Below are 132,596 nucleotides of genomic sequence, written 5' to 3'. Positions count from 1 at the left end.
CAAAACATACTAAAAATAAATGTGCATATAGGGAATGTAAAAACAAAACTAGTAAATGCCACCATATGAAGGAGTTGCTTCTGCCCAACAAGAAGCAAAAAATTGCCTGTTAATCAACACACATGCATGCCATGGAAAGAATGAGGAAAACGGGCAGTAAAACACTGCTTGCTTTGGAGGTTGTAAATAGGATTGTTTGAGAAACTGAAGTTAGCACTTAAACACTCCACACCGCACAACACACATGCTTTACATTAAGCTTGAAAATGCATAAACCATGCATTGACATACAAACTGCACAGATAAACACTGCTGACCACAAACACGGGATACAATTATACTGGAGAGTGTAATGACAAAATTCAGCTGCTGCCGAAGGTGGACGACTTTGGTGCCAATGGTAGGCAGCAGGCTGTGCAGTGTGGCCCACAACAAAGTACCCAGAAAGGGGGATGGGCTAATAAAATACACATGTAACATGCATAAAGCACAACATAAGCACACTAAGCAGTGAGGAGTGGCTCATGTGGTTGATGATGCCAAACTGCCATAAAGTCCACATTTAAAAAGAAATAACATCCTTGGAATACACATATAAAACTGGGGAGGGGGGTCATCTGCAAAGACACACCACCTTTGAGGTACTAATGTCTTAAAATGCAGACAGACATTGCAGTAAAACCCATCCATGAATGCTTCACTGCATTCAGAAAATCATGAAAGGGGACTGGGGGGGGGTAGAGGGGTGGGGAGGGATGGGATGTTCACTCTACTGGCCACAATGAACCTAACAGTACACCAAGCATGGAATGACAAATTCATTGCTGCAGATACCCTGCAGAGCATGACCAACATCCCTTAATGCTCTTACAAGGGAAACACGACAGACAGGAAGACCACGCTACAGCTAATGAGGACTACACCAAGTGGGGGAGGTGATGTGGGCCAACACCATACATCAAGACTGGACACAAGAAAACATGCAACAAGCACAAAATTATGGCACGGTGCAACTGTGTGTTTTATGTTAATGATGTTACTCTGCAGAAACCACAACATGGGGGGGAGGCAATACTTTTGGAGGTACTTACTCCATAACATTGCTACATAAAGACAAGACAAGCATTGCTGTACAAACTACACAAACGGCCACTATGCTCACAACAAGAGGCTACATACAAAAGGGTAAACATGAAAGACTAATTCAGGTGCTGCACAGAAACATCTAAACATCAGGCCTGGGGAGATGGAGGTGCTTGTACTGCCGTGAAGTGAAGGCCAGCACAACCACACAACCGACTACGCTGACTGCCACGGGCAGGCCCCTACTAGAAGCTGCCCAGCTTTCATGAACCCATGAAACGGCCTACTAAGCTCTCACTGTACGGCCCATAGTGAAGGGAGGAAACATGATTTAGGAAAGCAAAAATTACATAAAAATAAGATAGCGTGCTACAATGAATCATAAGGTAGTGGTCGCTACTAAAAAAAAAAAATAAGAAAAGATAACTAATAAATGCAAAAACTACTCATGCATGCATCGCCTAAAAATGAAATGCTGGTACCTTCTCACAGCTACCCAACAACTGCAAAAATAGTGAAACCTGCTGGTAAAAAGACAGGCCTACCGTGCAGTCGATGACTACAATGACTACCTTAAATACACTCCGGGAGAGGTGGGTAGGAGGATTACAATAGCAATAGCTGACACATTCTCCTTATTGAAAAATCAAAGACAGAGATTTGCACTTAGCTACGCCGCCACAAGACATTGTAACTGCATGGCTTTGAGATCTCCTTAATGCACACCCATGACTGCTTCAAGTGTACATGTGCACTCAGCACACCATGGAATAGGGAGGAATAGGAGAGTGACACTGGGATTCACAATGCAGGTAAAGGTGGCTCTGAGCTTAAAAACATCTGGACAAAAAAAAACAAGGAAATTTGATGTGCTAAGCAACAATACTTAAGGGAACGAACCTGGCTCCCGGTCTGAGGCCACCACAAGACCTAAAAGCAACCGACTCGCACGGTAGTGGCTGGAAGGCGGGAATACTGTCACAATCTGATGCTCGACATCTAACTCCACATTCTTAAATAAATACACTGTACATAATCCCTTTCCAAAAAAATTCCGCATTAAGGCGAGCCAGATATTACACAGACACCAAGGGATTACAGCACTAACCGCGACACAATCAAGAACGGTAAGCTGAGCGGACTCAACTACAACACCACAAGGACAAAAAATACTCAGACACTTGCACGTACCTTAACGACTCACATATTGAAATTACAACCGTGGCACTTCAAGCATATGTTGTTTACATAATAGTGAGAGGGATTGGATCGTGGGAATGGGGATGATGGCGAGTCATGGAAATCACATACAATTTAATGTGGAATAACCCTTTGTGGACCTGAGCTTGCTCTCACTGCAAGGAATGTCGGAACAGTTCAGGACTCCACGAGATCTGGTATTTGCCTCTCAGGTTGGGCGGAAACAGCTACTACAACCACACATATCGCTGAAAATAACACTGCACGTCTTAATCAACATTTTGGACAACTATTCCATACATAGGACTCTATTGGGAGCCAAACATTAAATAACGAAAACTGGAAGAATACCTAAGATATATAAAAGCAGTAAAAATATGCCACTCACAAAACAGGGACAGCAATAATAACTGAGGGAGGAATAATTACACAGGGAGGGAGGGAGGGAGGGAGGGAGGGAGGGAGGGAGGGAGGGAGGGAGGGAGGGAGGAAATCTCTAGCACATCTATGAAGACAGACTTCTTGGGTATTTCAATTTCCCTAGAGCTACACATAATGCAACAGCACCTGTCCGAACTATAGCAGCACCTGAGAGACTAACTCAAGTACATTGGAAGGGAAGACTCGAGAAATCGTTTCACTTTTAGGTACGAACAGAAGAGCAACTGAAACAAACAAGTCCTAAAACCTGGGACTTGTGGGAAGCTGCCCTGAATGCAGGGGTTCTACATGAGAGAATGCAGGCATCAGCATGATGCACAGCTCTCCGAGTACCCTTTCTATTAGCCAAAATGGGAAATGACTGCCTTTTTATTAATGCTGATACTTGCTTAACTGCTGAAATGTTGGCTTATTTACCTGGGTTAAACAATAGCCAACTATTCTTAAACAAATAGAATAACAACAAGATAGCATGGTTTCTGCAACTAAACTAAAGCGTGATTAGGTTAACAAACAGGGTGGACTTTCAAACCCATTTTACTTCCAATACTTGCCTGAAGGAAACACTTCTTATTACACAACTGTATAACAAGGCTTTGAGAAATAAACTCAGTGCTACATAATTGGTTCTCTGTACTCCCAACCAAAACTGTTCTAATCTGTCTTTTTTCTCATCAAAACCCCCTCATTCACATACTGTTCCTTGCAAACAGGTACCGGCAATAATTTAAAAAAAAAAAAAAATGACCAACACATCAAAATATTTTCACATTTCATAATAGGGGAGGGGGGGAGGCAAACAAATCAGGACTACACAGTGAGTGCAGCATCATGTATTGTCCTTTTGCTGAGCCATAACTACACATCACATTCAAATCACAGGGACTGATAATGATCATTGACAGACCATAACTTAAATCTACTTGAAAACTAACATGCTACAGGTTATACAACTGATAAGAGATTTATCGATCAAAACATAAACAGGTTACGGTGTGCGGTAAGAAGCAGGGAAATGCCTCAATGGCAAACTATACATTCTTGGTATGCAATGTGTGCTATTCTGATGCCGGTACCCAGTAGCTACGCCTCCCTATGTGAGCAAGCATGGACACTGAAGGGGATAACTAGGTTAAGAGATACAATATGAAAAACAAAGTTTAAAGACTTCTCATACATTAACAGTAGCTACTTAAACTTAAAATAGCAGCTATCCATACACATTCCCAGATAACACGACCTACCTGCAGCATTCAAAATCAACAGCAACTACCCAGCGACACAGAACATTAGTATGTAGCTACTATGGAATACACAGCCATCCAAACAACAGTACGAGGGATCCTAATTAGTGCTCGTTTCGGCACCAGGAAGACAGATGTGAAATAATTGTGCACTGTGCTACACTGCTGATAAAATACACATGGTCTATAGCATAATTCTGACATGCATACAATAGTATTATAGCAGTTCCAGATTAAAGACTGAAGGTAGGTATACATGACTAATGAAAAGCAAGACAAACAAGAGGCTTGCTTCCTAAAATCAAGAAACGCAACCGATCGGTGATGGTAGCTTATGGCTGGAAAAGATGGGATGGGGACGGGACATGACCATAACTCACCCTATAGGAAACAAAAACTACAAAGACAACTGGCTGCACTTCTTATTGAAAGAAGCTTCTTCTCGACCTAAACTACAATACACAGCTCCTGGACATACAGCCCCTGTGGTGGGTAGGAAAGCAAAATGGAGGTATGAACATTGTCCGCTCATCTAAAATAAAAGAGAAAACTCGGGGGAAAAGGGGTGGAGCACATGGGAAGGGGAGATATAAAACAATGACACGGTGCGGTATCAAACAAACAGCTACAGGGGAACGCAGAAACTACACTATCCCTATGCTGACACGAGGCTGCCAGATTACTTACATAATTGGGGGGGGGGGGGGGGGGTGTTGACTGGAACTTTGAACAAACACAATAGCACTGAAAACTGCTGGCGTGACACAAGGCGCTCCGTGTACACTTTTGAAAACATAGAATCAACTTACCCCACCACGTAACAATGCCTGATGCATTTGATGGCAAATAATCTGATGGAAATATGGTATAACCTCACAAAGTCCTTACACTCAAACGGGCTACCTAACAAATCTGCACACCCTACCAAAAAAAAATTTCTCACGCTTCTTTGGCTGTATGACAACTTAAATGCAAATGAGAGCAACTTTTCATGGCTTAACGATCTTCCTTTTTCGCAATTACAAACTCCCTACCTCAGACTGTTTCAACTCCCTACCGGGGCCCTGGCATGAATAGACATTGGCACGGTTGGATGCTACTCCAAAAATACATTTTACATGGCTACATCTGAAATAATGCCTACCTTAAACAAAACTATTAACACTACGGTCACTCATATCTGCTTCATGCATCATTGTAAAGAACATATAAAGATGATACTTCAACTGAAGAACAAAAGAAACCAACATAGATGACAAAAAGTAGAATGAATGAATGAATGAATGGATGACAGATGAGGTGAAATACAGATAAGAGGAAGACTCATTGAGAAACAGGTGATTGGAAGCTGGGATAAAATGATTCATACAACATTTGATACAAAGAAAACTTACACATCAATATTAAAGAATACAACACCCTTGCTTGCTTAGTGAAGATGGACAAACTTCAACATCACATAAACAAACACACACACACACACACACACACACACACACACACACGGCAGCTTTGCATACTCTGTGTCAGTTTTATGGTATAAATATCCTACATTGTGTCACACCAATTAACAAACAAAAACTGCAAATGCACTTCTTTCACACACTACAAACCAGAAACACAGATAAAAACTAACCCAGCTGTTTCAGTGAAATATTGTCCCAGAGAAAATAGACAGGGAACAATCACAACTACCAAACAGAGAGGAACATGTGTGCAGTGCAATGACAGTGACCCTGGGAGGTGCAATATTGAAACACCTAAAAACGGGACTTATGTGAACACATAGGCAGGCAGGCAGGCAGGCAGGCAGGCATGCATGCACACATACAAGCATGGAGGCAAACACACAGTCAGTCGCACATGGCAGAATGCACACAAACACACACACTCACGCACACACACAAGGAGGGATGGCTATCCAATCTATTGTACATGTTGTAAATGGAAACCCCAATAACATGGAACTAACAATGACACATTGACAAATGATATGCCACATCCAGTGTCATAGGGCTGTATGAATTAACTATTACCAAAAATGCAATGACTAACACACTTATTAAAAATGTATAACCGCACAGTGACATTCCCGAATCATGGACATACAAAATACACACAGTAAGTACGAACAGGAAAAGCACAGAGGATGGATACGATACACACCATACACAAAAATCACATAGCAAGATCTCATCCAATTACAAAAAAACAATGCTGACAGACGAATGCATTGAGCAGGTGATTCTAAGGATGCAGGATGGCAGTCTCCAACGATGACTTTCTATCTTCTCTTCTTCACAGGCACCAACAAGCATTTTCACGTACCAAATGACGCTTTGTAACATCATGTCAGTGAACATTAATTACATTTCGAACCACACCGTTCACTCAAAAAACACATGGACTGTGCTCCATTGGGCGGTTCAAACACCCAATGACCACACGGGCATTGTCAGGAAGACTCTGTGTTGTCCAAAAAACAGATGCACACCTTCCACGGACACGGCCCTTTGGAGGAAGCGTCACGGTGACGCCTGTCTGTGGCACAGCACACAGATTCAAAGCTGAGTCCGACAATGGTGACGTTGCTACAAAGAGACCGCTGAGGAGGGACTTCTCCTGCCGGGCCAAAGGCGACATCCACGGTGAGGACGTAGAAGACAGAAACGGCAAACAAGCAGCTAAAAAAGAAGGAAATTTGTTACTGCCGTGCATAAATACACAACAAGATAACAGGACCTTAAACACTATATACACGGGAATAAACCAGACACATACCAACCGTGCAAACCACACACCCGTTCCTCAAAACACCAGACACGTAGATGGAGTATAGGATGCTATTAATATAAAGTAAGATAATTACTGCACTAAGGGACCAAGACAACTCTAAAACACTAACAGAACAGAACACACAACAAACATTCCCTGCAAGTAAACACCATTTTTGTACTACTTCAGAATGCTTGCAGAAATGACAACACAACATCATCTGTTTCGACATGAATGCACCTAACAGAATTTCATTTAAACAATTCACAACTAAGCTGCCCTCCATACAAGCACGGAAGCCAGGGCCACAACAAGACACACAGCCAAGATCACATGAAGACAAATTGCACGCCATGGATAACTATTATGTTACAGAATCACGAGACAAGAGCGTAACAATAAATCACATGGGCAGACACATAAAGACAAGAGTCAACAATCACAGACGACACACAATGGACCCAGAACAAAGACGCCATAAAAACTCCAAGTCACCATTAACCGGACCGTACGCCAAAGGCCAACACGAGACATAAAGGAAAATCTGGGACCGGGAATCCTAGGCGCTACATCACAAAGCATGCCTTCGCAGAGGACATAATGCCATAACTTCATGGAGAAACCGCACGGGGAAAAAAATCAAGCAAAAAAAAAAAAAAAAAAAAAAAAAAAAAACCAGACTAAAAGCAATCTAAACACATAAAACCGGGACAACACGCACACATTGCAAACGAAACTCAGATCTGCATCTGGAAACTGAGATACATGAGCGGGCACTGGACAACGAACACCAGTCACCACGTGGCAGACACGGGGGTGGAAACAAGGGATCGTCACACTACAACGGGCAACGCTGACGAATCCCAGGCAACATACATAACCCTTACCCTAACCTCACTCCCACCCTACAAAAAAAACATTGGATGCAAAGAAAAAAAAACTTAAAAAAAAACAATAATAATTATGCAGCATCAAACATCAGACAGACACAAAATGAAGGAGGATACTATCCCTAAAGCCCACAGCACAACCATACAACAAGACTCTCATAAATCCAAGGAACGCATGCAAGATGACAACAACAGTTATGACAAGGAAAAAAGATAGTCAAAACACAAGCACCTCCCACCTGTCATTTTCAAACTGGGACCTTCCGGCACATGCCAATCAATCAAATGCAAGAAACGGGACGTCCCAAAAGGCACCTACATCGCCACACAACTGGCAGACAAAAAAAGAAGCGCGACGGCAAAAGCAGAAAAAAAAACTGTACTGAACAGCACAACAAAACACCCTCCCCAGGCTCCCTTCGACACTCACCTCAGGAGCCGAGAATGCAAGTGACGTAGACGTAGGCTTCTGCAAACGCAACGATACCATCTCTTCAGGCGCTGCACAAACAAAGAATGGCAGGCGCGGGCGGAGCACGAAGCCTTGCGCCTCATCAACACGCACAAAGGGTTAATGGGATCGTGAAGTTCGTGTGCCTGTCATCAAGACAGGGACCTGCCCTGTAACTAACACACGCAAACCTCAGGAATGGCCTTACCGATTGCCTTCTGTCAACACAGTTCACTGCGTTCACATTTTATACACAAAGTGGCAACTTCTCTCAGTCACCACACTTCATTGAATTCAGAGACCTACAACAAGGGGTAAATTCCAACTCTCAACAAACTACATTCAATTCAGATATATCACACAAGTGGTCACCTCCCTTTTTCACAAACTCTGAGGACAGAAAAATGTGCAGAACAGAAGGCGCTGGTAGCAGAAAACGGTTTGGTTCAGTGGATAGAGCGTCGGTCTACGGACTGAAAGGTCTCAGGTTCAATTACGGAAAAGGGAATGTACATTGGTTGAGGGCACATCCCTGGTGGGGATTTGCAAGAGGCAGCTGCTCCATGTTTCTCTCTATAGCTCTGTCTCTCTCCCTTCCCCTCTGTAAAACATATTTATATAGATTTAAAAAGATTAAAAAAAAAAAAAAAAAAAAGGAGGGGCGCAGGTGGAATCTTTCTTTAAAACAGCTATTAAGCCTAGATCACACCAACAGGTGGGAAAATCACTCAGCACCCCGCCCAGCAAGAGAAAAAATTACCCAGCAATCACTGGGCCCTGCACCCAATGGCTGCCCTTCCCACCGGAAACGCTGCACAAGCCCACGAATGCGGCAGCCAATGAACAGCAGGGAAGCCCGTGCCGCACGTGCCGCACGTGCCCCTGAACAGGAGGTATAAGAGAGGGGCGCGAGGTGTCCGCCCCCTTTCCCGTGCTGCGTTCCTCCTCGCTGGGATTGCCTGCTGATGTGGAAACGCCGCCTCGGAAAAACTCAGGAAAGCGGACAAGGACCGGAAAGCACGCCCCGCTCACCTCCCCGCGGTTGAGGGGAGACTCCGAGCGCCTCACCCTGCAGCACCGTGCGGACTGGGGCTGGGTGCCGGGGTCCACCGTGGAGCCCGCTGCCCTCTGCCACTGCCCTCCGCCCCTTGCGGCGAACCTGGGTGAGTTGCCTACTGGACGCGCTGCGTTTCTTATTCCTGTGCAATGCCAGAATTCACTGTCCAAAGCTTCAGAGTTAAATAATTTGTGGCACGCTTTCCCCACCGTGCCGCTTCACGGTCGAGCTCCGGGAGGGAGGGATTTAATCCCGTTCCCCATTACTTGCTTTAGGAATGGGGAAAAGCAGCCAGACAAATGTGTGCGGCCATGTGAGACGGCAGGATAGCCAGGCACGCAGGAATAACACCTGAACTGGGCCGGCTCCCAGGAGGATATTCCACATGCTCCCTCCTGGGGGACTCCTGGGTGCCCTTAAGGGACCAGGAAGGTCTGGGAGAGCAGCGAGGGCAACCCCGAACAACAGCATGCCCCCCCCCCCCCCATGGGGAAACTCCTCACGCGGCATAAGTGACGCTCTCGCTCGGAGAGCCCGTAAGGCCGCCGGACGGAGGTCGTTCCGCACCTATGGGCGAGAAAACGCGGCATGGAACGGGATTAAATCCCTCCCTCCGGGACCTTGACCCTGAAACGGCACGCTGGGGAAAACGTGCCACAAGATCCCTACAAATGACAGGCAGACTACAGTGACACCAACCTTAAAAGAAAAACAATAATCTCAATACTGACAGTGACGACATTAATAATATTAAACAATGACATATGAAATACAGTAAAAATTAACTAAATCCGTTACACTTAAAGGACAGGAAACACAGTGAACACAAAGGACGGCAACGAATGTGAACAGGAGGCGGGGCTTGCTTGAGGAACACAGACGGGCGCCTTGAACGCACCTGAAATGAGGAAGACGATCAAGTAATAAAGCGTAAAGGGAACGTGCACGTGAAACAAATGGAGACCCGGCAGAGACAAACGACTTCCGCTACAGCCCAACGAAGGACTACACAAACGGGTAAACTAAAAAGGCTCCATTGCCAACCCTCCGCCTTCTGCTCCACATCTGCACTATGCACTGTAGCCAGGAAATCCGTTCTGTGTTCACTTAACCCACCTCACTGCACGCTCCCTCTGCTAACATTCACCACGGGTGTGACGGGACATGGGGACAAAGAAAAAAAGGTAACAAGTGTTACACATGCACAGCACTTAAAACACACAGGGAAACCAGCACTGACACAGGTTCCTAACTTGGAAACTTAAAGACAGTGGCAAACATACTTTCGGAAAAACTGCTCTTTCCATTTTAAACCTGCTAACGCAATTTGCCTAGGCCTGGGACCGTACCCTTTGGACATTAACCACTCAGTTCTACTTCTAAGGATAGACCCACATTCCACTGTCCAGCAGGATGGGACTGGGAACGACCCTATGGGATGACCTCAGTGCTTGCAATATAATCTTTACGATTTACCAAAAACAACAACGGAAAATTCCTGTACTTTAAACTATTGCAGTTCCCGAGCGGTAGGACAGTACAGGGTGGACAATTTGGAGACGCTTGCTTTGTTCATCGCGCGATGGCTTTAGGGAGGTTCTGGGAAGGATTACAGGCAGAACTTTTTTTTTTTTTTTTTTAAGAGCCAGCCCTATGGACACTTAATAGTTATCTCTCTGCTGGCCTCCAGAAAAAAAAACAATGCTGTTCTACACAATTGACAAGGTGAACCTGGCATGGTTTTCACATGCTGGGCATATCTGCTCTCTTGCATACAAGGTCAGTCAGCTAAGTTCATCTTCATCACTCCTCAAACGGGATAAAGAAAACTAAAAAACAACATTTTATCTGGAAAGAACAGCGCAAACATTCCAAACAGTTTCTTCCACAATGGGGGTTTTCCTTTTCACAAATTTTAAAAATAATTACCTGCCCCTAAAGCGGCATGGTCGCCTGGAGACCGCCTGCGGATGGTGCTCTCGCATCTATCCTGGACACGTATTTCAAGGCATTCTGGGGTTCCACCGCACAACAGAAACGCAAGTGCAGATAGCCACCGACTCATCGCAGAGCTGTTAACAGGTATGACCAAAAAATACTTCACAACGCATAGCCGCTGATCATGATGCATTTCTTTTAAAAAGGCATATATCTGAGAAGAAAAACACATCCGGGACTGATGCTCAATCACTTCCCTGGACATGCACCCTACAGAGGAGGATGAAGCGCCACGCGCCGCACGCTCGGAAAACAACACCTGCTACCTGCGCTGACTGGTGAGTGCCTGTGCCGGAACACAAAACACAGCACGTGCCTACCTGCCACTGACAAGGGGGAGGGTAGTCAACACTAACTACAGCTAAAGCATGACCTCGAGGAAGCAGACATAGAAGGACCTCTGAGATTTGGGAGAGGGACATGATGCACCATTGTAGGTGCAGTGATTTCATTTAGTAGACTGATGGGATGGGGTTGGGACCCTAAGAGGGGAAAGGACAGCTGGACCACAATGCATTCCACCCAGACGGCACAGAAAACACCCTTTCTCCCTGGCCTCAAAGCAAACTACTGTGCACAGACAAAGGCAAAGAATAACGGTCAGGAGAAGGTGAACCATTCACAGGAAACCTCAGTGCCAATAATGGGGAGTAATGACAAAGTTGCAATAAAAACTCACGTAAAGACTACGGTGAAGGAGGGGTGGGGGTGGGGGGGAGGAGGTCCAAGAAGAAAACATCCCTGGAAAATTTCCTGGGAACAATGACTAGCATCAAAGACGCCTGTAAATTGGTGCCTGGTGGGGGATTAGACTGAAATACAAGAGGGATTAAGGTCTCAGCATAACACATAGCATTGGGAAACTAGAGGGAAAGATGGTGCAGTGAACATCTCCCAAGCTAACAACAGACACATTTCAAACCTTGAGCGCTATGAGGAACATGCCGGGCATTCCATGGAAGCCAAACCTCAGTAACGCAACCCCTCAACAAAACACAGGAAAAACAAGTGCCGGAGACTGTATGTGTCGCTGTCGCCACCAAAAATGCTACTGCTGCAGGGGACTGCTGAGGACTGCTGTGGAGTATTGTGCACTGCTGAGGACCGCTACGGACTACTGCTGACTACTGAGGACTGCTGCCAACTGCTGCCGACTGCTGGAGACTACTGTGGACTACTGTGGACTGCTGGGGACTACTGTGGAATGCTGGGGACTGCTTAGACTACTGTGGACTGCTGGAGACTACTTAGGACTACTGAGGACTGCTGGGGACTACTTAGGACTGCTGGGGACTACTGGGAACTTCTGGGAACTACTTAGGACTACTGTGAACTGCTGGTGACTACTGAGTACTACTGTGGACTGCTGAGGACTACTGTGGACTACTGTGGCCTGACGGGGACTGCTTAGGACTAATGTGGACTGCTGGGGACTGTTGGGGACTGCTGAGGACTACTATGGACTGCTGTGGACTACTTAGGACTGCTGGGGACTACTGTGGACTGATGGGGACTGCTAGGGACTGATGGGGACTGATGGGGACTGCTAGGGACTGCTGGGGACTGATGGGGACTGCTAGGGACTGATGGGGACTGCTAGGGACTGCTGGGGACTGCTGGGGACTGTTGGGGACTGCTGGGGACTGTTGGGGACTGCTGTGGACTGATGGGGACTGCTGAGGACTGCTGAGGACTACTGTGGACTGATGGCAACTACTTAGGACTAATGTGGACTGCTGAGGACTACTGTGGACTGTTGGGGACTGCTGAGGACTACTGTGGACTAATGGGGACTGCTGTGGACTACTGAGGACTGCTGGGGACTGCTGAGGACTGCTGGGGACTGCTGAGGAGAGAACTGCTGGGGACTGCTCTGGACTGCTGGGGACTACTTAGGACTAATGTGGACTGCTGAGGACTGCTGAGGACTACTGTGGACTACTGAGGACTGCTGGGGACTGCTGAGGAGAGAACTGCTGGGGACTGCTCTGGACTGCTGGGGACTACTTAGGACTAATGTGGACTGCTGAGGACTACTGACAACTGCTGGGGATTGCTGGGGACTGCTGGGGACTGCTGTGGACTACTGACAACTGCTGGGGACTACTCTGGACTGCTGGGGACTACTTAGGACTAATGTGGACTGCTGAGGACTACTGACGACTGCTGGGGATTGCTGGAGACTGCTGGAGACTACTGACGACTGCTGGGGACTACTCTGGACTGCTGGGGACTACTTAGGACTAATGTGGACTGCTGGGGACTGCTGAGGACTACTGAGGACTGCTGGGGACTGCTGGGGACTGCTGAGGAGAGGACTGCTGGGGACTACTTAGGACTAATGTGGGCTGCTGAGGACTACGGTGGACTGATGGGGACTGCTGGGGACTACTTAGGACTACTGTGTACTAGTGAGAACTACTGAGGACTACTGTGGACTGCTGGGGACTTGCTGGGGACTGCTGGGGACTGCTAGTGACTGCTGAGGACTACTGTGGACTTCTGGGGACTGCTGAGGACTACTGAGGACTGCTGAGGACTACTGAGGACTACTGAGGACTACTGTGGACTACTGTGGACTGCTGGGGACTGATGGATGACTGGACAAAATTCCAAGTACTTGCGCCTTGCTCGGACAACACAGCAATCACTGCTGAACACACTAGCTGGTGGGTGCCATGTACAGGGAGGAAAGGACAGCACCATACTGCTTTGTAATGCCTATTCCCCAGGAGCTCAAGAAATGAGCCATACACCAAAAAAAACAGACCCCATGCACGGCCCACCAAAGGCTCACCTCCCCCCAACACCCTTACCCTACATGGACTCCCATAACCCCATCACATTTTGCGCCACAGGTACCCTTCTGTCCCCGTGCCCCCGACCCCACTGCCCTGTCAGTGTCCATGATTTCTTCCTACGTGAGCGACTCCGAGCATGACACATGGGAGGGAACCACCGTGCATGGCAGGGTGGCCACTGGAAGGGAAACCACAGAAAAACATTCAATTTCAGACAATGGGGGCCGAGGGAGGTTGCAAACGTGGGTGAGTGGGTGGGGTGGGGTAGGATGGGTGCCTGCCTGCCTGCCTGCCTGGCTGAATAACTAGGTATGGGTGGGTGGATACAGCCAACATATGAGCTGGCAAAGGTGCCAGACGGAAGCGAGTATCATCTATGAGCTGGCATGCATGCCAGACGGAAGCAGGCCTATTCAACGAGCTGGCAAAGGTGCCAGACACTAGCGGGCAGAATCCATGAGCTGGTAAACGTGCCAGACACTAGCGGGCAAAATCGATGAGCTGGCAAATGTGCCAGACACTAGCGGGCAGAATCCGTGAGCTGGCAAACGTGCCAGACACTACCAGTTCCACACAATGAGCTGGCATGCAAGCCAGACGGTAGCAGTTCTACACAATGAGCTGGCATGCATGCCAGACACTAGCAGGCAGAATCCATGACCTGGCAAATGTGCCACACACTAGCAGGCAGATCCATGAGCTGGCAACGGTGCCAGACAGTACCAGGCAGAACCCATGAGCTGGCAAAGGTGCCAGACACTAGCAGGCAGAACCCATGAGCTGGCAAACGTACCAGACACTAGCGGGCAGAATCCATGAGCTGGCAAACGTGCCAGACACTAGCAGGCAGAATCCATGAGCTGGCAAACGTACCAGACACTAGCAGGCAGAATCCATGAGCTGGCAGTGCCAGACACTAGCAGGCAGAACCCATGAGCTGGCAAACGTGCCAGACACTAGCAGGCAGAACCCATGAGCTGGCAAACGTGCCAGACACTAGCGGGCAGAACCCATGAGCTGGCAAACGTGCCAGACACTAGCGGGCAGAACCCATGAGCTGGCAAACGTGCCAGACACTAGCGGGCAGAACCCATGACCTGGCAAACGTGCCAGACACTAGCGGGCAGAACCCATGACCTGGCAAACGTGCCAGACACTAGCAGGCACAATCCATGAGCTGGCAACGGTGCCAGACACTAGCGGGCAGAATCCATGAGCTGGCAAACGTGCCAAACACTAGCGGGCAGAATCAATTAGCTGGCATGCATGCCAGACACTAGTAGGCAGAATCCATGAGCTGGCAAATGTGCCAGACACTACCAGTTCCACACAATGAGCTGGCATGCATGCCAGACGGTAGCAGTTCTACACAATGAGCTGGCATGCATGCCAGACGGTAGCAGTTCTACACAATGAGCTGGCATGCATGCCAGACACTAGCAGGCAGAAACAATGACCTGGCAAACGTGCCAGACACTAGCAGGCAGAATCAATGAGCTGGCAAAGGTGCCAGACACTACCAGTTCCACACAATGAGCTGGCAAATGTGCCAGACGGTAGCAGGCCTAATCAATGAGCTGGCAAAGGTGCCAGATGGAAGCAGGTCTACACAATGAGCTGGCATGAAGCAGGTCTACACAATGAGCTAGCATGCATGCCAGACAAAAGGAATATCTCGGAAAACTGAGCTAAAAAGCATGGGGGTCCTCACATAAACAGATGGGGTTGTGTATCTGCTGGACACACAAAACACTCATTCAAACAGAGCAAGCGGGAACACTGGAATGAGAGAATACACAAGCACTCATGACACTCATATGTGCCTGTCTCCATCCATGGGGTGGGAAGCCTAAGGCATCCATGGGAAACACCATGATTGCGAACAAAGGGAAACATGAAAAGGGTGGAACACGGCTGACGGCGATAACAAAAACAATGGTGGGGAGGGCACCGTGGAACACAAACCAGGAACACTGCAAAGCGTGCCTCTTAGCTACACAAACCTTCAGGACGACTGGGGGACAACGAGGGAAAACACAAAACTGGACAAAATCTAGATCCACATGTCAGGACCGGTTTGGCTCAATGGATAGAGCGTCGGCTTGGGGACTGAAAGGTCCCGGGTTCAATCCCCGTCAAGGGCATGTACCTGGGTTGCAGGCATATCCCCGGTAGGGGGTGTGCAAGAGGAAGCTGATCGATGACTCTCATCGATGTTTCTAACTATCTCTCTCCCTGTACAAAATCAATAAAATATATTTTTTTTTTAAAAATCAAAATCCACACACCTGGTCCATTTAGTCCAGGCAAGGATGCTCTTAAAATTCGGAAACAGGCATGTGGCCACACACACTGACGTGACATAAAAGTCCATGAGGCGGGTGCAAGCGGCAAGTGCACTAAGGGGAGGAGTGACGGCAGGAGCCTGAGGGGACACTTTAGTGGAAAACATTGTCCCGGGGATGGGGACGATGGACCAAGGTGGGCACCCTGGACTTTGGTGTTGCGACTCATGCCTTCAAATGACAAGAGTGTGAGTGTTATTTACAGGGAGCACCGCTTTTCAAAAGGACTACACGGTCAGGAATGCTGGGGTTGGGCGTCTATGTGATACCAATGCTGGACGTGAATGAGGAATCACACAATAAAACCAGGATTCTGCAAGTGCTCGGACATGGTGGCCTTTCTGTGAGGGCAGCAACACAAGGGGTGGAAAGGGGCACTATTTTTGGAAAATTAACCTCTGACACATTGGGACGGACGCAGACTCGTGCATTGCTGGTCAAACAACATGCACTGTTCACCACACAGATAGGCTGAAGTGAAAATGCAAAGTCATGCCATGATTCAAATACTGGATAGCTACAACACCTATCCATCATGCCTAGGGAGGCACAGGACTTTGGTTCCCACACTAGGTACCACGGCCAGGTCACGAAATACAGACCCAGGGCATGGCAGCTTCACGGCCTTGTGCACCTCCCCCCGTGTGGATACAGATCAGCCACCACCAGCTGTGCAACCCACGCTGATGGGGGAAGGGGGGGGGGGGGAGTAAACATGACCAACTGCATACAATAAACAGCATGACTACACAGCATACATACAATAAACCAATAGGATGGAGGGGCTCCTGGGCTTACTGCTGACAACCATGATATCCCATTACAAATGAGAATGAGCATCCACAGTATACGGATACTTAACCCTAGGAAATGCAATCGACAAGGGCACACACCATCTCTGACGTGATGAGTACACACTGCTCCCCAGAAAAATAGCAAATAACTGGTACCTGATGGAGTCAACTAGGGAAAGAGCCAGTACAAATGCAGCGATGGGGGCTAACACAACATCCACAAGTTTGAAGTATCAAGTGAGCCCTTTTGCAAATACTCCACAGCACCACAAGACCTTAAACACATGTGACCAAGGAATGGGGGGATTTGGCCATACATATTATAGAGATTGACTTCCCCCATGAGGATACAGATCAGCCACCGCCAAGCTGTGCTACCCACGCAGGATGATGCAGAAAGGGGGGTGGGGGGGGCCACGAATACAATTCTGTAGATGCACATTGTGGGTAGGACGTACCATGACTACATAGAATAAACACGCTGGAGGACCTCCTGGGGTTACTACCACATGACCATGGTGGGAATATAACCATGGTAAATGCAGACACCTACATGGCCACATACCGTCTTTCAGCCAATGAGTACTGACTTCTCCCCAGCAAAACAAATAACCTGTTAGTGAGCAGGACAGACTTCCATGGACTCAATTAGGAAAAGGGGCACTAGATAGGCAAGGGGTGCCTACCAGCACATCCACAGGATGGTAGCCCGCACTTGGCCCTTTCTCAATTAATCCACACCACATGGCAGCACCCCATGAGCTCAGAGCAATAGGACTGAGGAACAGGGAGTGATATGGGCACACATGGCACAGGGATTCAATGGTTCGTCAGCTCATGCACATAGACAAAAATATCACGGGCAAAGCAACAGCCCTTTAGGGACCTGGATAAGGCCAACAAGGGTACTGCTACCAGCAAACTCACATATGGTGACAAGGTAATCAAAGTCCAAGTACTGGGATACATGGCCCATACGTAGTGCACATCCCCGTGAAAACTAAGACGGGACACCTCAGGATCCAATAATTAACAGCATAGACTGAGTGGTCTGCACTTACTTGGCTGCACCAACCAAAGGACTTACAATACCATAACATCTGCATGGTTTCTAGGCTTGAAAACTTAGACATTGAAGGTGAAACCCTCCATGGGTGCGTCACTATATTTAACGCATCATGGGATTGGGTGGTAGGGAAGGATGGGTTCGTGACAGCAACAGAAATAATGCACCAATCACAGTAATCTATGTGTTCCACATGGGAAGGTTTACACAACCTGGCCGCTCGATGTCAAACCCTTTCTCCTAAAATGCACTGAATGCATGATAACTGTCCCTTTAGCAGTTTCAAAACGGGCCCACATTTTCACAGGCACGCTAGAGCAGTAACCACTGTCCAGCAGGGAAGGGGTGGATACAGGATACTATCTACTGCATTTCCATGACACTAGAGCTAGACATGCATGAGTCAGCATACAACGGAAACGATTCTAGGATGGCTTTCACATGTGGGCCTTGCTGTGAGGGCAGCACCACAACGAGGTGAGCAAAGGAGCGCTACTTTTTGGAAAAACAGGCCCTGGCACATTGCGAGCTGGACAACACACCTTTGTAAAAGTACACATAGGGACGCTTGACTGCACACTCATAGGCTGCAGTGAAAACAATGGAAACAGGGATGGCATCCTTCAGTTACTGGACAGAGACATCGGCTACCAGTCAGGGAGATGGAGGGCTTTGGTTACCAAGCTACACGGCACGCCCACACGGCCAAATACACATCCCAGGGCCTTTTTTGCGCATCTTTGGGGACCTCCCCACCACGAGAATACAGGTCAGTCACCATCAGGCTGTGCTGCACAGGATAATGCAGTCGGGAACGGGGGCCACAAAACTGTGACTGCACGTGATGTGACAGGCAGTTGGGAAAAATAACCACATGAAATACACATAACCTGGACAGGCTCCCAGGGTTGCTACAGACAGGCAATCATGACATGGCAATACCAAAAAACAATGGTCAGCCAGGGAATGTGAATATAAAACTAGGAAATTACACCATAGACAAGGCTAAACACCACCTTTGAGTCTAATAAGGACTTGCTGCTGAACAACAACCGATAAAATATAACCTCTTAGTGAACAAGCAAAGGTCTGATAGAGATAGAATAAGGTAGGGAAAGCGGCAGTACAAACACGGGTTGCTTGCAGAATAGGCACAGAATCGCAGGAGGTATTCAGGTTAGCACTTATTCAAAAACTCTGCACCTGACAATCCACATACTATACATTACACTTAAAGATGCCTAACCTTGCAACGAGGAGGGGTGTGGACATACGTGGATGGCACAGGGATTCCCAGGGACAATAAATGCTGCTCAGAAAATGCACATATAGCAGAAACCGGTTTGGATCAGTAGATAGAGCGTCAGCCTGGGGACTGAAGTGTCCCAGGTTCGATTCCGCTCAGGGGCATGTACCGTATTTTTCGGACCATAAGACGCACTTTTTCCCCCCCAGAAGTGGGGGGAAAAAGTCCCTGCGTCTTATGGTCCAAATATAGCCTACACATATACTTTTTTTAAAAAGTTTTTTTTACTTGCCCGGCTCTGTGTGGTCTCTGTGTGCTTGCCCAGCTCTAAAATGGTTCTAAATGCTGCTGTTTACTTTACAGGGTAGATTATATGTGTTTATGACTGTGATGTTGGGTTTTAATGCACATAAAATATTTTAGGACACTATTTGTTTCAGAATCTTTGTTTCTTCATTTCCCTTCTCTAAAAACTGGTGCGTCTTATGGGCCGGTGCGTCTTATGGTCCAAAAAATATGCTACATTGCTTGCGGGAACATCACCGGTAGAGGGTGTGCAAGAGGAACCTGGTCGATGTTTCTCTCTAATCCATGTTTCAAACTATCGATTCCTCTCTATAAAAAATCAATAAAACATATTTTTTTAAAAATGCACTTATATAAAAAAATCACAAGGAGGTTTTCACATGGGGAAATAAAAATAAAACTTTTAAGGCACATGTGTCAAACACAAGGCCCGGGGGCCAAATCCGTCCCGCCAGGCCTTGCAATGTGGCCCGCACCGCGCTGTCATCACTGCACTCCGCTGCGTTTCCATCACAATGACAGTTTATAACTGTTCAGTAAACCATTCGGCCAGCGATTTAGGCTGGATTTTAGATTTTGGCCCCTTGTCTGATTGAGTTCGACACCCCTGCTTTAAGGAAACACAGTGAGGCCAACAAAGGTGCAAAAATGAAAAAAATGAAAGGGTGGGAAGGCTATTGCCAGCCACGGTGCTGCAACGAGCTGGTGCTGCGCATAAAACTCAAACTTGTGGAATAAATGGGCTATGCATAGTATCGTTCCATGAGATCCCTCATGAGATCAAGTGTACTCCGTGGTAAGATAACTTGCGATGCCAATACTCAGCGGCACAGAAGGCCAACAGCAGGCTGCACACTTATATGGACCTTGTCATTCAGACATTGCATACTGGCATACCTGACACCAATACATAGGGTACATGAAAAAATAACAAAATCCCCGGACTGTAAAACCTATGGCTTACAGCAAGCTGCAGGGCAACACTATTCCAATCTCACATACAATAGTCCACAACCTCTCACAGCTGTCCGTCTCCTGCACTGTCAACCCTTAAAACCTTAAAGCACTGTGGCTGAAAACAAACTCAACGGACCCTGCCACCCACCCACCCACCAAACGATGAATTTCATACACGGGTGCATTCACACATTTCTAAAAAACAAGACACGCAGAAAAAGGGAATGCTCCTCACAATTCCAACGGGCAGGGGCAAGTGCGGGGCCGTGGCCTCAAGTGCCCACTAGAACACGTACAGGAACTCATCATAACACATTCAAAAAGGACATTCGAACATGACCACACACAAGCAATGCTAGTAAGCATAGACGCTGAAAAACCATAGCCACTTAGGGAAATACATTACATACAACATAGATTCAAAATACAATTTTAAAAAGACGGTTACTTAAAGTTGGTTTACATCAACATTTCTTTACATGAAAACCTCACATGACTTAACCTGCCCATGTCGACATACATGGCACAACGTGGAGGAGTAAAATGGGATGCCTCGGTGATGTGTTTTACAAAGAATATCAGGGCACATGGACATACACACTCTGACGTTACCTTGTGTTCACCCTATGATCAACAATGGCAGCATTGAAGGGAGCGGAGGCCACATACAAAGCCAGGGGTCAAGTGGATATTCAGGGACTTTGCAAAGCATCGGAGACCGCAGGTGCGCAGCCTAAACCTTCCTCGTCCTGATGCCACCGCTGCTCCTCCGTCCACAAAAATCTCTCCACCTGAAACACATTGCATCAATATATCAACCATAAACTTCCACAAGCGCTCCAAAAATCAACAGTGACTTCTGAAAATATTCCACAATCACAGTGAAATTTAAATAAATAAGAAATACACAGATACATTACACACATGTATCTTTTCAAAAAAATTTCTTAGAAATGCGTCAAAAACATTTTTAAAATACCAACCTGAACGAAAAAGAGACGGAAAACACAAACACATGAACGTACAACAAAAACTTGCTTGAAAATAACTTAAATCTGCAACGTTGAAATCCACGATACTGAAAAACATGGACAACGGTCGTGGAGGAAAATGGCCAAGGACAACCATCATTATTACAAGAACCATTGAAAAAAAAATAGGACTGATGACACATCATAGGTAAATATGGTTTCTCTTTCTCTCGGGGGCACCATTCAGTGGCTGCGACGGTCACGATTTAAAAATGCACACGGGACCCCTTCCCGTGGCCATCCCCATCCCACACTTCAAAAATCTCTAACTCCAGAAATGTAGACACAAACACGTGCCACAATACAAGATATCGGAATACAACAACACTTGCGATTACCTTCACGCTGCTACGCACAATCCTTTTCCATGGACAACCTGCAGCTTCATTCTTTTCAGGCTTCACACAGTCACTACAAGGGCCTTGCACAAAACGAGCCATGTCCCACCCACGCTCACTTGTCCGGGAAGATGGATGGGCATCCTTTATTGGGAGCAAGTGGCACTTCTGAGGGAGAGAAAACATAGAAAACATGAGATAATAACAACAAAGACATCAACAATATCACCATGCTTTCCTTCGATCACGGACGTACTACGCACATAGACACAAACAGGGAAAACACACGGCTAGGGTTCACGCTCCACACACAAACCTGGCACCTCATCCGCCGCTGGAGCCGTCACAGGGAAAACATACGACACGGCTACTGATTCATACACCACACAAATGCTATAGGCATGCAACACTCTTGGCATGAATGTCTAAAAAAATAACAGGTGCTCTGCAAAAAATACACATTCACTTTCACAAAAGAGTTCAAAAAAATGGCCCAAAAACTTAATAAATCCATGACAAACTCAACTAATCACAAACTATGCAGACACCAGGGAAAACGCCAGGAACACCTATGATGTGATACACACTCAATTCTTCTAAAAACATTGCATAGCAGCTAACAAGAGAAAAAATACATTGCCAACACAGGCAAAAAACATGGCCTAAATTACATTTCCGAAAAGAGCAAGGAACATGTCCTGAAATCAAAACTATGGATCACGTGCACACACGATAAAACAATCAATAGGTGGCACTCGCTTTATCACACGCATCTGCTCAAAAGGTGATGCTCGAAAGGTAACATCTTCACACTTCCAGAACACAACACCCAGGACACACAAACACACTCCATGACAACAAACTAATCAAATCCAAACACCTTGCTTTCATACACCCGTGGACATCGCTCACTACTTCAACAGAAAAAAGACATTCCACATCCTCCACCGTGCACGGTGATTATGTGCACACCACAATATCCCCTTCCCTCTATCACGCTCCTAACACAAAGAAACCATACCAAAACCACTTGGAGAACTCGGGAAAGTACCACAAACAAGGAAAAGGACATTATGCTCAGTTCCCTTTCCTAGATAAAAAAAAAAAAAAAAAAAAAAATTCCGCAATGAAATAACAGTCACCGACACACAACCTTTCAGACTGACCTGTTGCTAAAAAATAATGCTAACAACTACACCAATAGCTGCTAAACTATTACACCGTTTATCACATGTGGTTCATCCACGGGAAAAACTAAAAAACAAGCCGTTTCTCAGGAAAGAAAATATTCAATAAGGAACTTCTAGCAGATTTCAGGACGACAACAATGAAATCAATTTTTATTTAAACAACAAACAAAACACGTTTTCTATAACTAACGTGACAATGTTAATACAGGAATAGAAATAACACCTATGGCTACAGTAAGTAAACAAGAAAGCGGCACAGACACATTTCAAGCACACTCCACGACCATACAAGACGTCAATGAGACTGCGAGACACACAATTCAAAATATAAAAAAAAAAAAAAAAGCTAACCATCCGGGGAACAGGAACCACATGGGCAACGAAATGTGACATAATCCCCCCCGCAAACGGGGGGCCGCAGTTAGGATGTGACTGGCATTTAGGACATGACTGGCATCGCCCAGACACATGCCAAATACATTCAACCATCAATCAGCATATGCTGAAATACCCTGGAACAAGACCATCACTTCCTGTTCAACCCTAGGTCCAACGCTTTTCTCTTTCTCCCCTCAAAAAAAGTCCCACACCCGTCACATGTCCATTCTCTCCACGTCCATTGGGGGAGATAGCCTGGTTGGCTCCTTTCTCCTCTACACAATCCTTCAATTCCAATTTCTCTACCTACTCAATGAGCATGGCTCCTCACTGGTAAATACACTTTACTTCAACATATTTTGGTGGTCACTCTCCTGTGCCTCACAACAAATAAAAAACCTATCAAAGTACAACGAAATGGCATCTTCTTTCAAAATTCAAACCATCCTGGCCATCTCATACAACAGGGAAAACACATAACAACTCTAAAACACTTACAAAAATACCATCTTTCACTATTAAGAAAAGAACAAATGCAATATCACTATGGATGCATTCTTCTGCCTAGGCTGCAAGACGTCTTAAAAAAATTATGGGACCAATACCTGGTGGGGGAATAATCAACACGCTCTCTAAACCGTGACACACACGTTCCACCTCATGCCAAAAACTGACGCCCACAACGCCAACGAAATAAACACGCACTACACAAACGACTGGCAAAAGCTCTTCCTCTCCGCCGTACAAATTCGACACGGACCTTCTTCATTCTTCTCACACACACCAAACCACGGAAAGCCACAACTTGGCGATTATGCCTTGCAAACATACACGTCCACAAAAACAAAAATGGCATTGAACTCAACAAACATGTTCACTAAAACACCCTTTTGCTCAACACAATCTAAACACATAAGCATGGCATCACCTTCCATTGTTTCTCAGCGTTCGGTGCCATTCTGGCTGGCACAAACATCGGCACACTACACACTTCTTTAGACAGGACAATGCCAACTGAGCAAGGACGCATCAACTCTAATCATTACATGACTTTAACGCCATCAAGAACACTATCTAACCGTCAAGCTTGCTTACATGTGGAAAACAGGACAAAATGAACACAGGCTCACAATGGGTCCACCCGTGGGGAAGCCACAAACAAGGACATGCTCACATTACCTGACAGTAAATTCTCTTGAAAGTACCTCACTAGGATGCAAAAAAAAAACCCACAATACCTAACAGACGACACTTCAACACACATGACACAAACATTCAACACACAGCGCACAAAAGACACAAACAGACCCTCCCTCACCTACCTGCACAAAATAAACACCACTGGGCTGAACCTACATGCCCGCAACCGCCTCCATTCACACACTGGGGGGGGAAAAAATCTGCAACGGCTCCTTCAAACACATGCACATAGCCCATTTCAATGAATAACATGAGGAAGAGGAGAATCTTACGTGGCAAAACGAGGAATGCACAGGCCCAAAAATGTCAAGATTTAAGCATGGATTCCCCCAGCCACACACCACACAGCTTAGCTTGAGTGGCTCCGGCACCAAAAGACGGGAGTCAATGGCTTCATAAAGAACTTTTGGCGGGAGCTTTAGGGTGGAGACTTCTTCATCCATTTCTGGTACGGGTGGAGACAATGCAATGGACTCACCGCAGAGGACAAGAACTCTTGATCAAAGGGATTAGTCACTATGAAATCACTGAAAAGGCCACTTCCCTGGGAGAGGGGAAAAACGCTTTGGCCCAATAAAACCTAACAAAACAATCCTAAACATTTAACACACACACACACACACACACACACACACACTCACAATTCTACAAAGAGCAATTGCACAAAGAACACTTCACATAGGCAGCTGCTGAGCATCTACACAACCACCATTTCATGAGGAAAACACCACACAATACGACAACAACACCACAAACATAAATGTCCTGGGTCGGGGGACGGGGGAATGGCAGGATCCCACATTAAACCCTTACAAATGTGAGTGAAGGAAGGAGGAGGGAGAACCCCGCGCGCGCGCGCCCGGCCTGACGACCGTTGCCTCCTCTCTGCGAACCCCGCTGGGACGGAGAAAGCGGGAGGGGGGGGGGGGCCGTTGGGATGGTGGCGGACGCCGCCCCTTTCCCAGGGGGATTGAGGACCGGCTCCCTCATTCTTTAAAAAAAAAACCTTACAATTGTAAGAATAACAGCCTACAATTATATCTATACAGATAAAAAACTAAACTAAACTCATTTATCTCTCACATCAACATTTCCTCTCTCTCTCTCTCTCTCTCTCTCTCTCTCTCTCCCCCCCCCCTTCCTCCCTCCCTCCCCATACCTCCCAAACACACACTCATTTACACGCTCCCTACAAAGCAATGGAAAAAATAGCCACACATGCTCACACAGGGACCAAAAAATCTACAAACACAATGCTAACGTGTCCCTACTTGAAATACAAACAAAAACAAATCAAAACACAGGCAAGGGGAGCACAAAAATGACATACCACATCAAGAACAACCTCACCTAAACAATAAATCACATGCAACATGAAAAAAAAAACATTTCAATAAGAGACTCCACACGCTACCTACCATGCTCTTACATGCTCTCTCTGAAGATAAACACAAGCAAACTCAGCAAGCAAACACAAGCAGAGCGCCACAAATTATACACACCCTACTAGATCTTCTCACGTGGACACTTTGATGCACGATCCCATTACACGACACGCCTGGTTCAGGGCCCATTCACAGTATGCTTTCTAGACAAGGACACACACTAAAATTAATACACTGCAAAGACTTCCTTGGGAAAATGGGGGCCACGCAGCACTCCACCTCTGAGGGAGCACAACCGTCTATTGTGGCCTTTTACCATTCCTTTCCGTGACATTCTCACACAAAGACATCTCTTAGGTGGCAAATTCCAAAAACAGGAAATAAGAACAATTTACCTAGCATTAACAAATTAAAGTGGCCTCAAAGACCACTATCTCAACTACACAATGACTTAATGGCTGCGACTATTCACAGCCATCAAGGTTGCCCAGCTCTTTTTACCAGGGACAATGTTTGCTTTCTGCAACTTTGACACAGGAAACCTTACCACATATCCTGCCTGCCTGCCTGCCTGCCTGCCTGCAAGCTTACCTCATGAAAAATTAAAACACAAACACATTCAGCAAAATAACCTCACAACCTTCGTGTTATCTTGCATTCCTCAGTGCACGACAAAAATATACAGCAATACAAACTCTCCAGCATGGAAAAATACACTAAAATCACAATTTACACTCCCGGGTCCCCTACAAGATTGACACAAGCACATTGCCTGACACAAAATAGGTTCCTGAAATTTACCTTTTGTGGTAAAACCCAATACTCACAATTCCCACCAAACACGTCCCCGGAGAGACTCACTCACATTTCCACCCATTCCACCTCACTTACACAAACAATAGCATCAAAAACTACTGCACCGACGCCACCACTCACATTCGGCTTCCTTCTAAAATCTACACAAAACACTCACACCTTGCTTGCCTCCTCCTAAACTGCCTACTCTCACGCCTCAACCACAAACACAAGTCCTACCACACACACTCAACACAAACCATCGTCCACACTAAAAAATGACCAACAACACAACCCAATGAAACACACTGGCCACACACACACACACACCTCCAGATAAAAGAGGGCAAGCAGGACAGACTGATCGATCCATACCCACAAGGCCTAGCAGGAAACTTCCTCCCCTTTCAAACGCCCTATTATCATGCAAACATCAACTACTTACAGCCTTTTCAAAATCCCCAGTCCTTTTGCATTAAGCATCCACCCTGCTTTCCTCATGATGGCCCATCAAAGCTCCTTTTACTGATTGCCCTGGGGAGGGAAGCAGCATCTGCATATCAATAACAGCCTCCACAGACACTTCTGGCTAAAATATACAAACTACCCTGCCCTGCCAAAAAAAAGACAATATTTTATTCTCCTTTCACAGCCACTGCATCGTCCTCAACTAAAAACCACGCTGACTCCACAATACAAGCAAAGGCATCAAAACCTAAGGGGCTCATTGCCTGAACAGACAATAAAAAACATAGACCGTGAAAATTAGAATTAAAAAAATCTGCATTTTAACACAACACAAACATTCTCACACACGTGACAATCTAACATTAAAACTGCATGCACTGTCTACCATACAGGCTAACCGAGACAACAAATAATGAATAACACTACAAAGGACATGGACAACACTTAAAAATTAAAACTTGACACAACACATACCACTGTCTCAGGACTCACAAATGCCTCCACCTGCTCAACAAACAGGCTCACCTAAGAGGCACCTCATAAGGACCCCTGCCTCCCTCACTTCTCACAGCAACACAACGCTTGCGTGCTTGCACTTACACCAGAGCACCACAAGCACGCGGGCTCCACTCTCAGAAACAAGAGTTAGAAGGCATAAATGTCAACTGATAGATCCTCCCTTAATTCAGTTGATGGACAGACGTAAACCCAACCTGCGGCCAGACATTCCTGAGCTCTGAAGCACCAATCAGCACCTGCCAAATACCCTAAGCCCCCGATTCCTAAATCCCTAGGTCCCTAATCCATCAGCGTGTGCTGAGTGCCCTAAGCCCCGCCCTCTATCCTTAAAAGTGCTTGTACGCCCCTCGCTCGCTCTCTTCCGCTCCTCTCTGTAGACGCAGCCGGCAGGCAGGGGTACCCTTCCCTCCAATAACACCTGTGTGTGACCTGCCATCACGGTCTCCGGTCTACCTTCTCTACTTAATCTATCACCAATGTTTATTATCACCAAAGTCCTAGTGGTTTCCAGAAGCCTAGGCAGGTCACCTGGAGATTCGCGCTGACAAAAACACAATGGAGAGGAACACGTTGCTGAGGCATCTCGGTCAGGAACAAGGCCGCACAGGTTTAGCTCACAGGCAGAGTGACAGCTTCACTCAAGCACAGTTTCATGCAGTATTTCTAACAGGGATGAGAGGGCAGGGTGGGGCAGGTCCAGCTCCCGGTAAATGGACCCTAGGCCTAACCCAACCAATCAGGTCAGCCAAGGTAGCGGCACCACCCTCCTTATAAAACCCATTGATATGTTAAGTTCTTCCTCTTTTTCGCCATGCCCTCATTGGTGTAAGTGGGACTGAGCTCGGACTAGTCCGAAATAAATACAGGCTTTCTGCAATTGCATTGGATTCGGCTCCCTGGTAGGTAGTCTTTGGGGTTTATGACACTTGGGCATTACAAGGGAGAACAGACTGGGAGAGCACGTCGGGTGGAAGGACCCTTCATGGTCTCTGACCAGTGTCTCTACGTCCCTTCTTTTATGCCCATTTCTGGGTGTTTCTTTATTCCTTCTGTGTGCAACCAATGGATCTTCAGTGTTTTTAATCAGGCACTCTCCAGCTACTTTTTGCCTCAGTTTCCAACTTTCCAGATAAGCACATGTTAGGACATTCAAACAGGGGCTCAAAGTCAGTCTTAAAACTCAAGTTTTACAAAATGCATTCAAGTCACACTAAATGTAGTTACTTATACTAACCCTAAAATACATTTCAAATAAGTTCTTTTACTTAAAAAAAAATCAGAATAGGATCAGAAATAAAATTCAGACTTAAGCTATAAATCATTCAAAAAATAAATGCTTTCATTCCTATTTTCAATCACACGAATTATTATTCTCACACTATTTTAAATCCTTAAAATATAAATCAAACATCACACTAATATAACTATAACAATAACAAACACACAACAATTTCCACGCATGAACACAGTGCTCTGCTATAAAAATGCCGCTTTGCAACACCTGCTTTCACACATTTTTAATCAGACAAGGACACGGACATACACAACGTGGAACAAACCCAACCCAACCACACTATTCTGGATGCTGGGCTATTTGACAAAAATAAATAAATAAATAATAAATTAAAAAATTTAGGTGGCTAAAGACGACTTAACAGTCACCATTCACAACAACAAAGAAACCACTTCAGATCCCACACAGGGGGCCTGGGCTGCGCCCCCAGGGGGACAAATAATGGAATTTCAAACTCAATACCGCCTTCACAACTAGGTCCTCCCACATGCAAAACAATAATGGCCCGATTAACATGCAAATAGATCGTTGGGGGGGGCGGGGGGACCACACATTGTCTGCCCCAGGAGTTACATATCCAAAACTTTGCATTTCAACCTTTGCATTCAACCTCATCCTTGGGGGGTTGGGGGGATTTGAATTCACTTCAATTGGCGAATGTGCCAAGCACCACTGCCTTCACTAAGGCCAGAGAAAACAGCCTGCAAAACAAACGGGAAACACAACCACAACTCAACACACACACAAATGACACCACAGCTGATTTTTCACAACAAAACAGTGCTCAACGCACTTCCATGGCATCAGGGAATCAAGAAAACTCAACACTCAATTCTCCCAATCAAACCGCATCCTGGGGCAAGGGGGTTTGCCCATGGGGGGTGACGACAAGCACAATGCACGCCACCACTTCATCCTGAAAACCTTACAGGCACCACACACCCTGGGACATAAACTCCACAAAGGGGGCTCAAACACCTGCCGATGGCTGCCTTCACAATGGGAAATCTGGGGGAGGGGGGGACCCGGGCCCACAGGGCCTCGGACCGGGGAAATAGCCTCCTCACATGCCTCAGGGACATCACCTCACAACCACAACACTCACTCCACGGAAAAAACTTCACATTCTGCACATGACAATCTTCTTCTCTATGAATCACAATCTACGAATACATCTCTTACGAATCACGCTTCAAACTATTTCATTTAAAATTAAAATAAAAAATAGCCAAAACCGGTTTGGCTCAGTGGATAGAGCATCGGCCTGCGGACACAAAGATCCCAGGTTCGATTCCAGTCAAGGGCATGTACATTGATTGCAAACACATCCCCAGTGGGGGGTTTTCAGGAGACAGCTGGTCGATGTATCTCTCTCATCAATGTTTCTACCTCTCTATCCCTCTCCCTTCCTCTCTGGGAAAAATCAATGAAATATTTTTTTTAAAAAATAGGATAACTTTAAAAAATAAAATACAATAAATAAATTTTAAAAAAATAAACCCTCCTAACAACTACCTCTGAACTACATTTACGGACACTCAGCTCCCTTCCTACACGAAACATAAACCTCCACAAAAAAATAAAAAAATAAATAAGGAAAGACTCTCCACGTGCCTCACTGGACGTCACAAATAACAACACACCTTGGCCATGAACGGCACCTCACCTGGGAGACGACCAAAGAATACCCCCTTCACAACACCCCCTACAAAGGCCCACATCAGCCCATCACATCACACGGAAAGCTCGCCATCAAAACAACACATAAACATGTCTCATCGGTGACGACTTGGCGGCACCTTCTGAACAACGCAGGAAAGAAATGCCTTGACCACGAGACACCTCTCAGCATCATGGACAGACACACAAACAAGTCTCATTGCTTAGGACTTGACACCTGCTGACAAACGGAGGAAACGCCTTCAAAGCGAGAAACCTCTCAGCACAATGTCATCGGCGAGGACTTGGCGACACCTGCTGACCAACGAGGGAAACGCCTTGACAATGAGACATCTTTCAGCACCATGGACACAGAAATGACTCGCACTGAAATTCCTGGGAGCAAATTGAAAAGAGAAATCTCTCTCTCTCCTCTCCTCTCCTACATCATTCAAATCCAACAAACATACCTTCAATATCAGGATATACTTCCTTTAAAAAATCTTATATTACTAAAATACCATTCACGCCGAAACCTGTTTGGCTCAGTGGTAGAGCGTCGGTCTGCGGACTGAAAGGTCCCAGGTTCGATTCCGGTCAAGGGCATGTACCTTGGTTGCGGGCACATCCCCTGTAGGGGGTGTGCGGGAGGCAACTGGTCGATGTTTCTCTCCCATCGACGTTTCTAGCTCTCTATCTCTCTCCCTTCCTCTCTGTAAAAAATCAATAAAATATATTAAAAAATAAAAAAATAAAAAATAAAAAATAAATAAAATACCATTTACAACATAGTGCAACAAAATAAAAATAAAAATAAAGACCTTCACGTTTCATCACTTCTCTTGCTGCAACACTTCCCGCAAATGCTGGGTGTTTTGTTTTGTTTTGTTTGCATTAAATTAGACGTTTTTAGGTATTAAAATATTTATGATGTTAACACCTTCAGAAAATATAACATGAAGTTTTGAAGATTGTTCATTCAAAATAGCATACTTATCAAATCACAGATATATCAACATATGTGCACATGCCATTTTGTTTACTAGGCCGTGAGAAAGTTGTTGTTTTTTTAATATGTTATGGATCTCAGAGGAGAAGGGAGAGGGACAGAGAGAGAAACACCAATGGTTTGAGAAAGCCTTCCATCGGTTGCCTCCTGCCCACCCCACTCTGGGTTTGGAGCCCTCAAGCTAGCATGTGCCCTGACCGGGAATGGAGCTGCACAACCTCCTGGTTCATGGGTGGCAGCTCATCCACTGAGGTACACTGGCGAGAAGGCATCAGTGGTTTGAATGGTGTCCTCTGCATCCAAAGCTCCACAGAACTGAGACAAAAAGAACATTTTCTTGAGCATCGGAGGCGAACTTACCAGGCACTGGTTGGTTCTGGTTGGAAGATGGTGAGGGCTTCAAAGGGAAACCTCTGGGTTTTGATAAGAAGTAAAGAGGCGCCAGCACTGAGACTGAGCCTGAATTTGGTAAACTGAATAGAGACTCCACTTCATAATGAGGTATCAAGCCTTGGGCAGTGTTTCTCAATGGTCAGAGCATATGCATGGGCACGAAAGGGTCTCAGGGTCCATTTCCAGTCAAGAGCACATTCCTGGGTTTCAGTTTGATACCTAGCCCCAGTTGGGGCACATGCAGGAAGCAATCAATCCTTGAGTAAGGATTAACAAAATATAATAGTAACAAGCTGAGACTGGTTTGGCTCAGTGGATAGAGTGTCGGCCTGCGGACTGAAAGGTCCCGGGTTCGATTCTGGTCAAGGGCATGTACCTTGGTTGCAGGCTCATCCCCAGTGGGGGGTGTGCAAGAGGCAGCCGATCAATGTTTCTCTCTTGTTGATGTTTCTAACTCTCTATCTCTCTCTCTTCCTCTCTGTAAAAAATAAATAAAATATATTTTAAAAATATTAACAGTGTATCAATATTTGTTCATTAATTGTAACAATCCTGTAAAAAAAATTAGAAGAAATTGAGAGTGAAATAAGAAAATTCTATTGGGTCAAACTGGAACCTAGAGAAAATGGGTGGTTTCCTAGGAAAAATACACATTCATAAAATGGACCCTAAAATAAGAAAAATACAAGGATGAATGACCACCCAGGCACCTCCCCACCCCCCTGTGGTTGCTCTGGGTAGGGCTCCCTCTCAGGGACAGGGAAGGGAGAGGGACAGAGCTGTTTGAGCCCTTTGCAGGTCCCCAAGATCTGGCCCCGCCCAGTGCCTACCTCTCCCCGCCCCCGATCCCCCAGGACATCACACTGTGCAGAGGGACCATCTGATTCAGGGACTGGTCACAGGTGCAGAAACGAAATGAACTAGGCTGCCCTGTGGCACTGGCCCCAGGAGAAGAACCACTTTCCTGCCTCTGGGATTCCACGTCCACACCAGGGCATGCCCCCAGGAGCCCTGCTTTCTGACACACGGGGCAGGATGGCTTCTCCGGGGGAAGCCGTACCCACAGAGCCCTCTGCCTCCGCTTGCTGGTGGCCGTCAGGTGCTGTCCACCAGCGTCCAGTCAGCAGCCCTTCCCTGCGCCCTCCTCAGCTTCTGCTGCGTGGCATGTTTGCATTTATTCTGTGTTTGTCTCCCCATCTTGCTCCTCCTCTGAGGAAGCCCATCCTCTGACGTCTCAAATTGAATACCTGGACTGACTGCAGAACTGCCGCCGATGCCCACAAGCCACACCGTCCTTCCAGCGGGCGCTCACTGAAGGGCCCTGTCCTGTAAGGCCATCTTAGGGAGACCGGGGCTTCCCCATGCCCCGGCCCATTTGACTTGAATGGACTCTGGACTCTCTCAAGGATCTGCACCTGTTGAAGTTTGCACAGCCCTAGAATAATGCCACCTGATAAAGGGCTCTGCTCCTGGTCACAGGAGCTACGGAAGGTCTGCCTGGGTTTTGATGATGCCGTGAGAAGCTGGTGGACACAGACATGAAGCCAGTCCCCGGCAGCTGTGCTCCCTGGACGGGCCCCTGATGGAAGCCACAGGAACGGGGGGAGGGGTTTGAGTTGGAATGAGTGTGGGTTCCCTGCAGGAGAGTCTAGTAATGGGACCCTTTAGACTCGTTGTAAGTGGCCACGGCCAGCACAGGCACAGAGCGGGGATGTATCAGTGTCCACATGACATCCCTAAACAGTGAGGCCAGCCCAGTCCAGCCTCTCCTTGGAGCCTCGGCGACGAACCTCAGGTCCTCAGAGAGCCGGGCCAGTCCCGAATGACTCATCCTACTACCAAGGAGTCTGGCCGGGCAGCCCAGGCCCTCTCAGAGAGCAGTGTGACCACAGCCAAGTGACCCTCCCTTGTGTTGCCACGCCCTGCCCTGGGGCTCAGGGGGGAGGGATGACCCAGCTGCCCCTCCCCCTCTGCCCAGGTGAAGCCCAGGCACTGGCTTCAGGCCTGGAGGAGGAGGAGCCCCAGTGGAGAGACGCCTGGGTTTCTCTGGAAACATCAGGTCGGGCCTCCCTCCCACCTTCCTGCCCAGCTCCTGGCTCGCCTCTGGAGTGCCAGGAAGGTTGGCATCTAGGTTTCTGGGCTCTGTGTACGGCTGTCCTGGAGTCTCTCACCTGGTGAGTGCCTGGCGGTAGGGGGTGGGAGGCAATGCCAGCAGGGCGGTAGATGGGGTGGGCCAGCCAGTTAGGAGATGGCTTGGTCTTCCCACATTCACGTATGTGGCAGGGTGCAGACATGCTGCCCTTGCTCTGTCATGGTCCCTGGAGGGGAATTCCATGGGATCCCTCTGAGGGCTTGGGGCCTCCTTGGGGCAAAGCCAGTCTGACCCTGAGAGGGGATGCCTGCCAGCCTTCTCCACTGCCCTGCCCTGCCTTTGGGCTCAGGTCCCACTGCAGGTGGGCATACATAGTCATCTAATAAACTCTGCCTCAGTTTTCCCATCTGTAAAATGGGGATAAACACTGTCCCAGGCCCCAAATGGCCTGAGGGTTCAGTATCTGGTTTCACCTGGCAGGTCCACTTCCAACAATGGGCTCAGCAAAGACCCAACAAAGGGCATGGACCTCCAGACATCCCACCTTTCCAGAAGATTCCTGTCAATTGAGAGTTAGAGGCAGAGGCAGCAGGTGGAAGGAGACCCTCAGGCGTGCCCGCCCAGAGCAACGGTCCTAGGCACTGTTTTGGGCCCATGGGGGAGCTGGTCCCCGGGGCACGGCTGTCTGTCCATAGGCTCCTTCCCCAGGTGCTGGGTCCAAGGCTGTGTCCCTGCCTGGGCATGCTTGGCTCCGTGGCGGTGCCCAGGCAGGGCTCTGCGCGGGGTCCTGTGGCTGAGCAAGGCAGCAGCACCTTCCTCGTGGGCTGGAGCGTAGCCCCGGTCACCAGTCGCCTGGGGACTGTGCTGGGAGCCGGCCTCCCTGTGGACACGCCCACCCGTCTGTCCTGAGTGGGCAGTGGCTCTGCCCCTGGCGCGCTGTGGGCTCAGGCTTCTCTGCGCGACGTCATCCCTCTTTGCGTGCGGCCCCGCCGTGTCTGGCCCGGCCGCATCAGGCCCCCGCACGCTGCTCCCCCAGAGCTGGTCTGGGTGTGTGGCCGTTGGGTGCCATGCCAACGCCCAGGTCTGTTGTTGCTGCCCAGGTCTCTGTGGCCTCCAGCCTGGGGCCCCGAGGAGGTGGGCGTGGCAGCTGCAGGCCTTCTCCTTCACGGTCCACTGGCTGTCCCCAGCCCGGGGGCCTGCTCCGGGCGGCTTCCCTGGGGACAAGGTGGTGACAAGGAAACAGTGTGGCTGATCTCAGCCCAGCGCTGACACTCCCAGAAGGAAGCCTGGCCCCACCTCTGCCCCCATCCAGCCAGGCCCCGGGCTCCTCAGGGGGCAGATGGGGCACGTGCAGCCCTGGTGGCATCAAGGCAGAACCTGCTGCCTGGACAGGCTCCACTTCTGGGGCCCGGCACAGGTGCCTCGAGGAGCCGGGCAGTGGCCGGAGCTGGCAGGCTAGGCTGGGTGGGCCGGTGAGGACAAAGGTGCCGGCTTTCCTGGTCTGTGCCTGGCCTCAGGGTTACATGGGTGTTCTGTGTCTCTGACCTTACACAGAAACTACTGGTGCCTGATGTGTCTGGCAGTCGGGCTCTCGCACTGTCTACCCAGCTGGGAGAGGCAGGGGGTTGTTCTGTCTGCTCCCGCTCAGCAAAGGCCTGTCTTCTGACCCCACCAGAACCCAGGCCTGGAGGCAGTGCCTGGACTCCTCCCTCCCTCAGGGTTGTCCTCATGAGCCCCCGAGCCCGGCCGTGGGCATTCGCTCGCCAGGCCCCTGCCCCCAGCAGCCCCTGGGCCTGTCAGGGAGGAGGAAGGGAGGGGCGCCAGGCCCACTGGCACACTCTTCCTCAGCAAGAGTGGCATCAGGGTGAGGGCAGGAGGGGAGCTGCATGTGCCTCCCCGAGCGTGGAGGGAGCTGGGGGTCTGGAGGGGGGCCCCTGCCAGCAGCAGCCAGGTTCAGGCTCCGTTGAAATGCAGGCCGAACGGGCGATCGCAGGCCGGGCCTTCGTGGTGGCTGTTTTGCACCCCAGGCTGTGGCCTCCGCCCAGGGCCTCCTCAGAGCCGTTCTGGCAAAGGCTGCAGCCAGGCCCTCACAGCAGGTGCAAGTGCAGGGATGGGGCGGGGCGAACTTGGGGGCAGCTGTGGGCTGGACACGGGCACAGGGTCCGGGGAGAAGAGGGGTCCGAGGCCTTTGGGAGGCGCAGGGTCCGGTAAGGAGTGCAGCTCCTAAAGCAAAGGAGCGTCTGCCCTCGGCCACTGCCTGTTGCTCCGCCGGCTGCCCCTGGACTCACCATCCTGAGGCCAGCTGGGCGGGGCCTCTAGTCACCAGGTCACACTGCACCTGGGACAGGCTGGAGCCCTCCTAGGGTGGCTGAGCTCAAGGCCAGCGGACCACAGGCCCAGGTCCTCCCACCACCCTGCAGGGTCATCACGGAGGGGGCAGGAGGCCCCTGAGGGGCACTGGGCAGGGCAGCTCGAGCTGTTATTTCCATGAGCACCTGCTGGCCAGGAGCAGAGAGGCCACCCGCATCCCCTCTCCCCCTCACCTCGCCCCCCCCCCTCCCCACACACACACCTCTTTCAAGCAGCCAGAGGCAGTGGCTGAAGTCTGTTCGTGTCAGGGTCTGAGCCCTCAGCCCCGCGTGCAGCGGCTGGGGACACGCCTCTGGCTGGCTCCTGTCTCCGGCGCCTGGGTTCCCAGGCTGAGCCCTCAGAACAGAACCTTTAGCCCAACCCCAGCCTGGGATGGAGCCCAGCCCTGCTGCCACCGCTGGCTCTGGGAGCCCACCCTCACCCAGCGCCTCCCTGCGTCCCCACTCTGACCTGGGCTGCACCCGACCCCGGCCCTGGCAGCTCACTCGCCGCACACAGGCGCCCAGGGGGCCAGGGGCAGGGTGCTGCCTGGAGCCCAGCAGGGGCTGAGGCCTCAGCACGGTTGCTGAGTGACTCGGGTTATTGTGCTGTCACCGCCACCTGGAATTCTCCCCCCGCCCCCCACGCCTCCGAGAGGCAGCATCAGGAAGCTACAGGCCATTGCAGCCCCCCACGCCCACCCCGATCCATGACCACCCTGAGGGCTTCCATCCTGGGCAGGGGAGCTGACGGCGAGTGAGCGGCTGTGGCCAACCGGCCTGGAGCAGGAATGGGTGCCAGGAGGCAGACCCTGAGGCTGCCACCTGAAAGCGCCCGGGGCAGGTGGTGACAGGGTTCCCGGCAGTACCGGCAACCTGCCTGGGGGTGATGGCCCAGGCACACCCCAGAGATAGCCAGGGGCATTGCCCCTTCTGCCCCAGGGCCCCAGGGAGACCAGCTGCCCGGAAGGCCTGCGCCAGGCCCAGGTAGGGCTTGTGTGACTGAGGCGGGAGTCTGCGCACCTGGCACGCCTTCCCTGGGGGACTTGGGCCAGGGTGCCCTGCTGTGTGCCTTCTCCCGGGGCCTCAGTTTCCCCACCTGTAGGTGGGCTGGGCTGATCACAGGGCCTACCCAGAGGGGTGCGGTCTGGGGACCACCGTGGGGGCGTGTCATGGCAGCACCATCCTCGTCTGGGTCACAGGAGGCAGGGGCACAGGAGGGGGTGCACCGTCAGAGGCCCCGCTGGGCCCACACTGAGCAGCTGCATCTGCTTCTTCCTCCAAGGGCAGGCGGACTGCGTCCAGCTGCGGCCGAGGAGGCCCTCCCGGCCGCCCGGAGGTGGCCCAGGCCCGCCCCACAGCCAGGTGTCCCTCGGGAGGCGCCCTACGTGGCCTGGACTGGCCACCTGGAGAGGCCGGGCGCTCCAGGACAGGCCTACAGCCGCCCTACGTGGACAGCCGGCGGCGAGACCCAGGACGGGGACAGCTCGGTGTCATCGGGCCGCCTGTCTGGCTCCTCGGGGGGCCACAAGCCGTGTGCACCTGCCCAGAGGCCCTGGAAGGAGAGGCCCCCCCTGGTGCTGGGGTCCCCACGGCAGCACGGGGAGAGCAACCCCCGGCTGGAGCGGCTGAGGGAGAAGATCCGGGCGCAGGCCCGTTGGCAGGCCAGCTGTGCCTCCCTGGGCACCTCGATGCCTTCCAGCGCCTCTCGCCTCCTCCGAGCCTCCCCACTGGCCCCCCGGAGGAAGGTCAGAAAGCTGAAGAAGGCCCCTGCGGCCCCGGCCTGCCCAGGTCAGGACCAGCTTCCCGGGGAGGGTGGGCGGGCCGCGCCGGGACCCTGGGTGTGCCCACTGGGTGCCACAGCCTGGGAGCCGAGTGGGAGGTCAGCCTCTCGGAGGGGCCTCGAGCAGGGCTGTGGCACAGGGAGGGCCAGGCTACTGCCCAGCGACGGGGGGGGGGGGGCCCACAAGGGAGAGGCTGGGGATCTAGAGAAACACCCAATGCAGCGTCCCTGTCAGACAGACGGCCCACACACAGCCTGCGGCTCTGCCCACGGAGCCAGGGCATGGCTCTTTCCAGGAGGCGGGGGTGCTTTCTTCTAAGACGACACTTTGTTTAAAAAAGTCTGAAACGCACACGGTGCTGGCCGTCCCCCACATCTAAGCGCACGGCTCAGCGGCTTCAGGGACGTCCCCACGGTTGTGTGTACGGTTCTCTCCAGGACTTTCCATCCCCCTGACACTCTGCCCGTGAAACACCCAATCCCACCCACCCCAGCCCTGGTCCCACCGTCCACTTCCTGTCCCTGTGGTTTGACTCCTCCTTGTCACTCACATGGGGGACCCCCCGGATTTGTCCTCTCAGGACTTTTTCTTAAAGGAGGGGCAGCCTGTGTATCTGAACGCAGCTGCAAAGCACAGACAGTGAGACGAAAATAGCTGACACCCCGTCTCCCTCCTGGCACCGGCCCTGGTTCATGCTCTGGGGCGCATCCCTCCAAGTCACTCTTCACTTTGCAAATGCTGGCCTTGGCGTGCACACTGGGACGGTCCTTCCCGTGCTGCGTAGTGCCAGCCGCACGAGGCCAAGGATGAGGCACACGGGGCCCTGTCGCCCCAGGCCGCCCCGTGGCGCTGCTCTGGCTGGAAAGTCACGTGGCCTCGAGCTCAGCACCACGAGCAAGGTCGGCCGGTGGATGCACCTGGGCCTGCGGTCTGATCCCAGGGTGCTGTGCTGAGACTGTCGAGCGGCTGCCAAACGGGGACCTCTCCCTTGAGGTCCCGTGGCTCCCCCTCCTCATGGCCCCCGCTCCTTCACTCTCTGCTCCAGGCTTCGGCAACCCAAGTGCAGCTGGGCGTGCCATCCAAGACAAGGCCATCCCTGACCAGGAGCATGTGCCCTCCAGGGGCTCCCAGCGCCGGGCCTCTGGTGAGTGGCTCTGAGGCCAACCATCCTGGCACCTCGGCCCAGGGCAGGCAGGGCTCAGGGCAGGGAGCTGGGGGCGTGTCTCCTTGCTGAGACTCCTGCATGGCTACATGCGCACACTGCACAGGTTCTCCGGGACCTGCCGGCTCGTGGGCTTGCTGCTCATGTCACAGGCAAGAGGCATTGCCTGCCTGGCCCACAGGTGGCCCGGCCAGGCCACGGCCCCACCTTGCTGGGCAGGTGCCCAGGCATTGGCAGTGGGTCAGCCCATTTCCAGGCAGGGTGGCAGAGGCCTAGGGACAAGGGAACCATGAGGGTTTGGCTCACTCATTCACTCAACAGATCAAGGAGTAAGGATGGAAGGTGGACAGGAGCCGCTCCTGGGGGCTGAGGGCAGGAGCCAGGGCGGCGTGGGCTTTGGAAAGTTCCACGGAGGCAGGGGTGAGGTGGGATGGGGCTGTCTGCATAGCCCAGAGAGGCTACAAGAAGTTGGTGACCAAAGTGGGAAGAGGAAAAAGGGCTGGGACCAGAGGTCAGGCTGTCCTGGCCCAGGGGAACACTGAGGGTTTGGGGGGCTGTGGGCAGGAGGAGAGTCAGGAGCCCAGGGGGCAGTTATAGCCTATCGCAGTGTGCCCTGGTGGCTGGGCAGGGAAGGGGGGATGCAAAGGCTGGTCAGCACTCTCATCCAGACCCCCGTGGATGGCAGCCACAGGCATGTTTTGGGGGGTGTCTCACCCTAGTCAGAAGGAAACCCAAGTGCGGGCCCAGCCACCATGCGCCGAGGGGAAGAACCTGTCCCTGACCCAGCTCCAGCCTAACCAAGGGCACCAGCCCCTCCACACGGAGCGGCATGGCCGTCCTCCTCCTCCTGCTTCTGAGATTCAGGACTTGGGGGCCTCAGCGCCCACTGGTGGACAGCTCTGGCAGTCACATTTCATCTGCTGTTTAAGAGCCTCCAGAAGCAGGGTGTGGGCAGGGCCTGGGTCCTGAGGTCCCTCCTGGCAGCAGCGTGGGGCTCTAAGGACCAAGGCTGGACTGCACGCACCAGAGGCCAGTCTTTCCTGAGGGACTGGCCATGTAGACAGGTGGGCTTGGCCTGCTCCCTTGAGCGCACTGGCTTGTTGGCTTCCCCTCCAGTCTGCCCCTGTGGGACTCAGTCTCTGGCCCTTGAGGTCTCCAGCCAGGGGTGGGCTGGGCCGTGGGCAGGCCCCTCTGACTCCAGCTCTCACTCCTGGTCTCCCAGTGTGGCCAGCTGCCATGCCCTGGGTTCCCCCGTGAGCCGGTCAGTTATTTATTCACTCAACACACATGAGTGCCATGGCCAGCTCCAAGTTGGGTGCAGGAGACCAAGATGGGATTCTGTGCAGTCAAGGAGGAGTGGGGAGCCGCCTGCAGGAGTGCTCCTCAGGGGTGCTCCATGTGGAACCTAGAGCGAGGGTGGACAGCCACATGTGCCCCTTGAGCCCTGTGCCCAGCTGCCCACACTAGCATGTAGGACCAGGGAGCAGGGGGACCCCCACGCTGCCCCCTGGAACCTGCTCGGAGCCCCTGTGTGTGTGTCACTGCTCTCCTCCTCTCCCCTCCCCCTCCTCCTCACGCTGAAGCTCCACGGGAGAAACACAGAAGCATGAAGAGTAGTTCTTGCAAAAGAGAGAAGGCCCCCCGGTCATCCCCCAGAAGAACTGCCAAAGACCATGGTGAGGCTGGCGGGGCCGTGAGGGGGCTGTGCAGGGGTTCTGGGGCATGTGGGGGCTGCTGGGGCCAGGCTTGATGGGAGGTCTGCTGAGAACGGGGGAGGCAACGCTGGTGTCTGCACCTCAGGCACCTGCAGGGCTGACACCACCCCCCCAACAGCAGTGGGGCCCACCAGTGCAGGGCCATCCTTGTGACATGGGTGTGAACATCCGCAAACCCCCATGTTAGGTTCCAAAGGCCCTCGGCCACACTTCAACAAGCATTCCCAGTCTGTTCCTCAAGCACACCGGCACGCATGGACACCCATGTGCATGGCAGGCCTAGGACACGTGTGGTTGACGGCATGTCTGCTTCTCAGTTGCATGAGGCCATGTGAGCAGTTATAGGTCCCAACTCCTGGGGCACCAGGAAGACAGGGACATGTGGGATCTGGAATTCCAGGGAGCAAGCTCACCTGGGCATGGTGTGGGGAGTGGTTTGGCAGTGTCCACTGTCTTGCTCCCTTTGGGGAGACGTAGAGCTGTCACCAGGGGGGATGTTGGGGACACATTTGGGCGATGGCTGAGAGCTCTGCTCTGTGGTCTTGGCGGTGGGAGCACCCCCCCCCCCCCCGGCAGCTCCTGGACAAGGTGGGGCCGGGTGAGGCCAGCTCACAGGACTCTGGGTCTAAGACACACAGCTCTTGAGCTGCCCCTACATGTCCTCGTGCCTCAGTTTCCCCCATGGCATGAGCTGACAGCCCTGGGTGGGGGTGGTCCTGAGTGAGGTGGGGACACTGAGGCTGGGTCCCAATGCTGAGGGTAGAGGCAGAACCCCACTCCTGCTGAGAGTGAGGGGTGCTGGGAGACCTGGAGAAGGTTCCAGAAGCCACACTGAAAATGCACAAAACATAAACATTCTCTGCATGGTCCTCGCCCGCTCTCGGCTCTTCGGTTTGTTTTGTTTTCATGGCTCACTTGAAAAATGACCAGCTTTCTGCCCGACACAGGGTCAGAGGGCGCACCTCTGGCCGCATCCATCATCGTCACGCGTGTCTCCCGGATGCACTGACCATCAGTTCCTGTCAGCGGGGAAGGCACAGCTGGGCTAAGGAGGGATGGGTGTGGGGTCAGAGGTCAGAGTCACAGGACTTGGGAATCAGATGAATTAGAAATTTGCTGTCGTTAACAAAAAATTAAATCACAATAGTTATAAAATATTCATCCATCCGCTGGGGGAGAATGAGGCCCGATATTAATTTCAGATGATATCACCTCACTTTGCATTTTTATCATAGATGAGGTCGGCCCCAGGGCTCTGACAGGGCACTGGGGACTTCATCCATTTCTGCAGATTAAAAACTCGCTCGTAAAAAAATTAATTGCCATAAAACTGCTCAGCAGAAGAAAAAATGTGCCCATCAGGACCCATTTATTGACCCGGACCTTCTGGTGGGCTAATGGGGACACTGAGCTCCCCACAAGGAGGGGCCTGTGGGCGGGGTGCCAAGCTGCCTGGCCAGAAATAGCCCCCTTCCACCGGACAGAACAATCTCTCTGGGAAGGCCCAACCCTGGGCCCCCTGGAAATCGAGAGGTGTGTGTGTGTGTTGGGGGGGGGGGGGCAGTCCCAGCCTTTGCCTCTGCCCTGAGCCAGCTGAATCCTGAGCTGCTGGCCCAACTCCTGTAGAGGTTGTGGCTGCTTTTCCATCCTTACAGCTCTGTGGGAGGGTGCTTACCGAGGGGTGACTAAGGAGGGAGAAGTCAATGGCCCTAGGCCCATAGCTAATGATGGGCAGAGCTGGAGTCTAAACCTGATCTGAGACCAAACTCTTAACCTCCGGTGTCCCAGGGGCCGGGGCTGGAGGGCAGCCACAGTGGGCTAGGGTGGGGCAGCGGTGGCAATGTGTCCTGGAGGGGAGTGGCTTCCTGTCCTGTCCTATCGGGGCATAGCTTATGGAAGACCCAGACCCCAGGGGGCATGTTTCCAGAGGGTCATGGCCTTACAAAAGTGTGTGACTTAGCGGGCAGGGTCTGGGGACTTATTCCAGAGAGGTGTGGCCCGGACGTGGCCTTAGGGGATTTCCAGGGGCATGGCCTCTGGAGAGCATAGCTGTGTGGCCTTCCTCTCCAGGAAGCCCAGCTTCAGGCCTCGCTGATGTGTCCGGCTGGGCCCTGGGAGGGACCCCTCTGGGGCACGTCTGCTGGCAAGGCCTGACCCTGCCTGGGCCCCTGCCCTGGGCAGGCAGCTCTCTGGAGGGTCTCTGCTGTGAAGCTCTCTGGTTGGCAGGAAGCCCCTTCTTGGGGGACAGGACAATTTTTGGCCAGGCAACTGTTTCCCTTGGTTTGCCGCCAGGGGGAGGGCAGTGAGTGCCTTTGTGTGTCTGTGAGCATCTCTGTGTGTGCACGTGTTTTCCCGTGCATCTCTGTGTGTACATCTCTGTGTGCATGCCACGGTGTCTCTATGTGCATGTGTGTACACGCATCTCTGTGCATGTGTCTGTGAGCATCTCTGTGTGTGCATGAGTGTGTGTCTGTGTGAATGTGTCTGATGTGTGCATGTGTGTGCAAGCTAAAGGCAGGCTGCTGCTCATGCCTCTGCAGGGCCCTGGTGGATGGGTTTGTAATGAGGTGGGATGATATTGGCATTTGGTGTGTGTAACCTGGATTATGAAGTAAAACCTTGGTAAGTGATGCTCAGTATGTGACAAGCATGTCTGCATCTGGGACACACTCTCTTGGTCCCCTCATCCTGCCATCCTGGGTACCTTCATGGCCCCCAGCCCCTGTTGTCTCTGAGTGTGACCAGCTTAAAAGACATGAATGGCCTTCAGCTCAGTCCCAGGGACCAGCTGTGACATTACCCGCCTGTCTGCCCTGTGTGGGCTGGTGGCTTGTTACCGTCACCATTGTTATGATTATCAGGCGGCACTAAACGTGCTGCATGGACGTGGGGGCCTGTGTTGAGGTTTTACAGACAGAGCCGTAGGAAGAACACATCTTCTTCCGTTCTGGGGCCAGAGTCTGAAATCAGGGTGTCGGGGCTGTGCTCTGTCATAGGGCTCCAGGGGAGGGTCCTTCATTCCTTTTTATTTTATTTTTTAATATATTTTATTGATTTTTTACAGAGAGGAAGGGAGAGAGATAGAGAGCTAGAAACGTCGATGAGAGAGAAACATCGACCAGCTGCCTCCTGCACACCCCCTACCGGGGATGTGCCCGCAACCAATGTACATGTCCCTGACTGGAATCGAACCTGGGACCTTTCAGTCCACAGACAGATGCTCTACCGCTGAGCCAAACCGGTTTGGGCCTTCCTTCCTTTTTAGCTTCTGGGGCTCCTGGTAGCCTCCTTTCAATCTTCACGTGGCCCCGCCCCCTCATTCACGTGCCCACTTCTGGTTGATCATGAGACCCCATCCCTGTTCACATGACCACTCCCCTTATTCAGGTGGTCATGCCCCCCATTCACATGACCATAAAAATGTAAAAAACATTCAAACCTGAAATGAATTTTTGTGAGTTTATTTGAGCCAAATTCTCAACAATTGCTGGGAAGCAGGATCTCAATATCTATAATAATAAAAGGTAAATATGCAAATTGACCAAATGGCCAAACACGAACGACTGTTCAGACGAGCACACTACGACATGCACTGGCACCAGGCCAGCCAAGGCCGGTGTGATGCAATTGGCCCACCATCCCCCCACCATCCTCCCACCATCCCCCCACCATCTCCCCACCATCCCCCTGCAGAGGGAGGCCCAGGCCACCAGCCAGTGGGGTGATCAATCAGGGGGGCTCAAGATTGCCCTGCAGAGAGGTCTAGGTTAGCAGCCAAGGGGGCGATCAATTAGGGGGTCCATGATTGCCCCACAGAGGTTGGCCCAGGCCACTGGCCAGGGGGCGATCAATTGGGGGTGGGGGGGCTCTGTGGAACCAGGGAACAAGGGGAGGGGGTGGGGTGGTGGCAGTGGACGTGGACAGCACCAAGCCAAGGTGGGTGTGGGTGCGGGGGTGAAGCCACAAGGCAGCCAGGGCTGCGAAGGCACGAATTTTGTGCATCAGGCCCCTAGAACTGGGATAATGTCCAGAGAATGGTAGCATTTTGTTTTATAAATTACCATCAAAGGCAGAGGTGTAAGTGGGTCACATGAAATCCATTGCTGATAGATGAGGGAGGCGGAAGAAAGCAAAGAGGAGACACTTCTGGGATTGGATAAAAAGTAAACATACTGCTTTTACTTAGGTGGGTGCAGGATAGTTAATGGCCAACAATTAACATGAAAATAACAATGAGGGGATTTAAGGTCTTGGCCCTGGGCCCTGGCGTATTGGTTGTGCCCTGTCGGGTCCAGAAAATGGGGAATTTACCTGATATTTCAGAGGTATGTTCTCTTAGATGCAAAAAGACAATAGGTTCACATAAGAACTACCCACCATAGGCTATTTTTTTTTGTTTTATATAAATATATTTTTTATTGATTTCAGAGAGGAAGGAAGAGTGAGAGAAACATCAATGAGGAGAGAGAATCATGGATTGGCTGCCTCCTGCATGCCCCCGACTGGGAATCAGGCCCACAACCCAGGCATGTGCCTTTGACCAGAATCTAACCCAGGACCCTTCAGTCCGCAGACTGACGCTTTATCCACCGAATCAAACTGGCTAAGGCTGCTTTTTACTTTACCACGTTTAATTTCAGACCATCATTTGTGGTTACTTTAGGTCTTAGACTTTGCAGAACTGCCATACCAGCCTTCCTGAGATAGTCAGGTTAGCATGTGGCCTTTTCTCATCCACAATTGCAACCCATGATAATACAATCACACCCATGGCCACACTCGAGTGTTCAGGTGGTCCCTCCTCCATCCTCACAGGACCCCTCCTTCTTCCTTACCTAGCCCATCCTCTGTCTTCACCTGACCCCTCCTCTGAGGTGGGGAGACCAGGGGTCAGGCAAGGTGGCCAAGCAAGGTCCTGAGGGGGCACGAAGGGAGAGCTGCGATGTGTGGCTCCGGATGCAGTGGTGTGTTAGGGAGGGTGGGGGGAGAGCCAGCAGAGGAAGGCTGGCTGAGCCAGAAGGCAGGGTCTCGTTCCCACCTCCTCTGCACACATGCACAGACACACTGGCTCCGTTTACACCCCTGCCCTCCAAGGCCCAGGCCGGGGAAGGCTACTACAATGCCCTCATGACTTCCTGCCCAGGACCCTCCCCTTCCCCAATCCAGGCAGCGAGTGTGGAAACAGCCTTTCCTGCAGGCAGGGCTTCCCCGCCCACTGCCACCCCACCCCTGCTGTCACGGGAGCCAGTCTCCCGGGCTGCAAAGAGCCGCTGCCTTCCCCCGGGGCAGCTCTCCTGTGTTTTCTGTTTAAGATTCTGAGTTGGTTGGTGTTTACGCCTGGAGGAAAGGACAAGCCCTGGTGCGGGGGCTGCTCGGGCCCCCTCCCGCCCTCCCCAGGCTCCAGAGCAAGGCCCCCTCAGGAGCGCCGTTCCCCGCCGCCGAATTAGGTACCTTGTGCCTCTCCACGCATGCCTGCGGACTCCCCTGCTCCGCTGCCGAATCTGGTGGGCACGGCCCCATGCCGCCGCGAAGGAGGGGGCATCGGTGCCTGAGCAGCGCCCCCCAGTGACGTGCCAATGCCCTGCAAACTCCACCAGACGGGACCTGGGGAAACCGTCCTATTGAGAAGGGTTTCAGTCCCCAAAAGGCACCCCTTTGGCTCCGGGAAGGCTGGGCACGGCTCTCCTGACTTAGGGTCCTCCCAGACACCCATCCCCCAGGTGTGCTCAGTGCTCACCAAGTGCCAGGCACAGCCTCACGGCACCCTCGGGGCTTCTGTGAGTCAGAGATGGATGAGCAGAGACCAGGGGGGTCCTGGGGGTGGGCATGGGTGCCTCTGAGCCCTGCAGGTCCACCCCCAGTGACTGCCTGTCTTTGAAGGAGACACAGAAGACCCCGCTGGCCCCCGGATGCCCCGTCCAGCCGTGGTCCACAGTGACCCCCAGGGGTTCGCCCACACGTCTAACCCGGTGTCCTGCCACGAGGCTGGGAGCATCCAGTCCGCCATGGCCGTCCTGAAGGACCTCCGCAAGCAGATGCAGGAGGGGCTGGAGCTGGCCCAGGACCATCGCCACAGGGGAGGGCAGGAGCGCCGGCAGCTGGCCGGGAGGAGGCCCCAGGGCCACTGGAGTGCCCCGGACGTGCGTTCCTCCCTCCACAGGAGCTCTGCCGGCCCAGCAAAGGGGGCGCACTGCTCCTCCTCAGAGTGTGCCAGGAGCACCTCCACCAGGCAGTGCTGGGGCGCCTCGACCAGGAGGGAGTCCTCTCCGCAGAGGACCTGGTTCCCCCAAGGACGGGACCCCACCTTCCAGAGGCCTGGGAGCCCCCCAGAGAGGCCCTGGAGTGCCTTGGCTGGGCAGATGGCCAGGGTCCCCTGCAAAGACTGGGAGGCCTCTCCCCGAGGACCCTGGAGCCCTCCCGCCCAGCGGTCCTGGAGCGCCTCCTTCGTGAAAAGGGCCAGTGCCCCAGTCCAGGGCAGAGCCCACCCCTGGCCCAGGCCCGCCCAGAGCACCTCTCAGCTGGCACCCCGACAGGAGCAGGATGCTCGGCTGCCGCCGCCCTGCCCAAAGCCCCGGGGGTCCCTGGGCCTCCCATACAGCCCCGCGTCCCTGCGGGAGTTCATGCGCCAGAAGGCCCTGGCACGCCAGCAGCAGGTCCTGGAGGAGAAGGCCGCAGCCGTGCAGGCACGGGAGCTGAGAAGCCAGCGGCTGCAGGACGTGTACAGGCAGCAGAGGGAGGCCGTGCGGGGCAGGGCCGGCCCCGCCCCCACCAAGGCCTTCCCCCTGGTCTCCCAGACGACCCCCAGCATCGTGACCTTCATCCCGCACTCAGCAACGTCCAGGGTAGGCACCCGGGCGCGGAGGGGTGTGGACTGACTCAGGCTCCCACCCCCGGGGCCCCGGGGGCCCATCTGCCCCCGGGGTGAGTGGGCTCTGGAGGGATCCCAGTGACTGTCCCAGCCCTAGAGAGGAAGGATGGAGGGGTCCGGCCGGAGGCCCCGGGGCCAGGGCCAGGGTGTCAGGGTCTGTCTGGGTGAGACTCTGACTGCACTCGCCTGCTCCAGGCCCAGGACGCGGCCGGGAGCGAGGGGTCGCCAGCGCAGCAGTGGAGCAAGGTGACCTCCGGCATGGTGCTGGGGGAACAGGAGGCCCCAGGCAGGTGAGTATCGGGGGGCTGCACTTCCTGGGCCCTGGGCCACACAGCCTGGCCATCTCATGAGGGAGCCTCATTCCACATCGAGGTCGCCACTCCCAGTGGACAGTCGTGCATTTAGTGCTTTCCCTGTGCATCCAGAGCCTGTCAGTTCTAAACCCTTCCATCGATCGCCCAGGAGAAACACCCATTGGCCCACCCTCCCTGCACCCCATTCCTCCCTCCTGCACATTCTGTGTTCTGGGCACTGGCCGTGGTTCAGGCTCCTCTCTCAGAGCACGTTTTCTGGGCCTATCCCTGTGTGTCGTGGTCAGGACTGCCTGCCTTCTCCAGACTTCATGGCATTCCCCGGAGGTGGACAGGTTTGGCTTCCATCAGGGGCATGGGTGTGTCCACCTCTGGCTGCTGTGGAAACTGAACTGGAGACATGGTGTGCGTCTCGGAGCCTGCACTCAGGCCTATAGTGTGGACCCAGTGTGGGGCTGCTGGGTCACAGGGTCGCCTCACGCTGGCCTTCTGAGGAACTGCCACTGTTCTCCACAGCGGCCACGCCTCATCCATTCCCACCCGGTCCGTTCTGCCAGCAGCGCCCAGGGTTCCCGTCTCCGCGTCCTCGCGACGTTTCCTTGTTTTGTTCACAGCGGCCATCCTGTGGGTGAGGCGGGGCCTCCCGTGGTTTCGTTTGCGTTTCCCAGTGACCTTGGCACTGAGCATCTTCCCACGTGCTGGCCGGCGGCTTCTGTCTCCCGAGGAAGGGCCCTCCGCCCTTGGCTGCCTGTGGTGGTTACTGGGCTTCTTGTTGGGCTGCAGGTGCTCTGTGTACAGCCTGGTCCTAACCCTGTGGCCACAGGGCCTCTGAGTTCCCGCTCATGCCTTCGGCCGCCGTCTCTCTCTGCGCGATGTGTCCTTTAGTGCTCGGAGGCTTTTCACTGCGAAGCAGCCAGTCTACCTGTGTCTCCTGCTGTCTGTTTTGGTGGCACATTCAAGAAACGGCCACTGGCTGTCCTAGCTCTTACCGTGGCGGGCGGGCACATGGCTGCTCCGTACCAGCCCCCGGCAAACACGGACCGTGTGAGCACCCCCTGGGTCTGCCCCGGAAGCATTGCCATACTCAGCGCCTGCACACGCATGTTTCGCACATGCCAATGGACCCATACAGGCAGCAGAGGAAGGCCGTGCTGGGCCTCCCTGACCCTCGCACCCCTGTCCCCACAGCTTCTGCCTGTGTCTGGACCGAGCCTTGGACCATGAGCCTCTGGAGACAGGAGAACCCCAGGAAGGCTGGGTGGGAGCTCCCCTGCCAACGTCTGCTGGCTCCCCCTCGGGTCCCCTGAAGCTCCAGGACCTGACCGCCCGCCACCCGCGCCCAGGGCTGTGCATCTACCTGGGCCCCGAGGAGGCTGAGCACCTGGGCACGCAGGGCCCCCTGCACTTCAGCTACAAGCAGGCCCGGCTGCAGGCCCTGGAGACCATGGCCAACGTCCTAAAGCAGCGCATCGACCTCCTGACCGCCAAGCTGCTCAGGGCCGACGCCACGGACACTCTGGAGGGCCTGCCCTCGAACCTGCCGCCCTCACACCCCGACACTCACAGTGCCAGCCTGCCCCCGGGCCTTGGCACCCCCAAGCCAGTGATGCCAGCCTGCTCCCGAACCTTGGTGCCCGACGCGGGCACAGGGTCTCCCTGGCGCTGGGCAGACGTGCGTGCCAGGCTGCTGCTCTCTCCCGCCTGCTTGCCGGACAGAGAGATGCCGCTGTGGAGTCCTGGCTGGGAGCAGCGGAGGAGCGTGAGCCCCGGGGCCTGCCTGGCCTCCTCGCCCCCCGGTTAGCCTCACACGCCCCAGCCAAGACCTGCTCGCTGGGAGCCCCGCTTTCCCTGCCCCTCGGTTTCTTCTCCCGGGAGGGAATGTGTGGACAATACACAGCTGTTGTCACAGAGAAGGTGGTGTAGGGATTGGCACGTAGGTTCCCGTCATCTGCACTGTTGCCATGCGTGTCTCTGGCTGGAGATGGGGTGAGGCTGGTCCTGAGGCTTGTGTGCCTGGCACCTCCCCACCCTGTTCCCTAAGCCAGGCCAGAAGGAGAAGGGGGCACTGGTGACAGGCTCCTGGCGCCTCCTGCTGAGGGGCAGGTGCCCTCCCCCCTCCCCTCTCCCCCTCCCTCCTCATTTCCACCTCCCTTGCTCCCCACCAGCCTCGCTCCCCTCCTCCCTGGTGCCCACACCTGGGAAGTGACGTCTGGGTGCCCATGTCTCCACAGGCTCCACGGAGGATGGATGTTTGGAGCGGGACTGGAGGCTGGCAAGAGACACAGCTTCTGTCCAGGCCCTCGGCCCCCTGGCAGGGAGGTAAGCCCATGAGCAGCCCTGGGTCCGGCAGTGCTGGGAGCAGTGGCTGCATCCAGGCCTGGCAGGGGGGCCACACAGCCCTGACGCTCCTGCAGTGTCGGGCTGGCCAGACAGTGGTCCTGCCATTCTGTGGCTGACCCAGGGCCTGCAGTGCGGAGCAGCCCGATGCACCCTCCCCCGCTCCTTGCACAGCTCCTGGCCCAGGGGACACTGTCGGCCAAGCTCTCCTGTGTCCCTGGTGTGTTTGGCCTCCACTGACTGTCCAGGGGACACTGAGGCAGGGGCACCTGCATCCGGGTTCCACTTCCGTGTCTGAGTCCTCACGACCAGCGGCCTCAGGCCCTGCACCCCTCATATCACCCACCCCCAGCAGTGGCTTGGCCTTCTCTGGCAGCCGCGTCATGCAGGTCCCTACAGGAGACCCTGGGTCCCGTGGCAGACAGACCGGCCACAGGGCTGTCTTGGCAAACCCACAGGGTCTGCAGTCTTGGCACCGGTGTGAGGGGCCTCAAAGGGTTCAGAACTTATTAACACAGACCTAAGCGGCAGGCGGGATTGTGGTTGGGGCAGCATGAAGTGGAGACTACAGGTGGGCATTTAGGTCTCTGGGGAGATGGGGTCCTGATACCCAGGGCACCCCAGGTGGTGCAGTGCAAACCCCAATCTGTAGTTCTAGCCATTGACCTTGAACAGAGTCACCTGCCCCCTGCGAGTCTCAGAACCTGGCAATGGGGATCTCAGAACCTCAAATGGGGACACAATTCCCCCAACAACACCTCTACCCCTCCCCTCCCCTCTGCTCCCCTCCCCTTCCCTCGCCTCTCCTCTGGGGACAATTCCCTGCTACTGCACCTCTCCTGCCTGTCACCCAAGGAATCTCCACCCATCCTGCCTTCCTAAAGCCCCCCTTAGCCTCGCCAGGGGGAGGCTGTTTGGTCCTTTGGGGTGAGTCTTATCTTGCCCCCTTCCCTACCTACCCAGGCCCAGCCTCAGCCTGGTCAGTGGAATGGGACATTCCTACCAGAAGGGGGCAGCATTGGGCTGGACATCTCTTCCCAGCACACACCTGCTCCCCTCTGGTCCTTCAGAAGGGGCGGTCAGGCGGTGTGTGTGTGTGTGTGTGTGTGTGTGTGTGTGTGTGTGTGTCCTGAGAGGTTAGTGGGGAAGCCTGACTCCAAAGAGGCCGCCTGCATCTGCATGTCTTGAGGCAGATGGCCAGCAAGGCCCGTGGGCCTGTCCCAGGCCTCAGCCTTCCCACCTGGCCCGTGGGCCCCTCTCCCCAAAGCAGCACCAGGTCAGCCGGGAAGCAGCCCCTGGGCCCATCCGTTGCCTCCGCGGCATCTGGGCTCAGCCCTAGTGCTGCTCGTCTTTCTGGGACCCTCTTCCATATCACCTCCCTGCATGTTCACGGGTGGGACTGGGCACAGGTCATACAGACAGCAGCTGCCACCTGTGCCTCGGGGCCCCAAGGGCTGATGGAGGGGGCCCTCTGGGGGCACAGGGCCCTGAATGGGGCGGCGGGGGGAGGGGGGGCACTGCAGGGTCCTCTCCAGGAGCAGTGCAGGGGCCTGGGCAAACCCTTCCAGAGATGCCAGATGGCCGGCATCCCTGGGCCCAACACAGGGTTCTCGCCACCAACTGCCAGCGGCAGGCTGGGTGCCCCCCCACTGAGTGCTGTGGTCCCAGCTGGGAACCAAAGGGTGGAAGAGGTTGTCTCCTACACCCACACGACAGGTGCAGGACAAACCTGTGCCTCGGGGCCCCGAGGGCTGACAGAGGGGGCCAAGCCCCACCCGTCCCCATGGCCACGGGTGGGTGTAGCCGGCATCTTCAGCCACTTCCTGGTGGACATGTGCCAGGAAGTGCAGGCTGTTCTCGGAGGCACAGGCTCAGCACCCAGGGCAGCAGTGGCCTGCGGCCAAGGTCACTGGGATCCTGGCCCAGTGCCCGTGGTGATGTAGAGGCCTGCACTCCTGTGATGCTGGGCCCCCAGGGCTGAGCGCAGAGCCCCAGGTTCTGCTTCTCAGGGGAGACCCCGCCAAGCTGGGGTGTCAGCACCTGCAGGCCAGCCCGCTTGATCCGCCCTCCTGGCCCTGTGGTGACAGGCATGTCCTGGACACAGTGAGAGTCTGAGAGCTCTGCTGGCATCGGAAGGCCAGCTCCCATCCCCAGCCCTGCCACTGACTCCTACCTGCCCACCTGCTCACATGCGTGTTTGCGTGTTTGTCCCCAGCTCGCTCGAGGTGCCATCCCCGCCGGACCCCACCTGTGGCTCGCTGTGGCTGGAGGAGATGCCGTCAGCCAGAGGGGCAGGCTTGGTCACGCCCTGGACCCTGCAGAGCTGCGGTAAGGGCGAGCCTCCAGACAGGCCCTGTGCTGGCTGGTGGGGTGCCCGAGGAGGCCCTTCAGGGACCCCCTCCACAGCCAGCCACTCCGGCGAGGTCCTGCTCTTGTAGAGACCCTTTTGTAAGTGGAGAGCATCCCTGTTTCAGTATTAAAGTGTTTGGAGGGTTTGGGACCAGCCACCACTGTGCTCTGTTGTGGCTGATACTGGCTTCGAGGGACAGGCAGCGGCGTGCACCCCAGCCCCCGCATCCCTGTGCTGTATCAGCCACACATGGGGGCGGGACATGGGGTGGTGTCTGGGCTGGGCAGCGCTGCCTGGTGAGGGTGTGAGACTAGAGCCAGGAGCAGAGAGGGGCCTCCCAACACCCCCAGGGAGGGCATCGGGCACTGAACGGACAAAGCGCCTGAACTGCAGACACAAATCGGTCTGGAAGTGCGAGTGTTCGCACTGACTCCTTCCCTAGAGGAATATTCTGGGAGTGGCGTGGGTGCCCGGGCGAGGATGGGCAGAGCGGGCGTGGGCAGCCCTTTCTGCAGAGCTGCCCCTCCACAGGTGCCTGCTGAGGGAAGGAGGGACCTGGGTGGAGGCTGCCCCTCCCCAGACCACGGGGGCCTCAGGCTCCAGGGGCCCATCCACACCTGCTGGACCTCCCAGGAAGAAGACAGGGCAGAGCTGCCCTGAAAGCAGCCTCCTGAGCCACTCCTGGTCAGGGTGGGCTTAGCTGTCGCTGGGGCCGGGCAGCATCCACAGGCTGGCCCTCGGCAGCCAGGTGCCAGGGCTTCCAGCACAGCCAGCATGCTCCCTGCCCCGCCTCAGGAGGGAGCAGTTGGGACGTGGCCTCATCGCCTCTCCTGGAATTCAGCAGGCTCTCTATCCGGGGCACAGGCAGCCTCAAGAGTCATTTGAAATCTGGGCGGATCCTGCCTGAGTGGCTGAGGGCAGGGCTCAGGTAGCCAGATCCAGCGGCAAACACAACCCAGAGCCTGTGCTGAGCTCCCGTCAGACACCTCCTCCAGACACGCCTCCGGGAAAGCACTCAGGGGTCACTCACCGCCTTCGCCTGCTCTGCGGGTGTCAAACTCCTGCTTGTGCCCCTGTCTGGGTGGCAAAGCGGATTCAGACCCAGCTCCGAATCGGCTACCTCCCTTATTTACCAAGGGAAGTAGTGCTGTCCTACAGAATCTTCTGGACTCACAGGCCTCGGCCAGCACTGCCCAACAGAACTTCCTTTCTAACCTCACACAGCATTATCTCGACAGAACCTTCTGGAATGAGGGAAATGGTCTAAATGGTGGGGTCTCCCTTAGGGCAGCCACCAGCCACCTGTGGCTCTGTAGCCATTAAAGGACCTTGCACTTCATTTCCTGTGGATTTCAGTGCACACGGAGCAGTGCCGTGGCTGTAGCCATGGCCGTGGCCGTGGCCGTGGCCATGGCCACCATGAGGGAGAACACAACCCTGGCTTCACACACAGGGCTCTCCCAGACAGACAGACAGGGATGGGCGTCAGCTGCTCTCTGGTTGGGAGCCGACTCCCCGACTCCGTACCTGAGAGCATGCCTCTTCCTCGTCACCATCGTCATCACCACCACCACCACCACCACTAACACCGGTGATCCTAATGGCACTTACCAAACCTCTCACTGGATCCTCAGCTTCCAACTCCTCACCAAGCGTCTCCAGAGGACTTGGGAAGCGAGGCAGCACCCTCCTCTGCTCAGTGGGTGACTCGGAAAGTCTCAGGGGCTGCCATCTGCTTGGCCACCCAGGGCCAGGGCCAGGCCAGGCAGGGACAGCTTGCTTTTCCCAGGTCACAGCCCCGAGCTCTGTGAGGACCGCTCTGGGATGCTGTGTGACCAGACGTGACCAGGAACTCCCCTCCTCGGGCTGCAGGGCCGGGGCCTGGAGGAGAGCCCACGGGAGCCAGGCAGTGGCCAGGGTGAGGCACCAGCACCTTCTCTCAGCCCTCAGGGCACAACAAAAGTCGGGGGATTTTCCTCTCGAAGGACTTTGGCTCGGACAAACCAGTTCCTGAAAGTGTCTCGGTTCCCAAGGAGACCGGTCCACTCGAAGTAGGAGGGGGACCCCGGCATCGCCCCAAGTGCTCCACGCACACCAGGTGGCCAGAGCCCTCGCTTCCCGTCCAGGCTGGTGCCTCAGTTTCCCAGCAGCCATGGAAACACCCGGAGCTGGATCAGCTCTTGCTTACAGCTCTTCGACCTTATGCCCTGGCAGAGGAGAGCAGAGCCGCTCTGCCCGGAAAAGAGAGGGTGGGCAGGACACTCTCCTCTCGGCACAAGCGCCAGCGATGACTGAGGAGCTCGACCGAGAGTCCAGGAAGACTCTGCCGTCCTCAGACCCGGGCCCGGGCCCCGGGAAGCCGAGGCCTCCGTAGCCCCTGCCAGCTCACAGGGCCCAGGACAGGAGACGGGCTCGGGGAGGACGGAGCTCACAGCTGCCCCAGGGCCGTGTCCGCAGGGCTGGGGGAGGAGCGGCGTGCAGGCCCGGACTGGGCCCGTGAAGCCACCGAGGGAAGAGCAGCCTCCGCTGCCTCCCTCACCCCGGGGAGGCGGCAGTTCCCATGCTCATGCTCCGGAGGAAGCCCAGCAACCCGACCGGGGACCTGTTCCAGTGTCACGGGGCCCGGCCATGGCCACCCTGCACTGTGCCGACAGCCACCACAGCTGAGCCTGTACTACTGCGCCCCCCGCCCTTTCACACACACACACGCACGCACGCACACACACACACAGGCAGCAGGAAACTCCGCTCCCCACAGAGGCTCTGGGGGGCTGCTGGTTTGGTCCAGGTCACCCACAAACCCATGGCAAGTGAGGCCTGCCTGGTGGCACCATGCTATCACCTCTGCAGGGTCGGGGTGGGGTCGGGGTGGGGGAGCATGGCTGGGTCAGGCCAAGCGAGCCCCTCGGTGTCCAGGGGAGGCAGCAGCGTCTGTCTCCCCTCTGGCTGCAGCCTCTCCCACCTCCTCTGGCTCGGACGCCCTCCTTTGTGGGGGAAGGGGATGGACTCCCTTCCCTGCAGGTCAGAGAGAGAGGCTGAGCCAGAGGCTGAGTGGACGCGGAGACCCAGGTGCTCAGCCCATCCCCCCTGTGCTTGCAGGTCAGCAGGAGCCTGGCAGGCGCTTCTCAGACCTCCAACAGAAGTCCCTGAGCTTCCTCCAGACCCTGAAGGTGTGTCCCACCCGCTGTCCCTCTTTAGGCCTTTTCTGTTTGAGGTAAGTGGGGCACAGCCTTTGCCCCCCGGAAGCTGAGCAGAAGAGGCTCTGAAGCCGGGACCTCCGGGGTTTACAGCTGCAGCCTTCAGGGGGAGGCTGGGAGGGAGGGAGAGGCCGACCGTCAGACTGGCCCAGGACACCCAGGGCACGGGGATCTGGGGTTGGGTCCCTGCTAAGACTGGGGTCCTTTGGGGCCCCTCCTGTTCTCTGAGGAGGCACCCCTTGCCCTCTTGCCAAAGTGTGGCAGAGTGGGGAGGAGCAGGCTGGGGACAGAGGCCTGAGGCTGGGCCCTCCCTACAGCTGGATCAGCAGAAGCAGGAGCAGGCCCTGGCCCTTCTGCGGCAGCGGGCGGAGCTGGAGGTCTGGGAGACCCAGAAGGCCCTGGATGAGCTGCTCTCCAAACACCGGCTGGCGGTGAGCCTGGCTTTGCCCCACACCTGCCCCTCTGAGCCGGCACGTTCAGCCCCAGCAGACAGGCAGCGCTGGTGGTCGAGGTGGTGCAGAGAGCACCCCAGGCCAGCAGGGTGAGGACCAGGAGGGTGATGTCATGATCTGGTCAGACGGGGCGAGCCTTATCAGAAGTGACTCTTCTCCGTATCTGGGGACTGTTGGTGGATGTTCTTATGCAGACATTTAGGGAGGCGTTCTCAGGCGAGCAACCAGGTGTGGGTGTGGGTGTGTGCACGTGAGTGTGTGTGTGTGTATGTGTGTGTTTCCTGGACCGTTTCCCTTTCTCTCTACCCCTCTTCCTATTTCCTGCATCGCACCTGCTGGGCAACTGCTGCTCCCCGAGAACCTTCCAAAGCCACCCTGGCTGTCCACCCCCCCCCCCCCACGGTGGAGGCCCGCCCCGGCCTGACTGTGTCTGCTGGACACCTGCCACCCTCCCCATAACCGGCCCCCCTCTAGGCACCTGGCCAGGCCCACTGGCTGGGAGGTTGCCCTTAATCCTCCACACACACACACCTGTCCTCAGAGGCGGATGGAGAAGCACAAGACCCAGGCCAGGCCAGGAGCAGCACCAGAGCTGGAGGGGCTGCGGCCGTGGGCAGGCCTGGATCCGAAGCCACCCTGGAGCGCTGTGACGGCCAGAGCCAGGTGTGTCCGAGGTTGGGACGGTGGTGCCCGCCCAACGTGGAAGGTGAGGTGGGGGGTCTCAGACAGGCGAGGTACTGGTGCTGCTGGAGGGAGTCCCCAGCGCCTCCTCTCCTGGCAGGTCCCAGCCGTCCATGGGCAGAGACACTGCTGCGCCCTCCTGGGGCCCGGAGAAAGTACAGGAGCAGCCGGTCGGCCAGTCAACCTATGCGGGTGAGAGTCCTCAAAACCAGCCACCTCACGTGCTCAGCCAAGCTCCCTGCATGGGCCCGAGGGAAGTGAGTCAGGCACACCCTGGAGAGGCCCGGAGAGATGAAGGGACTTGACACTAAGTTCATCTGATGCCAGAACCACGATTGGCCCGGGCACCCATGGGGCCTGGGCGACTGGGAGAAGACAGCAGGCAGGCTCGGTGGGCACCGTTTCCACTGCTCTCTGTCCCTCACTGTAGAGCTGACTTCCTCTCCGGCATCATCATCCTGCTGCTTGAAGGACCTCCTTTAACATGTTGAGGGCCCTGTTCGCTGGTGTCCTTTTGTGTACTCTGCCCGAGTCCCAGAATCTCGAGGTTCTGAGCCTGGCAGGTGGGGACAGACGTGCTCCTCGGCGCCTGGTCCTCCAGGGCTTCATTCCCGGGCATCGGGGTTCCCCGCGGGCACCCCCAATGGCTCCAGGATGAGGGGACAGGCCAGTCTCCAGGCCTCTCTCCTTCCTGATGCTCAGCCCACCAGCTCTGGCTGCCTCATCTCTCCACACTCACAGCTCCACTTCTCTACCAGGTGTCTGCCGGCTCTGCCTAGTTTCCCCTCCACAAGCAGCAGCAAAAGCCTCACGGACAGGCAGCTGTGACAAACAGAGGTCTTACCTGCCTGGCTTTTGTCTCTCAGGGATGAGTGTGCAGGCTTGCTTGTTGTGCCTGGAAAACTGTTCTTTCGTGTGTGTGTGTGTGTGTGTGTGAACATGTAAGCGCATGTATGGGAAAATATAAACGTGTGTGGGAACATGGTGTCTGTAGATAGGCGTACAGGCACCATGTTTTTGTTTTTTCTCGGTGGGACATTAAGTCCACACTCCCACTCTCTTGGCACTCTCCTGGCTGAGGCCAGAGCCTGGTATGACCTCAGAAGCACAGGGTCCGTTTCCCATCACACCCAGCACCGAAGGCGGCCAGTGGTGTCAGCGGCCAGACCTGACTCAGCTGGGAGTGTGGGCTCTGCTGTTACCCCACCTGCTGGTGCTGAACCTCAAAAGGGCCGTTCTTTCTCTCTGGGCCTCTGTCTCCCGTCTGTGGAAGTGCAGCAGCTGGGCCCAGGCACCCCGAACCCCTCTACCTGGGACTGGGTTTCTGCAGGGTCAGTGGGCTCACACACCAGAACTTCATGTCAGGCAAAGTGACGCGACTCCTTTTGGCGCGGCCTCGTGGCTGGCGTGCAGCTGTGTGGATGGGGCATCACGTTGCCGCCGATACCCCACCTCTGGGGCCCTCCCGAGAAGCAGCCCTGGAGCCCCTCGGGGCCCAGCCCTGCCGCTTTCTCTCTGCCCTCAGCGCCCCTGCAGGAACCGATGCCAGGACACGCCCCGGCGCAGCTGCCCCTGGCCAGGCTCTACCCTTGGGACCACCCTGTTCACCAGGTACAGGAGACACCCCAGGGGGAGAGCATAGGAGTGGGGTGCAGGGGAGGCACTGGCAGCCTCCAACCCTCCCTCAGCTGCCTCTCTGGAGCCTGCACCCAGATTCCCCCACAGGGGTCCTTGCTTGGGGGAAGCTCTCCCTGCCATGGCATCCCCCACCCTTCCAGCTGACATCCACCCAGGCCCCTTCCTCCCACCCAGGCCCCTTCCTCCCTCCCACCCTTCCTCCCACCCAGGCTGTTCTCTGTTGGGGTGAGAGCAGGTGTTTATACCGGCGCCTGGGGCAGGGCTGGCCTCCACCAGGCTGCACATTGCAGAGCGGGCAGCCGGGCTCTCAGACCCTCTGGAGCACAAACAGGGGCCTGGATTGGGTCAGGGCTAGGCACAGGCCAAGGTGATGAGATCCCAGCTGCCCTCGGAGTTCACAGTGGGGGTCCGTCCAGGAGGGCTTCCTGGAGCTGCTGGCCTGCTCACCTGGGCTGAGCTCCATTCCCATTGGGAGAGGTGGGTGCCATGCCCAGACCTAGAGGAAGAGCTGCACGGGGACAACAGGGGTGCAGCCAGCCTTGGGGAGCGCAGGGACAAGCACCCCTTCCCTCCTGCTTCCTGCTGGAGCCTCCTGTTGGCAAAGCCCAAGGGAACGGTGCACGGAGGAGCAGCAAGTGTGGGAGAGGCGAAGGGAGCCCCCACCAGTGACCGAGTCCTTTCATCGGGGTTCCCTTTCCATGTGAGTCTTTGTGCCGGCCGGGGTACGGCTGACGCCCCGTCCTCTGCCTGTTCAGAGGGAAACCCGACGCCTGGGCAGCAGTCGCCTGCTCTCGTGCCAGGAGAGGACCCTGCTCCTGCGGCACCACCAGCACATATTCTCGGTGCAGAGGGCCGTGGCCCGCCTGCGGCAGGAGCTCCTGGCCACGGCCCAGCTGCTGCAGGTGGGCACTCGCCCTGGGCTGGAGGCTCCGCTGTGGGCAGGAGGTGCTTGTCGCCAGGGGCTTTGCGGGATGTGCAAGGCCCTTGTAAAAACATCCTGGGGTGACAGGAGCTCTGGGTACAGATGGAGGGCAGGGCGGGTGGCTGCTTCCTGGGGGGCCCAAGGAGGTCTCCTGAGCAAGGTGGCCCTGGCCAGGCCCTGGAGGAGGAGACAAACCCCTGCGGTCCCGGGAGAGGACCTGAGGCCGGAAGAAGCACGTGGCCTGGGGCTCCTTGGAGCGGCCAGGCCCATGGGGGACCCTAAGCAGCAGGGCATCCCTGGCCCAGCAGCCTGGCCCTGGCTACGGTCTCATGCAGGAGGCTGCGGACATGGGTGGGTGGCTGTTCTCTGTAAGCTGGGAATGCTGCAGGAGGATGGAATGACCTGGGCTCCATGACACTCCTGGTGGGGGTTAGCAGGTGCACGGTGGGCTGGCCACCAGGCAGGTGTGCTGCCTGCCCCCAGCCAGCCTGTAGGAGGGGCACCCAGGGCAGCTGGAACAGACTAGGGTGTGGGCCCAGCTAGTCCTGCTCTGGTCTGGTGTCTGCACTTTATCACCGGAGCTCAGGCTCCTGTGAGGATGGGCGCACGGGGTCAGAGGGGGAGTACACAGGGTCAGAAATGGGTGCACAGGGTCAGAAGGGGGTGCATGGGGTCAGAGGGGGGGTGCACAGGGTCAGAAATGGGTGCACAGGGTCAGAGGGGGGACATGGGGTCAGAGGGGGCCACATGGGGTAAGAGGGAAGCACATGAGGTCAGAGGGGGGTGCATGGGGTCAGAGGGGGGTGCACAAGGTCAGAGGGGGGGTGCACAGGGTCAGAGGGGGTTGTACTGGGTAAGAGGGGGGCACACGGGGTCAGAGGGGGGCACACGGGATCAGAGGGGGGTGCACGGGGTCAGAGGGGGGCACATGGGGTCAGAGGGGGGTGCACACGGGGTCAGATGGGGGCGCACGGCGTCAGAGGGGGGCGCACCAGGTCAGAGGGGGCGCAACGGGGTGAGGGGGGCGCACGGGGTCAGAGGAGGGGTGCAAGGGGTCAGAGGGGGGTGCACGGGGTCAGAGGGGGTGCACGGGGTCAGAGGGGGGCACACGGGGTCAGAGGGGGCTGCATGGGGTCAGAGGGGGGCGCATGGGGTCAGCCAGGTGCCTTCTCAGGTGAGCACGCCGACCACTTTCCGAATAGAAGCTGGACCAGGGCTGTTCTTGCCAGCTCACCTTCTGTTGTTTCTCCCAGGGTTCCAGCCCCGGAGCCAAGGCCGCCTGGGAGTGGGGCTCTGAGACAAGCCAGCAGCCAGTGGGGCCTGCACAGGGCTCGTCATGCTCCCCAGCACCACTCAGGCCCCGCAGCCCCTCCGGCCACGGCCCCCGGAGGAGCCCCGAGAGCCTGCGCGTCCCCCCGTGAGTCAGCATGGGCTGCCCAGCCTGTGCTCGCCCTCTCCTCCCTCGGGAGCGCTTTCCAAATAAAACTCACTGGGACTGACCTGAACGCGTCACCATCACGCGCCAGTCCTGGTCTTTGAAATCCCTGGGCTGATCCCCCTCATGGGCAGGCAGAGGATGGCCCGGGACCCCAGCCCTGTCCACACCACGATGTGAGTGTGATCCTGGAGATGCTCAGGGGGACCGGGGGGAGAGGCAGCTGTAGCAGGTGTGCGGAAGACAGAGCGTAACTAACTCCAGGCTGCCCCCAGAGAATGGCAGAATGTTCTGGAGCCGGCCTGCCTGTAGGCATTGCCCTCAAACCAGGACTTGGGACTCCAGCCATCTTCTTTCGGCTGTGACTAGGGGCCACTTGGTGCTGGCATCAGTGTGCCAAGGGCGTGGCAGCCTGTGTGGCGTCCAGGCCTCCAACCCACCATGCCTCCCAGTGCTCAGCGGCCCAGCTCGCGCACACAGGGCCGTGCCACGTGCCGGCAGTCACTCCCCACACAGGGGTCTCTACAGAGCATGTGCTCTGTGCCCAGGACCAGATGGGCATCTCCCCCCACAACACCCAGCACTGTGCCCCGTGCCCTGCCCCCCCAGCAGTGACCTCGTTGGGGACAATGCTCTGTGCATGGGGGCTGCTGGGTGGGAGGGGCCAGGGCCTGTCTTGCCTTGCCTGAGCACTGGCCACTTGGCCACTGACCGCAGCTGACCCTGGACGAGATACAAATTCCGCATGTGGAGATTGTGGCCAGGCTTGGCACCGCGGATGGTGGGGCCTGGGCAGGCAGTCACACCCTCTGCACTGCTTTGCAGCCCTGTCCCTGAGCAGGATGGGACAGCCCCCAGAGAAACTTCAGCTTCAGACCTCCACCTGTGGCCCCTCAGGCCAGCCGTGGCCGGTTGCTGGGTGGACGCCCAGGAAGAGCCAGTGGAGAGCGGCAGCCAAATGGGCCAAGGTGACCACGGGGCAGAGGGCGGGGGGAGAGGGATAGCAGCAGTCAGAGGACAGATGGTCACTCTGTCCGGTGCCGGTTGGTCTCTGCTCAGGACACTGTGCCTGGGTGTCACCCATCAGTCACGGTAGCCCTGGCTTCTTCTGGGTGACCCACGATGCCTCGGCCTTCACCAAGAGCCGTGACCGCAGGGCAGTGATTCTGCCGGCAGAGGTCCCAAGGCCTGGGCTTGAGCCAAATAGCTCCCGTCCCTAAGGCTGGGGCCTAGGGCCTCCGTGCCTTGGTGTCCCACCTCGCCAGGCCAGGGTGGAAGGAAGGCAGTGATGGACAGACGTGAGTCCCTCCTGTGGGCCCCCGTGTCCCCACGCTGTCCCCACTCTGCTGACCTGGGCATGGCCAAGGCCTGCCCTTGCCCCACCTTCTCCTCAAACCGTTCCTGGGCTCCTATCAGCAGCTCTCCCACAGCCACTTTCAGGAGCAGCCACGTGTGCTGTCCTCACTGGAGCCAGATAAGCCAGGGCTGCGCTACTTTGCAGTTTAGGATTTTTTTCACATGGCCTCGGAGTCCCTGGACAGGTGTCTACTGGCCTGTGCTCCCACCGTCCACACTGATGGTCTCTTTGCTTCTCAGGAGATCCCCAGCCCAACCCCAGCCCCTCGTCCACAGCGGAGACCCAGACTCTGAGGGAAAGCGATGCATGGAGCTCCCGGGGCCAAGGAGGGCCCTGCAGCCCCCATGAACCCAGTGTGAGTGGAGGCCTGGCCTTGCTTTGTCGACCCTGCCATGTGGCTTTTGGGGGGATGGCCTCGTCCGTCAGGTGAAGGAGTCAGGACAGCCTGCCTGGGTGGCCCGTCTGCCGGGGCCATTGGAGCCCACTGGAGGAGCGTGCCTGGGGGGCGGGGTCTCCAGGGCCTCGGTGGGCAGGTGGTCCTTGCTCCTGCCCGTGGCCAGGAGAGCACAGGTGCTCTCCCCACAGCTGCGGGATGCGGGCCAGTGCGGGCGGAGGTGCCACACCTGAATGTGGCGTTTCTCCCACGTGTTTCCAACAGGTGGCTGAAGGCAGCGCCAGCCGAGTCGGGGCAGAGCTGGAACTGGACTTTGCTAGCAGCCCTGGCAGGGAGGCCCCTGAAAAGGAAGACCAGTGGTCAGAGGAACAGAGGTGTGGGGTCTGTGGGGTCTGCGGGGGCTGCCTGGGCCCAGGGGACCCTCGGGCAGGGGTGGGACCCGAGGCATAGAGGTAGTTAAGCCATTGCTCCCCAGGCTCTCGCTGGGGGACCCTCACTCACTCCTGGTGCCCTACACACTGGCCTGGCCTCAGGGCATCCCAAGCCCACCCCATGCCCTCCCGAGTCTGAAACAAGGGTGCCACTCAGTGAATCAGCCCCAGGGCCAGTGGTGGGCGCAGCAGGAGGGGCCCCTCCAGGGAGTAGGTCCCCAGCTCCCTGATTCAGTGGGGACTGGGGCCAGAACCCCCTAAAGACAGGGAGCCTTGTGCTCTGGGGGCAACCTCCCCACCTCCCGTTGGGGTAGTCGACTGCCCCCCACAGAGACCCTGAGTCCCCGGAGGCTGGGAGGGTGCTGGGAGACTGTCCACCATGTGTTTGCAGAACAGAGACCTGTTGGCAGGAGGACCCCCACGACCCCCACTCCTGGCAGGAAGCCACCCAGCTGACCACCTGTCCAGGTGATCCCCGGTCCCCTGCCTTTGCACCAGAACCGTCGAGTTCCCACTTAAGGTCACCCAAGTCACAGCCAGCCTCTCCCGCCGCCGGGCTTGGGGGCCACCCCCTCCCCCTCCCATCGCGGTCCCGATCAGCAGGTAATGATGGGAGGTGGCCCCCCTGTTGGAACATCTACTCTCAAACGGCAGGATGGGCAGAGGCAGCCAGTCTGTCTCAAAGGACAGCTGCGGCTCCGAGCCCCTGAGGACAGTGCGAGCAGAGGTGACTCACTTCCTGTGGGGTGGGTGAAGCTGAGCTCACCACCAGGGTCATAGGCCCGCCCACGGTGCCGCCGGCCACGTCTGCTGCCTCTATCGGGGCTTCCCGGTTCTGACCCCCTGGCTTGGACGTCCCTGAAGACGTCCCAGTGGGCTGTGTGTGCTGCTGCTGCTGCTCCTGTGCTGGGGCGTGGCAGGGGAGGCAGAGTGGAGACTGTGGGTGACGTCCCCACCCTCTCTTCTCTCCGTAGCTCCTGCTGAGGAGGCAAGGCCCCCCACCCGGCGCCAGGGCAGCCCCCCGGCCCGGATCCTCACCCCCTTGGCCCTGGACTCCCCGCCAGCGTCTGTTCCTGGGACCTGCTCGGGGTCACCAGTGGGATCCCGCACCCCCTCCTCCGGGAGCGGCCTGTCCTGTCCCTCCCTGCAGGAGTTCCAGAAAGTGTCCGCCATTCTGGTCCAGCTCTCGGGTAGTTCTGCCTCCTTGTCAGACTGGGAGGCCGGGGACACCCCGGACGCAGACCTGGGCTCATCCGGGGAGTCCTCTGTTGGAGCCTCCAGGGGGCGGCACGGGGGTGGAGGACAGGCAGCCAGCGGGGCCCATCCCCTGCTGGTCTCCCCCACTGCGTCAGGGCCAGGCCTCCTGCAGGCGGGCCAGCCTCAGCTTCACCCCGATGTCCCCTCGCCCGGGTCGGGATCAGAGCTGTCGGAGGCGTCCAGCGAGGTCTGGGATGAGAAGAGCCCCCTGGAGCCTGGCACGGGCGCCCAGCCAGCTGCAGGGCGGCCCCTCCCTGCTGGAGGCTCCTCCAACCTGGAAGTTGGGGCACCTAGCACGGCACTTCTCTCTCCAGGCCCTGGTGGGGGCCAGGAAGCTTCTGGATCTGGTGGCAGCATGACCAGTGAATTAGATGCAGGAAAGGCCAGCTGGCTATGCCTGTCCCTTCCCTGTCCCTCGGGGCCCAAGGGGGCTGGAGTCAGCCAAAGAGGAGAGACGGGGCCTCTGCAGACCTCCACCGACTGCCCAGAGGGGCCTCGGGAGGCTGACCTGAGCCCACAGGCAGACAGGAATCCCCCAGGGGCTCCTCCTGCCACCCCCGGGGTGCTGGCAGCCCTGAGGCCTGAGAGCCGGGCACCTGGCCATACGGGCAGTGGAGCCCCCGCTGCACCGGGGGAGGCCAGCCCGGCTCTGGAGGGCCGTGTCCTGCCTGAGATCCTGTCTCCGGTGGACGAGGTGCTGTCCTACGGCAGTGCCGACCTCTCGTCCTCCACACACAGGGCTGCTCCTCTGCCTCCTGCCCTCCCAGCAGGAAGCGGGGCCTTCCCCAGCCCCGCCTCCGAGGACTTCCCTTCCCCACCCGAAGACGCCTCCACCAGCACCTGGGAGTTACCCTCCTTGTCTGAGGCCCTGTCCCTGGGGCCCCAGGAGGCCAGCCTCTGCCTGGCAGCAGGTGTAGAGGGCAAGAGCCTCAGGGATCAACTGGGCGAATCACATTCTACTGGGAGGAACCAGGCTGTGGGGGGCCAGTGGCCTGAACCTGTTGGCTGGCTCAGGTCCCCCTGGTTTGGGGGGGTGGGCAACGCCCCAGCCGGGCCCCCAGGACAGTCCGTGCAGCCCCCAACACTGTTCGGAGAGGCCTGTGAGGCTGGAGAGGGTCTGCCAGCACTGCTGACGGCTGGCCACACAGGACTGGCTGGCCCCTGGCAGGGGGACTCGGCTCGCGCTTTGGACGGGGGCCCCAGTGGGGACAGGGCAGAGGTGGTGGATCTGCTCTCCACGCAGCTCAGCAGAAGGATCCTGTGTGACACGCTGGCTGTGCTCTCGGAGCTGACCCCACCGGCCAGCCCGGGGACCAGAGAGCTGGCAGGTGCCGGCCGTGTGCCAGGCCTCACGGGGCAGCCGCTGGGCAGTCCTGGAAAGACAGGCCTCAGGAAAGAGTAGGCGGCCTACAGAGACATCTGTAAGTCATTGTGTTATGCTGTGTGACCATGTGTACCTGTGCTTGCGCGTACGCGCGTGCGTTTGTGTGTGTGTGTGTGTGTGTGTGTGTATGCACGCGTGTAGGTGTGCTAGAGCCTCAGGAAGCCTGGACTCCCTAGCACAGGCTGGCATGTGGATGGCCATCGGATGTGGGCCTGAGACTGGACGTTGGCTGCTTGGCCAGCTGGAACGTGGCTCTGTGTGCGTGTTTGGGCGCCAGGCCCAGCCCTTCCATTGGCTCTCAGAGACGACCCAGACCAGAGAGATGGAGAGACGGGAGCCAGAAGGCTGTGGGGCATCAAGGAAGGTCCTGGACTCGGGGCAGAAAGGTCCTAAGGAGCTGGGAGGGGAGCAGGTCCAGGGCACAAACACATCTCCTGGCTGAGGACTGTGCCATCAGCGAAGGCCGAGAGAAGAGGCTTTGGGGGAAGCATGGGGCTGAGGCCTCCAGCTTTGTCAGGAAATGAGCGGAGAGTTCCTGCCGAGAGACTTATGAGGCCAGGACTCCTGTGGCTGAGGGGCTGATGGCACTGCTGATGGCGGGGCAGGGCTGCCTGGCATCTGCAGGGCCCGGCTCCTGTGCTGCAGCCTGGCACCCCCTAGGGGAGAGGGGGTCGAGGCTTCCCTGAATGTTCCCAGCCCCCTTCTAGAAGGAACGAGGGCCCGTTTCCGGGTGTGTCCATTACCAAGGTGCTCTCCATGGCCCCTGTGGACCTTGCCAAAGCATCGACGGTTCTGTGTAGGAAACCTGTGCTGACCACAGGGTTCTGTGGGGAAGGAAGTCAGAGGAGAGGGTCTGGGAGGAGGGTCCAGACCTGCCAAATGGGGACCCTGAGGACGGGGCTCAGCAGTGGACACAGGAACAGCCCCAGAGCCGCTGCCCTCACGGACCTGCAGGACCTGCCTCTCACCCAGAGCAGTGCTCTCGCCACAGCCTGTCCTGAGGAAGTCACGGGACCCTGGCGCCAATTCAGACGATGATGGCAGACCCTTAGGTCCTGTTTGCCGGTCCCGGAATCTTGCATCTGGGCCACAGGGGGCCTGAGCCCCATCTACCCCAGTACAGCCAGAACGCTGGCCAGGATTCCCTCCAGCGAGGGCACCTCCAAGCTCGTGCTCCATGGAATTCATCTGTACCAGTCAGTGGCTGTCAAACTCATTAGTCAACAGAGCCAAATATCAATAGCACAACAAATTAAATTTCTTTTGAGCCAAATTTTAAAATCTAACACCACTTCTTCAAAATAGACTTGCCCAGGCCATGGTATTTTGTGGAAGAGCCACACTCAAGGGGCCAAAGAGCTGCATGTGGCTCTCGAGCCACAGTTTGCTGACCACGGATCTGTACCATCCATCATTTATAATCTATTACCTATTCTCTGTCATTTACCCACCTATCAGTCATCTGTGTGTTATTCATCACCTATCATCCATCCATCCATAACTGGCCTGGCAAAACCCAAGGTCTGGTGAGGGGCCCGAGACGCCTGAGAACACTGCAGGCCCTTCCCCAGGCCCCTGTGGTGGCCGCTCAGGCCCTGGCTGACCTTGGTCCAGTGCCATCCCACAAACGAAGGCACCAGCTAACACCATCCATGCTGACATGGCACTGGCTGTCCCAGGCCCACCGTGGAGCCACCACAAAGGAGATGTTTGGGTCCAGGGGAGATGTGTTCAATCTCTACACACACAATTTCAAACCAAGTTTTGAGCTACAGTTTTCGTATTGATTCCCTTCTAGTTTTCTAAACAAATTAATATGCAATTTTTTATTTATTTTTTCTAAGTATGGCTGACCCTTTTGGATTTATGAGGCCGTGTGAGAGGAATTATGTATTTTACACACATGCATTTGGCACAGCAATAAATCTCCCACATGGAAGCCCTGCAGGTCTGCCTCCGGTCACACAGTCTCCCGTCTGGTGGCCGCTGTCATGGCCGTGGCCGTGCTCACTGCTGGAACCAGGGCCCCTGCAGTGACCTCCCTGCATGGCCGGCAGCCTCGCCATCATCTCTCGGCCTGTGGCCCGTGCCCTTGAAGGGGGGCTGCTGAGGGGACTTGTGAGAACGCTGGCCCTCCTCCGAGGACAGAGGCGTCGGGGAGGCGGCTGTAAGGTGACTGGCTGCAGGACTGTGTTCCCGGAGGGGAAGAAGGTTTGATCCCGGCCACGTGACGCATGGGCAGAGGGCACAGCCTCCAGAGGTAGTGACCCTTCACTAGCAGGATTCTCCCATCCAGGCCTCGGCGTGCTCGCCTGGCTCTGCTCGCCAGGAACCTCTTGGGCCAATAAATCTTGATACCTGCCTCCAGAGAAGTCATTATCTTTCATAGAAAATGATTATTTCTCCGTTAAACCCCACATTTAATTTTCCCGTCATCTGTCTCTCTCAGCTTCTCCCGGTAATGGTCCCTCCTCCACAAAACACCTTCGAGACTCCGAGTCCCAGGTCACGTGACCAGCTTATGAGGCGCTTTCATTTCTCACCTGCAGGACCCTCTCAGCCTCTCGCATAAACACAGTGAGACCACGGGCGCGTACAGAGGGGTGTGCCACACTCACTTGGCATCCACTTACCCGGTGACTTCCTGTGTCCAGGGGTCTGGCTCCCTGAGTGTGCTGGCCTCCGGGAGCCGGTCCCCGCAGGCCAGATCCTGCATTACCGGGGGCAGGCTGTCTGGCTGGTGTCCAAACAAAACCAGGCCCAGCTAGTCTGTCTTGGTCCACCCTGGCTCCCAGGCAGCTCTGAGGCCCCAGAACAATGCCAGCCACTCCCACACCTGTCCACGTGGTCCTCGGTCGACCTCCCATACCGTACCATTAAACACCAAACTCCTTGGCAGACGTGCTTTGTCCCCAGCAATGCCCTTCCTCGTGCCCCGTCAGCACAGCTCAGAAAAGGCCAGCACTGTTTGAAAAACTTGACTGCAGACTTGGGAACAGGATGAGATCTCTATCTCTCTCTCTCTCTTTCTCACACACACACACAGAGACACACACAGACACACACCTGGCAACCTGGACATGCCCCAGGGCTCCCTGTGTGTGGGGACCCCAACCAGCCCAACTTACTAGTACCCTCTGAGCTCCAGACTCATGGCCCACCTGTGGCCTGGCACCTCCCTCAGATGTTAAAAAGGTCTCAAAAATTCAGTGATCCAAAACAAACTCTTGATTTACACTCTGACCCACAAAATTGCTCTCCCGCCCTCCCCTACCGTCTTTCTTCTCGGCCAAGACCAACCAGCCAAAGTCCTGCAGGCGATGTGACCCTTTGTCTCTCAATCAAGTCAGTGATTCACCACGTGCCCTACCTTCCAATCATCCGCAAAGTAGGACCTCCTGGCCAGCACCGCACCCCACCTCTTGGAGGGCTGTGACGGCCTCACAGGTCTCCTAATGCCTCTCTTGTTCTCACCTGGCAGCTAAAACTGCATTCCAGCTCAACACCCTCCCATGAGCACCATCACATTCAGAGTCAAGGCCCTGATCCAGCATCTGCCTAGGGAGCTTCAGGGTGGTCCTCCCTCAGCTGCTTCCCCAGTCCTCTCTCCGCCCTTGGCTCCCTCTGCTCCAGCCACACTGGCCTCCTTTCAGCTCTTCTAATGTTCCTACCTCAGAACCTTTGCACATACAGTTCCTTTGCCTGGGCTGCTGGCTTCTTTCCCTACCTCCTGTGAGAGGCCTCCCCAGCTCGCCCCCCCCCCTCCTGCTTTACTGCCTTTTATAGCACTTATCTCCATCTCACCATCTCATCTCAAAAAACCAAAGTGCCTAGGCGCCAGGATAGGACCATAAATTTCGTCATGGCTCCACTTTGTCTCCCGGGCTCAGCAGGGAGCAGAAGTCCAGTAACCATGAGTGAAGAAAGGTATTCTAAGAGTGAGATTCTCTATTTAATGTCAAGGTCAGGGTGGCAGGCCCTCTAAAGCCCAGGCAGGGCCACCAGATAAAACACAGGACATCCAGTGCTATGAGACTTAGAGTGATGCGCTGTTTATCTAAAATCCACGTAATTGGCTGAAGCCGGTTTGGCTCAGTGGTGGAGCGTCGGTCTGTGGACTGAAAGGTCCCAAGTTCAATTCCAGTCAAAGGCATGTACCTTGGTTGCGGGCACATCCTTGGTAGGGGGTGTGCAGGAGGCAGCTGGTTGATGTTTCTCTCTCATCGACATTTCTAGCTCTCTATCTCTCTCTCTTCCACTCTGTAAAAAATCAATAAAATATATTTAAAATAAATAAATAAATAAAATAAAATCCACATATGGCTCAGTAGTTGAGAAATCTATTGTGGATGAGAAAAAGGCCACATGCTAGCCTGACTAGCTCAGGGAAGGCCTGCATAGCAGTTCTGCAAACTCAAACACCTAAAGTAACCACAAAGGATTTTCTGAAATTAAAACTTTAACTAGAAGCAGTTTATAGGGGGTAGTATCTTCCCTGACAAGATCAATCTTGACGTTAACTGAGCCTATTGCGTGTGTGTTTTTGTTTGTTTGTTTTTTGTGGGTTTTTTTGGTGTTTTTCTTTTCATCTAAGATAACATGCCTGTGAAATGTCAGGGTAACTTGTAACTTTCCTTTTTCCGGACCCCTCAGGGCAAAACCAAAGTGCCTGGGCGCCAGGATAGGACCATAAATTTTGTCATTGTTATTGTTAATTGTTGTTGTTTTTGTAAAATATTTTTTATCAATTTTTTACAGAGGGAAAGGGAGAGGGATCGAGAGTTAGAAACATCGATGAGAGAGAATCATCAATCAGCTGCCTCTTGCACACCCCCTACTAGAGATGTGCCCACAACTAGTGTACATGCCCTTGACCGGAATTGAACCTGGGACCTTTCAGTCCACAGACTGACGCTCTATCCACTGAGCCAAACCGGTTTTGGCGTTACCAGGTTACTTGTTGAGTGTAAACTAACCTGCACCCACCAGGATAAAAGAAGCCTGTGCCTATCCTTTCACTCTTTATCCAGTCCCAGAGTTTTCCCCCACTTTGCTTTCTCCAACTTCCCGATCTATCACCAATGGATTTCATGTAACCCACTTCCTTTGATTGTAATGCATAAAACAGGGTGAAAAACTGCCATTCTCCGGAGCATTATCCCAATACGTTGAGATTCTGCTGTCTTGGAATTGTCAGCAGTTTGGCTCAAATAAACTCATAAAAACTCTTTACAGGTTTGAACGATTTTAAGTTAACACTATAAACCAGGAGTCACAGTTCTACCCTCCATCAAGGCACATGCCAAGTGTGCAGGCTCCCTCCCCAGCAGGGGGCGTGCAGGAGGCAGCCGATCATTGATGTTTCTATCTCGCTGTCTGAAATCAATAAAAAAATATATATTTTTAAAAAGTATACTTTTAAAAATAAATATTTTTAAAATTTTTCACAAAGCTGGGAGTCCTAGATTTTCGTTTGCTAAATCTCGCGAATCTCTGTCTCCGCGGAGGAGGCCGGGGCGGCGGGGGCGTGGCCTTGAGAGGCGGGCGTGGCCTTGAGGGGCGCCTGGGAGGCGGGGCTCCAGGCGGCGCCTGGTGCTCGGAGGCGGGACCTTGCTCACGTGACGGCGGTTGCCAGGGTGAAAGGTCAGGCGCGCCGAGCCACTTCAAACATGGCGGCGGCCGGGGCGGCGGCCGGGGCGCGCAGCCCGGGGGCCCCGAAGGGGACGGCGGCCCGAGCCCGGCGCCCGCCCTCGGCGCGGCTGCCCCCGCTGCTGGTCCTGCTGGCGGCGGCGGCGGCGGGCCCGGGCCCGGGCGGCGCGGCGCTGTACCGCGCGGGCGAGGACGCCGTGTGGGTGCTGGACAGCGGCAGCGTGCGCGCCGCCACGGCCAACAGCTCGGCCGCGTGGCTGGTGCAGTTCTACTCGTCGTGGTGCGGCCACTGCATCGGCTACGCGCCCACCTGGCGGGCTCTGGCCGGTGACGTGCGAGGTGAGGCGCCCGGGCGGCCGGCCCTGCGGCGGGGACTCGCCCCGGCTCGCGGGGGCCGCCACGCCCTTCCCCGCGGGCCTGCGCGGTCCCCGGGCTCGAGGACCCTCCTGCGAGGAAGACGGGACCTTCCCCGCCTCACCCCGCAGGTGGGGGCCGGCGGCCTCCGTGTCTCCCGGCTCCCCGCGCTGGCCTGGGGTCCCAGCGCTTCCTCGACCCCCCCGGCCTTGGTCCCCGGGTGTCCTGCCTCGGACCCACCCCCTCAGGCGTCGTCACGGCCGAGGGTCCCGATCTGGGAGGGGCCGCACGCAGGTCGGCCCGCAGCCGCTTTCCCTTTAAATGCTGCTTCCTCCTCCCGGTTTGGGGGCCGCCCACATGGACGCTCAGAGTGAGCCCCCACCTGGGGCACCCCAACACGGTGGTGTAGACGCAGGAGAAGTCCTTCCCAGCCTTACACCGGGAAGCTCCTGTCCAGACCCGCGGCCTCGGGCACCTGCCGTCCGGGGCCCCGCCCCGTCCGGAGGCTGTGGTTGCAGGTTCCGCTCTGATCTTGATGCCCCGAGTTCCTCATCTCCTCGATGGCGCGTGGGGTGGCCGGCGGGGTGCAGCCTCGGTCCCGCAGCCGAGCTGGTCCCGCGTTGAGAGGAGTACAAAGTGCTCCGAGGCGGGGCCGGCCCCGCAGGCGCCGCGCTCACCTGCCACCACGTTCCAAGACGGGACACATGGCCGTGGCCCCTTCGTGCCCTCGCTGTGTGACGTTCTCAGGTCTAAGCCGATTCACAGAGAAACTTGAAAGAAGCCTCAATAGGGTCTTTGTGGGTAATGTGAACGGTTGTCTTTCAGGTGCTTTCTCCTCTTAACGCAGGGTGTTGGGACCTTTGGATTCTAAAGGGTTTGTTCTCTGATCTAATGTTTTAACTCCATCGTGTTCTGCACTGGTCACAGCTGAGGCAGAGCGTTCCTTAACAGGGCGGATTGAGAACAACAAGCATGTCAATAATGTGGAGAGTTTTTAATTAAATTCTCACTTGTTATTTGGTTACAGAGACAGATATATCAATTAAAATGCAGATAGCTCTGGTAAGACATTTATCGCCTATTTTTTGCATGTTTTTATTTTTGTTCAGTTTAGTTTCTGGAATACCAAAGTCGTAAACTATGATTAAAATATTGCAAACTACTCCTTCGTTGAACCAACAGGTAAGGAGCCTTAAAAATTGTCCCTGGAACTTGGCGGGTTACTTCTGAAAGTGAAACAACACCTACATCCCGAGTGGCGTGGTTAACTTAACCATTAGCCAAATAAGGCTATCTGAAAAGGGCTGGGCCCTGTCCAAGTCCCGGCTGGAAAAACGGGCCTGAGTCGGGGGGGCAGAGACAGCTAACAGTTAAAGACCACTGTGACCCACAGGCCGCGGGAGGCAGTCAGGGCGAGAAGAGAGGGTCTGTGGGGACCTAGGCAGAGGGTCCCAAGAGCCAAGCTGCCAGCTCTGACAGGGTCCCCTGGGACTTGATAGGGGTGCACGGTGTCAGCCCAGCCGAGGCCCGTGGGTCAGACGCTCAGCGTGAGGCCCAGCGTCTGTGAGCACAAGCCGGAGTCAGGGTCACGTTCCCAGGGACGTGAGGCAAGTAAGGGCCCATGGCCAAGGAGACCAGAGCGTGGCGGTGGCTCCCCTCGTGGCGGTGGCTCCCACCCTCCAGCTTCTCAGCTGAGGAGTCATTAACTCTGACCCTGTGCCCACTGTGACTGACCACCGCAGGCCCCTCTGTGCCTCATTTCAGCATTGGGGATGTGTTGGGAAGGAGGGCCTTCACCCTCTGCTCCCGCGCTGTGCTCCCCTCGCCCCTCCGTCCAGCCTGTTGACATAGGAAGTTCCTCGCAGTAACTGTGGAGATCTGATTGGCTTTATGACCTGCCGCATGGACCCGGAGCACCCCGTTGGGGAACCGGAAGGTCTCCGGGGGGGGGTATGCCGAATGAAGGCTTCATAGGCAGAAGTTAAAGGTCATTTCAGGCAAGGACACCTTCCCCAGGGGAATGGGGACCTGTCGGGCAGATGGTGACCCCCTGGTTGGATCAGGAGGGGCAGACGATTACAGCTGCACCCTGCGAGGCTGCACTGCGCTGCAGAAAAAAATAAGGTTACAACAAAGGTCAGCAGTTGGGAGTAACCAGTATCACTGGGCTGTTGTGTAGATTTGGCTCAGGCTGTCCAAGTCCCGCTGTTCCTGAAAACACTTCGCCTGGAGCTGTGGTTTAGCTCTACTTGTCTGCTTCTCCCTGAAGAGGGAGACACCTATGCCTGGGGCAGGCCACACCCAGGAGCCTCTGAAATGTCTGTGGAGACTGGGCACTGTGTCCTTGGTATCTGTTCTCGCTTCAGGGAAGGCGGGCAGGTTTCCCATAACTGGCTTTGGAATTGTGGAGGAGAGACTGGAGGGGGCTGGACCTGGCGCCGTAGCCACTGCACACACCTTGTCTTCCCTGTCCCATCATGAGACTGAGTCACCCACTAGTGGTCACACAGCTGGGTGACAGGCTACACCGCTCCTGAACTGACTGGCTCACTCCCTGGGTCTGCAGAGAATGGAGGCGGAGCCCCCTCTGAGCTCTCCATCACCTGGACTTGGCTTCTGTGTGGCGAGGCTGCAGCCTTCTCAGTGATGAGCTGGGGCACCAGTGTCTGTTCACCGGAAGAAGGAAGGAATGGGCCTGGGAGGATGGGGTGCTGGTGGCAGTGGGAATCACCTGCAGGGATGGTGGGTGGAGAGCCCAGGAGGTCTGTGGATGGTCTCAGAGGCTGCAGGGGAGGCCAGAGACAGGCAGTGGGGGCCTCTTCCGTTGTGGGCCCAGGTGCCCCTGTGAGACGCAGCCTCATCACACCTGCACCAGGAGGAAGCCAGGTCATAAACGCTGCTTCCCATCTCACATGTTGTAATGCTTGAGGCCTGGAGGACCCCATACAGCCTGAGCTGAACCCCGCTGGGCCCTGGGCTCAGTGAGGCTCAGAGACATGCCTGCACTCTGCACACAGGACTGCGCTGCGCCGTGGTGTGGGGCTGAATTTCCACCTGTCCGTGTGTGGCTTGAACTTGGAGTTTATCCAAAAAGACCTTTGCTCAGCCAGGAAGGGCCCTGCACCAGGTGGGAGAATTGCCTTCCCATGGCTGGACCGTGGTGTTAGGGACCCCTACGCCACCTTGACTGCACGAGGGTGGAGAAGCCAGAACTGGGCGCTGTGCCTTGGAAACAAATCCTTAAATCTCAGAGCTCCCACGCTGTCCTGCCGTCATCCAGACCCACTGATGCACGGCCAGAATAGACTTCCACAGACCTTTCCTTAGGATTTGACAAGTAATAGTAAAAGGTTTAATTCTGGTAGGGTAAGCTGTATGGTTATTGGACACTAAACGTGAAATAAGTTTTAGTAGTCTGCTGTATCTGGAGACGCAACTGTTTCATATGCGTTTTTTTAAGCCCGTGTCCTAAAAAAAAAGGCTGTGGCCACTGCTGGTGGCTCCCCTGGTGGCAGCCTTGGAGCCTCCGCCGGCACGCATGTCGCTGGGGAAGCTGAAACCAAACGCTGTGCTTTCGGGGCACAGTGGTGTCTTCGTTGTGTGGGGGACCCAGACAGGCAGGTGGGCAGGAGGAGGGGAGGAGCCCAGCTGAATGGGGCAGAGACACTGAAGCAGCCCTTTGAAATGGCTTGCATTTTATTTGGGAACAGAAAGTGTCTCTTTTGTCTTCCCTGAATGTGCCCATCTGCCCAGAGACCTGCAGGGACAGTAACTGAAATCCTCCCTGTCTGTGTTGGGTGGCCTCCCACAGACGGCCTTCTTTCAAAGACAGACAAAGGCCTGTGAGGGTCGGCGTGCCCCTCCACCGGACGGCAGCCGGCTCCAGGGGACGTGTGTATGTGGAGTGGCAGTTACAGGCGGACTTGTGGATTCTCAGGAGTCCTAGAAGCCAGCCCCCCACCGTCCTGTCCCTGCTGGTGTGCTCCAGCAAGCTCCTGCGAGATGGATGTCTGCTCTGCAGGCATTCACGACCGTGTCCCGAGTGCTCCCTGCACTCAGGTCTTTGCTTTCAGACACACCTGAAGCGGGTGTGGGATGGGCTCTGTATGGAACCCATGTTTCCCCAGGATTGTGCGTGTCAGGTGTGCAAACAGAGAGCCAAAGAGGCAGAGTAAGCACTTGGTTACATTCCTGTGGAAAATGAGGTTTTCTTTTTTTTTTTTTAATATTTTATTGACTTTTTTACAGAGAGGAAGAGAGAGGGATAGAGAGCTAGAAACGTCGATGAGAGAGAAACATCGACCAGCTGCCTCTTGCACACCCCCTACCAGGGATGTGCCCGCAACCAAGGTACATGCCCTTGACCAGAATCGAACCTGGGACCTTTCAGTCTGCAGACCGACGCTCTACCACTGAGCCAAACCGGTTTCGGCGAGGTTTTCATTTTTATGCCTCCAGCCCAATGCCTGCATCAGAGGGGGGTCTGCCTCCTGCACACTGGAAGGCCCAGCAGCTGGAGGCTGGAAACCAGACTGGTGCCTATGGTCTGCGTTGCCCCCACCTTCCCTGCAGAGGGGCCTCTGCTGCCCCCACCATGGGAAGGTAGCTCAGTCCCCACTTCTGGGAGCAGGATGGGCGCAGGGTGCAGAGGCAGAGGATCAGGAGCCTCTGGGTTGCATTTTGGGAGGGATGCCTGGGACAGCCAATGGAGATGGCAAGTAGGTGGGGCGCAGGGGGAGAGGGTAGGAGTTGCTATGCAAGGGTCAGCCACCCTCCAGAGCCCTGGCTCCCGAGACAGTCAGGAGCTGTGCATCGCCGAGTGCTTGCTGCCGGGGGATCGTGTGACCACTCGCCATGATGACGCAGTTGGCAGATGGGAGTGCAGGGCCCTGTCCTTTAGAAGTGCAGCTGCTGGGTACGGAGCTGGAAGTGGGGGGCCTTTGGATAGACAAGGTTCCAGCAGCTGATCATCGTTGGCACTGACAAAGGGACACGCGTGGCTGCATTGTTATCTCTATTTCATTCGGGTTTTTGGAGTTTTCCTTAATAAAAACGTCAGCCTGGCCGGGTTGCACAGTGGTCTGGAGCGTCGTCCTGTACGGCAGAGGTGGCCAGGTCAGTCCTCGTCAGCACAACAGGAGGCAGTCAGTCCATGCTTCTCTCGCATGAAGGTCTCGCCTCTGCTTTTCAGACTGGGCCGCCGCCATCCGCGTCGCTGCCCTGGACTGTGCGGAGAAAAGCAACCACGAGGTGTGCCAGGCCTACGACATCCACTTCTACCCCAGCTTCCGGGTGAGCACCCCCCTGCCTCGCGGCTCCGCTGGACCTTCTCTCTGAGCTGGGTTCACCATAGGCAGTCCCCCCCAGTCCGTCTCCAGCATGTGAGGCGCTTCTTTAGAAGTGGTGGGAGTGTCTGCTTGCAGAGGGTCCCTTTTGGTCCTCTTAGGGTCGGCGCTGTCTGTGGCTCTGCCCTGTTGGGTCAGAGCGTGTAAGTAAAGTTGCAGATGGGTGCGAGTCACCTGTACACGTGGCAGGAGGCCTCAGATCCACAGACACAGCCTCGGGCTCCTCCTCTGGGGCCTCGGGGCTTTGAGCAGACTTTCTGGGGGGAGGTGACTTTGGGGTACCTGATGCTTGTTGGTTGGCTAAAGATCATACATTGACAAGACACCAGCTAAGGCTATTACTCACTTGTCCTCTATTTTTCCTTTTAGTATTTTAGAGCATTCACAAAGGACTTTACAACTGGCGAAAACTTTAAAGGTGAGGACATAAGCACTGTGTCTTTACTGTAGGTTTGCCTCAGGCACCCATCACAAGAAATGGTTCAGGAACCTGTCCTAGCCCCGGCTAAGCCTCCTGACCACCCCTGTAAGCATTCGGGCAGGCAAAGTCTCAGCAGGAGGTGTTGTTTGTTTGGCTTTTTTAAATTTTTTTTTATTTTTATATGTTATTGATTTTACACAGAGAGGAATTGAGAGGGACAGAGAGTTAGAAACGTCGATGAGAGAGAAACATCAACCAGCTGCCTTTTGCACACCCCCCACTGGGGATGTGCCCGCAACCAAGATACATGCCCTTGACCGGAATTGAACCCAGGACCCTTCAGTCCGCAGGCCGACGCTCTATCCACTGAGCCAAACCGGTCTTGGCTGTTTGGCTTTTGTTACTCCTCCTCCAGGAGATTTTCAGAGAGAGTGGAAGGGAGGGAAGGAAAGAGAGACAGAGACATGGATGTGAGAGAGCCACATCGATTGGTTGCCTCCTGCACACGCCCCAATCAGGGCTGGGGATCAAACCTGCAACCAAGGTACATGCCTTTGACTAGGAAGCGAGCCTGACCCTTCAATCCATAGACTGACACTGACCATTAAGCAACACCAGCCAGGGTTCAGCAGGAAGTTTTTATTTTGTGCTATGCCTTCTTTGGCAAACACAGCAGTGACAAAGTCTTTTGTTTGTTATACACACACACACACACACACACACACACACAATGAGTGGCCAGATTATTATGATCTCTAAACGCATAATAATCTGGCTACTCGGTGTCTATCCTATATAATAAAAGGCTATTATGCAAATTGTCTCCTCAACAAGGAGTTCGACCAGCAGGCAGGCAGGCCAACCGCCCATGTCCCTTCCCCCTGGCCAGGCTGGCTGGACCCTACCTATGCATGAATTCATGCACAGGGCCTCTATATACACACACTAAGTGGCCAGATTATTATGCGTTCAGAGATCATAATAATCTGGCCACTCAGTGTGTGTGAGTGTGTGTGTGTGTGTGTGTGTGTGTGTGTGTATCTTTTTAATGATTTCAGAGAGGAAGGGAGAGGTAGAGAGAGATAGAAACATTAGTGATAAAAGATAATCATTGGTCAGCTGCCTCCTATATGACCCACACTGAGGATCGAGCCCGCAACCCAGGCATGTGCCCTTTGATAAGAATCGAACCCAGGACCCTTCCGTCCGCAGGCCAACGCTAGATCCAAACTGGCTAGGCGTGACAAAGTTTTTATTTTATTTTTTCAAAGTAAACTTTATAATTGAAAAAAATATTGGAGCAGTGCACATCTGGTGGTTTTTTTTATGAATGGGCCCACCAGGTAACAGGCACCCAGATCAGGCCCCAGAGGGTGACCAGTCAGCCCACGGTGACTGCGTTCTAATCAGAGGACGTCCTGCCTGGTGTAAACCAGGTGTGGGCGGAGTTGGCGTGCCCGGCTTATGCCTGCACACCTGTGTCACCTCACCATGCAGCCTCCTGTCCTGGGACTCGCTGCTGTCCGTGCCAAGCTCTCGGTGACGAGGCACCCCGCTGGGGACCTGGGTTTGGGGGGCAAGTGGGGAGTCCCCGAGGTGATGGTGGTTGCTTCCCCAGGGCCTGACCGAGAGCTGCAGATGGTGAGACAAGCCATGATCGACTTCCTGCAGAACCACACGGACGCAAATAGGCCTCCCGCCTGCCCGGCTTTGGACCCTATTCGGTGCGTGGTTCCGTAAGAGAAAATGGCATGTTAGGTGTTGAATTAATTCGACAAAACTCAGATGCGCACTAAATGGGATGGGCACTCTACCTGGTGGCCAGCTCACTGTTCCCAAAAGCACTAAAAGCCTTTTTTTCCTCTTAAAAGGCCCAGTGACGTTCTTTCTCTCATTGACAACCATGAGGGCTACTATGTGGCTATTCTGTTTGAGAGCAACAGCTCGTATGTTGGACGTGAGGTACCATGTCTTTATCCTGTCAGGTCCTGGTGTGATGGGTTCAGCACGGGGCCTGGGCCTAGATTCCGGGGGTGAGAATTGGCTGGTTTTTGGAGAAGACAATGGGGGAGTGTCTCTGAGGGCAGGAGAAGAGGGCACAGGCTGGCCTTGTCCCCGAGTGGGCATGGGATTCAGGGGGCGGGGACGGAGCTAGTGGTGCTGCTGTGCTCCTGTCTCTGTTTGGTTGTTGTATTCTGGGCTCCCAACTTTTAGCCAGATGGCTGCCGGGTGGAGGCAGCAGCTCCCCAGCTCTGCTCAGAGTCGAATCCTCCCCCCTGTCCCCACCTGGGCCCAAGGCAGAGGCCAGGGCCCTGTTGCTGTCGAGGATGCTGGGGCTGGCCCCGGGGGCAGGGGCACTTGATGGTCAGTTTCGTGGAGGACATGCTGGCTGGGACAGGATCGCACAGGGCCACTGGCAGGTCCCCTCGGACTGTCTGTGGTTTCTGCCAGGGTGTCTGTCACGCTCAGTTGCCTTAGATGTGACCGTCTGGTTGTGGAGAAGACAGGTGCAGAGTGTTCCCGGTAACGCTGCTCTGGTTCCGTAAGCAGGACTCCCTCTGCATCGCTCCCTGCGGACCCGCCTGGGCCCAGGATGACCTTCCCTCCTCATGCAGGTGATCCTGGACCTGAGTCCTTATGAGAACATCGCAGTGAAGAGAGCCCTGGACAGCGACCCGGCCTTTCTGGAGAAGCTTGGCATCTCTTCCGTTCCTTCCTGTTACCTGATTTACCCAAATGGGTCCCACGGGTTAATTAACATGTAAGAGTAGTTTGGCTGAAGAACTGCTTGAAGGTGGCATCCCAGAACCACCTGGGTGGGAGCTCATGCCAAGCCAGATGTGGTCTGGTCCGCATCTGTGTCTGGCGGTGGGGGGAGGAAGGGGGAAGAGTCATGGGGGGCACCCACCCTCCCCAGTGAGCAGTGGGCACGGGTGGGCTCTGGACTCCATCCCCTCAGTCCACTCTCCTTCCTGAGACGCACAGAAGCCATGAGAGCACAGATGACCTCTGCACTGGGCTCCTGAGATAAACCAGAATTGGAAAAGATTGTGGGAGGGTTAGGTCGCCTCTGAAACCTGGGCTGCCTGCCTGGTCCCCACCTCTCCGCCCCCCTGCGTGGTTCTCACGCACCCGCTGGCCTGGGGACCTCGGGCTTTTGTGGAGCTGGGCGTCTGTACCACCTGCGGCCGAGCTCCTTAGGACTGAGCACCGGGCCTGCAGCAGAGGCTGGGCCCGGCTCAGCCACTGCCCTCTCCCGGCTCCCTGAGCACTGCCGTTCGCCTCAAAGACCAAGGATCATTTACGTTGGAGTGTCATCTGTAGGATGTAACTTAGAGTGTGGTTGATACTGTGCCCTGCGTACTTTGCATGACCTTGAGCTACTAAAAGGTCTCAGTCGGCCTTCACACACCCTGTAGCTTGAGGGGCCCGTGTGCAGCAGGATCGGGAGGACCGAGGCCGAGACCACCACACGTCATAGAGCTGGTGCAGGGATGCTCAGCCGCTCCACGGCCCACGGTGTCCCTAAGCAGCTGGGCTCAGGGTAGTGTGGGTTTGTCTCATGTCCTGGGGAGAGGGGCATGGGGTCAGCTCCGAGGCCACACCCAGGGCACCTGCAGTGAAAGGTAGGAGAGGGGAGTACAGCTTCCCTCCCTCATGAAGGGGCCTGGGCAGCTCAGGGCCAGATTTGGGCTCCAGCTCAGCCCACACCCACCCACCCCTTTCTCGCAGCGCGAAGCCTCTCCGGTCATTTTTTTCCTCTTATTTGAAGTCGTTGCCAGATGTGAGGAAAAAGTCGCTTGCGTTTCCTGAAAAGCCAAGCAAAGAAGAAAACTCTGAAGTCATGGTGTGGAGGGAGTTTGACAGGCAAGTGCTCCCTTTGGACAGGAGGGGCGGGGGGTGAGCACCAGGAAGCCGGGTGACAGGAAGCTGCGGGCTCAGCTCGCTGGCGGCTCGGGCCCCCCTGGGTGGTGGTGGGCTCACTGGAGAGAAGGCATTCACACCTGACTCTGTGATATCTCAGGTCAAAACTGTACACGGCGGACCTGGAGTCAGGGCTGCACTACCTCCTGAGGGTGGAGCTGGCCGCCCACAGGACACTGGCCGGAGCCGAGCTGAAAACACTGAAGGACTTTGTTACTATCGTTGCCAAGGTGTGTGAGGTCTGCTCTGGGCTGGGGGCTCAGTCCGTGGACGTGCGGTTTGCTGACCAGCGGTGTCCAACCCGCTTTCGGTACTGGGAGCATGGCTCATGCAGATGCCAGGCCTGAGGGGGCACTAAGCAGGGGGTCTGGGGGAGGGGTGGCATGGGCAGGAGGGCAGTCTCCAGGGGTACTTACCCAGGTGGGTGGTGAGTATGGTGGGAGCTGTGGGACTGACTCGGTGTGTGGCTGGGCCAGCAGCCCCATGACATGGGGGATGGGGACAACAGGAGTAGGCAGACAGCATCTCAGCAGCGTACAGCGTGGCCGCTACCCTCGTCCTCTGGGGTCTGCTGCGGGGTGGGGGGTGCCCAGGACCAGTGCTGGGGTGCCTCTCTCCACCTTTATTAGGAGGTCGGGTGGTGTTCATGGAAGTTTAGTTCCTGCCTTGGCGGACTGTTGTTTTCTGGCCCAGATGATTCTGGGAGGAGGGAGGCGGGAGGCCCCCCGCAGCTTCCTGGAGCAGGTCTGAGCCCTGGTTCTCTTGCCCCCGCAGCCCTGTCTGGGTCTGGCTGTAGCTCCTCTGCTCTCAGACTCCTGGGGTGGCCTAGCCGGGGTCCTAAGGCCCAGCAGAGACCTAGGGCCCCATTCGCAGCACTGCAACACGATGCTTGTTTTGTCTTAAGAAATACGGAGGCTGGACTTAAGAGATTTTTTTGCCTCATGTAAGGTCCCTAAACAGATTCGCATTCCACACTTTGGATGGTCAGAGATTGCTCACTGAGTTTTGAGAAAATGGGGGAGATAGAACTTACGTTTAAAAGAATAACCGGGAGGTGCCTAGTGTGTTTCCCACGAGTAAAGGAAAGCTGCTGCACGCACGGGCTTTGATCCTTTGTGGGTTCAGAATTCTGGAATCTCCGGGATGTCCTCCTGCTCATGGGTCAGCTGCTCAGCGGTCGGCTCCTCGGCCTCTGCTGTCGGCACCAGCTCAGCGAGCAGCGGGCCCAGCCCCGGGGCCAGGATGGCCACATCCTTAGCCGCCTTCCTCAGACTTGGGCTGGAGATTCCTGCTCGTAGTTGGTAGTGGTCCTGGGCGGCTTGTCAGGAGAGCGTTTCCGGAGCTGACAGTGCGTGATCACTGCTGTTCTTCAGCATGGATGTCATCTCGTAAAACGTAGCTCAGGTGTGAGGGGCCCTCTCGGCAGTGCCGCTCTGCCTGTCTCCTGGCACTGTGCTCGGGTGTGGGGTCGCCGGGTGAGGGGCTGCCTGCCTTTCCAGGGGCCTAAGTGTGGTGCTTCCCCCTCAGCTGTTCCCCGGTCGCCCGCCCATCAGGAAGCTACTGGAGATGCTGCAGGAGTGGCTGGCCAGCCTCCCTCTGGACCGGGTCCCCTACAACGCCGTCCTGGACCTGGTCAACAACAAGATGCGGGTACACACCTCCCGCTCCTGCCCACCTCCTCAGGCCCCTCTGGGTGGTCTCTGTCCCGTCCCCATGGCACCTGCATGTCTACTCCTCTGCCCTGGTGCTGTCCGCTCCCTGCCGAGTCCTCGGGGCACGGACGTTGGTGATAGCCACTGCGCAGGCAAGGGTGGTTTCTCAGAGGTGGCACTGGGGCTTGCAGAAAATTTTGAGTTTGCACCTAAACCAATGTGTTTAGTAAGAGTGTGGCTGAGCTGCCCTTCAGCCTGGTGCCCATAGTGAGGGTCGCTGAGAGCCTCATCCTCCCAGGACCAGCTGTGCCAGGTTGTGGTGTGCACGGGCCTGGTGTGAGCATGTCGGATACATGTCCCGGTGTGTGACTACCCTGTCAGAGGACACGCACCAACTATTTGTATTTCTACTTCTCAGAGTTCAATTATCTGTTATTCTTTCTTTTCTCAGATTTCTGGAATATTCCTCACTAATCAGATTAAGTGGGTTGGATGTCAAGGAAGCCGCCCGGAGTTGAGGGGTTACACGTGTTCTCTCTGGAAGTTGTTCCACACTCTGACTGTTCAGGCCGGGACCCACCCTGACGCACTGGATGACACAGGTAACGTCCCTGCACAGCCATGGCGCTGTCTGCCCCTGGCATACACGGGATGCCGGCCAGGGCCATCGGAAGCTCAGCAGTGGGGGATTCACTGTAAGACCGTGTGTTGTCGGGGCTCTGGGGTCCCCTGCTAAGCAGGCGGAGGGAGCGTCTTTTCAGGTCGCAGACCCCATGCACCCGATGCCGAATTCTCCCTCCCTGGGCCCAGCACCTGCAGGGGCCCTGCAGCCACCCAGTCCCAGCCCGGGGAGGGCCTGTGTGGGAATCTCTGCTTGTGCTTTAAACGTATGAGACTCAGTGGAAAGGGGTGTGCTTCACCTCTCGATGCATAACAAGTTACCCTAAACCTAGCAGCTTGAAACAGTGCACTCTTGTCTCACAGTGACTGGGTCAGGAATCTGATGTGGCCAAGCCGGGTCCTCTGCAGGGCAGTGTGTCCGCCTGAGGGCCAGGGTCTCACCTGAAGGTCCGACTGGGAGAGGACCCCGTCCTCACGTGGTGGAGGTAGCCGTGTCCCTGCTAGCTGTTCCTCCCCGAGTCCTCCCCCCAGCAGCTCTCACAGCACTGGCTCCGTCAGAGTGAGTCCCTCGCTGTGTGTGTTCTTGTCGTTAGAAGTCAGCCATGGCCCCACCTGCTCACAGGAGCTGGCGACCCAGGGCCATCTCAGGGGCCACCTGCCACAAGGCAAAACTACCAAAGTTTGAGTGGGTTTACTAACTTCAGTCACCAGGAAGTAGCTAACGCAGCATCGTCATGTTCTGCATGCTCTGTAGACACTGCGAAATGTGCTGGATACTTTACCCTTTGGACTTGGTTGTGCGGACACTGCCTGGCCCCAGCAGGCTGCTGGCCACACGGGACAACTGCTGTCTTAGTTGTCATTTCCCTTTTTTTAAATATGGTTTTTATTTCAGAGAGGTGGGGCGAGAGAGATAGAAACATCAATGAGAGAGAACATCAATCGACTGCCTTCTGCACGCCCCCTACTGGGGAGCAAGCCTGCAACCGGGCATGTGCCCTGACCAGGAAGAGCGCTGTGACTCCAGGTTCATAGATGGATGCTCAACCAAGGAGCCACGCCAGCTGGGCTCGGTTGTCAATTTCTTAGTTGGTGAGGTCCACTGATGCTCATGTTACATCCTGACTCACACAGTCCAGTATTCTTCCCAGTAAAAGTGTAAACTAACTAACCCAGATGTGGTGGCTCTTGTGTGGGACCAGGGGGTGCTCGTGGGTCTGGACTCAGAAGGTCGAAGCCCTGCAGCCAGCCGCTCCTCACCACCCAGGAAGGCGCGCTCGGCCTTGGCGGGCACCGGCATCACTTCCCCACACCCTGTCAGGCAGATAGGGCTCACCCACCAGGTGCAGAGGGCAGGGCCACCCTCGGGCGTTCGTACAGCCACGCTCTCCTCCAGGCAGCACTGAGTTCTGGGGTCTCGTGGGGCAGAGGTGGGCTGTGAGTCCGGAGATTCTGTGAAGAGTCAGCAGCACAGGAGCAGCATGGCTTTCGGGAAATGAGGAGCTCCCGGGTCCAGCCCTGGCAGCAGAGCTGCTGAAGGCCACCTGGTAGCGGCCAGGCTGTGTCCCCAGGTGTCGAAGGGTGGCACACGGCAGAGCGCACGGGTCCCGCGGGGTCTCGCCTGGCGGTGGTGGCCATGCACATTGCGGCTCTGCTGGGAGCACGTCTCGTGCTGCAGAACTGGGTCAGGCGGAGACACCGGATTATGTCTTGGGAGGTTTCCCTCTCCTTATTGGACATTTAAGCCCATCGACTAAAAGCCTGCGTGGCCCCTAATCCCCTCAGGTAGAGCTTGTGGTTCTTGTGCACTTTAAAGATTAGGAGGTCGCAGTGAGCAGTGCTTGGCTGGGAGAGAAAAGGAGGATTACGGTGAAGCGGAGCAGATGTCGGCCCAGGACTGCCGGCTGCCGGCGAGGGGCTACGGGCAGAGGCCAGCCGAGCGCATCACATGGCAGTCTCCTGTGGGCACTGCCCGCTGCCCTGGACACAGCCTGGGGGAAGTCGGCTCAGCTCACACCTCTGAGTGGAATGGCCGCCAACATTAGTGACTGACCGACAGGAAAAAGGCCGCTGGGGCTTCAGGGCTAGTGGGCATGGCCATGAGGCAGAGCCAGGACAGCTTCAGCCAGAGACCGTGAGGGCCTGCTGTTGGTTCTGACTGATTCAGTCTCAAAAGTGTGCCTTTTGTTTTCCCCTTAGTTTGCTGCGTGTCTTTTATTGCTGACATTTAATGTTGTAACCTCAAGGTCTCCCTGTGTGCTTAACCTCCTCCTCGCTGTCTGACGGGCCCACTGGGTCCAGCCCAGGCTGCCCTGCCCTGTGGCTTTCTCAGGGCACGTTAGTGCCACGCTGACTCTGCCCCTCCCTTCCCCCTGGTCCTGTGGCTGCTTCCCAAAACGTCAGGGTGTGTTTACTCGGGCCCCATGCCAGGCTGTAACGGGGGGCAGGGGGCTGGGGGGGAAATGCTGGAGCGCTCCCACCAGAGGTTCAGCCTCTCCTCAGAGGGCAGGTCCTGGTGCCTGCCGTTCCCCAGACAGCCCTGGCCACTGCCCATCCGGCCCAGGCTGCCCGTGGGAAGGTCAGTGCGGAGCTGGCGGCACCCCCAGAGGCACGAGCTCCAGCCACTGCACTGGGCTTGTGTTGTGCAAGGACTCAGGAGCGACACAGCACTTAGTCAGGAGCGCCCGGCGCCAGCCTTGGGGCTGCTTGTGTGGTGGGAGGCAGAGCCCGTCAAGGGCATGTACCTTGGTTGCGGGCATATCCCCAGTAGGGGGTGTGCAAGAGGCAGCTGGTCGATGACTCTCTCTCATCGATGTTTCTAACTCTCTATCTCTCTCCCTTCCTCTCTGTATAAAATCAATAAAATATTTTAAATAAATAAATAAATAAATAAAATGTTTCCTACATACCGTTATATTGGCTGGGCCGCAAAAACATGCGTTGTGGGCTGCGAGTTTGACATGCTTGCTGTCTGTTTGGGAAGGTGCTGCTCCTTCCCGTTCAGCGCCAGGCTTGAGCCGGTTCCTGGTTCCCGGCACCACCCCAGCCCTGGTTTCTGTGGGAGCCGTCAGACACGTTCTGTGCTCTGTTCCCGCAGTGCCACGGTGCTTGCTCCCTGCAGGTTTTGAAGACGACCCCCAGGCGGTGCTGCAGACCATCCGGAGGTACCTACTCACCTTCTTCGGCTGTAAGGAGTGTGGGGAGCATTTTGAGGAAATGGCTAAAGAGTCCATGGATTCCGTGAAAACCCCAGACCAAGCTATCCTCTGGCTTTGGAAGAAACATAACCTCGTGAACAGCCGCCTGGCAGGTAAGCAGAAGCCGTGGTGGCCTGCCCATGCCCGTCGGCGGGTCCTGTAGGGGGCGGGGGAGCACTGATTGCGGAGATGGCCTGACCTCGGTGCCGCTCCGCCTCCCCGGGCTCACAGCCAGCGCCAGTCCCGCTCCGACATCGGTTTCAGGACTTTCCAGGGTGTCTGCCTTCCAGACTCTTCTCTCCCTCGAGCCTCGTGAGAGCTGACAGGCAACATGTACCCCCTGAGGAGCCCACGAGGCCCAGTAGATGGAGGGGGAGGCTTGGGTCATGATTAATTTTCAGGAAGGAATTTTAGTGTCATTAAAATCTGCTCTCAGATGATAAATCAAACTCCTCAAAATGGCTTTGTTTAAAACCTAAGTAGGGCGCATACATTTTCTCAGAGTTAAGTAATTCAAACTGCTCCTAAATCAGTGGCAGATTAAAATTAGGCTTAAACATAATTCCGCTCAGAAGTAAATCTTGATAGAGATGAACAGAAAAACCCCTAAACTGCTGGTTTTATTTAATCCACTGTCTTACAAAAACATACGACAACGCAAGCAATAAAGAAAATTGGTTGCTCTTTGCACCAGAGCTGCCTGCTGGCTCTGGTCACGTGGTGTGGCCCCGGCCCCTCCTGTTTGCCGGCCTTGCTCTCCTGTTGTTGCAGGTGGAGGCGCCTCCGTGGAGGCCCTGCGCAGGTGTCGGGCCTCCCCGTGCCTCTCCCTACCACCTGTGCTCCCAGCAACTCTGAGGTTGCACTGACAGCACTGAACTCCAGGAGCTGTGCCCCCTCCCCCGTCATCACCCTGCCACATAAATGGGCTTTCTACAGCCTATGGGAGTGTCTCCTAGCCCCGTAGTCCCCGGCCCACTTCTAGTAAAGCAGTGGGACACACAGGAGCAGGGCAGGAGAGTGGCAGTGTAGTCTGGCCATGGCGGCCGCCCAAGGGACATGGCCGCAGCTGTGCAGGAAAGGTGAGGAGAGGAGTGTAGGCGTCATCCAGTCCCCACGGAGGTCCCAGGGTATGGGTGGGCCAAGAAGGTGGGGGAGACAGGCACCTGACCGTGGCGGGAGGCCTGCGGCGTGGCAGCCGTGGGGGGTGGGCGAGTTGCGGGAAGGCCTCCCCAGCTGCCTCCCTCCCGCGCCCAGGCCACCTGAGCGAGGACCCCAGGTTCCCCAAGGTCGCGTGGCCCACTCCGGACCTCTGCCCCACCTGCCACGAGGAGCTGCGGGGCCTGGACAGCTGGGACGAAGACCAGGTGCTGCTGTTCCTGAAGCGGCACTACGGCAGCGACAACCTCGTGCACACGTACGCCGCGGCCCTGGGCGGCACGGGCGAGGCCGAAGAGCGGGAGGGAGGCCGAGCCAACCCAGAGAGGCCTGGAGGCCACGGGGCCCAGAGCCTGCGCCAGCCCGGGGCACTGCCCCCCACGCCTCGCCCCTCAGAGGGGTCCCGCCCGGGACCGGCTGGGCCCGAGGGCCGCAGGGAGGCGGAGGCGGAGGCGGAGGCGGCCGCGCCCTTTCTGGGGATGGGCTTCTCTAGCTTGGACATGAGCCTCTGCGTCCTGCTCTATGTGGCCTCCGCCACCTTCCTGATGGTGATGTTCTTCTTCTTCCGAGTGCGCTCCCGGCGCTGGAAGGTCCGGCACCGCCACCCGTCCGTGTAGAGGCGGGGGCCGCCCCCACTGCGGCTTGAATGTCTCTAATCAGGGATGACAGACGGGGCCTGCTTCCCGCTGATGGCAGCTGTGGTCCCAGAGCTGGGGCTGTGTGTGTGTTCCCGGCCTATGTGCGGTTCGTGGGCGCCTCTGACTGATCCATAGCAGAGCGACTTCTAGGTTTTCACTCTTCTAGGTCTGAAAACGGGAGTGGGGGCGGTCCAGGCCAAAAAGAATGTTTGCACCCACTTTCACCTCAAGTTTATTGGGCTCCACGGCTGTTGTGCACGGCCTCCTCTGGGGATTTGGAGAAAAACCCAGCCCTTCCTCACGGAGAGTAAGGGGTGACTAACTGCATCCAGGGATCCCCTGGCCCCGCACTGTGCCTCCCCCCCCACCATGGAGAGTGGACTTGGTGAGGGATGGGGCGGGGTGGTGCTCGTGTGACTCTGCAGGGGCAGTGCCTTGTCCTGTTGGTGGTTAACTGGTGATGAGAGAGCTCAGTGCGTGAGGGCCGCCCAGGTTGCCTGTCCCCCTGGCAGTTGGGAGACTCTGAGCCCGAGAGCAGAGCTTCCAACTGGGCCCCTGTCACCCAAGCCCCTGCCATCCAGCACCCGAAGCCCTCCTGAGCCACTGCCCCGAGCCGGAATGGGTGGTGCACGGGGTCTCGCTGGCACCTCTAAGGCCAAACTTCATTTGCCTGAAGCTGTTTTACACAGGTCCTGGCACAGGGCCTATCCCCTGGCTTTGATGGTTAATTGTTTACCATTCAATGATTTTAACACTTTATTTATAAAACCCAAAACATTCAGAGGTAAAGTGAATGCATAAACAAACTCCTGGGGGCATTTCCTTTGACACCCTTATGCAGGCGCACAGCAGTGTGCACCCCCATGTCCTTGCCCGTGTGTGTGTCCATGTGTGTGCTCCCATGTATATGTGCCCCCATGTGTGCGTGCTTGTCACGGGGATGGTGGCAAGTAGTTCTTCCCACTGTGCCTGTGGTGTCCTCACGCACCCTCATTGCAGCTGCTAAGCACGTGTGGACCACTAGCACCAGGTCCTGCCCCAGCCCAGCTCGGGGGAGCACAAAGGTGGTGCCTACAACGCTACCACCAGCCTGGTGCCCCCCTTCGGGCAGGCATGGCTGGGAACAGGGAGCCTGCCCTGGGCTGAGCCTCTCCCACCCCTGCCAGAGGTTTCACCCCTAGAAGCCCCTGGTTTAAACCTGAGGCTCGTGTGCCTGGTGACTGAAGGCACCATATTGTTTCCTTGCAACTTGAAAATGGGCTGGTTTAGAGAGTCCACGGGAAATGCTGGGCCTCTCATTAAACTGCCTTAGGCTCGTGTCAAATGTCATTTTCTCCCCCAAAGCAAGTTTCTGTGAGCAGTGAGCACTGTCCTACATCAACCTATTTGACAGGCAGTGTTGGCTTCTAAGGTTCATAGTAATATTGTGGTTTGAGGTCACGTCTGTTACATCAGGGGCAAGGTTCCAGCAGACCGCCAGTGCCATGCGGCCACGGGAGGGGTCTCACCTGCAAGTGTGAGATGCCTTGCACACCTCACATGGTGGCCTGCTCAGAACTGGATGCTACCTTCAGGTCTGTTTTCTAAAGTTGTGAGTATTGAGACAATGAATACGATGGTTCAGTAATTTAAATGTACTTATTTTTAACGGGAGAATTTGGTTAAAAAGAAGCTAATTGACATGAAAATGTCTGAAATTTCTTACGTGCAAAGAAAGTGAACATTTTGTATTTAAAAACTGTAATGTGCAAATTTTGAAATAAAAAAACCTGATGTTTGGAAAATTGTATTCTGAAATGAGAGCAACTGGGAGGTATGTAGAACCTCTAGTGTATGGACCACACACTTAGCTCTAGAACACATGTGTCAAACACAAGGCCCGCGGGCCAAATCCGTCCCGCCAGGCCTTGCAATGTGGCCCGCACCGCGCTGTCATCACTGCACTTTGCTGCGTTTCCATCACAATGACAGTTTATGACTGTTCAGTAAACCATTCGGCCCGCGATTTAGGCTGGATTTTAGATTTTGGCCCTTCTCTGATTGAGTTCGACACCCCTACTCTAGAACGTCTAGGAACAGAGGGTTTGAAGACACCCCAGGGTCAGGTGGAAGGGTAAGACGGGGATAAACTACAGATGGCTCCTGAGACGAGCACCCAGCAGCCTTCCACAGAGCTGGGAGAAGTGGGGTGGGAAGGGGGGGGGGGGGGACAGGCAGCCAACTGCATACACTGGGGAACCCCCCAGGCCCTGCCTGCCACCACACAGCTCTGGGTGTGGCCTTCCTAGATCACTCTGCCACAGAGCCACATGCCTGGCCTCTGCCCTGACACCAGTTTGTTGCCTCGGGTTCTGACTGGATTTCCCCTGCCCCCTCCTCTGCTTGGTGGGAAGAGGTCTCTAGTAACAGCGTGTGTGGCTGGAGGGACACCTGCTGGCTGCAGTGTCTGGCTTCATTTCCCTGCCGGGCTGTGTGGTCACCCCTCCTGGCTTTTCCCAGGCCCTTCCCTCAGAACACAGGCAGCCCCCAGGGTGCAGTTGGGGCAGAGCACAGGGGACCAATGTGTATGGCAGCCAGGGTTGTGCTGGTGTGGGTGCAGGCTCATCATCAGTGACCCCCCCCCCCTTCAGGCCCTTGATTCCTGAGCATTCTTGGGGACACCCCAGATGCCCCTCCTCCAGGCTGCAGTGGGAGTGGGGCTGTGGCCCGAGGTCAGGAGGCTGTTGATGCAGAGCCGGCCTATGGGGCCTAAGCAGGGCCAGCAGGCCAGAGACGCCCTCCCAGCCGGGCCTGGACATCCTTCCAGGAGGCTGATGCAGGAGCAGCCGGTGGGGCACCCACTTGCCACCAATGCCCAAGCCTGTGGGCGGGGCAGGGGGACAAGGAGATGGGCAGGGAACAGAGAGGGGCGGGGGTGGAAAGGGTGGCAGGCCGAGGGATAGATGGCAGGAGGTTGGTGACTCTCGCCTCCTTCAGCACTGCGGTCAGCGCTGGGCCCTGAGGCTGGGGTGGCCATGTTGTGCCCACAGAGACGTGGGCAGCTCGACGTGGACCCAGGCCTCCGAGTGCTCCAAACCCACCCGGGGGTCAAGGAGGAAGACGGCAGAGTGCCATCTGAGCCCCTCCAGCCGAGCTCCGAGCCCCCCTGCCCTACTGGTGGCCGAAATAGGCCCAGGGCTGCTGTCTGCACCTTCAGTGGGACCCGGGGTAAGAGAAGCCCAAGTTTAAGGCCTCAAGCAAGGAATGGAGGGCAAGAGGCGTGGAGGCCAGCAGAGACCACCTGGGCACAGACGCAGAGGGCAGAGGGAAAGGGAGTCCCAGAAACCAGACCTTGGGCCACAGTAGAGATGGGAGAAGAGGGGAGGGTCAAGGGCCAGGAGCTCTGCCATCGTTCATGGTGGTTTGGGGGGCTTGGTCCAGGCACCCAGAACAGAAGGGGCTTTCCTGAAGGCACTGCTGGGCCAAGTGGTGGTGCAGGCGGGAGGTGCCAAGTTTCTCTAGAGACCCACCTCCGAGCTCCCACAGTGCCCAGCAACCCTCCCCAACCAGCCCAACAGCCCAACACCGGACCCCTAACGGGGCCCGGCCAAACTCTGCTCCCCAAGGGCCATATTCCATCACCACTGACACTGGCGGCATTGTTGGTGGGCCAGCCAGATGCCTAGCGAGTGGGTCGTTGCCTCCTCCACATGCTGCCTGCCCGCCCTTCCACAGTCACAGCCCCTCTCAGACAGCCTCCGCAGCAGCCAATACTCTGCTGGGAGCCAGGGCTTGACTCCCCTGCCCTGAGCTCAGGGTGACACTGCAGAGTGAGATGAAGGGCTGTGTGCTGGCTGCAGGGGCCTCTGATCAAAACCAAGACTTCATAGACTGGGGGCTACCGGCAGAAGACAGGGCAGGGGTGGGGGCCTTCTGTGGGACCCCAGTGCAGGGCCTGGAGCGGGCACCAACCTGCCAGTCCCCTAGCACTTCCTGAACCTGGCCACTCCCTGTCCCACCCTGCAAGGGGCCCACCCTGCTGAGTCCTGATGGTGGCCTGCAGGGGGCTTTGCCCTGGGTAGATCAGGTCTACAAGCGGGACGAGTGGGTCCCTGCAGGCTCACCTGTTGGACTGGGGTGCGATGTCCTGTGCAGGCCGGGCGCTGAGGTGGAGAGCAGTATGTGGGGTTCTCCCCTATAGAACCGCCTCCTTCCCGCACCCACTCGAAGCGGAAGCTCCAACCAGGAGGTCTGCGCCGCCTCAGCTCCCGGTGGTTCTCCGGCCCTTGGGCGACGTTCACCCCCGGAGTCTGGGTGGCGTTCGTGCGGATCCGACGGCCTCACCAGGCCTTCCAGGTGTGGCTCTGAGTTCGAGCATTGGCGGCTGCAGGACCCTGGCCCTCCCTGGTCCTCCTCGCAGGACCCTGGAGTCCAGGCCTCAGCCGGAGCCCGGCCGTGGCGCAGGGCGAGGAAACGGCGGGGGGCTGGCGGCCCCAACCCGGCTCCTCTCTGCCCGCACAGGTCCCGGCAAAAAGGGATCAGAGCGGCGGCCCCGCCCCGCCCCGCGCCCCGCCCCCGGCGCTCCGCCCTCCCCGCGGCGGAGGCTGAGCCCCCGGCGGCCCGCGGGCGCAGCGCCCAGCAGCTCGGGAGCAGCTCGGACGTCGGCCCGGGGCCACTGAGGCCGCGGCCTGGCGGGGCCCCGAGGAAGTTCGGGGCCGGATCGCGGCGGCCCCGGGCGGCGGCCCATGGAGGCGAGCGGGGAGCTGGGCCCCGGCCGGGAGGCGGCGGGCGGCGACCTGCTGCTGGCGCTGCTGGCGCGGCGGGAGGACCTGCGCCGAGGTGGGTGCTCGGGGGTCGACCCTCCCCGGGAGACCCAGGTCCTCGCGCCTTGGCGGCCAGGCCACGGGACCCACGGGGCCTCCCCTGAGCGCCCAGCAGCAAGTTTGCGCCGGCCCGGGCGCTGGGTGCTGGGCGTGTGGTCCTGGGCGGGAGGGTCCCGGGGGACAGTCCCCCACGCTCTCCCGGGCAGAGACGCAGGCCGGGGCAGCGGGACCCCGGCCGCCGGTTCCCTCAGTCGGACTCTGGCATCTGCACCCACGGGCGCCTGCTCCGTTAGTCGCTCCGGCGGGTCCTCTGGATCCTCCTGCAGCCGAGCCCCCAACTTCCTGGGGGCGCAGCCTCGCCCCTGCCCCCACCCAGCGCTTGGCTCCGAGGAGCTGGGACCTTTCCGGGCCTCTGCGGGCGGGACCGATGGAGGCGGAGGCGGTCTGGCTGTGGGGACCGGCCGCTCCTGCTCGGGGCAGTGGGAAAGGGGGTGACATCCGGGCTGTGGGGTCTCGTCCCTCCCTCCTTATTTATAAATTTATTTCCCGGCGGGTCTGGGGGTGGGGGTGGCTGCCGGGCTGTGAGGAGGGGGCGGGAGGGCTGAGGGGGAGGGAGGGGCGGGCGCGCAGAAGCCGCTCAGAGAGGCGGACCGGAGAGGCGGCGGCGCGAGGTGGTGCGGGGCCCGCGGAGCCGAGGGCAGGAGACCCGCCGGCAGGAGCCCCGCCACCGCCCGGGGCCGCCCGGGGCCGCCATGCAGCGTAAGGCCGGGGCGAGGGTCCGAGCGGCGCGGGGGCGGGGGAAGCTCTGCCAGCTGCGGAGCGGAGCGTGGAGCGCGGGGACGGACCGGCCGGCGCTGTCCGGGCCGCGGGTGCTGAACGCGCGGGGAGGTCTGCCCGGCCCCGCGCTGCGCCGCGTCCTCCTCCGCCTGCGCCGCCCACAGCGAGGCCGCCGGACAGCGGGTCTGGGCTCGGCACCCGGCGCGGTTTTGCCCGACGCGGGACCGCGTCCTCCGCGGGTTCCAGGGCTGCGGGAGGGAGGCTGGTTCCGTCCTCTTCTATGCCCCCGCCTCCCTCTCTGTCCCCGGCCTGGAGCCTCAGGGGTCCAGCAGCCGGGTGAGCCAGTGAGGGGTGCGGTGCTAATGGGGGTTCAGCTGCTGTGCGGGCCCTCTCCTCCCCGGAGATCTTTCCTGAGGAGCAGGGATCCTCAGCCATGAGCACCCCGAAAAGCCCCTCGCGGACCCAGGGATCCCCTGCCTGGTCTCCAGGGGCCTGCAGTCCCAGGGGAGCAGAACCCAGGAACCTGCTGTTGAAGTGGCTACGGCTGAGAGGGGGGGCAAACCGCCTACTGTGTGCTGAGCATGGGGCTGTCGGATCCATTTGTCCAGTCCACTCACCAGCACCGCAGCCGCCCAGAGACGGGAGGGCACCGGCTTTTACCTGGCGGCACAGGAGTCTCTCTCTGTCAGGATGCCTGATTGTGCAGAATCATGAGGGCAACTGGGTGGTAGGTTCCCCACGACTCACGTGCCTGGCCCCCAGCGACGGGGCCCTTTCCCAGCCTGCCTCTGAGTGCTCCTGGGGCAGGTTTCCCTCCGAGCTCAGTGTGCACTCCCTCCCCGGGACCATTTTGTAATGAGCACTTTCTGGCCGAGGGACTAGCCTGCCCACCTGCTTGCTCACGAGCACAGACTAAACCTATTTCGGTTTCATAAGTTCTCGTTACAGGCTGGGCTGCGGGCTCCCTGCCCTGGGGGTGGCTGGTAAGAGAGTGTGCGGGGAAGGGGTCCTATGTCCTAGGGCCAGGGTGGGAGCGTGACCCCGACTCCCCCTGCCTCGCAGAGATCCCGCTGTGCGCTGGCTGTGACCAGCACATCCTGGACCGCTTCATCCTCAAGGCCCTGGACCGCCACTGGCACAGCAAGTGCCTCAAGTGCAGCGACTGCCACACGCCCCTGGCCGAGCGCTGCTTCAGCCGAGGGGAGAGCGTGTACTGCAAGGACGACTTCTTCAAGTGAGCCGCTGCCCGCTGCCCCCGCTGCCCGCTGCCCCCCGCTGCCCACTGACTGCTGCCCACTGGCCATTGCCCGTTGCCCACTGCCCACTGCCTGCTGCCCCCGCCCGCTGCCCACTGCCCACTGCCCACTGCCCATTGCCCACTTACCGCTGCCCGCTGCCTACTGCCCCCCTGCTGCCCACTGCCCACTGCCAACTGATCACTGCCCACTGACTGCTGCCCACTGCCCACTGCCTGCTGCCCCCGCCCGCTGCCCACTGCCCACTGCCCACTGACTGCTGCCCACTGGCCATTGCCCATTGCCCACTGCCCACTGCCTGCTGCCCCCGCCCGCTGCCCACTGACTGCTGCCCACTGACCACTGCCCGTTGCCCACTTACCGCTGCCCACTGCCCACTGCCCTCTTCCCACTGCTGCTGGGGAAGGGGACAGGTACCGGAGCTGCGGTGCCAGGACCAGGGTCTAGACTCCCAGCAACAACCACCCTAGGACACCCTGAGCCCTGTCACCCCGGCTGGGCACCACAGGCCTCTGCGAGGGCAGCTGGGCAGGGTTAGCCCATCAACACGTTATGTTTTTACGTAATTTTGTTTTTATGTAATTATTTTGTTTTTATGTAATTTTGTTTTTACGTAATTTTGTAAGCGTTGAGTCAGTCGTTAAAAAGGTAACCCCGCGTTGGTAGGACTCTGTGGGCTCCCTCCTTAGTTTTGGTCGTGTTTTTGTTCTTAATACTGAGGGTGAGGGCTGCTTTCCGGCAAGCCTCCAAGGACGCATCTTCCCCGGCGCCATCGGGGCGGCTCCCCCCGGCTCTGCTGGGGCTGCGGGGCTGGACCGCCCTGCGCCCTCCCGCGCCCGCTCCGGGCGAAGGCGCCGCCGCGCTGAGCCGCCCTGTGGTCCCGCAGGCGCTTCGGGACCAAGTGCGCCGCGTGCCAGCTGGGCATCCCGCCCACGCAGGTGGTGCGCCGCGCCCAGGACTTCGTGTACCACCTGCACTGCTTCGCCTGCGTGGTGTGCAAGCGGCAGCTGGCCACGGGCGACGAGTTCTACCTCATGGAGGACAGCCGGCTGGTGTGCAAGGCGGACTACGAAGCGGCCAAGCAGCGAGGTTAGTGGCGGGCGGCCGGGTCGGAGCCTTACTCTGCAAACGGGTGAGGGCCAGACGGTGGGGCGCAGGGACCCCGCCTCCCACACCGCCGCAGCGAGCGCTCTCGGCGCCAATCGGAGGGCCGCCCTTCCGCCGGGTAGGAGGGCACCGGCCCAGGGCCGGCGGGCAGGTTCAGACCCTCTTGGGAAGCGGGTCCGGACTCCGGCAGCCGGGCGCGCAGCGGGGCTGGTCTGACTGCGAGGTATCACTCCTCCTCGGGTTTACCCTCCTAACCCCCAACCGGGACATCGGGCTCCCCGCGCTGCGCGTAGAGCAGAGAGGATGTGGAGCAGCGTTGCTGGCGGCCGAGGCTGGAGGCGCGGGCAAGGGGGCTGCGGGTCCCTCCTAGAGGCGGGAGCCGCCCTCCGCCCTGGCGTCAACCCACCCCGTTCCCCTTCTCCTGCGAAGCCACGCGGGGTACGCATGAGGGGCCCCGTCCCCACACACGGAGGGGCGGGGAGGGGGCGCTGGGCGCTGGGCGGAGCGGGCCGGCCTCACGGCTCCCCCGGTGCAGAGGCCGAGGCCACGGCCAAGCGGCCACGAACGACCATCACGGCCAAGCAACTGGAGACGCTCAAGAGCGCCTACAACACGTCGCCCAAGCCCGCGCGCCACGTGCGGGAGCAGCTGTCGTCGGAGACGGGCCTGGACATGCGCGTCGTGCAGGTCAGCGCCCGGCCCGGCCGCTCTCTGCTCCTTCCCCGCCCGCCCGGGACTCCCCGCGCCCTCCCCGCCCGCCCCGGCCACTCACCGCATCCTCCCCGCCCGCCCGGGACTCCCCGAGCCCTCCCCGCCCGCCCCGGCCACTCACCGCATCCTCCCCGCCCGCCCGGGACTCACCCTGCCCTCCCCACCCGCCCGCCCTGGACTCCCCGCGCCCTCCCTGCCCGCCCGCCCGGGACTCCCCGCGCCCTCCCCGCCCGCCCCGGCCACTCACCGCACCCTCCCCGCCTGCCCGGGACTCCCCGAGCCCTCTCTGCCCGCCCCGGCCACTCAGCGCACCCGCTCCACCCTCCCGGGCCGCTCTCCGCACCCTCCCCGCCCGCCCGGGACTCACCCTGCCCTCCCACCCGCGCCGGGCCTCCCCGCGCCCTCCCTGCCCGCCCGCCCGCCCGGGGCTCCCCGCGCCCTCTCTGTCCGCCCCGGCCGCTATCCGCACCCTCCCCGCCCGCCCAGGACTCACCCTGCCCTCCCCGCCCACCCGGCCGCACACAGATCCCTGCCCGCCCGGCCCGGCCGCTCTCCGCACCCGCTCCGCCTGCCCGGGCCGCTCACTGCCTCTCCCCGCCCGCCCGCTGCACACCGGTCCCTGCCCGCCCGCCCGGGGCTCCCCGCGCCCTCCCCGCCCGCCCGGCCGCACACAGATCCCTGCGCCCTCCCCGCCCGCCCGGCCGCACACAGATCCCTGCGCCCTCCCCGCCCGCCCGGCCGCACACAGATCCCTGCCCGCCCGCCCGGGGCTCCCCGCGCCCTCCCCGCGCCCTCCCCGGCCGCACACAGATCCCTGCCCGCCGCAGGTGTGGTTCCAGAACCGCCGCGCCAAGGAAAAGAGGCTCAAGAAGGACGCGGGCCGGCAGCGGTGGGGCCAGTACTTCCGCAGCATGAAGCGCCCCCGCGGCGCCCCCAAGTCCGACAAGGACAGCGTCCAGGAGGAGGGGCCGGACAGCGACGCCGAGGTCTCCTTCACGGGTACGGCCGGGCCACCCCGCCTCGCCCCTTCTCCCGGAGAGCTCACCCGGGTCGGGAGAAGCCAGAAACCGGTGATGGTTACAGGGAGACCAGATGGCCTCAGCCTAACTTCAAACACTTGTCACCTTCACCCCCACCCCCAAGCCCTGTGGGGTGGCCGCTCAGGACCCTGCCCTCCCTGGGGCGACCCCTCACCCCGTCCCTAGCAGGCGGGCCTATGGGGGAGGGCCCAGGCTCTCCTCCAGCCAGGGCGTGAGTTTTAGGGAAGTGGGCAGCACAGGTGGGGTCAGTGATTAAAACCTGCTGCTCGGTGGGGAGCCCCCCTCCCCCACCCTCCTGGGACCCAGGACCTCAGTCTCCCTCCATGTGATCCTCACACTTTCTTTTCATTTGATCCCGAGCGTAGGCCACCGTCCAGCCTCTCTGGGCCTCAAATAACTTGTGGGCAAAATGGGGGTGGGGATGAACTCTGTGCTCCCCTCCCAGGGCAGCGTGGGGTCATCCTGGAACCTGGGTCCCACCAGGGAACCCCATTCCTCAGACACCAGGTGGGACTGACAGAACAAAACAAAACAAAAAAAGCAGTGTGGACGGGTGGAAGGGTGGACGGGTGGACGGGTGGACGGGTGCAGGGGTGGAGGGGTGAAGGGGTGGACGGGTGGATGGGTACAGGAGTGGAGGGGTGATGGGGTGGACCGGTGGAGGGGTGGACGGGTGGACGGTTGGACGGGTGGACGGGTGGATGGGTGGATGGGTGGAGGGGTGGAGGGGTGGAGGGGTGGAGGGGTGCAGAGGTGCAGGGGGCAGAAGAGCAGAAGAGACGGGTGGGGCGGGTCACAGGCAGGCAGAGGGGGCCCGAGTGCAGGAGGCGGGCACCCACCACCGCCCTCTGCTTCTGTTGCAGAAGAGCCAGCCATGGCAGAGATGGGCCCCACCAACGGCCTCTATGGCAGCCTGGGGGAGCCCACCCCGGCCTTGGGCCGGCCCTCAGGAGCCCCCGGCAGCTTCCCGCTGGAGCACAGAGGCCTGGCCGGCCCCGGCCCGGAGCAGTTCCGGGAGCTGTGCCCCAGCAGCCCCTGCGCTGTCCCCCCGTCCCCCGCGGCCCTGCAGAGCCTCCCTGGCCCCCAGCCGCTCCTCTCCAGCCTGGTGTACCCCGAGGCCGGCCTGGGCCTCGTGCCCCCGGGGGCTCCGGGGGGGCCCCCGCCCGTGCGAGTGCTGGCTGGGAACGGACCCAGCTCCGACCTGTCCTCGGGGAGCAGCGGGGGCTACCCCGACTTCCCCGCCAGCCCCGCCTCCTGGCTGGACGAGGTGGACCACGCCCCGTTCTGACCGAGGCCCCAGCTCCGCTGGCACTGCGCCCTCCTTTCCGGACCTCAGTCGTGGTGCCGCCGCGGGTGCTGCCAGGACAGGATGAAGATGAGGAGCCAGTGGAGGGGGCGCCCCGCCCGCACCCCCACTCTCGGGCAGGACTGTCTGCCTCTCCTCCTCCGACCAGGGCTGGCACGCTGTGGGCGCCCAGAAGCCTGTTCTGTACGCAGACCTCTCCCTTTATTGACCAACGAACGGAGGGCGTGTGCTGATTGTGGAGGAGAGCCCGCTCCCGCCCGGCCCTCGGCCTCTTCCCGGCCCAGCCCAGCCCGGCCCGGCCAGCAGGAGACACATTCATTCCCAAAACAGAAAAACTCTGCGGATCCTGCCTTCAGTCCAGGCCACCTGTGACCCCAGAGACTGCCTCCTCTTTCCAGCTGAAGGCAGCGTGGGGGTGGGCACCTGTGTCCTTTCGGCTCCCTCTAGGGAGCTCCCTGACACCGAACCCCCTTCCCCAGGAGTCCGTCACCCCCACCGAGGGCACAGGGCTCGGTTCTGCCGTTCTCGCCGGACTCCACTGGCCGCTGGAGTTGACAACTCCCTGGGGGCCCTGGTGGGCCCAGCCCTTCGCCCGCCAGCAGCTCCCTCCCAGCCAGGTCTGGTTTTCTCCCCTCCCCAGCCCAGCCGCTGGCCTCGGCGTCCGGCCACGCCCAGACCACCCATTTCCGTTGCCAAACAGCCGGACCTCCCTCCCCCAGCTGCCTCTAACTGCCCGGGCTGGGCTGGACTCCGCTGGAGAAGCTGAGGGCGGGGCTGCTCTGCCCCGGCCGCCTCCTCCCTCAGACCTTCTCCTCCACCTTTGGACGCAGCTGCTCAGGGGGTCCAGTCATTCCTGTGAACTGTGTCCTGCTACCGTGGGTTCTGTGACAGTCGGTCTTTTATTTATTCTCCGGCCATCGGCTTTTTCCAAACGTCATTAAATTTGTCAGTTGCTGTCGGAAAGTCCGCATCCTTAGTGAGGCTGAGGGAGGGGAGGGGTCCCTTGAAAGTGGGGGTGGGGGGTGTGGTGGTGCTGCTGGCTCCCTGCAGGGATGGCCCCTCGTGACTTGGGGCCCTTGGCCCCTGGTCTTGGCTAACTTTCCGAGCACTTAGAAGTGTGGAACGGACTGTGCCAGCCATGTGATGGGGCTGGAGCCTGGGAGAGGCAGGGGCTGGGGTACGAGACAGAACATGACAGCACAGCTCACGGCTTGGAGCTGGCACCATTGAAGGGTCAGCTGGTCAGGAGTTGTGGTCACATGCTCATGGGGGTCTCTCCAACTTGGATTCTAGTCCCTGCCATCTGCTCGCACACTTGCTGTGTGACCCTGGGCCAGTGGCCTGCCCCTCTGAGGAGACAGTGGTGACAGCTTGGGAAGGGGGGACAGGAGAGGAGAGCCCGTGACGTGGGGCTCCTCGCCCTCCCAGAGACTCCGGAGAGCTGGGCGCCAGGGTGGGGAGCGGAGGACGGCAGCCTGGGCCGTTGTGGGAGGAGCAGGTGCTCCCGAGTCGGCCCCTGAACCAGACAGCCTAGCTGGCTTCAGTCAAGTGGCCCCCAGCCCACCTACCCCAGGCCAGCTGCCCTCCAGGGCCTGGAGCACAGTGCCAGGGGGATGTCACAGAGCCCGCAAGCCCAGGAGGACCCTTGGAATCTGGGCTGGAGCGTTCTGGGCAGCCTTGGGAAGGGTGGGGAGGCAGGGGGAGATGAGGTGCTGGTGGCCATTCTGGGGCACAGCATGGACATTGAGGGCAAAGGTGCCCATTGTGAGGCGAGGTGTCAGGGCTGAACTGGGCGTGGGCTCAGGTTCAGGGACCCAGGGGAGCAGCGGGCGGGGTGGGTGGGTCCTGAGGGGGTGACCTGTTCTCTGAGGGGAAATCGAAGGCACCTGGGTGGGACTCAGGGTGTAGGGGTTTCAGGCGGTGACGGGCAGCCCAGGGGGATTTTAACTCAGATGTCCCACCCCCAGCCACCGGGACCTGCGGGTGCTGGCAGGTTAATAAAGTTCTGAGTGTCCTGCGGGGCCTGCCATTCCCGTTCCTGCCGAGCTCACTGCACGGTGAGCTCACTGCACGGTGACCGGCCTTCTGGGTGTCTGCACCCGGTCTGGCAGGGCCTGCAGATGGGGCTCTCAGGCCACATCCCACCTCCCGACCGCCCACTGCAAACTGCCAGCCTTAGTTCCCCATCTCAGGACGGTAGCTCCCTGGGCAGACGTGCAGGCTCAGCCCGGCTCCCACACAGCCCAGCCGCCTGGTCCTGACAGCCCAGTGCGGGCGGAGGCGCTGCGGTCCCTGAAGGTCGAGCAGCCCAGCGTTTGGGCCCCCCCTGGAGGGGTCACCTAGAAAACACCCCTTCCCCCCACACGGTGAACCCCATGAGCTGGCGGAGCGACTAGGCCCATGTGGTGTCCAAGAGTGTGAGGGTCCAGGGACCCTCCTTCCAAAGGAGCCAGGCGGAGGGAGCCCAGCCCGAAGCCCAGGGCGCAGACTGCCGGCTGGGCCAGGGACCAAGGCGGGCGGTGCCTTTTGTTCCCGCTGTTCGGGTGGGAGGGGGAGCAGAGGGGCGCTGTGGGGAGCACCTGGCGGACACAGAACATCCCTGGCCCTGGCTTGTTAACCTCTTTCCCTAATGCAAACCACTCTTCCACTTCCTTCCTTTTAACTCTCCAAGGACCTCTTTTCTTCTAAATGTAAAATGTGCACTCGGGTGAAGGCTCAAAGGACCCTCCCAAATCAGACACCCCTCTCTTCCTGGTGCCAGGGGACACCCCCTCCCTCCCTGATGCCAGGGGACACCCCATCTCTCCCTGAGACGAGGGGTCACTCCTCCCCTCAGCATCACCTTCCTCCTCACCATCTGACACAGACTGAAGGGTTTGTCTGGGGATTGTCCCCCCAAAAGGGGCAGGAGGTGGGGTCTGGCTCGGGTCCCAGGTGGGGTTGACCAGCAGGACCTAGGTCCTGGGTTCCAGAGGACTCGCCTGGACACTAAACCCCAGGGGCTGGAACGATGGATTCTGGGAGCCCATAATTGTTGGAATTACTCTGAGCAACATGAAGCATTAATTTTAAGAAATTTAATAGAAAAAAGGCTCTTTAACCCCCCTCTCCCTCCCGAGATAAATGGCACCGCGTCCGGCCTTCTGCACACCTGGTGACATTGACGGATCTGAAACTTATTTACATTTTCATTCTTCGTGGGAGATGTTGACAAGCTTTTGGCCACGGTGAGGGCTCGGGGTGGGAGCGCCCCCTCCTCCCTAATTAATGGGGAAGCAGCGACTTCATACGCAGGATTGTCATCACTCTGCCTGGCAACAGGGACGGCGCCTGCTCCTCCCGGAGCGAGGTTCATTTTTTACCATAAAAATATTCCTCCTGACCAGCCAGCCCCTCCCCGCGTTCAAGGCCAGACAGGAGGCTGAGAAGCAGCTGTCCGCCCGCCCCCCCCACCCTCCCCTCCCCCCCACGGATGGAGCCCAAGGCCAAGCCTGGGGGAGGCCAGGACGCGGTGGGTGTGGGAGTGGGAGTGGGAGTGGGCGAGAGCCTGTGTGTGTGCGTACAGCAGGCCTGGAGGTCACCCTGCAGGAAGCCCCGTGCACACACAGCCTTCACCCTCCATCCCCATGTCCTGGAGAGACCGTCCAGGTAAGGGGGCTCATGGGGTTACTGAATGAGATGAATCGGATGGTCCTAGCGGGGCTGCTGGGCTCTGGAGCCTGAGACGAGGGCTGGGTGCGCCCTGGCTCCCTGCTGGGTCCTGCCATCTGTCCCCCAGGCCCTGGCTCCCTGCAGCCCCTGGGCATTCGCTCACCCTCTCTAGCCTGCAAAGCTCGGGGAGCACACCTTCCTTCCAAGGTCCCCGTGAGGCTCGAGGAGGGAAAGTGGGGAGCAGGCACAGATTGGGGGGGGGGCAGACGGGGGGAGGGCTTGGCGAACTCGGGACAGCCTCTGGACGACCTTCCTCGGACCTGCGTATCCTCAGACTCGGAGCTCAGTGCTCCGTGCGGACACGTGTGTGCATAAGGACATGCTCACACATGTGCCTGTTCACCACTCCCACACGCCATACACACACAGCTCCCACTCACATGCACTCCCCAAGAGCCAGCGTACGAGTGAGTTGTGCTGGCTGAGAGGGTCCTCATTGGGCATGTCTGTCCACATGCCCCTTGGCCTCCCGCCATGCAGGGGGAGTTAGGTGGGCTGAGCCCAGGGCCCCATCCGAACGTGTAGGGAAACCGGCTTGGTGCTGAGGCCCTGGCGCTCTGTCCTCATGCTCCGCCGTCTCCTTTGGCCAGTGCCTGCCCCGCGGAGGGTGGGTCAGCAGAGGCCGGCGGGGGCCAGCAGCAGGAGGTAGGGCCCAAGGTGCAGGCCTGCGGGGGAGGGGGGTTCTGTCCTCGCTCCGTGGCCCCAGCTGTGGGGTGGCCTCACCTCTGGTTCCTCATCCTGGTCAACAAGCCCAGGGGATCCACACACTCCAGTCTTCAGGGAAACCGAGTCAGAGCCACACCCAAGGCCCCGTCACACACACACACACACACACACACACACACACACACACACTATGGCTACAACAATAACAAAACCACAGGCAGGAACCCGGCAGCTGAAGGTGTGGGACCCGGACCCTGAGCGTGGCTGTGGATGCCATGGAGTTACCACATGGCAATCCCACTCCCAGATGAGCACCCAGAGGAGGTCCTGCGGGACTCACGCTCTTTCCCAGAAGCACTGCGGGTGAGAGCGGAAGGCGGAGACAGCCCAGCGCCCACGATGAATGACTGAATTAAAAACGTGGCCCCCACTCCCCAGGCTGTCGCTCAGCCATAAAACGGAGGGATGCTCGGACCCAAGGACACACATAGCAGCACGGAGGGGCCGGGAGAACACGGAGGAGCCTGGAGAACACAGAGAAGCCTGGAGAACAGGAGGAGCCGGGAGAACAGGGAGGAGCCCGGAGAACAGGGAGGAGCCTGGAGAACAGGGAGGAGCCTGGAGAACAGGAGGAGCCGGGAGAACACGGAGGAGCCCGGAGAACATGGAGGATCCTGGAGAACACGGAGGAGCTGGGAGAACAGGGAGGAGCCCGGAGAACAGGGAGGAGCCGGGAGAACACGTGAGAGGAGGGAGAAGCCAGCCACAAACGCCACGAAACATGATTCCCTTTATGTAAATGGTTCGGAGGTCGAGCACGGACAGAGCGGGGCAGGGAAGGCGTGGGGAGGGGGGTCCAGGGGTTCTTTCTGAGGCGATGGATGTGTTGTGGGCAGCGGCGGGAAGAGCACCAGGCGGGGTCCCACCAAACCTTGGTTCAGCAACCTCTGTATTGAGTGCTCCACCATCCTCGCTCTGCTCACACCAACCGCCAGCAGCAGAGGGCGTGTACCTCGTGCCCTTGAAGAGGTTCGTTTCATGTTCTGAGTTTCACCTGAACTTTTAAAGGGAGACACCATCACCCAGCCCAGGCAGGTCCAACGGGAAGTCATGTGACAGCAGCTTGGAGGGGCTCCCAGGAGCCGCTCTGCCTGCCTCCATGCGGAGCCCGCGGTCCCAGGGCCAGCTGGTCACAGGTAGAGTGACTCTGTCCCCCAGTCACAGCCCTACAAGGGGCCCTGCCATTGTCCCCGGCAAGCCCACTCTCACCACCGGTCTCGTTTGACCTCCAGGAAGGGCAGAGGTCGAGGCCTGTGATGTTCCAGGCTCTGGGGACACACCCTCTTCACACGCCCCCAGCCCCCCCTTTCTTTCTTTGTTGGAGAACAATGCCCCCTGGGACAGCCACGGGTGGAGGGGGGGCGGGGGGGGGTCCCACTCCTGAGGAGCTGTCCGCCTGGAGGGCGGGTGCAGGCCAGGGGGGGTCCCACTCCTGAGGAGCTGTCCGCCTGGAGGGCGGGTGCAGGTCAGGGGGAGGGGAGATGGTCCTACAGCTCCCCGGCACTTACTCTTCCCGATGGTGTGGCCTGGCCCCTGAGGAGGGACCAGCCACAGCCCAGGTCCTGCCCGCAGGGGGGGCTGTGCTGGGAGCACCCTGACCGGCTCCAGGGCCATGGCTGGGGGAGGGGCGGGGAGGGCGAGGGCTGCCTTGGGGATCTGGGCAGAGAGCCTCTGAGCCGCTTCTAGAAGGTTCCTTTCCGGCTGTATCTGCGGAGGCCTCTCTGCAGTTCACACCCCAGACCTCAGAGCTCCCCAGCCCCTGACAAATGCTCTGTTCAGAGCCGGCTAATCTTTAGAATGACAAGGTTTAAAATTTAATTAGCAAGTTCCTGTTATGCAAACTCTGCTCATTAAACTAAGTGTCCCATTAGTTAAAATGAGCCCACAGCAGGCGGGCTGGATGTTGGCTGGGGCAGAGGGAGGGGAGGCGGGAAGGTTTATGGGGGCTTGGCTGGCAGGGTGGCCATAACTTAGGCAGGCGGAGCTCCCACCCAGTCCCTCAGGTGACAGGGGCATCGAGGAGGAGGAGGAGGAGGAGGAGGAGGAAGAGGAAGAGGAGGAGGAGGAGGAGGAGGAAGAGGAGGAGGAGGAGGAGGAGAGAGAAAAGGAGGAGGGGGAGGAGGAGAAGGAGGAGGAGGAGGGGGAGGAGTGGGAGGGGGAGGAGGGGGAAGGAGGAGGAGAAGGGGGAGGAGGAGAAGGAGGAGGGAGAGGAGGAGGAGGGGGAGGAAGAGGAGGAGGAGGAGGGGGAGGAAGAGGAGGAGAAGAGAAAAAAGAGGAGGAGGGGGAGGAGGAGAAGGAGGAGGAGGAGGGGAGGAGGAGAAGGAGGAGGAGGAGGGAAGGAGGGGGAGGAGGAGGGGGAAGGAGGAGGAGAAGGGGAGGAGGAGAAGGAGGAGGGGAGGGGGAGGAGGGGAAGGAGGAGAAGAAGGGGGAGGAGGAGGAGAAGGGGGAGGAGGAGGAGAAGGGGGAGGAGGAGGAGGAGGAGGGGGAGAGGGAGGAGGAGGAGGGAGAGGAGGAGGAGGAGGAGGAGGGGGAGAAGGGAAAGGAGGAGAAGAAGGGGGAGGAGGAGGAGAAAGGAGGAGCCGCTGGCGGTGAGGTGAAAGGGGTGACATAGCAGCAGGCGTGGGACACACCACAGCCGAGAGGACGCCTGGGGCAGGTAGCAGTGGGTGGCCTCCCTGTGCAGGTCCGAGTCCAGCCCAGGGCCCTCCCCTCAGCCCCATCTCGCAAATTCATGTGCTTGTCTTGTTTTTGTTATAAAAGTGATGGAAGCTCATTGTGGACAAATGGAGAACATCCCCCCCCGGGGCATGTCCATCCGCCACCCCTGCTCTGTAGCTCCTCCTCCTCCACCCCAGTGTCCACTGTGACCGTCCCTGGGTCTCAGTCGTCCCTCCCGCACACGTCCTCCTGCTGCCTTTCTGAGTGCAGGCATCGCCTCCTTTCTGTGGGCTCCTGGGGTTGGGCTCCTGGGGTTGGGCTCCTGGGGTTGGGCTCCTGGGGTTGGGCTGACCAAGCCACAGGCCCTGCCTGCCCCTCCTCCCTGCCCTGCAGTCAGGGATGTGGGCCCAGGACCCACAGAGAGGGCCAGCATCCTCCCTCTCCAGGGGCCTCTCGTGACCAAAGGGAACGGGGTGCATCTTCCTCTGCCTTTCTAGAACGTTCCACGCCGAGGCCACTTCCATCCCCGTCCATCTTCCCCACAGCCTGTGAGGCTCTGTGTGAGGGACCCCACAATCCCCTCCACCTGTCGCACTCTCCTCTGCCCCCGGGTCCCTGCGGCTTGTAATGGGGCGGTTCTCAGCGTCGGCCTCGGGCTGCTGTCCTCAGAGACCCTGTGTGTGTTTCTGAGGTGGCCTAGCACCCCGAGAGCTGGAGAGAAAGGTCACAGCTGCACCACAAGCCCCAGGTCCGAGGCCAGGGTTCCCAGAGGCTCCGGCAGGCACACAGCCCGGGCGGCGCGTCCCCACCCCTGCATCTGGCTGCTGGCCCGTCCATCTGGCCCTTTGTGCCTGGCCAAGGGGGCGGGCCGGCCCTCCAGCAGGTCCAGGAGGGCCAAGCACCTCCCCCAAGAGGCCTGGACAGACCGCCTCCTGTCACCGCCTTTAACGAAACTCTGAGGAATGTATCAACAGACCTGCGCCTTCTGACTCCCCTGTCACCAGGCACCAGAGGGCTCATAGGCTCAGGCTGAGGGGCGGTGGGACTGGCTGCCAGAGGGCCCCTGTCCCTTTCTTCCTGCTCCCACCCTCAGCAGGTTCTCAGCAGGTGATCCGAGTCCCTCCGTGCCTGTGCCCGGGGCCGGGGCCACCTCTGAGGTCCACCGGAGGTCAGGGGCCTGCAGAGAGGAAGGGAGGCGGAGGTGACCGTGGGCAGGGTCTGAGCAAGGAGACGCTGCCACGGGCCTGACAGAGTCCCTGCCCATGACCTTGTGGAGAAGTCTCACACACACACACACACACACACACACACACACACCCGCCCTGCACTGCTCCCGGCTCCTGGCCTGTTCCTGGCCCTGGAGTGGGGGCTGATGCCTCGTGCGAGGCGTGGAGGTTCCGAATGCTGCCTCTGGATTTGCTTCGTGGAAAGAACTGGCCCCTCAGGACCGGCCGGCGTGTGATTCCAACGACAGCGATTCATCTAAAAACCAACGGGAACTTCGGGGATCTCTGAACTTTGTGGCGAGGACCTGGCGTCGCAGGTGGCTTCCGCTGGGCCTGACCCCCTCCTCCCCCCCAGGATCGGCGAGGAAGCAGAACACTGAGGAGATGAGTGACGTTTCAACGTCTAAGGAAGCTTAAGCGGTGAAAGTTCCCTCACACCGTTTTCAGAAGGTTCTGAGCTCCATAATAGAATCAGGTTTATAAACTAAAAGCTCAGCAAGCAAGTTAGTTTTGCGGTAATCGAGCCCTTGAGAACCAGAACAATTATGCTGAATAATCTCTTCTCTGCAAAGAACACGTCGAGAGTCCTGAGTATTGACATTCATCAAATTAAATTTTCATTGCCCAATTTTATACTTTGGCTTCGTGTCCTCTGGGTGTGGGGTGACAGACCCCCCCCCCCGGCCTCACCCCTCCTCTGCTGTTGAGGGGTGAATTGTGTCCCCCATAAAAGATGTTCAAGGCCCTGGCCAGGTAGCTCATTGATTAGAGTGTTGTCCAATGCACCAGGGTTGTGGGTTTGATTCCCGGTCAGGCCATGTGCAAAAAGCAACCGATGAAATAAATAAGTGGAACAAGTCGGCCTCTCTCTCTCTCTCTCTCTCTCTCTCTCTCTCTCTCTCTCTCATCAATAAATTTAAAATTTTTAATAAAAAAGAAAAGCTGTGTAAGTCCTGACCCCGTCCCTCGGATGGGACTTTACTGGAGTGAGGTCGTTGCAGACGGGATCAGTGATGAGGGTGGACTCGGTCAGGGTGGACCTGACCCTGTGGCTGGTGTCCTCCTGAGAAGAAGGAGGTTCAGACCGAGATCAGGGAGATGCCACGTGATGGTGGAGCAGAGCTGGGCTACAATCAAGGGCAAGGATTCCGGCGCCACCTGGCGTGTCCATGCCCCGCCCTGGCTCGATGCCCACCTCTGCCCACACCAGCCTGCCCAGCGGCCCTGATTCTGCCAGCCGCTGAGGGTGAGACCACGCTGCCAGCCAGCCCTCCGTCCCCAAAGGTCCCGGAAACCCTGCCCCCCATCCCACCAATATCAGAAAGGATCCGTGTCCCCCATAAACAATGCCGAGGTAAATGGCATCCGCCCCAGCGAAGTGTTCACAGTCCTGTGTCTCATCACCACAGGAAACCCCATCTGCAAGCCTCCCGTGGCCCTGCCCGCTGCGGGCGCCCTAATGAGATCGTTCCTCTGGGGCGGCAGGAGGGGGCGGCACGCCACAGGGAAAAAGGTAAAAGGCCGGAGTTCAAATTATTTATCTCCCTAATCGCTGGGCAGACCGCATGCATTACCGGGCGGCCGGGGCGGGGCGGGGCGGGGCGGGCGTGATGTATGAGGGGGCGGGCGGGAGGCGTGGGATCTCGCGCAGTGACCCCGCCTCAAGGACACGGCAAGGACGCCCTCCTCGGAGACGTTCCCGGGGCTGGGACTCCACCGGGGAGAGGGCTCAGCGAGGTGACCCACACGCCAACACGCGGGGCAGGTGGGGACAGGCCCATCGGTGCTGCCCCTCTGCACACTTTCCTCGGCCTCAGCCACGAGCACTTAGAACACGGTGCCCAGTCCCCAGCCCGGGGCCATGACAGTGATGGGTCACCAGGTCCCGAGAGAAGGAGCTGGAATTCCAGGCAGGATGGGGCTCCAGTGGCTCACGGGCCTGGAGGGCGCGCGTGGGAGGTGGCCCCCTCCAGGCCGTGCCCCCAGCAGGAGCCTCGGAGGCCCCCCCGCAGGAGCTGAGTGAGGTTGGGATTAAAGAGACGGGGCGTCCCCCTCCACCACCTGTCAGCTCGAGGCCCTCTGGCTCACAGCTGGCCTCTGGGCAGGACCAGGATCTTGGCTGTTTCCAGGCTCCCAGCCCCACCCCCCTCTTCCCCAGGGGTCCAGGTGGGCAGGTGACACGTCACTGGCTGTGTCATGGCCCCACACCCACTTCCCCTGCACCCGTCCCAGCCACCCCGGGAGGCTCAGACCTGGCCGCCTCCCGCTCCCTCCCCGCACGGACGGCCACTCAATCCGCGTGCGGCAGCCCCAGCACAGCCCCAAGTATTGATCAGCGTGAGACTGATAGGGGCCCGGGCTCACGGGGTCCCGCTCTCTGACCCCCAAATGGGGTATGAATCTCAATCGAATAGACTGATAGCGCGCGCGGGCGCCTCCGGCCGAGGCTGTGGGGAATCGATGAAGCGCGCTAATGACACACGATTTATAGAACACCTGCCATTTTAATATCAGAAGAGATGTTATACGGCCGGGGGACACGGGGGTCCCAGGAAATATTTCTCCGAGAGCCTTTTCAGCTGGAAATGATGTGCGAGGGGTTTTATGAAGTCAAATTTATAGGCCTCGTGGAGGCTTATAATTTAAAACTCCTTATGAGAAAGGCATTAAGCAGAGTGCTGGGTGGCGAGGCAGGGCCAGATAGGGGGGTCCCGGGCGGGAGGGAGAGAAGCCCCCGGTGAGGGCAGGAGCTTGGGGAGGAGGGCCCGGGCCAGGGGGCCGCCCTGCAGGGCCAGCCGGGAGAACAGCTACGCAGTGTTCCTGTCCCAGGGCCTCAGGACTCTGCAGCCCCTGGGAATGAAGGGACATCCCAGGAGGTGAGCCTCCAGCAGGTGTCCAGGCCCCTCCCTGCCCCGTGAGGCCGGGCATGTGAACACACACACACACACACACAATCACACGGATGCACATGCACACACGCCTGCCCCACCACAGCCTTTCCTTGGCTGCACACTTCCCTGGCCCAGCCAGTGTGGCTGTGGTTGAGCATTGACCCGTGACCCAGGAAGCCACAGTTGGACCCCCGTCAGGGCACACGCCCGGGCTGTGGGCTCCATTCCCAGTAGGGGGGGTGCAGGAGGCAGCTGATCAGTGGTTCCCTCATCGCTGATGTTTCTCTCGCTCCCTCTCTGAAATCAGTCACATGTCTATGTACAAAGCCAGGTCTCCCAGTCCCCTGCTGGGGAAAGCTCTGCCCCCAGCACCCCATCCTCAGGCACGTGAAGGCACGTGACCTAGGCTGCACGGAGGTCACAGGATATCCTGGATGTTGTTGTTTAGATAAACCTGCTGGTGTCTGGGGGCGGGAGGAGGGCTCAGGTCAAGGGCGGAGCTTCACCTTGAGGCCGGACTCCATGGCAACAAGAACATGCTGCCTGGACAGCAGAGCCACAGCAGGCCCCGCGTGCATGGGGGTGGGGGAGCCAGGAGGCCAGGTGTGGGGCCATCCAGGGGCCCTGGGGGGCGCTTGGCCCATCCGGCCAGCAGTTCACCTCCGAGGGTCTCGTGCCTGTAGGAGGAGGGTCACCTGGTCTCTCAGCGAGTCCCTCCCCTCAGCCCTCAGTTTCCCTGGAGACCGCGTTCCGTGCCTGCCGGTCTGAGACTCCTCGGTACCCAGAAGGGTCAGACCCAAGTTGGTCCCCCAGTCCCTGTGGGACACCCCCCGAGGCTGGGCCTGGCCCTGGAGCGGCTGCCGAGGCGCAGGCTCTGGGAGGCCCGGCTGGGGGCTGGCCTTTCCGGCGGGATTAAGGCCGGACGAGCAGGATTAGCTCTTCTCTTGGGGTATCATCTTCCCAGACAGGAGGCCCTGGCGGACCCGCCCGGTCCGGGCTCCTCGCTGAGCTGGAGCGGTTGTTTCCCGGGTGAATGGGGGAGCAGCCGCACGGTGAGGCTTGGGGAACCCGGCCCCGGCCCCCAACCATGCCTGCCGCCTTCCCCGCCGCTGGCAAGCGGTTACCACTCCATCGTAAAGGCCGACCTGGCCCGGAGGCGCGCCGGCCGCTGACGGGCAGCCCTGCTCCTTCCTCTGAGCTCATGCGGCGAGCGGGAGGGGCTGTGGTTTTCAACTTTATTAAGGAGGGAGTGGAGCGTGGGAACGCCGCCCCCTCCCCCGCGGTCCGCTCCGCTCCCGGAGGCGATAAATCTGCAGGCCCGTGATTTGTGGCTCTGCTCTGCCGATAAATGAAATCCCTCCTGATGAAAAGGTTGTGCTCCTGACGGTGTGGGTCCTGTGTTTGTCCAAAGCAAGTGGCCGAGGAGGAGCTGTGGAGCCAGCGGAGAGGAGCGATGCCGGGTCTGGGAGCCGGGGGCCGGGGCCTCAGGGCTGCGTGGGAGGGCCTGGCCCCGTGCTGACTTGGGCTCCAGCGTCCAGGACTGTAAACCCAGCATCAGGCCTGTCCGGTGACCGAACTGCACGTCTGTGTCAGAAACACAGGAGGGAGGCCTAACCCTAATCCTAACCCCCGACCCAGCCCGTCCCCCTGCCTCCACACCCCCGATGGGCGTTTCGGCGCTTGGTCTGTCATTTCTAAAAATCTCTGCGGCACTGAAGAAGGAAGCAGAGAGGGCCCTTCTCCCACGCCGGGCGGGAGCAGGGGGTGGGGGGAGGGGTGCCGCCAGGGCCTTGACTGTGGTGTGGCCGTGGGGCTGCGGTGGAACGGGACCTCCTGCATCCTGCCCACAGCCTCCCCGCAGCCGCTGAGCCTCGGGTCCTAGTCTGGAGGGAAGACGCAGCCGTCCAACTGGCAGGCAGGGTGCCGCACTGAGGGGGCGCTTGGCGGTGGACGCTGTCTGACGGGGACTTAACTGCTGGCTCTTCCCAGGACAGAGACGATGGGACAGGGTGTGCAGAGGCTTCAGAGACGGAGGAAGGCCGTCCTGCCTGCCCGCCCAGGCCAGCGTGGGGGGCAGCCCAGGACAGCCTGGCCCTGGGCAGGGGCGGCCATGCCCCCTCCCGCCAGGAGGACAGACGGCCTGAGCCCAGCAGGTCGTGCAGGGCTCACGGTGCTGGTGCCATCGAGCACGTGGGTGATGCTGCCACGAAAGGGACTCAGTCACCTCGGCATTTGGGGCAGCGTCAGGCCCGCTCTGGGTCACACCCCGAGAGGAATGAGGCCCAGTTTGGGGAGAACGAGGCCCAGTTTGGCCACCGGTGGGAGGGGGCCGGGAAGGGCTGCAGAAACTGCTCAGCCCGGGAACCTGGGAGCCTCGCAGGGCCTGGGGCCGGAGCCAGAGGCCGCACAGACGGCTCCACACTGGTGTCCGGTGTCTCCGGCTGGTGGGAGGGGCGCATTCCTGCGCCTCGGGGCTTAGGCGCTGGCACCCAGGACAAAAGCAGCGGGTGGGCGCTGAGCCATTACGCTGATGAGTCCGGGGCTGGGAGCACTCAGGCTTTCGGCTGATTGCTTTCGGAGCGCTCCCCGCGCCGCACCCCTGCCCTCGGAAGTCCCATCTATTTACTTTATTCAGTTCTGCTTTGGGAGGAGGTGGGGAGCCACCCGGCCCCCCTGGTGAGGGAGGCCTGGTGACCTGGAAGCCCACGGTTCTCGCCGACCCAAACAAAAGCTTCCTTTGTCCCTGTCTGTGTGAGCTCCGGGAGGCGTGGCCTGGACAGGGGTCAGGAGAGCCTTACAGTCCCACCTCCCAGGGCTGCCCAGCAAGGACGGTCCATCCTCGGACCTGGGACCCCGGGCCCTGGGCGTGGCTGCCTTTTCAGACCCAGGCCCAGCCCCCGCTCCCAGACTGGGCCAGTTCAGAAGCCTGGGCATCGAGGCAGATCTGTGCCGTGGGAGCATCAGCCCATTTACAGATGGGCAAACTGAGCCTCCAGCAGAGAGGCCACTTGTTCAAGGTCACAAAGAGCTTCGGGACCGGGGCAGCCAGGCCCAAGGCTTGCCTCCCACACCTGCCCGCTGACGTTCGCAGCAGAGGGAACCCCAGAGTCCCCCACCAGCTCCCAGAACAGGCCTGAGCTGGGGTGGGGTCAGGCTCCAGGGCTCAGCCTGGGGACCAGATTCCAGAGGCCCCCGAGCACCCTGATGCCCTCCACAGACAGAGCTTCCCTCAGTGCCCCCTGCCTGCCGGCACCCTACCTGTGCCTGCCCAGCTAGCACGGGAGGGGGGCAGGTGCGGGCGCAGGGGGGCAGAAGTGCCGTGCCCCAGCTGCAGCGGCTCTGCCAGGGCCTCTCCTGCCAGCCCCCCCCTGGCGGGGGGAGGACACCCTGGTTCCTTGTGGCGTTGAATTGCACAGACGGTAACCCGACGCCCAGTCGTCCATCTGAGAAGGGCAGCCTCTGTGTGCCTGGGTGGGCCCAGCCTCCTGGCCAGGGCACGGCCATCCTGTCACCTTAATTTGGCTTTTGTCTGGGTGGCCCGGGGGGGATTACCCAGGGGCACTGTTACACGTCCGTCCCTCTCACCCCTGATGAGTTCAGGGCGGGTGACAGGGTGAGGGGGAGGCCTGAGCTCACATCGCCCTGGCAACCACGTGCGGGCTCCCAGCTCCGGGAGGCCTCCTGGCCTGAGCGGGGAGGGCGTGAGCCCACGGAGTGACAGAGGGCAGTGCCGTGGGTGGGGGGCTGGCGTCCGGCGGGGGGGACAGGCCAGGAGACCGCCCCCCCACCCCCCCAAACACCAGGAAGGCGCGATGCCGGCTTCACACTGACCGGGGAGGGATGAATGCCCAGCGCAGTGTCCACGTGGGAGAGGCCTGCGGGCTGGGCTGCCAGGACCCAATGCAGCCACCTGCGCGGGAACGGGTGGGGGGCGGGGGCGTCCTGGCTGCAGAACAGCAATGGCAGAGGTCCTGGGGGAAGTCCCAGATGGAGGACAGGAGGGAGTTGGGAGCGGGGTGTGTGTGTGTGTGTGTGTGTGTGTGTGTCAGATATGGTGGCAGTGAGACAGGCTCTGCGGGGGATGGGCAGGCCTCTGGGCTCCATTTTACAGAAGAAGAGACTGAGGGTCAGGGAAGCCCCCCTTCCCAAGGCTGGCTGGCCTCTGCCGCCCCCTGGCTGCCACCTGGTCAGGGGCATGGACCCACCACCACGTGTCACTTTGGGGCTCCCTCTGCCCAACCTGGGACTCTGCAAACAGGTTCGCCAAATTGTCAATTAAGTGAAAATCAATGCCGAGTCGTCCATCACAGGCTGCTGGGCCGTCGGGCCGCCATCGATCAGGCCCCGGGGAGCGATTGAGGCCAAGTGCGGCCCCGGCCGCTGCACGGGCGGCCCAGCGATCCATCATCCCCGCGGCACACGCCACGGGGCCGAGCTGCCGGGAGGGCGGAGGGGGCGGCACAGGGCCTCTGCCACCCAGGAGGCTCACCTCCCCACCAGCACCCACAGCCTCGCCCCCCCCCTTCACTGCCCCCTTCCCTGCTCCCACTACCCTCAGCCTCCCCTGACCTTTCTCAGGCACCCTGACTTCTGTGCCCCCACCATTGCCCCCTGTGAGCACGGGGCCGTGACCTGGGCAGCACCCAAAATGCACCCAGCTGAGCTACACACACACACACACCCGCCAGCTGCAGGGACAAAGCCCACGAGGACCCCATCGAGTGACTGGCCCCCGGGCACTGGTTCACCAGAGATCCCTCGTCTCCTCCACAGCTCCCCGAGCTCACCTGGGAGGCCTGCAGGCCCTGGAACACCTGGTTTGGGGAATGTATTTTTTTTTTTTTTTAATCCTCACCTGAGGATCTTTCCCCAGTGATCTTTAGAGAGAGCGGAGGGAGGGGGAGAGATAGAGAGAGAAACAGCTGATGTGAGAGAGACCCATCGACTGGCTGCCTCCCACACACACATGAGCCTGCCACCGAGGCTTGCCCTTGCCTGGGCTCGAACGCAGGACCCTTCAGTTCGAGGGCCAAGCTCTAACCACTGGGACACTGGCCGGGGTCAGAATTCCCTTCTAGTGCAGCCTCAGGCTGTCATTCCCTTAATGCACCACCTCCATCGCTGCCAACAGCCTGCGCCGCCCCCACGGGAGCCGCGGCATCCGGGCGTCCAGGCTGAGCAGCGGCATTGGAGGCGGTACGCTCTGCTCTGGGGAAGGTGTCCCTGCCCGACACTGAGCAGGTGTGGGAGAGCCCTGCCCTCACTGTGGGCTGCGAGGCAGGAACGGCAAGGCCTGGCCCTCCCAGCTCTCCCACCCTCCCCTCTGCCCGGATAGGTTCTGCCTGCAGCTGGGGACGTTCCATGAGGACCTGGGACCCAACAGCCACACGGGCCCAGGGCCTTACAGATGGTGACCTCTGCTGACCTCCGAGTTGTACTTCTGGGGTCAATCTTAGCCAGCCGTGCCCACCACTGCGCACCCGGTGCTGGGAGGAGGGACCAGCACTCCCTCAGGCGCACTCACTCACCTGGGAGGCCCGCAGCACCACCAGAGCATCTGCTTCCCTCCAGGCCAAACGACGGCTGAACTTCCCCTCCCGCTCACAGCAAACAACAGCAGCGTCTACGGGACGCACCGTCCACATCGGGAGGGGGCACGGACAGTGAGCCCCAGAGCCCAGGCTGCAAGGGCCCCACTGTGCTCACCGCCAGGCCCGGCCGGTGGGTTGCACGTAATTTATTGATAAATGTAATTTATGCCACTGAGTTGCACACTGAAGACGGTTAAATGGCAAATTTTATGTTGTATGTATTTTACCGCAATTTAAAAAATTAATAATGTACTAGGACAAAACCCATGGAATTGTGCGATTTCATTGGGTAATTGCACGGCATGAGAACTACGTCTGAAAAACACTGTTTAAGAGAAAGAGGCTCTGAGGGTGGAACCCGTTCACAAACCGCCCGGCATCCTGTATGCCAGGCCCTGCCCGGACACTGGTGAGGGGCCAGCATGGACCCGCCGGCCGCGCCCACGGAGGGGACACTGTGACTGAGAAATGGCGAGAGGGCGGGCGTGGGACAGGGCCTCCAGGGGGGCTGGGCTGGGGCACCCCCGCAGGAACTGGCGAGAGGGCTTTGGGCTAAGACAGCCGCTGGACCCAGCCCCTCGCGGCCAGTGTTGGCCACGTCACTTCTAAGAGCAAAGAACCGTGTCTGCCCCAATGTCTACACGTCAGGAAAACTGGGAAGGGTGTATGCTGCAACCCTCCACGGACAACTTTGCCGCCATCACAATGATCTATGTAACAAAAGCATAATATGCTAATTAGATGGACGTCCTTCCTTCTGCACAAAGCCCCGGTGGGTGGGGGGCCGGGGCCGGGGCCGGGGCCCTCGCACCAATTCCGTGCATCGGCCTCTAGTTAAAAAATATTTTTCAAGCCGAAACCGGTGTGGCTCAGTGGATAGAGTGTCGGCCTGCGGACTGAAGGGTCCCAAGTTCGATTCCGGTCAAGGGCATGTACCTTGGTTGCGGGCACATCCCCGGTAGGAGGTGTGCAGGAGGTGACTGATGGATGTCTCTCTCTCTCATATCAATGTTTCTAACTCTCTATCCCTCTACCTTTCTCTCTGTTAGAAATCAATAAAATATATTTAAAATATATATTTTTTTCAAAAATAATATTGAGTAACTTGGGAAATTGCCTGTTACAATGGGCAAAAGCAGGAAATAAAACTGGCCATGGGATTAAATCATAACACGGCAAGACTGTGCATGTGTGCGCGCATAGATGCACACATGCACGCAGATATACAGAGATGCACACACGTACAAGGATGCGAACACATACACACGAGATGCACAGATGTACACATGCACACACATGTACACACAGACACACACCCAACACACTGCCCAGCTGGCTTTTCCCCGTCTTTTCTTTTCTTTTTTAATTGATTTTTTACAGAGAGGAAGGGAGAGGAATAGAGAATTAGAAACATCAATAAGAGAGAGAGACATTGATCATCTGCCTCCTGCACGATGTGCCCGCAATCAACGTACATGCCCCTGACCGGAATCGAACCTGGGACCCTTCAGTCTGCAGGCGAACACTCTATCCACTGAGCCACACCGGTTTCAGCTCTCCCTGTCTTTTCGAGGAGGAACTGAGAGGGAGGGGATGTGGCCGGGCAGGCCCACAGATGGCCCACCCTGAGGTGCCGCTGGGTGACTCCCTCCTGCCTCAGCTGCCCCCACAGCTCCTCCCAAGGTGACCCCAACCCCGGACTGCTGACACCTCCCTGTGCCCACAGCCCTGCCTTGCCGCGCGAGGGCCCGTAGACAGGCTCTGACGTGCCCTCTGTGCGCCAACCCTGCGTCCGCAGAACAAATGAGAATGTTACTGGAATCCTCATAAATCTTCGCTCCTGACACACCGGGGAAGAGGGTGGGGGAGGGAGAGAGCGACGTCCCTCGCTAATTCTTTCCAACTGCTGTTTATTGAAATGAGGCACCAGGGATAACCGGGAGCCAGATCGATGATGGTCTGTCTAATACAATCAGCGAGGGCCGGCCTCCGCCCGCCCCGCCCGCCCCCTCCGTCCAGGTGACAGTGGAGGGACGCCAGGACGCCAGCCCCGGGCCTGCCCCCCATCCTCCCCCACCCCTCCATGGCACCCGTGGGTCCCTCTGTGGGCGGCAATGCGGCCACGTCTCCCAGCTCCCGGCTGACCCCAGCCCTCCTGGCTTCCACCCTGCCCTCTGGCCTCTGCAGCTCCCAGCCAGCCTGGCCCGCGGCCACACTGCGTGCTGGCTCCAGACTGAGGCATGTGCAGTGAACCCCAACCTGCCCCACACCCCTCGGCTCTGAGTCACTGGCCCCTTGGCCCAGGGCTCCGTGACCTGGGTCTGGGGTCCCACACACGAGCCTATTGGGCGGGCCCACAGCTCATGCCTGGATCCTGGAAGCAGCTTCCTTTTAAATGAAGGACCCAGCCCGGACGGACGGCCTGCGACGCTCAGAGGTTGAGCCTCGACCTGTGAACCAGGAGGTCACCGTTCAATCCCTGTCACGGCGCATGCCCAGTAGGGGGCGTGCAGGAGGCGGCCAATCCATGATTGTCTCTCATCATTGATGTTTCCATCTCTCTGAGATCAATAAACATATTTAACAAGAAAAAGAAATGAAGGACCCACATGCTGGGCAGGGCTCAGCCCACTGAGCACAGTAGGCCCACCAGCCCTCTCCCTGGAGCCTGGAGGGAAGCTCGCCCCCGTCCCCCCCCCCCCCCGCAGGTTGGGAGTCCTGTTCTGGGGGTGGGGGCACCACCAGCTCTGCTCCCTGTTCCCTCAGAGACTCGGAGTCCTCACAAGGGACGCAGGAACCCAAACCTGCTGCCACCGCACAGGCTCCTCCTCTTCCTCCTCCCCCTCCTCCAACCGAGAAAGGGCGACCCTTGGAAAGGTCTGGGTGATGGGGTCCCCTGGGCGCCAGCCTTCTGCCTCCCAGTGGTGACCGACGTCTGAACCTTCGAAGTTGAAGGCCAAGAGCGACTGTGACAGACGGACAGAAGGACAGACGGATGCCCTCTGAGCTGAGCATCAGTCTCGGGGAGACTCCCTGCTCCCCGCCCAGGAGGAGCGTTCAGAGGGAGGAGGGAGGTCACGGGACTCACGATGGTCCGGAAAGCAGGCCCTGCGTGCTGCTGGCTTCACCAGACACAGGCCGGCCCCCGTGGCTGGAGCCCGGGCACCATGACACCCACCTTCCTTCCCAAAGCCAGGCCCCCGGGCAGCTCTGTGTCTGGCCCTGACAGCCCTCCCTCAGCCTCGGTTTCCTTGTCTGAGGGGAGGGCTGGGTGGCCCCTGCGGCTCTAGCACGCTGAGTGCGCCCTCAGGGCAAAGCTCACACAAGCTCTCCCTGGGGAGGAAGAGGGGCCTTGCATGGCGTTGCTTTGTTTTTAAGCCCCAGCTCAGGACAGGCTGGTAGAGAATAGGACGGGAAGGGCTGGGGGGGCAGGTGGCAGGCAGGGTGCCGACCCTCCCCGAGGGGACTGCCAGGCACAGAGCCTGGGTGGTGCCCACAGCCAGGGCAGGCCTTCCCCTGGCACGCCTGGCGCCGGGCTCTGCCGTTGGGGAGGGAGGCACGGCAGCGAGGGAAAGGAAACCAAAAGCAAATTATTTTCGGGATTATGGCTCCCCAGCCCGGGCAAGATGGTGCCCATTTTTCACCGCAGACAAAAGCATTTTACGAGGGATCAATTTCGCCTGGAGAAGTCGCCTTCTTTCAACCCACAATCCATCATATTTCCCCATTTGCAATTTCTCTGTGTCTCAGTGTTTTAAGTTTCCTATGAATTATTTTATAAAGCTTTCTTTCTTCCTGCCGAAAGGGGTGCCCCGGCCCTGCCGAGGGTGGCGTTGGGCTGCGGGCCGAGGGCGAGGAGCCGCCAGCAGGGTTGGGCGACAGGGTGGGGGCGGACTTCCGGGTCAGGGGGCCGTTCTCGGTCAGCCCCGGGCCAGGTGGCTGGGGTCCCACAGAGAGGGGACGGGGGGGGGGGGGGGGGGGCAGACGGGCGAGGCCACAGCCACGGGGGGCGGGGAGGCAGCTCGGGAAAGTTTTGAAGAGATTTATTCTGATGTGCTGCGGAGGGAGGGTCATCCTTCAAGAGGCAGCGTGTATAAAAATTTCCCGGCCTGTTGATTGGTCTGTCACAGTGATTTGTGGCTCTTCCCCCGAGGTAATGGGGAGCAACTGGGCCCGCGAGGAGGCCGGACAGATTGCCGAGCGGCGCGGGAGGGGGCCCGGCGGCCGGCAAGATTTATTGACCTCGACCCGAGGAGGTCCCGTCAGCGCTTTTAATCTGGCCTCGCGGCTGTCACTGCCCTGATTACGGCCGGACGCTCCCGCCCCGGGGGACAGGGCCTGGCCGGCCTCGCCATCTGCCCGCCACGGGCGCCCTTCCCAAGGATGCTGAGGACCGGGGGAGGGCTCCGTCCCTGCCGCCGCCTCCCCGTCCGCCAGGGCCGCTGCGGTGTTTTAGGAAAACGGCTTCACTGAGATGGAGCTCACCTGCCAGGGCTGTGCCCGCCTTGCAGGGACCCCTGGGCTCAGGAACATTCCATCCCCAAGAGGGACCGTGCGGGGGTTCGTACAGAACCACACACTGTCCCCACGACCTCGTCTGCACCCAGAGGCGCTGAGAACCCACACCCACGGGAGCCCCGCCCACGGCGTGCACGCAGCCTGCGGAGCCGTGAGACACGTCGGCAGGTGGGGATCAGTGAGCCGGGCCGTCCAGACGGGGGATGAACGCAGAGGCCGAGTGGTCACAGGGCGGGCGCCCCTCTTTTCACAGCCGAGAAGTAGGTTGTCCCCGTGTCTTGACCACTGTGACCAATGCTGCCATGGCCCTGGGTGGTGTAGCCCAGTGGATAGGGCACCGCCTGAGAACTGAAGGGTCCCGGGTTTGATGCCGGTCAAGGGCATATACCTCAGTCGCAGGCTTATCCCTGCCCTGTCTGCAGGAGGCAACCAATCAAGGCGTCTCTCTCACATCACTGTATTTCTGTCTGTCTCTCGCTCTCTTCCACCCTCTCTAAAAATCAGCAGGAAAATGTCCGTGGACGAATAAGAATGCGAATGCTGCCGCTGACGATGATGGCGATGCTGCTGCTGTGATGAACATAGAGACCGAGGCCCCCAAGGCGGCCTTAGAACTGGAAGAAGCCGCCGGAAAGGCCTGGTGCCCTCCGGCTCCTGTGCTTAGCCGAGGGCTGAGCAGGCCCGAGTCTGCAGGGTTTGGAGGGCGACCAGGTGCTCCGTGTCCAGGTCTCCCTGGGATGGGCCCGGGATTCTGCCACCCCTAACCCCCCACTAGCCCCACCTCTTCCACCCGCTTCCTGAGCCCAAGCAGGGGTCTCCATGGCTGAGCTACCAAGAGGGTGGGTGGTGGCCACGGGCAGTCCAGGCAGGCCTGCTCCTTCTCAGGAACAGGCCCTCCCTGGCCCTGGTGTGGGGCTGGGTGTAGGATGGGGGACCCTGCCCTGGGGGCATGGGGACCCAGGGAGCCAAGCACACCTGCCCCTTCACAGGGATGAGCTGCTTTCTCCAGAGGCTGGGAAACCTTTAGCCTCCAAAGACGGATGATAACCGGGCTAGGGCCAGGGCGGACGGAGACGCTGCAGGAAGTGGCACAGAGCCGGCTCTCGGCTCCTCCAGTGCGGGCATGCAGGCATGCGGGCTGGGGCGTCCTGTGGGTGGCCCCGATCCATTCCCAGGTGCCTCGGGAAATTACATTCTCTTTAGCCAGAGAGGCCCTGGCTTCAATCAGCGGGAAGTGGCCTCCTCCCGGCCGCCCCTCCCACCCGCATCGTTTAAGTATGCAAATGGGGACACCTTGCTAGCGGGCGATTGATTCTGCCGTTTCATCAGGGAAATGAAATGGAAATGGGGCCCTGGCTGCCCCTCTCGCTTTGCCCTTCAGCTGCTTCGGGTTTTCCCACACGGCTACCACCCCCCACCTGGCCCCCCAACATGCACGCCCGCCCAACCCCCTCCTAACCCCTCCCTCCCCGGCTGCCCCAGGGCCTGAGCCTGTCAGCCATGGCCCTGACCTTGAGGACTTCTGTAGGGTGTGGAGAGGGGGTGCCTGCTGCAGGACTCCCCATGGGCAGGGCTCTGGAGCAGCACTGTGGTCCCTACAGTGAGGGGCCACTTGATCTCCCCGGCCTGGCCATGGCCCCCACTAGACTGGCCGTGGCCCCCACCAGACTGGCCGTGGCCCCACCAGACTGGCCGTGGCCCCCACCAGACTGGCCGTGGCCCCATCAGACTGGCCGTGGCCCCCATCAGACTGGCCGTGGCCCCCACCAGACTGACCGTGGCCCCCACCAGACTGGCCGTGGCCCCCACCAGACTGGCCGTGGCCCCATCAGACTGGCCGTGGCCCCCATCAGACTGGCCGTGGGCCCCACCAGACTGGCCGTGGGCCCCACCAGACTGGCCGTGGCCCCACCAGACTGGCCGTGGGCCCCATCAGACTGGCCGTGGGCCCATCAGACTGGCCGTGGCCCCATTAGACTGGCCGTGGCCCCATCAGACTGGCCGTGGCCCCCACCAGACTGGCCGTGGCCCCCATCAGACTGGCCGTGGCCCCCACCAGACTGGCCGTGGCCCCACCAGACTGGCCGTGGGCCCATTAGACTGGCCGTGGCCCCCACCAGACTGGCCGTGGGCCCCACCAGACTGGCCGTGGGCCCCACCAGACTGGCCGTGGCCCCCACCAGGCTGGCCGTGGGCCCCATCAGACTGGCCGTGGCCCCACCAGACTGGCCGTGGGCCCCATCAGACTGGCCGTGGGCCCATCAGACTGGCCGTGGCCCCCATTAGACTGGCCGTGGCCCCCATCAGACTGGCCGTGGGCCCCATCAGACTGGCCGTGGCCCCCATCAGACTGGCTGTGGCCCCCATCAGACTGGCCGTGGCCCCATTAGACTGGCCGTGAGCAGGGGGAGCGTCCAGGCCCGGCGGGACCTGTGATGCCTGGGAACAGGGTGCGGATTGCTGCCCCCCTTCCCTCTCCCGGGGTAAACGTAGAACCACTGTTCCCTGTGGCATTGCCCCCATGTGCCCACTCACTCGTTCCACAGGCGGCCTGCATGCTGCCCTGCCCTGCCCTGGCGCCGGACCCTGAAGACACAGAGACATCCCCCCACAGAGCTGACCAGACAGCTGCTTCCCAAGATGTCCCCCCCACCCCAGGCTCTGTGGGTGGTTCCAGGCTGGGGGGCGGGGCAGGCGCTCAGGGGAGTCCCCTGCCATTTGTCCCTGGGGACACAGCCCCGCCTCCCCTAGGTGGACGCTGGGCCAGGGGCAGCGCCTGAGTGTGGGGTGGCCTGAGGATGGGGATCCCCTGGGCTGCGGGTGACCTGAGGTGACCCCAAGGGCCCGGAAAGACACAGTCACCTTTGGGAGCCACGTGGGTCCCAATCTCACTTGGGTACCCAGGGAGCCGCACAGCTCAGGCCAGACTGCCCGCTGGGGTGGACACTGGCGTCGGGATGAGGGCGGAGCGTCTGAACGAGCTGAGGGTGCCCTGGGGAGGGAGGCAGGTGGCAGCAGAGCCAGGGGGTGGCCAGCATGCCCCACCCCCATGCGCCCTCATCCCGCTTCGGGGCTCTGCACCCCCACTCCCTCCCTGGCCCTCGAATGGCAGCTCCTCAGGGTCACTCACAGGTCACCTCCCGGGGGCCGCCCGGCCATGGCCCGGGCCCTCTTCCCAGCACCCTCGCCTTCAGGCTGTGGCTTCACCGTGCCCTCACGGTGAGCAGGGAGGACCCGGCCCCTGCCCGCCGATCCTCCCAGCGCCCCCTTCAGGCTCCATCAGTAATTACCCTTTTTACGGACAGAACTGAGCCCAGGCTTTGCTCCCTGCCCCAGGACAAGAGGGGTCCCTCCAGTGGGAACCGGCGACCAGGAGTGGGTGGCGTCCAGAGACCTGTTCTCACCAGCCCTCGACCCGGGTCTCACGGGCCCCTGTGTCCGGGGCCGGGGTGGGCTTCAGAGCCATCACCGTCCGTTATGACGCGTGATTCTCGCCCGTAATTAAGCTGACTCGTTCCCAACAATCAAGGCGAGGCTGCGTAACGTTTAATTAGCCAGGTTTCCCGTGCACGTTGGCGGGACGGAACTGGCACATTCTCGATGTAATACACTTAATTCCGGGATAAATCATCATTCGGAAAGACACACACTCGGCCCAGCCCTCCCTGGGAGCAGGACGCGGGGCAGGCACTGGCATGGTGCCCCCGGCCCCGCCCGGCGGGAGGGGTCTGCCCTTTCCAGGAGCATGTCCTTCCGGGTGTGGGGGTGCAGAGATGTGGGGAGGACCTGGGGTGCTGACGGCAAGAGACTCCTCGCACTGTGCCTGGCACTCCCCTGAGGGCTCCGGCCTGGACCTGGGAGGCGGGTCATGCTGCCCCCAAGGCCCACAAGGCAAAGCCATGGCCCCCCAGGCCCAGGACCCTCTGCAGGCTGAGCGCCTCCTGACACACAAGGACCTGGTGCCGCCAAAGCTCACTCCCTGGGACACCCTCCACCCGGTGACTGCCAGAGGGACGTGGCGACCGTGGCATTTCTAGGAGGCGGTGGCTGGGGGTGAGGGAGCACCTGGGCAGACAGACCAGCTCCGGGGACAGCTGGATGCCAGTCCCCTGTCCCAGCTCATCCAGGCCCAAGGGCACTGCTAGCCCGGCCCCGGCTGCCCAGCGAGGCCACCCCTCTCCCAGGGCACCCAGGGCTAACAGCTGGCATGCCCTGCTCCCCACTTCCCTGGGTGGGGCCAGGAGCCTGCCCTCCGGTGCCACGTTCCCCTCTGAGCCCTCTCGGCGGCGATTGAAAGCACAGCCAGAGGCAGAGGAGCAGCCCAGGGCCCAGCTCCACGGCCACATCCCTCTTGGCGGGATCTGGGGGCGAGGGGCTCCCGTGTGGCCCCTGACCGCCCGCCCACCCCGGGCTCCGGTTACCGTGGGCACCGCCATCTGCCACCTACGGGCAGGGCCTCCTGCATAATTTAGGGGCCTGGAGAGGCCCCAGCAAGTGGTATTGACGAGGCCCCATGGGCCCGATCAGGTGTCGTGACATTGGACACGGGACGAGCAGGACCCGTGTCCTGTTGTTCCATCAGGGCCACTGGCCGGCCGGGCAGGGAGCAGCATGGGGCTCCTCCCCGGGCCTGGGGTGCTGAGGCCAAGACACAGCCCGTGGTCAGGCTGCTCAGGGTGGGAGGCGGTGGGCGTGGACCCAGCCCCTCCGGCCCCTCAGCCCTTGGGCCTCCGTTTCTCATCTGTGAAAGGACCCAGGGAAGCCCTGCTCCGGGCTGGAGGGTGTGAGGACGGCGGTCAGTGCGAGGCTGGCGTCCTGGAGCCTGGCTGGCCCGTGGCACCCTGCCCTCCCCACGCCGTGCCCTCCACGCGGGGAGACCGGAGGCGGCTCTGCCTCTCACATGTGGCTCCTGGGTCTCAGCACCCAGATACCCCCCCACCCCCCAGCCACTCGGCATCCCCCGGGACCTCCGGCTGCAGCCGGGCCTGGGTCCCGGGGCCGGTGGGGTCAGGGTGGGGAGGCCACCCAGGGCTGGGGAGTCTCCCTGCAGCCCTGTGTGGGCACCTGCAGGCGGTAACCTGAGCCGATGGCTCTGCTGCTTTTTTAAGAAAAGGGGGACCTGATCCTTAAATAATTGATGGCGGGTGTTAACAGTCAACCCGGAGAACACCTGGCAGGTGGAGGCCAGGGCCGCCCGAAGCCTGGGTGAGACTGACTCTGCCGGGGGAGGGTGCTGGGGCCAGGTGTTCTCACTCAGGGTGCTGGGCTGGCTCCCACAACTCAGGCACACAGACGCGTGCAGACGCACAGGCCACACGCAGCACACGGTTCTGTGCGCCCACGCCCATACACGTGTGTGCTCGCACAGGCACCCCACAGCACACGCACACAGCACACACACGTGAACGTTCCCTCCGTGAGGGCTCTGCCACCTCTGTCCTCACTCCGGGGACCTCCTTCCTTGTCCTCCAGTTCATCTGGCCTGCACCTGGGCGGGAGTAGCAGCTGACAGAGCTGGGCTGGCGTCTTCCTGGTCTCCGAGGTTCAGGGGCTGCCTGTCGGCGAGGAAGGCAGGACCCTCATAGCAGCCTGGACCCAGGGCACCCACGCCACACGCAGGGACAGGGAAGCTGGGTGCTGGGGCCCGGCACAGGTACCCACGGTTCCTGCCACAGCTCGGCCTGCACACGTCCCCGAGGGCAGCAGCCCAGGCCCTTCTGGGTGTGGCCACCCCCTCCTCCCTGGACATCAGCGGCCCGGGCGCCCTGGTCAGCCCCGAGGTCCCTGAGGGCAGTGCCGCCTGGGCTGCGTGGGGCCATGAATCACGTGTGCGGATTCCCGGTTTTACAACCTGGAGCCGGGTTCAAATGGCCTCGGCAGAGGTGAGTGTGGGGTCTGGGTTTACGAGGGAGGTGGGGGGCCCAGGCACGTACCACCCCGCACAGCTCCGTGACCGATGGTGCGGGCTGCCCCGGGGACGGTCCCTTCAGCTCCGAGAAGAGTGGTTCTGGCCTCCGCCATTGATCACCCGGAGTTTTTAAAGGAAATTTTATTTGTTGGGGTTTCTAGTCATTAGGTTAAAACCAGTAAAATACAGCAAAATCAATGTCACGGGACACAGCACAGCCAGTCGATGGAGAGCAGACGGAACGGCCGGCGGCCGGGGGGCGGGCTGGGCACACGGCGGACAGTGGACGTCTGGGAGGGGGAGCCTGGGGGCTGGTGGGTGGGGGACCCCAGAGCCGGTGCCCTCGGGCCTCCGCACCTCGAGCCTCTTTCCGCCGGCAGATGGCGCGCCCGCCCAAGACGTGGCCGGAGGCCTCTCCATGCCGGTCCCCCAGCCTCCTCTGGGCGCCAGCCACGTGCCCGGGCTTTGGCCCAGGGTCCCCTGCCCCCCGGTGAGGGGATGGCGCCGGGGCTGTGGCCTCGGGGAGGCGGGTCCCCCTGAGCTGCATGAGCGCTGGACCAGGACGACGCTTCTGAGACCGGCTGTGGCCCTGCAGCCGCCGCCCAGACAGCCGTTCTCTATGCAAACCCCCGGCCCTTCCTGCTGCCCGGCTTCCCATCAGGCCCCAGGCAGCCACCGCCGGCACTTTATGGGACCGACCAGGACGCCCCCGGCTCAGGACAGCTGGGCGGGAAGAAAGGGTTTCTCGTGGCCCGCCCTGCGACCTCCCCATCCAGAGGCCCATCAGACAGAGCATGTGCCACTGTCTTCCGGGGCCACGTGGGGAGACCCCTGCCTCCCTGCCCCCGTCCCCCCCAGCTGGGGGCACCCACAGAGGCTGAGCTGCTGCAGCAACTTGTCCTCTGAGGTTTCTAGGAACCCTGCTGCGGCCGGACACCTCCTGCCGGGCCCTCTGTCCCCACGGGAGCCGCCTGGTTGAGGGGAGCCCACAGCTCACTGGGACCCAAAACTGACAAAGCCTAAAGGGTGTGTGTGGGGAGGGGTGGGGGGACCCCTGCCACCTGAGCTGAGGGAGCCCTCCGCCCCAATCCCAGAATTTTGGAGCTCACTCGATAGAGGTACTTGGCATGTGAATTCCGCAGAAAATTAAATCAATCTCCGAGTGTAATGAAGAGCCCTGGTTTTAATTAAACCAGGCTTAATTACACGCGAGCAAGACTGTGTCGATGCCCTGATCAGCTCCTGGGGGGAGAGGGGCCCTCAGAGGAGACCACGCTAGCCCTGGCGGGTGGGGCCGAGGGGTCCCACAACCGGAGGCGATGCGGGCGTGGCAGGTGGCACTGGGCAGCGGGCACCGCACCCACGTTCCTGTCCCAAAGACCCAGGCCCCGCAGCGGTCAGCGACTCCAGCCCTCCTGCACACATCCCCGTTTCCCAGGAACTGTCTCCGCCACTCGGGAGACTCGGCAGGGGTGGGGCCTCAGGTGCCCCTGGCAGCGCCTGCGCTCCCTCCGCCCTCGGCCGGGCAGGGCCGATCCCAGCCAACTGAGCTCACCACCCTGGCTGGAGCGCCCAGAAGTAACCCAGCTCCCCCGAGGGCACGTGCCTCCAGCTGTGGGGAGTGCTGAGACCTGGGGTCCTGCGGCCGCAGCTGCACCCCCCCTTTCTCAGGCGCCTGAGCAGCCCCTGCACCCCCACCGGCCCCTGAATCTGAGGAGCGTGTGGCCACGTGACTGTGTGGAAGCGTCCTTCCTGGGGCTGAGGACCCGGCTGCACAGAGATTGTCTGATGTATATTTATTTCAGAACATGCAGGATGAATAAGATGCTGGCTTTAAGGAAACCATGGCAACGGAATGCAGAAAGGCTTGTCCCAGCAAATAGATGAATTCATAAATAACCCTGCAGTGCTGATTTCAACAGCCCAGGACCCTGCTCAATGCTGATGCAGGGGCAGCCAGCACCCTGTCCCGGCCAGGACCAGCCCCCCAGAGGTGGCAAACCCCCAACTGTGACCCCGAGCTGGCGCCAGGTGGGTGAGCACTCTGGTCCAAGGGGCCCTTGCAGAGCTCATCCCTGTGGGGACAGGGTCTGCAGGTACATGGCCCTGGGGTGAGGGGGGACACTGGGGAGCCACGAGGTCTCCCCCCAGCTCTGACAGCGGAGAGGGGGGCTCTGGTCCTGCCTTCCAGGGCAGAAGAGGGTCGTGGGAGAGAAACTCCTTCCTCCATGCAGCCATTCATTCATCCACAAATGTCTGCGGCCACCAAGAGTGTGGGTACAGCAGCGGGCGAGGTGCTGGCAGGGCCCCAGGAGCAGGAGCAGGGGCTGCCAGGAGATCTCTGCCCTCCGAGCTGCCGCTCAGCACTGACGGGCTCCCCCGGCACCCCCTCCCTCGGGGCCCAGCTCTGGCTGCCCTGGCCGTCCCTTTAGCATCGGAACAACCCGGGAGCCGTGGTTGTGCCCGCGAGCTGAGGGCCACCTGCAGGACGTGGCTGAGCCCCGCTTCCCAGTGTGTCGGCCCCAGGTGTGTGTCCGTCCCAGCTGTGTCCCCTGCAAGGGAGCCTGGCTGCCCGCCATGGTGGAGGGTGCGGGTCCTTCACCCCTAGCCTGCGTCCCCTCGTCTGCACAGGGCGAACCCTGGCCCTCCTGGCCGCCCCATGGCGCCCCTGATTCCGTGGGGAGGGGGGGTCTCAGCGCTGGGAGCAGGGGCTGCAGAGGAAGGCCTGTCCCCACCGCCACCGGATCGAAGGAACCGCGGGAAAGGGCTTGGTCGCCCCCTAGCGCCCGCGGGCGGAGCTGCTCGAGGCCCCCTGCTCGCGCGCCCACGCACCCACGCAGCCCGTCCTGCTGACGCCCCGGAGCCAGCGCCCATCACCGCTCCGCCGGCTCCGGGAGGAAACAGACGGAGAAAGGGGCGGCCGCCCGGGCCCCCGGGGAGGGAGAGGGGAGCGGGGCCAGGTGCTGGCCGCCGGCCCCCGCGCAGTCCCCGGACGTTCGGTGACCCAGGGCGCCCCTGCCGGCCGCTGCGCGCACAGCAGGCAGAGCGGGGCCTGGGGGGCGGAGGAAGAGGGGGTGCTGGGCGGGACCCTGGTTGTTCCCACGTGGAGCTGGGTCCGGTGCCCCTCGGCCCTCAGCGGAGTCCACCCCCTGTGCTGGGGGGGCCTGTGCTGGGGGGCGCCCTGTGCTGGGGGGAACCCTGTGCTGGGGGGAACCCTGTGCTGGGGGGGACCCTGTGCTGGGGGGGCCCTGTGCTGGGGGGGACCCTGTGCTGGGGGGAGCCCTGTGCTGGGGGGCCCTGTGCTGGGGGGAGCCCTGTGCTGGGGGGGAGCCCTGCGCTAGGGGGCGCCCTGTGCTAGGGGGCGCCCTGTGCGGGGGGGGGGCCCTGTGCTGGGGGAAGCCCCTGGGGCTCTGTGGGGAGCTGTGGGTGAGAATGAGCTATCCCAGCCCATTTTGTTCGCATTGTTCTGGAAAAGACAGAGGGAGCCCAAGCTTGCAGCTGAGGTGAGCACCTGGGCTTCCGGAGCCCACAGACCAGGGCGACTCCAGGCCTGGCCCATCCAGGGGACGAGAGGAAGGTGGCCTGTGCCCAGGACAGCCAGCCTACGAGGCGTGCAGATGGTGCCTGGCTGGTAGGCGCTGCCTCCAAGCCCACCCGGTGAACGTGGGCCCACCCTCCACCCTCCAAGGTCCTGCCCCATGCTCTCTGCGGGTGGGTGGGGTGGGGGTGTGCTGCGCCTGCTCCCCTGGGGTTCGCCCTCATGGCCATCTATCCACCTGTCATCCATCTCCCCACCTTCACATCGCTCTGGGCTGATTAGATTAGTGGATGCAATCACAGTCTGAAGCAAGTTAATTGAGAGAATTTACTTGGGTCTGACAGTTTTATGCATGTTTGATTACGTATTATAAGGTTGGTTTTTGATTTTGCATAATTTAACTTTAAATCCTGAGCTGGGGGGCCCATCAACCATTAATGACCAAAATAAACCTCTTTTAAGATGCATCTATTTATAATTGATTTCTGAGGGTAATGTCTTGCAGATTTTTTTTTATTTTTGGTGCCGTTATCAAAGTGACAAAGATGTTAAAAGTAACATTTTGAGCCATGGCATTTACCCCTTAACTCTCCCACAATGTGTACAATCCATTAAAAGTTTTGAAAGGAGAACAGGTTCGCAGGGTTATGTCAACAAGCAACATATAAATGGGTATGTCTGTCTTCCTAGCCTGCGGTAAACTATATCTGCCAGGTTCCTGGGAGCTGACAGATCGCCACACCGGGCGACAGCTGGGCCACAGAGCTGCCCTCCCGTCCGCCCAGCGCTGCCCAGTCCCCGGGGGACGGCGGAGGAGTGTGTTCTGTGACGGTAGCACAGGCCGGGCAGTGGGCGCCATCCTCGAAGGAAGCCTCCCGGGGCCCCTCATGGCCTGGTCTGGGTCTCAGGATAACGAGGGGCCTGTGGCCTGGGAGGAGGGCAGAGCCGCTGCGAGGCGGGCGGTGTGGCCTCCTCCGGTGCCTGTGCCAGGCGGGGCCGCTCTGCCCGCACAGAGAAGGCTGCACGCTTCGCCAGGGGGAGCTTGGGGACGGGTGAGGGGCATGCTTCCGAAATGGGGGCAAACTATGAACTGCGAGCGCTAACTCGGCTGCCCTGCACAGCCCCCGGCGTCGCTCAGGTCTGCTGCCCAGCGCCTGGCCTCCCGCCCTGGGCACAGGCTGTGTGTGGGGCTGAGACGGAAACTGGGTGGTCAATGCCAGGGACGTCACTTGGAGATGCCATGCTGTGCCCATTGCTCTCCAAAGCCCAGGCCTCCTCCTCCTTTTTTTTTTTTTTTAAATGTTTGTTAATCCTCACCCCAGGGCGTTTTTTCCATTGATTTTTAGAGAGAGTGGAAGGGCCGGGAGGGAGGAGGAGAGAGAAACATCAATGTGAGACACCTTGATTGGTTGTCTCCCGCCAGAACTGGCATCAAGCCTGCCACCC

At 58.4% G+C, this 132,596-nt stretch overlaps 3 protein-coding genes across 3 annotated transcripts; all 3 read left to right on the top strand.

Moving 5' to 3' along the window:
• Positions 1 to 37,925: 37,925 nt before the first annotated feature.
• Positions 37,926 to 61,660, top strand: CCDC187 (coiled-coil domain containing 187). The gene is made up of 15 exons (XM_045573847.1): positions 37,926 to 38,544; positions 39,583 to 39,681; positions 41,283 to 41,375; positions 47,295 to 48,256; positions 48,478 to 48,572; positions 49,782 to 50,389; positions 50,825 to 50,912; positions 53,146 to 53,258; positions 56,380 to 56,450; positions 56,795 to 56,908; positions 57,471 to 57,635; positions 57,718 to 57,891; positions 59,665 to 59,725; positions 59,954 to 60,150; positions 61,424 to 61,660. Exons 1-15 carry the CDS (start codon positions 37,926 to 37,928, stop codon positions 61,589 to 61,591), a joined length of 3,627 nt encoding a protein of 1,208 aa, XP_045429803.1. The 3' UTR covers positions 61,592 to 61,660.
• A 10,416-nt stretch (positions 61,661 to 72,076) lies between these two features.
• Positions 72,077 to 91,168, top strand: QSOX2 (quiescin sulfhydryl oxidase 2). Its single transcript, XM_036416839.2, has 12 exons — positions 72,077 to 72,416; positions 77,623 to 77,723; positions 78,146 to 78,194; positions 79,816 to 79,921; positions 80,069 to 80,159; positions 80,813 to 80,958; positions 81,930 to 82,064; positions 82,222 to 82,351; positions 83,649 to 83,771; positions 84,225 to 84,375; positions 87,516 to 87,704; positions 88,846 to 91,168. The coding sequence occupies exons 1-12, from the start codon at positions 72,098 to 72,100 to the stop codon at positions 89,361 to 89,363; spliced, it is 2,058 nt and encodes a 685-aa protein (XP_036272732.1). The 5' UTR covers positions 72,077 to 72,097; the 3' UTR covers positions 89,364 to 91,168.
• Positions 91,169 to 93,977: 2,809 nt separating this feature from the next.
• LHX3 (LIM homeobox 3) lies at positions 93,978 to 100,388 on the top strand. The gene is made up of 6 exons (XM_036416924.2): positions 93,978 to 94,202; positions 96,026 to 96,197; positions 97,106 to 97,308; positions 97,862 to 98,013; positions 98,865 to 99,036; positions 99,941 to 100,388. Exons 1-6 carry the CDS (start codon positions 94,109 to 94,111, stop codon positions 100,363 to 100,365), a joined length of 1,218 nt encoding a protein of 405 aa, XP_036272817.1. The 5' UTR covers positions 93,978 to 94,108; the 3' UTR covers positions 100,366 to 100,388.
• Positions 100,389 to 132,596: the final 32,208 nt, after the last annotated feature.

The sequence above is a fragment of the Pipistrellus kuhlii genome, unplaced genomic scaffold, assembly GCF_014108245.1.
Source record: "Pipistrellus kuhlii isolate mPipKuh1 unplaced genomic scaffold, mPipKuh1.p scaffold_m20_p_57, whole genome shotgun sequence".
Taxonomy (NCBI): domain Eukaryota; kingdom Metazoa; phylum Chordata; class Mammalia; order Chiroptera; family Vespertilionidae; genus Pipistrellus; species Pipistrellus kuhlii.
The sequence above is the reverse complement of the archived record's forward strand: the minus strand, read 5'-3'. Positions and strand labels throughout refer to the sequence as shown.

Coding starts and splice junctions, on each gene's coding strand:
- LHX3 (XM_036416924.2), top strand. CDS start 94,109: ATGGAGGCGAGCGGGGAGCTGGGCCCCGGCCGGGAGGCGGCGGGCGGC. Junction 97,309..97,861: donor CGAAGCGGCCAAGCAGCGAG/GTTAGTGGCGGG, acceptor CCCCCGGTGCAG/AGGCCGAGGCCACGGCCAAG. Junction 99,037..99,940: donor CGCCGAGGTCTCCTTCACGG/GTACGGCCGGGC, acceptor CTTCTGTTGCAG/AAGAGCCAGCCATGGCAGAG.
- QSOX2 (XM_036416839.2), top strand. CDS start 72,098: ATGGCGGCGGCCGGGGCGGCGGCCGGGGCGCGCAGCCCGGGGGCCCCG. Junction 78,195..79,815: donor AACTGGCGAAAACTTTAAAG/GTGAGGACATAA, acceptor TTGCTTCCCCAG/GGCCTGACCGAGAGCTGCAG. Junction 80,959..81,929: donor TCCCACGGGTTAATTAACAT/GTAAGAGTAGTT, acceptor CCTTTCTCGCAG/CGCGAAGCCTCTCCGGTCAT.
- CCDC187 (XM_045573847.1), top strand. CDS start 37,926: ATGGCAGCACCATCCTCGTCTGGGTCACAGGAGGCAGGGGCACAGGAG. Junction 53,259..56,379: donor CTGGACCCTGCAGAGCTGCG/GTAAGGGCGAGC, acceptor CTGTGCTTGCAG/GTCAGCAGGAGCCTGGCAGG. Junction 56,909..57,470: donor TCTCCAAACACCGGCTGGCG/GTGAGCCTGGCT, acceptor ACCTGTCCTCAG/AGGCGGATGGAGAAGCACAA.